Source organism: Euleptes europaea, chromosome 10, assembly GCF_029931775.1.
Source record: "Euleptes europaea isolate rEulEur1 chromosome 10, rEulEur1.hap1, whole genome shotgun sequence".
Lineage (NCBI taxonomy): Eukaryota > Metazoa > Chordata > Lepidosauria > Squamata > Sphaerodactylidae > Euleptes > Euleptes europaea.
The window spans coordinates 62,556,324-62,665,093 of NC_079321.1; the positions used below are offsets into that span (position 1 = coordinate 62,556,324).

At 42.5% G+C, this 108,770-nt stretch overlaps 1 protein-coding gene across 2 annotated transcripts; it reads left to right on the forward strand.

The window, feature by feature from the left end:
- The first annotated feature begins 2,027 nt into the window (after nucleotides 1–2,027).
- LIN28B (lin-28 homolog B) lies at nucleotides 2,028–94,054 on the forward strand. 2 transcript variants are annotated; one of them, XM_056856657.1, is made up of 4 exons: nucleotides 2,028–2,073; nucleotides 13,889–14,097; nucleotides 56,842–57,026; nucleotides 93,442–94,054. In XM_056856657.1, the coding sequence occupies exons 1-4, from the start codon at nucleotides 2,040–2,042 to the stop codon at nucleotides 93,809–93,811; spliced, it is 798 nt and encodes a 265-aa protein (XP_056712635.1). In that variant the 5' UTR covers nucleotides 2,028–2,039; the 3' UTR covers nucleotides 93,812–94,054. The 2 variants fall into 2 exon arrangements, with proteins under 2 accessions (XP_056712635.1, XP_056712636.1); XM_056856658.1 differs by lacking the exon at nucleotides 2,028–2,073 and adding an exon at nucleotides 12,728–12,750.
- Nucleotides 94,055–108,770: the final 14,716 nt, after the last annotated feature.

The window sequence follows — 108,770 nt, forward strand, 5'->3', positions numbered from 1 at the left end:
CCTAATAAGAGTTTCTAGTATATGTTCTACTGCTTGCTATTGAATATTATAATGTCCTGTAATGTCTGAAGACCATTTTTTCTTTGCCTAGTTCAAATCCATGTGTAATTCTGTATTCTCAGATATTGCAGTCAATGTTTCTACATCAATCCTCCTAGGTTGTTATTTTTTCATAGAAATGGCAATGTGAAAGTGCAGTAACACTGCCCTCAAATCCATTGTGCTGTGATTCTCACGTTCAGGAAACAAAGGACTTTGCACTTGCCAGGTCATTCCCCTTTCCCTATTGATTCATTTTCTGAAACTCAAGTGCCAGTGCCCAGGATCGTGCTAGCCTAATGATTGGCAGATGCCATTGTGTAACACCTGAGCACAGTGAATGGCAGGTGCTTTGCAAGCACAACAAGGGAGAAGACTAAGTGCTAATGGATGAAAATGAAGACTGGTGAAATTAGTGGTCCAGGAGTTATTGCAGTAAGAACTTAATTGTAGCAGGATTTAACCACAACAAACGAAACACCCCAAACTATGCAAGTAGATTGTCAAGGGGCAATTTTGTCTTTTCATCCTTGGTCCTGTTCACAAGAATGAAATGGTGGAGCTTCCACCACCTAAATACAATTGAGCTGTTTCACGAGAAATAGGATCTCATTTTGAATTATTCACAGTTAAACCTGAGTACTCTGTTTCCTTAGTGAGTGGTATACAGTCAAGATGAATTTGTAGTAATAAACCTATTGCTTATATTCCTCCCAGAAGGTAAATCATCCTAGAAATCTAAAGTAATTCTGTTTCTGTAGCAATAGTACGAGTGTTAATTCTCATACTTTTGCTCTTAGAATAGGTAAAACAAATTCACTCACCAGATATTTCTGGATAGTCCATATAGACTTTGATACAGTGTGGCTATAATCTGTAAAAAAATAGACATGCAGTATATATGAACTTAAAGAACATAGTTTTAGGTGTAGCGTGGTAAGATTTATTCATAACCTTAAAGAATAAAGTTATAAGGAAGAAGCATCTGTAGGAACTTGCAATATATTAAATTTCCATAGCTGCAGGGATTCTTAGCTAAGCTATTTTGCATGCTTGATTTTTTCAAAGGAGTAAAGAGAACTCTGTTTTTAAACTATTACAGCTCACAGCACCAGAAGAAAGCCTTGAAAAGTACTTCATGTTCATAACCATGTTGACTTGAAGGAAACAAGATTGGGGCAGTGGTCTTTATGCTGTAAATTCCTGAGGTGTGCTGTTAGATTGGGTCCCAATTGATAGTACATGCACTATTTTAGTTTAATATTGTCTAGAAACTGCAACTATACAAAAGAAAATCCCTTATCTACCGGCACAGCCAAGAGAGAACAATTTCATTCTAAAAATATTGACTTTTCAAAATAAATATTGGATAATAAATATTGTACAGGCACTAGACAACCAAACAATCCAATTCCTCTTCAGTTTGTTGAAGGCCATGAAATAAACCCTGGCTTCATCCAAATTATATTCAGTTCAGTGTTGTTCTTCTGGAAACAAATGGCTATTTAGACTTATGGTAACAGAGGCATGCTTCCCGTGTAGATTGCTACTGCACTTGATCAAAGTGCATTCTAAGATGTTTGTATTGTGAGTAGCATGCTTGTTATATGGCACAGTGTGCTGTTGGAGAATGAGCAACCAGAAAACTTCAGAGTTGCTCGTGCAATTAAGTGAATAATGCATTGTGCTATCAAGTCACCATGAGGTAGCTTGCTTTGTGGAGGAATCCATTTAAAGGACAAATGCCTTTATAAAAGTGTTAAAGCCCCTTTTCTTCAGTACATTGGACCTGGTTATCCAATTGTGGTTGTGATGCGCTAGGTAAGTCTCTGTTAAAACTGTTTAAAAGTTTACAGGTCACTTCATAGAGTCAAGAACTGGCATTTTATGGCCTTTTAATGAGCAATTAAACTGGAGAAGAGGTAATGAAATACAGTGCTCTAGTAGAATTAACATAGTAGTGACTGCAGCTCTCTGATTTCTAGGTACCTCAGAAGACTATGAGATCATTCTGGAAAGTCTCTTCAAGTCCAGGTTAGTTCTTTTTTTTATTCCTTTTCCCCTCTTAGTGCTGTCTGTGACTGTCAATATCATTAGTGGCTGGAATGGGTAGCAAAAAAACCCTTCCCTATGCTACCTGGAATAAATGTTAACTTCTGTGTGAATAAGCCAATGAACATTTTCTCCTCTGTTTAAGGTCTGATTCTGACCTTCGGGCACCTGAATGCAAAGCAGTTGTTGCTTGGGCATAAGGCCTATTAATTGTTGTAGAGTGGTGCCATATCGCAGGGGGTTGGGGGGGGGGCTTCATTCACATGGAATCCAATAATTTCTTGGAAGTATAATCCTAGGTCAAAATGGCTTTGCTTCTGTCACTGGAGTGGGCAGGAACCATGCTAAATAAATGACCCCATAAAGACCCCCCCCCTTGTATTCTTTAAACAAATCCTGCTGTCAGCACACTAGTAACTTGGTTTAGTATTATTTCCTGTCATGGATTCCTCCTGTTTATGTAAAAGCAACATTTGAAAAATAATAAGGGTAAGTTGACATCTGCAGTGATACTAAGATGATGTAAATGCAAAAAAACCTCAAAATACAGCAGGGAAAATGAAATTAAATACTGACTTGAAGATACTTTGTTTTGAGTGGATCTAGTAAAGAAGCAAGTAGATGTTTACATTTAAATGTCCCCTACTTCTGGTTCATCTTCTAAATGCTGTGCAGGAGATGCATAAAAGCTACATAAGTTACCGGTATCTTTCTAATCGACTTTCCACATTCTCTGCATCACTTGGTGTTCAGCCAAATCTTGACCACCAAAACCCCAGACTATCTTTTGATACACCCCTATCACCCAGATCTCTCTGTTTTCAGGCCCTGGATAGAGAAAGGAAAATGTCGTTCAAAATGATTCCTGCTTTCTCTTGCACAAAGAATTGCTACTTTTCAGCTCCTTGGATATTGGCAACGTGCTTCATGCAGTAACAAGTGGAGAGGTTTGCACTTGTTTTTCCCTGATTTAGAAGAAGTGGCTGGGCACTTCTGAGCCTGGTAGCTCATGAAGGGGAGGACAAAGTTGCATTGTGGAAGAGATGCTCCTAATTGAGATCTAACACACACACCATCTTTGCATCTTTGGAGGAATTGTGTTGTATAGTGTACCTATAGTTTCAGGCCGACCCTGCTCTTCTCTTGGGAGTTACCTTTGTGGTGGTGGTGGGGGGGGGCTTGGAAAGGAAGCATAATCTTACCTACACCTGTAGGGGGCAGAAAGAATGCTTGTCAGCTGGAAGGCAACATGTGTGTAAAGTGCTGTCAAGTCGCAGCCGACTTATGGTGACCCCTTTTGGGGTTTTCATGGCAAGAGACTATCAGAGGTGGTTTGCCAGTGCCTTCCTCTGCACAGCAACCCTGGTATTCCTTGGTGGTCTCCCATCCAAATTCTAACCAGGGCTGACCCGGCTTAGCTTCTGACATCTGATGACATCAGGCTAGCCTGGGCCATCCAGGTCAGGGCGGAAGGCAACAACAACTAGGCAAAACCATTTCTATCCTCTGCGGCATTTGGTATTATTTTTACCACATTTCTCTTGAAACTGGTTTACAGGGTCAAGTTCGTTCTTGCCAGCTTGGTGTAGTGGTTAAGAGCGGTGGTTTGGAGTGGTAGAATCTGATCTAGGGCACCAGGTTGGATTCCCCACTCTTCCACATGAAGCCAACTGGGTGACCTTGGGCGAGTCACACTCTCTCAGCCCCACCTACCTCACAGGGTGTCTGTTGTGGGGAGGGGAAGGGAAGGTGATTGTAAGCTGGTTTGATTCTGCCGTAAGTGTTAGAGAAAGTTGGCATATAAAAAACAACTCTTCTTCTTCTCATCTGTGTTGTGAATTGGCCAATAAAACTCAAAAGCATCACCTGCCAGAGCATTTGACACCGTAATTCTGAAGTGCAGCCAGGGATTGAATATGTTTGCTCAGACGTAAACCCTATGGATTTTGAGAGAAATTTACTTCCAAATAAGCTGACTGCTGCCTACATAAAAGCGCCCTAGAATCGCGCACCCTGGATCCAAGCTGCCTGCAGCCGAGGCAAACCCCCCCCCCCCAGTGAAAAGCCACCATCCCCGAGGCCGCTGCCTCTGCGGGGCTGGCTCCGAGTTGCTGAAGCGCCCTAGCGCCCTCGGCTTCCGAGTGCCCCGTCCCGTGCCTCTCTCTCCACGAACCCAGGAGCGCTGGATGAGTCTGGGATGCGTGTCACTCGCAGCCTGAAAACACAGGTGGGGGTTGGCTAGCGGAGGCCTTGCTTGGGCGGACTTAACACGTGAGCCCGCACTTCCGAATTCTTGGCTCAGCATTTTATTTGCTTGCTTTCTGCGGTGTGTGTGTGTGTGTGTGTGACATCCTTGTTATGTCTGTGTCACTAATTGCAAGCAGGTAATTATCAAAAATACGAATCCGTGAAGTAAAAGCAATTGGAGGCTCACCTGGACTTTGTAAAAAAGGTCCTGGTGGATTCAAAGGCAAAAAAAAAGCCATCCCACATCCTCGCCAATTTGTTATGTCTGTTAAATAACACCTCCACACTCAAGTTCCAAGTCTCTTTATTTCAGTCTGATAAGCAACCTAAAATCACATCCAAACTGCTGCTCTGCTCTCCCACATTCTACATATTCTTATATACAATTCTCTTAAAGAGACATACACATGCCTATACCACAATCCTGCCTCTCCATCCTTTGCCCTAAAGCTTTTAAATGTATGTCACTTACCTCCGCCTCCAGAGCCAGTTCCATAGCAGGTGTGGCTGCTGCGGCTCGATCGATCGTATAGATTACTCGGAAGCAAGCCCAGCTTTGTTCAGGGGAATTGGATCCGCGTGTAGTAGCAACACACCCTGCCTTTTTTCTTTTAACAACCCGCGCCAGTTTGTTACCGTTAGGAAGGGCTAGCTGGTCTCGAAAGGGATCCCCTCGCTTACTCTAAAGTTTCCTGTTTGGCCGGGAGGACTCTGACCTGCCATTGTCCGCATCTGAAACATGACTCTTCCATAAGAGGGGTTTGGAGAGGCCAGCCCCGGGATCGGATTTCCCTTTAATAGTGCCATATTCACAGTTCTCCGGGTTAAGCTGACGGGATCGTGAGGCTCTTACCCTGGGTCTTTTGAACAGAAGGAGCCGTTTATCACTTCACCCCAGATATTCTATTTATTGCCCTGCACAAAATTAGTAACTGGAAAAGTGGAGCTCTGGTTAAGGAAGAAAGGTGGCTTGCAGGAGAGAGAACTTGGGGTGGGGTGGGGGGTGTCAAGATTTGTAAACCGTAAAGCAAAATGAATTTTGCGGAGCTCTTCCGCGTTTTCAGTCACCGTACACACCGGAGGTTTTGCCTTGGATTTGCCACTCCCTAGATTCACATTTACCCCATCCGCATTCTCATAACGCTGCATGGGGGCTTATTGGCCATTTATGCACGGGAGGTTTTGCCTTGGAGTTGCTGCTCTGTAGACGCACATTTTCCCCGTCCGAATCCTCAGCTCTCTGTTCGGGGGGGCTTATTGTTGAGTTTTGAGAATCCGGATGAGGAAAATGTGCATCTACAGAGCAGCAAATCCAAGGCAAAACCTCCCGTGCGTAAAATGGCCATCGACGCCGCCGCTCCTAATCTCGCCGCAATAAATCGGAGCGAAGTACGGTGTTCCAGTTCGCGCCGCGGAAAAGTCAGCGCTTGGAAAAGCTGGGCTGCGGTCCAGAGGACCCCCCCTCCCTCAAATCACGCGTGTCGCCCAAAAAGTGATCCCTGGCAGAGACGGGCACGCGGCGACTCTTCCTAAAAGGTCCCTGTTTTTGTTTCACACGGGAGGAGGATCCTCCTAGGAAACTTAATTTGTAGCTGGAAGGAGGTGTGACAGCAAGGTAGACTTCCCCTGACTATGGAAGATCCACTGATTTAGCAATTTGTAATAATCTCTTTTCCTTTCTGTAAAATGTATTAGGGCAGTCAGGGAATAGCTTGTTGCTGGGCAGAATATCCCTGTATGTCTGTGTGCTAAGGAAGTGGGTTAAGAGTCATGGAGAGTCAGAGTGAACTATAAACATTGATAGGAGAAACTGGATAGAACTGAACTGTACTGCGCCGCCTCTATGTCTGGAGTGCTATCAGCCTACCCTGAATGTTGATGGGTTGTCATATCTTGAATTTGGATAAATATCCCTTCCTCAGTATGATCGGGGCTCAGAGATTTTTACTCGATAGAGTGCTCTGGGTCGCAGCTGCCAGAATAAACTGTTTTCTTGAATAACGATCTGCAGGTCTCTCTCTCCCCCCACGAACCCCCGTTTTGCCGTATCAGAGGAGAAGGGGTTGTCGGAACCGTTCCGCCAAAGTTCAGGCCATTTATGCACGGGAGGTTTTGCATTGAATTTGCTGCCCTCTAGATGCCCATTTTGCCCATCCGAATTCCCAGAACTCTGCATGGGGGCTGATTGTCGACCTGGGAGAAATCTGGATGGGGGAAATGGGCATCTAGAGAGCAGCAAATTCAATGCAGAACCTCCCGTGCACAATCAGTCAAAACTAAACCATTGAGGGCTTCTTCTTCTTTTTTTAACGGAGCACGTGGGAATGCCTTTCTTTATCAACTTGGTGTTATTTTCCAAAGATAACTTTCGGATTCGTGGCCTCTTTGAAACCACGTGGCGCGAGGAGCCCCCCCTTTCCCAGCGGCTGTCCGCCCCCCTTCCGCCCGCCCCTTTTCTCCCTCCCTTCAGTGTTTATACTGGTCAATTTCCATTCAGATTAGCAGATCTTCCAGGGAAACCGAAACCGCCTCTGCCCTCCTGCGCTCGCCCGCCCGCCCCCATACGCTCCAGCAGCGCGGGTTACTGTGCAGGCTTACTCGGAAGTAAGTACCGCTGTAGGCTTTCTTCCAGGCAAGCGCTTTTAAGGGTTCCCAGGTAATTCCACGGGGATGGGCTCGCTTACCGGTCAAGCTGTTTCCACCAAGGCAATTTCGACGATTGATTCAATCGTATAACAATAGTGGAGCCGTCGGTTTCCTAAAAAATGACGTTAGCCCGGCCCCCTTGCTATCGACGATCTTCGCGTGTACGTTGCCGTCATCTTGAAGGCATCGCGAAGATGCGGCTTAAGGTCGCAGCTGCGATTTATTCCCATCTTGGGAAGGAGCTGCCAAGAGGGCAGGAGATTCCCCGCAACTCCCTCGGAAACTGGGTGCGGGGCCTCGGGGCGTCCTTGGTTTTTGCCAGATTCTGGAGCGAGCTCTTGAACATGTGCAGAGTGTCTTCCCCTTTCCAGCCTGGCTTTCCCCCCGAACAATGCTTTGGGGGTGGGGGTCAGGGTTTCAGCCGGAGTCGGAAACGCCGCCGGGCGGGAGTCGGTCCTGGCGAAGGGGAGCTTTGCTGGGCGCCGGCGCGCCTCGGAGGTCCGCTTCGGACGAGCCCGGGGTCTCAGGCGGAGCCGCCGCTAGGGCCCTCCTACTCGCCTGACATGGGGCTGGGGTTGGTTTCCCCCGGGTCATTCATGCACGGGGGGATTTGCCGCCCTATAGATGCACATTTTCCCCATCTCAAAACTCTGCACGGGGGCTTATTTTGGAGGTTTCCGCATTTGGATGGGGAAAACGCGCATCTAGAGAGCAGCAAATCCAAGGCCAAACCTCCCGGGCAGAAATGGCCTCCTCCGCCGTCCTCCCCGTCGGTGCTGCCGTCCGGGGGCTCAAAGCACGCGGGGCGGCTTGATCTGCTCCCGGAGACGACAGGTCGGCCTCTCCGCGGTTCCTTCCGAGGGGGCTTCGAGCCGACGGTGCCGTCGAGGGGATGGAGGGACGCGCCTCCCAAACGCCGCCGTCCCAGGGGCGCTCTGCCGGAGGACCCACGACTTTTGGAAAGACCCCGGGAACAAGCGCCGCAAGCCGGACTGCGGGGCTTTGGAGCCCGGTCCTGGGGGGGGGGGCTCCCCTACAATCGCAGGGCCGCCGTCTCATGCCGCTGCTGCCCGGCTTCCTTTGGCTTTGACAAGACGTGTCGCAGCGCCCTTGCTCCCAGGTTTTGCTCGTTTCTTTACACAGCGCATAGTTAAACGGTGGAACTCCCTGCCCCAGGATGTGGTGATGGCTGCCAACTTGGAAGGCTTTAAGAGGGAGCAGAAATGTTCATGGAGGAGAGGGGCATTCATGGCTACTAGTAAAACTGGATACTAGCCATGATGCATCCCTATTCTCTCCAGTATCAGAGGAGCATGCCTATTGTCTTCGGTGCTGTGGAACACAGGCAGGATGGTGCTGCTGCAGTCGTCTTGTTTGGGGGCTTCCTAGAGGCGCCTGGTTGGCCACTGTGTGGACTTGATGGGCCTTGGTCTGATCCAGCAGGGCTTTTCTTATGTGCCTTCGCGAGGGGAAGCAGTTCTTGTTCTTTAGCCCCCACCCTCCTGTTCAGATCCCTAAAGGTTGCAGGAGTTCCCAGCTGGGCTGGGCTCTTTACCTTACCCCCCCCACCCGAACTTAAAAGGCCGATGCCTTTTGCAGGAAATGAATGAGCCGATAACATCTGACATCGGTGGCCAGTCCACTGACCCCAACCTTAATTCCGCTAATACTGGAGGCCTGCAAATTTTAGTCAAGACCGCTGGCAAAAGCCCAGTGTCGTTTTTTCAAAGGCGGCTTTTGTGGAGTGGTGTTGCTAGGAGTCCCCACTGGCACTTAATATTTGCATGCCTCCCTCATGTATTTTCCTGACCTCTTTAGGGTGGGGGGAATCTGCGAAAACTAATCTGCCACCCCCTCCGCTTCCCCCACTGAAAGAGGTTCAGAATTACAAAAATTTCAGGGAAAATTAATAAAACACAATGCTCCTTGTTTGGCAGGGACATAATCCCCCCCCCCCATTTTTGCTTTGAAAGTTGCATGAGTGAAAACTTTAGCTACTTTTACTAGGTCAAGGTTCTGCCCAGTCTCTCAAAGAAGGTTTATGTGTCTACACCCTGTCCCTTGCTCCTCTACCTTTATTGCACTAAAGAATAGGCAACTTTACATTTCTTGGGCTAAATATGCTGGCGCATATTTTCAGCACAGTCTGTTATCAGGCAACGATGTCTTTCTTGCTGCCTTTAATCTGAGGGTGTTAGAGGAAGTCAACCTAGTCATTTTCTCTCTAGAACCCCAGCCTTACTATGAAAACAAAGATATCTATTAGTGTGTCCCATCTCTGATCTATGAAATGATTATGCCAATAGGTATCTATACAAACAACATATCCCTTATAAAGCTCAGGCTTTAAAAGGAAGCAGCTGACAATCTGGACACATTCTCTCACATCTGGCTATGCAACACCTTAATTCCCCTTTATTTCTAAATTGGCCCATGTAATGTCTTGCTTCTTCCATACACGTTCTTCCTTTGTTTTTTGGTTTTTTAAATATAGGAATAAAAATGGACTGCAGTCCTTTCTAGCTTTACTTGGAGACAAAACCATGGTACTTCATATTCAACATGCATGGGCTCAGGTTGAATGTCCCTTAGGTTTCAGTTAAGTTTTAAGGACAATCTGGTACACAGTTACTCAGAAGTAAGCCCCCGTGCGTGCAATGGCGATTACTTCCCAGTAAGCACGCATGGATTGGCAGGCTTTTATTGCCTGCTGTTTAGGGCAGCGGTATAGTTGTAAAGAGATGAAGGGGGACCAAGGGAGGGGTGAAAACAAGCCTTCCCCCCCCCCAATGGAACAGACACGTCCACCTCCAAGTACTGAATTAACCAATAGGAAGTTTATGGTTGAAGACTGCATAGGAATTTCATGATTTAGGTCTATTTTCTGGTATGAGTTGTAGTGGGGGGGATTACTCTGACTGCCCCCCCGCCGCACAAATGTTAAAGCAACCACCTTGCTGTCTTAAAGAAATACAATCCGAATAAGCGACACCCACCACCACCACCACCACCAGAAAAAGGGAGTAAATAGGCCCCTTTAACCAGTCCGGAGACCTTGGCTGTTTGTTCAGACTGTCTGTCGCCAGTTCTAAAACAACAGCGAGCAATCCTGCCAGTTCATAAAAGCATATTCAGGGCAAACTGGGCTGGGAGCAGAAGAGGAAAATGTATTTTCCAATAAGGGAGACCGTATCAAGCCCCGGGCTTCAAAACTGACCTGACATGGGCTGAGCAGTAAGCATCAGGCCCAGTGGCTGAAATTAGAGGAAGTGGGGGGAAGCTGTCGAAACTTCAGTGTGTGTGTGTGTGTGTGTGGTGGGGGGAGGGTTGTTAAACTACGGAAAGCAGTAAGGCTTCTCAGTAAAGCAGCTTAAATTCTGAAGGCTAGCTTAGTACTGAGACAGTCCGCGGGAAAAGGGATGGGGGATGTTGCAGGAGACCTTTTCTTTTACAACGGATGGTTTCCATCAGACTTTTTTGGTCGGCCACATCATTGCCTGCTCCTTGCTCTTTTAGTATTTGCAACGATTTATGCAAATAAATGGGGGCCTTTGGGGGTTACCGCATTATGTATTCCCACCGATGTATTAAGAGTTTGAAAACGTTATAAAAAAGCATCGCTTTAAAAGGGTTCTTGGATACCACAGCTTATAAATGGTTGGAAAACGTCTTCCCAGCTAAAGGGGCCCAACAAAGTGCAAACAGTATTTTTTATAACGTTTTCAAACTCTTAATACACCAGTGGGAATACATAGAAAGTGCACATCGCTGGGGATACAAGTGCGGTAACCCCCATAATGCGGTAACCCCCTTTGCCTTGACCAAGTCGGGACACAATTATTAGAACAATTCTTTAGACTGAGAAGGGGGTTGGTGGTTGTATGAGTGTACTTTTAGTTACTGGCAATTCCTTGCCTGCCTTTTCAGCCCACATCCCCCAAGCCCCGGACAACTAAGGGTACTATATAGCCACAGGCTGCGTCTGAGATCTCCCCCCCTCCCCCCGTTGGAGATTTAAAGGGCAGGCACCAGGCCTGGCTTTAGCCCTCTCCTCTTTGTTGTGCTCCCCCCCCACCCCCATACGCTCCCTGTGTGCCACCACCCGCTCGGCTTCCTGCTCCCTTGCAGTTCTTCCACCAAACTCCCCTCCTCTGGGAGAACAACCGTCGCTGGTCGAGGTTCACAGCAACTAACGCTGGGCTTGCAAACTGCCCTCTTATTTAGGAAGTCATCAATCACATCCTCTCCCCCGGAACGAGATGGCGGAGGGACCTGTGAAGCGCGATCCTTGGCCCAGGCCCCTCCCCGCTCTTCCCTTCCCCCCGAAATGCTTTGAAACGCTGGACCGCCCGGCCTGAACCAAAGTAAGGTGCCACCACGCTGCCGGTAGGCGTTTCATTCACAACCAGACAATTAACCGCGACTACTTTGTGAATCGCGTTTCACGCCTCCCTAAAAGATGGATACGGTTTCTCTCGTTTGTGTACACGCGTACGCACACAATGCACAGCAGCTATAATTGCAGGAGAATGTTCCTTGAACATAAAGCTTGCTAAAAAGGCGGCTGTATTATCATACAGCGGATAAGGTTCATTGCTTGTGGCCAAAGGGCCGTCACGATCTACGGGACCAAACATTAAAATCACATTCATGTAAGATTAAAATAACTTTAAAACAGTCGGACCCCCCCAAGAAGCTAGTAATTAAATATGTTAAACTCCCTAATTAAAAAATAGCTCTAGCTCGGATCTTGGCTGCTAAAGCAGAGAGTGACACTTTGTAGGAAACATCAGGGTTGGCATCTGATAGAAGAAAGAGCAGCTTCTCTGGATCGGTTATCATAAGCTGGAACCGAATCGTGTATATGATGTTCTTCGCCCAACTGTTATAAGTGGAGGAACACGGCTAATAGTTTATACAGTGGGGTTATGCTTAATATCTGGCTGAGGTCTTGAAGATGAAGGCGTAAGATCGCTCTGGGGCCTTCCCCCACCGACGCTTTCCTTAGAAGTAAACCGGTTACATCGGGTGACTCTTGCGGTTACAGTCCTGCGCCCGCATAGGCGGAAACGAGCCCGGGTTGACTCCCGAGGAAGCACGCAAAGGATCGGGCCGGGAACAGTGGAAGATCGCAGACCACCCGGTCCCTGTATTGCAACAGGACCCCGAGGCACCTTTTCAGTTCGCCAGGCGGCAAAGCCCTATTTAAATCAACGAAGCCGACTTGCAGTCCCGGTAAAACCGCGCCACGAGGGTGGAGATCGCATCCGCAGGGCGAAGTCCCTTTAACGGTGGCAGTGGCGTCGGCGGGAGGTCAGTCGTGGCGTAAGGGAGGCTCTCCGGCCACACGCCGCCCAGGGCCCTCCGCCGAGCAAACGTGCCCATTCGCGGCCAGGCGCGTTTGGGAAAATGTTCGCGGTCCATTCACAAATGATCCCGGCGGCGTCGATTGGCCTCTCTCGGCGAGCCTCCCCCCCCCCCCTCCCAAGGAGCCGGGGCGCAATTAGCCGCGAGGAGGCCTGTAATTGAGCGCGTCACGTGCCCGCGGGGGCCCGGGAGCGGAGCGCGCGCGCGAAAGGGGGTGGTCGGTGGGTGGGGAGGGGGGGACTCAAAAGCGGGAAGGCGCGCCGGACCATGCGGGCGCCATGGGGGGCCGCTCCGCGTCCAGACGGTAGGCTGCCCCCAAAGCCCGCTTCGAGCCAGCCGGGGGGGACTCTTGGCGCCGCCGCTTCGCAGCGGAGGGCCGGTGGGGCAACATGGCCGAAGGTGAATCCTCTTCTCTCTCTCTCTCTCTCTCTGCTCCCCCCCGCCCCAAATTGGTTGTTTTTGGGGGTGGTTCCCCCGCGGTTTTGTTTTGGCTCCGTCGACTCGCTCCCCCTCCCCCTTTTTAAAAGGGGGAGGGGGCGGGAGAGGCCCCATGGAGGGCGCGCTCTCCCAAGTGCTGGGCGCCGCCCACTCCGATTCGCCCAACTTGAAAAGCTTCCAGAGGGGGGGGGGGCTTTTGTTCCGATTGTTCCTGCGCGATTGAGCAAAGCCGTGGCCGGGGGAGGGGAGGGGAGGGGCGGGAGGAGGCGGCGAGACCTTTGTACACCTGCCCCCCCCTCCTCCCGACTTTAAAGGGATGCCGGCGTGAAGGAGAGCGGCGGGGAGGGGGGGGAGGATGAGCGCCCTTGGAAAACAACCCCCGGCTCTGGCGGCGGCTGCTGCTGCTGGATGGGCCGTTCCGAGTTGTGCAATCGCCTCCTCTCTCGGCTAGGTCGCCCCCCCCCCTCTTCCTCCTCCTCCTCCTCCTCCTCCTCCTCCTCCTCCTGCCGCCGCTCTCTTGCCTGGCCGGCCGGGGCTTTCATTCGCCCGCGGATTCCTCCGGGGAGGGATGGGATCGGTGCTCAACCAGCAGTATCCAAGTAAAGTATCGCTCTCTGGGGTTTGGTTTTGTGTGGCTGAAAGATGGAGTTAAAGGGCAGGATCGCACGTATGTACAGAGCAACGCGGGCCGGGCTGCTCTAACGGGGCGGGGGCGGGGGGGGGGAAGGAAAGCTGCGCGCTTATTGTGTCCGCACGCAAGAAGAATGCCGGCGAGAGCGAGTCGTAGCAGAAGCTGCTCTTTCCGATTCTTTGAAGCTTTTATTTAAAAAAAAAACAAAAACCACCACCCAAACGCAACACCGTGATTCGGTTTCCTCCCTCCGCGACGCTGGGGCGTGTGTGTGTGTGTGTGTGTGTGTGTGTGTGTGTTCATGCCTTTGTGGGCAGCGCGCAGAGGCGCTTTCCTAACCTCACGCTTGTGCGTGCGTTTTCTGCCCTCCGGAGCAACCGCGCTTGTCGAAGGGGGTGGCCGTTCCCAGGATTTAACGCTTTGCCTTTTTGTGTGTGTTTTCTTTTCCGCCCTCCTTTCCCCAATCAGCGGGGGCGAGTAAAGGTGGAGATGAGCCCGGGAAATTGCCGGAACAAGAGGAGGACGAGGACGAGGAAGAGGAGGAGGAGGACTCCCAGGTCTTGCACGGAACAGGCCATTGCAAGTGGTTTAACGTGCGCATGGGGTTCGGGTTTATTTCCATGATCAACCGAGAGGGAAGCCCCTTGGAAGCGCCGGTTGATGTGTTTGTACACCAAGTAAGCACCTTTTTTTTTCTTTCCCCCCCTTCTCTCACCTCTTTTGCAAAGGCCGCCTTTGCCCAGTGAATTTCATGTGGTCTTTAAAAAATGGTGGTCGGCATCTTTGAATGGGTGTTTGTGCGTGTACTTTTTTTTTAATTAAAAAAAACCCTATTTCCATATAAGTTTCCCATTTAAAAAAAAAACCAGGCTAAGTGAGATGGTATCAGTAGTTGCTTATGCAACACCACTGGTGTTCTCTCCCCCTCCCAGGTTTCTAATACAAACGCTTTCCCCCCTGTAAATTAAATGGAGTGCTTTTTGTTTAGTTTCTCATCTGCTCAGGCTTCCACTCACAGTGATAGGAAAGAAAGCTAGACACCGTGAATGACAACTAATAACTTTCTCTCACTTTTTAAACAATATGTGCCCTGTACAATTAGGCACTGTTTGTGTGGTTTTTTTTAATGCTTTTATATTTAAATTAAATGGAAGAGTATGAGCTTTAATTTTTCTATTTGAACTTTAATTCTATTATTCTACTACAGCTCAGAATGCAAACAGTTTCCATATTAGAATATGGTTAATCTTATTACCGTTTTGTGTGTGTTAAGTCTTTGGGGGCGGGCGGGCAAATATTCTGTCTCTAAAGGAACAGGGCTCAGAGGGCAAGAGGCCAGCAGTAGATATTGAAAATAAAAAGAATGGCACATGATTTTTAAAACAAACACAAGGCTAAGTTAATATTTATAGGTGCATATTGATCGTTATAAATTATGTTTGTGGGAAAGCTGTCAAGCTGCATTTAATTGTGATGTATTTGTGTTTTTCTCTCATTGAGCCCTAAAACCAGTACTTGAATTCTGAATTGCCCTTTATTTTATGTTTATTGTAGTAATCTCAGTGCAGTCAAGTTGAGTTCATATAGACTGCAAGAAGCATAACACTAAGCATATTTACTTAAAGCCCTGCCGATTTTTGTAAAGACCTTTAACTCCCACGTGTGTGCCATAGGATTAGATTCTGTGTGTCTGCAGAGTGTTGGGGCTTCAGCCATGTGAGAACAGCTAAAGTTTTGCAGTTCTGATTGTTATATCAAGATTATGGACAATGTATTTATTGTTTCTTTCTCAAAACCCTAGTTTAGTCCAGGTGTGTGGGAGTGTGTGTATATTATATATATGTTTTTATGGAACGTATTTTAATTAGTTGACTTGATGACTGGCTAAACTAATTTACTATGAGCGTAGTTTAATTTACTATGAGCATAGTTTCTTGGAATTCAGTGGAGCTACTTTTGAATAAGTGATTTTAAGACTGCAGTTAGGATTGCAGCTCTTCAGTATTGTATTTTGGGTGTTGAACTGGGTTAAAAATCTAATCAAATGTTGGTTTTCTGTTCTAGAAATGTTATTTGCTTTATAATATATACAAAATGCATGCTTGATATTAGCTTTTATATGGCACAAAGCTACTAAAACTGTTGTCAGTGTTGAGCATTCGCGGTTTCAGTGACTCTTAACAAGGTCACTGCATGTTACAAGCATATGGTTGCCTGTGTGTGTAAGAATTTAAAACTTTTCCCTGTCTCTAATCACATGCTATTATGTTTTTTTGCTTTTCGTTATGCAAACTAGAAATGCTAACTTTTAATATTGGTGTTCTTGGAAAAAGTGATCCTTTTATGCAGCAGTTCCAAACTCTATATGTAGTTAGGATGCAGCGAAATCACTAGGCTATTTCTAAATTTTGCCAGGAACAGAAAAAATAGGAATGTGCTTGTGCAAGAAAGAACTGCTACACATTCAGCTGGAGCTATGTTTCCTGGCTTAGGGGGTTACCGCACTTTGTATTCCCAGTGGTGTATTAAGAGTTTGAAAATGTTGTAAAAAACATCGCTTTAAAAGGGTTTTTGGATACCACAGCTTATAAATGGTTGGAAGACGCCTTCACAGCTAAAGGGGCCAAACAAAGTGCAAACAGTATTTTTTATAACGTTTTCAAACTCTTAATACATCGCTGGGAATACAAGTGCGGTAACCCCCTTAGTGTTACTGTTTGTACTGCTGAAAGAGACATAGTGCCTGTCCACACAGTAGCTTTTTCCCCTTTGGCAGTTAGAAGTACTACAGCAAAATGAGAAAGCAAAGTTTTAGCTTGACATGTCATCATTCTTTTCCATGTGTGTACATTCTCCCTTTAGATACAGAGCAATGTGCTCAGGAATGGAATGTGACGCATGGTGTATCAAAGAGTTTTAACCATCTACAGGAACCTAGCGATTGTTCTACTTTTTCAATTGTCTGAAAAATCTAAATATTTTTAAGATTTTCATAAATCCTATTTCCACAGATTGCTTCTCTCGTAAACATTTTCTTGTAAATGCTGTGAAGCAGGTTAAACCTATTGTGAGGATGCAGAGCTGAAGCTTCCCTTTATTAACACCACGTATAATATACCGTAGTTTCCACGGAAAGAGGCATTACAGTCCTTTTCACTGGAGGCAGTTCCCCCATGCTGCCTGTTTCACTGATGAGTAATCAGGAAGTATAGGTGTTACGTGCAGTGACTGTGGAACCAGGAATTCCATGATATGGGAACACAATTACCTCTGGCCATTCAGTGTTCTGTCCACTGAACCTGAGTGGTTACAAGGTTGTTTCCTAAATTATCTTCATTTCAATGAGATTGCTCTCTGTTTCAAGTGGTGATGGGATTCAGTAGGTAAAAACAAGTAATCTGAATATAAGACAGCTCTGAAATATAAACCAGTCTGCTATATTAGTAATATACACGTGGATAATATTTTCATCTGACATCCATTTTCACGAATATTTGTGTATACAACATTTTGATCTGTGCTTTGAGTGGCATTTTGTGGGAAAGTACTGAATAGATTTACATGTCTTCATTTTTACAGAGATATTGTAACAGTTTATGATTTGTATCAGTTGAAAGCAAGGTAGGCTGAGAAGAACAAGGTAGCTTGTACATAGGCTATGAAAAGATAGCTCTAAAAATTTCTATTTATGAGAAGAAGATTCTTAAAGAGGGAGTGAACTCTCTAAAGAGGGTTGAGATGACTTTACTACATCCCCAAATAATGAAACATTGAATCAGAAGTAGAAGATATACTTCTTGTAGCCTCAGTATTAGGGAATATACTTCTTGTAGCCTCAGTATTAGGGAATGGTTGTTAGAAGGAAATGGAATGCTGGTTATCTGTTCATCCTGCTTATTCTGGATCTAGTGGCAAGTCTTACTGATGTTAATGAACCATAATTCAATCAATCAAGTTTTATTTTAATACAATATCAGCTCTGAATAAAAATCAAAGTTAGGTTAAAATAATAAAAGTTGATAATTCTGGGTGGGATGGTTTGAAGAAGAGGAGGAAAGATCTTCTATGGGGAAAGGTTTTCAATTAGCCGTTTACGAATCCCACTAGACCGGAGGCAAAATTTGGCTACTTGAATGGTTATCTCCCGAGAGGAGTCTGCTAAGAGAAGGGAAACTTTAGATTCTTCCGATCTCCCAGGAAAGGATGACAATATGGGGAGAATGTACTGCGATCTTAAGTCACATAATTCTGTGTACCTCATTTAGAATCATTCTGAATGTGTCCTTTCCTCTAGAACCTGAATAAATGTTGTGGCAACCAATATATTTCAGCCTTCTATTTTAAGCTGTAATGCCAGATGCCTTTGTTCAATATTTTCAGCTCAATTTACTTCCAAGTAAATAATACTTAGGACTGAAGCAGGAAGCAAGAGATGGTAATTTTAGTATCTTACTGGTTTATCAGTTGTAGGACTGAAGCAGGAAGCAAGAGATGGTAATTTTAGTATCTTACTGGTTTATCAGTTGTTAAATGTGTATATTGTAAATTCTCAGCTGCATATTTGAAGATTCTGATGGGAAAATATTTTTTACATATAAAAACTTTCAATATAATTAAAGTATCTCTCTGTATATCACTTTGTTATAAGCAAATATTATCTCTAATATTCTTATAATGTTTTCAAAGGGGGGAGCTAAAGATCCATCATTACTATGGACTTTCCAGATTTTTTTTCAAAAGCAATGAAATTGATTGTAATTGAACATAGTCACCTTCAGTTTCTTATTGCTTTTATTGTAAGAAGAAAAACCTGAAATAGAAACAGTTGATTATTGACTAAAATGGACAGAAGAGCAATTTTTTATTTCTGTTTTCTTGAAATCTAGCTCTGGAAGAAGAATCCTATGTGGGGATCGGTGTCTTTTCAAGTCCAAGCATTTCAAGTCCAAGCATTTTTGCTTTCTTCTGTTTTCACTTAAAGCTTTAGTGATTAATTGCATCAGTTAGCTGATGTACAGTGCAATCCTATATAGAATCACATCCTTCTACGCCCATTAACTTCAATTGATCTAGAAGGGTTTAATTCTTTCTAGGGTTGCACTAATGCAGCCAGTGATTTGCATTCATATCCACACAAATGCTGCCATGATGTTTAATATTGCACAGGCATATATACAGCTATTTATAGTTGTCTGTGTTCAAAGGATTTGTTTACATGATGCAGGATTGCAGCCTGGGTAATTTATGCCACAATCCTGGCTGCATTTACACAGATATCAATTTAGAAGGACTTAAGATACTCTGAGGAAACAGTGCCAGGGAAGATATTGCATTGCCTGTTAAATGTTACACTGGAAGTGAGGTGTGATGCTACTTTCTCTGCTTTAGGATGTTCTTTTACTCCCAAGTAAATGCACTCAATCACTTTAACTAGAAGTTCCACAGAAATAATTAGAGTTCTACAGTACAGTCTGAGTGAGTTTGTTCAGAAATTAGTTGTGTTCAGTTCAATAGTTTTTAGTAACTATGTTTTTAGTAACTGTGAGAAGCGTCAGAAATGTAGTCCAGTTCCCTATGAATATAGGTTCTTTAAGGTTGTTTACTGGCATTTTGGCACACACTAATTATCAGGGTTGCTAGCTGCTTCGAGGGAGAAAAATGTTCCACCCTTTCGTGGGGTTTTCTCTCCATGCCATGAAAAGCTTCATCTCCCCATTTCTATACATTAAACCTCTAGTAAAGAAAAAGGGTAAACCCACTAAGTAAATATGAGAATTTTGGTTTTAGTTCTGCCAACTTAAAAAAAAGTGTAAAAGGTTCCAAATGCACATGAGCAGTGTGTTCAGCATACACAACCGAATTTTTGATCTCTAATCAAAAAGAAAAGTAGATAATATGAAACAGACCATAAAGCTTTATCAACAGCATTGGAAACTGGCAGTCATTGTATACTGAACCTGGTTTCTAACCCACTATGTCTGGGGAGCTTCAGCCTTGCTAATAGGAACATCATCTTAAACACTGGAACCTATCATTTTAGGTGAAAAGGCTGCTTCAGAACTAGGTGAAAGAGAAGGTGAAGGAAGATGTTCTCAACAGCCTATTATCTATATGCTAATAGCCAAGTTGGCCAAATCTGAGGATACTTAAATCCTGTGAATGGGCAAGAGGGATCTTTCTACAAACCTGAAAAAATGCCTCAGGTTGGCAGAAAGATCTGAAATTGACAAAAAAATACATTGGGGTTTTTGAAAAACTAAAAAATGATAAAGGGAGCACCTGTGGCTTTAAGAAACAGATTCCCTTAGTGGCCTTTTCCAGGCAACCCCAAAATTCCAGGCTTGGAGTTTCTGTAAGAGGTAGGAAGAGGGGCAGGGCCTTTTCAAAGGCTCTTTTGTCCTTTGAGAGAGGACTGTTTGGGGCCAGACCTAGGGCTAGGGTTGACAACTCCACCTTGAGAAATTTCTGGAGATTTTAAGGTGGAGTCTGGTGAGGGCAGGGTTTGGGAAGGGGAGGGGCCTCAGTCAGATATAATGCCAGAGCATCTACCCTCCAATGCAGGTATTTTTTCCAGGGAGACAGATTTCTGTCATCTGGAGATCAGTTCAAATTCCAGGAGATCTCCAGGTCCCATGTGGGGGCTGGGAACCCTAGGCTTGGCAGCAGCCACTGAGTGAGTTGATACTAGCCAATTTGCAAGACTCAGCTAGTTGTAGCTGCTTGCTACTGTTCACCAGCAGGCACCCTTCAAAAGCTGGTATGGTGTAGTGGTTAGAACTTCAGAGTAATGTCTGGGGGACCCAGGTTCAAATCCCCATCTAGCTATGTAAGTTCCCTGGATTTTCTTGGGCCAGTCACATAGCTGCTTTGGTTCCCACTGGAGAGAGGTGGGGTGTAAATGAAGTAAATAAATCCCTCACCAAACATCACCCATCCAAGGCTCCACCCCCAAATTTCCAGGAGTTTCCCAACCTGGAGCTGGCAACTCTAATGTGGAACTGAACTCTGTAGTTGGAAGATCTGTAATTCCAGGAGATCGCCAGGCTCCCATGTGGAGGTTTGCAGCCCTAAAAGGGGAGATGGGAGCAAGAATATAGAGGCTTTCAGGAAAGGGAAAGAGGAAAAAGTGGGAGAGGGGGGAATGAGATACCTCCTGCAAGTCCTTGCGGGTTCACACTTGTAATTATATAATTCATACAGTTATTACTGGTGTTTGTAACTACAAAAAGATTTATCTTTGTTTCTGAAGATTACATAAATCAGTTATTTTTCTGGTTGATGTACTGTTTTGTTACAGGAAAACACATCTTTATCCTTATCTTTGAAATCTGGTTACCCATTCTTTATAACTTTTAAAAGTCTTTGAATGGAATAGCTGCTATTTGAATTAACAGCACTAACCTTCTCAAGTAAGGTTAGTGCTATGGCCAAAGAATATTGCTTAATGTTTCTGAGATTCCTTCAATTTGTCAATTGTATTTCCAGAAATCCACTGAGTTAAAATCATTACTTTTGACAGAAATACATCAAAATACCCTTGTCAATAATGTGAAATATATTTGTATAGAGAACCCCATTTTTCCTTCATATTTTTTAATAATTAATAATATCTTGAATAATCAGCATTACAAATGAGGTTACAATGTCAACTATCGTTACAATGTCAACTATCATTTTGTATATTTCATTACTCTAAAGATTAGCCAATAGCGAACTGGACCATTTCAAAAAGGTCTAGCTCTTATAAATATCAGTGGAGTCATACTGTATTGAATATCTCGAAAGTCTTGCAAGTACCTTGCATTTTAATAAAGCAGTCCTTTAAAAAACCTCTTTCACGAGTAGTTTATTCCTTTTTGTCTTGCACACTCTATTTTCTAATCTAATAAACTGCTTAAACTTGAGTAGAGAACCTCTGCCTAGAATTTTTATGGAAAGAATAACAAGGTGTTTGGATGTTGAAACTGTCAGCTTCGAATGAGTGCAACATTTTTGCAAAAGTTTTGGAATTAAATAAACCAGAACAGGGATGATGTTAAATTTAGAGTAACACCCTGCTAATTAACAAAAAATCACAAAATCACACAAGGTTGGAAGAGACCACAAGGGCCATCCAGTCCAACCCCCTGCCATGCAGGATCCCACAATCAAAGCACTCCCGACAGATGGCCATCCAACCTCTGCTTAAAGACCTCCAAAGACGGGGACTCCACCCCCACCCCGAGGCAGGGCATTCCACTGTTGAACCGCCCTCACTGTCAGAAAGTTCTTCCTAATGTTTAGGTGGAATCGCTTTTCTAGTCCTAGTCTCCATGACCTAGTCTCTGAAGCAATAGAGAACAAGCTAGTTCCCTCATTAACATGGCATCCCTTCAAATACTTAAACATGGCTATCATGTCACCCCTTAACCTTCTCTTCTCCAGACTAAACAAACCCAACTCCTTAAGTCTCTCCTCATAGGGCATAGATTCCAGACCTTTGACCATTCTGGTCGCTCTCTTCTGGACCCGCTCCAACTTGTCAACATCCTTCTTAAATTGTGGAGCCCAAAACTGGACACAGTATTGCAAGTGAGGTCTGACCAATGCAGAATACAGTGGTAGTATTACTTCCCTTGATCTAGACCCAATTCTTTTTTTGATGCAGCCCAGAATTGCATTGGCCTTCTTAGCCACCATATCACACTGTTGACTCATATTCAGTTCGTGGTCCACTAGGACTCCCAGATCTCTTTAACCTGTAAGGTTGTCAAGCCAACTATCCCCCATCCTGTACCTGTGCCTTAAGTTGTTTCTGCCTAGGTGAAGTACCTTACACTTTTTCCTCCTTACCTAGGTGAAGTACCTTACACTTCTCCCATTTTATTGTTTATGGCCCCGCTCTCCAGTCTATCAAGGTAATTCTGAACTCTGACCCTGGTCCTCTGCGGTATTAACTACCCCTCCCAACTTGGTGTCATCTGCAAATTTAATTGTCCTCTATTCCATCCTCCAAGTCATTTATAAAAATGTTAAATGTTAAACTCTAAGGATGCATCTAGATGTGTTTTATAGAAATGAATTGGAGCACATGTCACCTGTGAAGTACACATTTCCAGTACTGATAGCTAGCTGACTGTTGCTATTCTACAAGCATATTGGGATCCATGTACCTACTGCCAACTGAGATATTTCCTGACATGTCTGCTGACTCTGTGGTAGGGGTATGTATTTGGGAAAGCCAAACCAACCCCCGCCCCCGGAAAAATACCTTATTGCTGTTTGGGAGGTTCACCCCCCAAAAAACGGTGGTGATTTAAGGGAGCCAAAAAGCAGATCCTGAATAATGCCAAATAATTTTTGTCGTTTTTTGGCCCACTTTGGCTCGCCACCATTTAAAAAAAAAAAAGACTGAATGTAATTATGAGAAATATTATTCTTCACCAACCCATTGTCTCCAGAGATGACTTGTCCTTTGTTGTTTTCCTGACCCACATTTAGGACAATGAGGAATCCACCAAAAACCTTTTATTTGTTTAAATCGGAATATGGCACAAGAGAGGCTGAATGAATTAAGAAATCAGAGCTGTTTTATTCTTTTTGGGGGAAATGGTAAAGTCAGGTTGTCAGAGAAGTTTCAGGAATAGACTTGACAGGTAACACAACAAAAGGAATGAGGAAATTTAGGATTGTATACAACTGATAATTTGTATTCAGAATGTAGCTGATCGGTTTCACAGAGGTGTTTGTTACTTTTGAGAGACTGAACAGTCATTGCTTAGTTGAACTGACATAAGCTTGTTTGAAACAATATTTCTAAAGTTGGTGGCTCCCAGTTTTCTTTAAAACTGGTTAGGGATCACCCCCTTTTCTTTGGAACTATTTCCCTCAGGGAAGGACACTCAGTTCACTTCCCTCACGCAGGATCCTTCTTGATCCTATACATAACTGTGTTCATTCCTCCCTGACTGCTAGCCTTTGTCAACTCTCAACCGCCAAATGTAGAATTCAGGGTTTTTTTCTTTTTGAATCTCTTGTCACTCAAGGTTTCATGACTAGGACAACACATTAGTGTTCAGCTGCCCATCAGAGTAGCTGAGAAAGTGCTATTGAAGAGAAAATCAGCATTTATTAATGTATGGAACTGCTGTGTCTGGTAGATCTGAAGTTATGGCGCAAGAACCATAACTAGTTGTACAAATACTGACTGAAACTGTAGGGAAGCTGGTCATAACCGGGGAGGGGGGAATGTGGAACTAGTGGCTCCTCTAAGAGGCAGGACCCTGAGGCTGAAAAATCTGATGTGGCTGGGATGTGAGCATGAGGTTAGTCATAAGGCTCTCCCGCTTCAGGGGCCCCTTTCCACAAGTTGGGAGGCAGTATCTCAAATAAATGGTTTCATGCAGATGACAGGTGGGCCACCATAAGCAGAGGAACAATTAGAATGTAGCCCACAGAAGTCTGTAGTTCTGACAATCCTTCAGATAGGAAGGTTTTTATGGTTGTTACCACGCCCTTGAGTTAAACTCTGAAACCAACTAGTAGCCAGTGTGACAGCCTTAAAATTGACTAGTGTCTGATTTAAGTGTATTTTATATGGATTTATGATTATGGCATCGTAATTATTCCAATAAAGGTTTGTGTTTGTGACTAGTGTCTGACAGTAATCAGGCTGCCACATTCTTAATCAGTTATAGTTTCTGGGTTGTCTTCAAGAGAAGTCTAACTTAGAACATGTTGCAGTAGTCCAAATACAAGGCTTCAAAAACATGGATTAGCATGGGCAGGCCAGCTGAGTCTAAGAAAGGACAGAGTTGGCAAACTGAGCACAGCTAATATAAGGCACTCTTCGCAACCATACCAGCCTGCTTTTCAAACAGCAAGGTTGGGTCTAGCTTCCCAAGCTCTTAATCTACTCTGTGAAAACTAACCCAGCTCCACCCCCAAACTAGTTGAATTCAGTCCCCCCAAAGCTGTCAGCTATTTTACTGATACAACTTCATGCTACTGGCAAGGACAGGACTTAGCCTTAAGGAAGGGTAGAATCCTGACTGTTAAAGTAGTGAACAATGGGTTGTTAGTGGTGTAATTTGACATACCGTATATACTCGTGTATAAGCCGAGTTTTTCAGCCCAAAAAAAGGGCTGAAAAAGCCGAACTCGGCTTATACACGGGTCAATACGGTAGGAGAGGGGAGGGGGAGGAGGGAGGAGGGAGTAACTTACCGCTGCCATCGCCGCCTCGCCCAGGAGCCTTTCTCCTGCCGGCAGGGGCCTGGAGGGGCCGGCAGGAGGTCCCTGCTGGCCGCTCCGCCGCCGCCCAGGCACCCGGGAGCCTTTCTCCTGCCAGCAGGGGCCTGGAGGGGCCGGCAGGAGGTCCCTGCCGGCTGCTCCGCCGCCGCCCAGGCGCCTTTCTTCTGCCGGCAGGGACCTTCCTGGGCCGGCAGGAGGCCCCTGCCGGCTGCGCCGCCGCCACCCACGCGCCCAAGCGCCTTCCTCCGGCCGACAGGGGCCTGGAAAGGCCTCCTGCCGGTCCAGGAAGGCCACGCCGCAGATTCGCCGTGTCTCCCGGTAAGTAGGGGGTTCAGGGGTTCTTCCCCCTCCCCCCTTGGATGGCACTGGGGGTGGGGTGGGGCGGGAGGGCCTGGGAGGCGGCGGGAGGGCGACCTGGGGCAGGGGCTCTGCGCTCTAAAATGGCGGCCGGCATTTTAGAGCGCAGCATTGCCGGTAAAGGGAATTTCTTATTGACCCTCGGCTTATATGCGGGTCAATAAGAAATTCCCTTTTCTGGCCTCAAATTTGGGGGGTCGGCTTATACTCGGGTCGGCTTATACCCGAGTATATACGGTAACTAGATGTAAGGGATTTAGTAGCAATTCTATCCCCAGTCAGATAATTGGAGACCCATCTTTGGTATTCATATGGTATATAACACAGTTCAATATGACTTGTCCGTGATGACTATATCAAGGTTGTGCAGATGAAGAGGTTCTGTATATTTTTATTTCATTTATACCCCCCTTTTTTCCCCAGTGGGGACCCAAAGAAGCATACATCATTCTCCTCTATTCCATTTTAATCTCCTGTGAGGTAGGTTAGGCTGAGAGAGTGTGACTGGCCTTAGGTTATACAGCGAGCTTTCATGGCATGAGTGGGGATTTGAACTTGAGTCTCCCAGATCCTAGGCTGGATCAACATATGCAGCTGAATGGGGCATACCACTGTTGAATGCTGACCTCATAAAATAAAATTCTCAGTAGTGGGAAAAGACAACCCTACATGTTCAGAGGTACTCTAGCAATTAAAAGGGTTATGTTAGTGTTTCTGCATGTTTTAGGGATCTATACAGGGCATACAGTAATCATGCAGCACTTTTGGTTGATTAGAATTGTGAATTCTACAAAGTGAGTAAACTGGTATAAAAATTGCACAAAAAATAGTTTTATTTATTAATAGACCACTTTTCAAGAGTTTCAATATGGCATTCAAGAGCTGATACTAAAACCTTTCCAAAAAATTAAAACTATATTTTGTTATCTGAAATTTAAACAGTAAAACAAGGAACTTAGCCATAAAAAACAAGCCCTGAAATGCATGACAGAATAAAAATACAGTTTCTTGCCTTTGAAAAAGGTAAGAAGCACAGGTATACCTCTTGTGGAATGCCATTTCAGAGTCTTGGACCACCACATGAAAGACCCCACCAGTAAAATGTTAACTGCTGTCCAGGAGGGCCTTGTTGACAGATACTAGAGTATGGAGAGAAAATAGCAATAATCTTATCTCTTAGTTGTGAAAACCCTTTGTAAAAACAAGAAATTCCTACCTCTTCCTACCTCCATGGACAAAAGTATATTTCCTTCACTTTCCCCTTCCCAGTGTAGCATCCTGACCCTCATTCATTCATGTCCAACAACCCCAAGAATCAACTTTCCCAGACTGGATGGGAGTACATGTGGGAGGGGGATGTGGGAAACATCTGTGACCATTCGCACCTTACACTGACAGATCATGAGACCCAACCCATTGCCCTGGGTTTACTAGCTACACTTCACAGGATGAGTAATAGAGAAGCAAATTGTAAAACACGGTAACATTCAAGATCCTCTACTGCAGGGGTGGGGAACGTCAGGCCCCGGGGGCTGTTTAAGGCCCGTGAAATCATTTGGTCTGGCCCTTCGTGGGTCCTGGCAGATCTCTAGCTCAGAAGAATCTAAGACTGGTGATCCACCCCCTCCCATGGACAGGAATAGCCTCTATTCAAGGTAGATGTGAGTTGGTTTCCCGAGAAAAAGAACCTTTTTCCCCCCCTTGCAGAAGAGTCATTAGCTATGGAGCTGCTAGGACCGCACAAGAAACTATGTTAACCCTTTCCCACCCGGGCCATGGAGAAACGTATTCCCTCTGTACTACGAGAGGGCTGGGGGAGGAAGTGGCGACAATGGAGGGGTTAAAGGAGGCAGGGCCAGAATGTGCGGGAGGGGGGAGTTCTTAGCCAGTGTGTCCTCATTTCATCCCTGCAGGCAGAGGTAGCAGGAGCCGGCTGTGGAATCCGGCCCCAACCATGCAGAGCAGGAGCAACTCCAACGTACGGCTGGACGGCTACGCCCAGCTGGTGCAACAGACCATCCTATGCCGCCAGGTGGGCGAGTGCACCACTGGTTGGATGCCTGCCTGCTTGCCCGCACGCAGAGCTGCCTGCTTGGGGCTTGGCCAGCTAATTTTTAAGTTGATAATTTTGTATGGCCCGTGAATGATGTCATAAATATCCAAATGGTCTTTGGCGGAAAAAAGGTTCCCTACCCCTGCTCTACTCTTTCATTAAAACTTAGAATTCCATTCATGGACAAGTAAAGTTCATTACAAGAAAGATCTTCATCTGTACTTGTGTTTAGCTTCTTTAGAAACAGCCAGTTTGCAAATGTGCAAATTTCTTAGTTTGGAATACTGGAAAATATATGCTGTGTACCGCATAAGAGTAGTATACTGATGAAAAAGGAAATATTGTACTTTGGAGACATGTAACATAAAAACCATAATTTGTAATTAATATATAACTATACTAAAATGGGCATATTTATGGAATTTAATAGTATAAATGCCTTGGTTTTCTACGAGCAAAACTGCAACTGCAACTAACTTGTGCAAAAACTGCATACTTCTACAGCCTGTGCTCCCTCGACGTATGTATCTTAATTTTTGCCATTTGAGATAGAGGTAAAAAAGAAAAGCTGAAAACAGAACTTCCATAATGAACCAAACCAAATGTACATGATGATTTGGGCAAAGACAGTCACAAGAGGAACATACTTGGGCATCAAATTAAAGTTTATGCATTGAAAACATTGACCTGTTTAATAACATATTATCAAATACATATTTTTCAACACATATAATTATTGCTAACATTATTCACATTGTAGAATACATTCCATATGTTTTTGTCCACAGTGTATAAGAATCAGCCTGAGGGATTTACATTCCAAGGCATCTAATGTTGTGATGTCTGACTCACCAAAGCTTATGTTGGAATACATTTCTTTGGTTTTCACTGTGCTACTGGGCTTCTGTTCTATTCAGTTTACATAGCAATTATCAAATGTTGTAGACTATATTACATAAAGATCTTCATAATATACATACTGAGTAAACCCTTTCACTTAATTTCATTCCTTCTAAATGAGAAAAGATTTCATAGGCCCCACCCACCCCTCACCCCCAATGCTTCCTAAAATTTCTGATTGGTTCTGTTTTGTTTTTCCAGGCCTTCACATCTCTGGCTTTAATATGGTTGTCTGATTTTAACAAATCTCCATGTGTGGTACCATGTGGAATGTATAGAATACATTAGATTGCCGCTCAGTTTCTGCAATTACATACTTCATGTGGTTGAAGATTCGGAGAAAGATGCATTAGCCACAGAATAAATTGCGTAACCTGTCAACTTCCAGGAATTTTTAAAGCTTTAATGTGATAGCACTTCAATGTCATGGGTCGATGTGTGCTCTCATTAATGTTTCAGATAAGGCAAATAATTTATCTTGAGTTGTGGTCATCTTAATTGTTCCCTGAAAGATAAATTTGCTGTTTCTAATTTGTATATCAGTTGGTGGTTGCATTAACAAATAAACTTCATGTGCAGTTTTTAAAAAGGTAAAGTAATCTGTCTCTATAGAGTGTTTCTTGGGGGGTAGGGGGAGAAATTCTATCAATAATTATACCTGTGCAGTAATTTTCTTATTTTGTTTTTACGACATTATTTTGCAAGCTGTTAGCCCAAAGGTCTTCCAGAATTTTATTGGCTAATTTCATCAATAACATATTGGCTGATACACTGCCTTATAAAGCGTTTACTGCCCAGCAATTTCAAAAGGGTGCTTACTGTACACTTAAAAGTGTGACTACATAAATGATAAAGGTTTACGACAAAAAAAGTCTTTAATTTTTACAGGCTACTTGTCAAACTCATAAGGTGGTTTTAACCCTTTTTGTTCCTCTGTACTACCATGTAATACGTAGGGGAAAACATGCAATATGGCATCTTTAATCATTTTTTAACCAAATGATACAATATAGATCAGAAAATCTATATGCACACACACGCACTTTAGCCAGGCTTAAAAGAGAAAGTGCTACTACAGCTATAAAAGGGGTCACCCAGCACCTAAGTTCAAAGCAGGGCCAGCTCTGAAGGATCAAGTTAAATTTCACCCTTGCCCTGCCCATCATATCCACGATGATCTCTGTGATGGACAGGAGAGTAAGAGAGTGAGGAGTGGAGAATTCACCTGCCTCTCTAATTTCTCATCTATCACAGTGGATCTTGAAGAGATGGTCAAGCCTGTGTCCACGTCTGCTCTAGTCCCCTTAAAAGCAATCTCCAGTTGCGGTCTGATTGCTTTGCAGTTCTTTTTTCTGCTCCACATCTGAAGTTGGGTCTTGGGTTCAAGAGAGAAAAGCACTGCCTTCCTCTGCCACTGTTCTTTCACAAACTGTTCCCATGAGTAATTTTTCCTAGTCAAATTCCAGCTTGACAGTTTTTTTAAATGTTGATGTTGAATAAAATTAGTGTGTGTGAGAGAGGGAGAGAGCTATGTAAGCTACCATGAATTTCTCATAAGGAGGGTGGGATGAAAATGTTATAGATTGCCTGGAGAAGAATCTTCTCCAGTTTTGTACCTGGGAGAAAATATATTTGTGCTATTTTAAAGGTTTGGATATGGCTTTTTGGAATGATCCATCATCAATATATCTAATTCTGAACCTGGCCCCTGTGCAGATCGATAGAACCAGTGAATGGGGCCAGGTTCAGAGGGGAGATACTTTTCTACAAACCTTGGAGGACCAGGCAGGTGGTTGAGTGGAGACAGCAGGAGCTGCCATTGTCCATCTCCATTAACAAGGCCAAGTGGCAGGGAGGAGAATCAGTGAATGGGTGGGGAAGGAGCAGAAGCAGCCCCCTCATCACCATGTAAGCCATGGAAAGGCAGCAATGCAAGTGTGCAAGAAAGGAGCCATTGAGGCCCCCCTAAGCTGATGGGTGAGTGGGTGAAGCGGGCAATGAAGGAAGGACGGGACCACTGACTCTACTGGTGGACGTGCTGCATGGCAAGTGGGGGAGATTGTGGAATCCTCCACCGCAAGTCTCACCGCGAGTCTCTCAGTTCCTCAGTTGCATTAAGATACTTTGGATATTGTATAGATTGAACATTATAGCCTACTGCTATTGAACACTTAAATATTTTTATTAATTCATTACATAGTTTCTTCCAAGGGTGCTGTGTCTTCCCCCACCATATCCTCACAACAACCCTGTGTTAGGTTATGCTTGGAACTTATGGGTGGGCCACTAGTTTTCTACCTTCAACTTTTATTTTTTTCCTGCCTCTCAGATGGCAAAAATTAAAATACATGTGCAACTGTAGCATAGGGAGTAGCAGTTTGCAACACTGTCTCAAGTACTAGGTATACTTGCAGTTTTTGTTATAAAAAATAAGACATTTATACTTTTAAATGTTAACAATATGCCAAATCGTACAATTTCACATGCAAACTGCATTATAAATGATGCAGTTTATGTTGTTAAATCATTAAAAGAAGCCTCAGTTTCATAGGAAAGTAATTATTGCATATATTTCTATTCCCCCTCCCCCCAATATCTCCATTTATTTCATGGTCTCAGCATTTCAGGAACTGCATCTCTACTTCGGAGTCCAATAAGAGGGGGACTCTGATATTGCATACTAAAAGAACCAAAGCAGATATGATTCTGGAATAGCTCTAAATGTGGGAATTAGCCCTTGCCTGATTTGGATTGGGAGTATGGGCTGGAAGAAGGTCCTCTGATTTCCCCATGCCCTGCTATAGCCACTTGTCTTGTGAGTAACCCTATGGGTTTGCCCTTCTCATGTCTGGGATTTTATATTGGTTAGTGTTCTCTTTATTCAACAACAAGTTTATTTACGGTCAACCAGCAACAAATTGATATAATTCTAAGCATATATAAATAGTTAAATGGTACAGTTATAACACTTCGATAACTTTAATTAAAATTTAGGTAACCTTCTTCTGTCTTATTAAACATGCTTGTGCGCAGAATTTTGCCACCTTAAGGGTGGTCTCGTTGGAGCAGTCAGCGATGAGAAAATCAGTATAAAAGGAGCTTGTTCTACCTGGGTATGTGGACAATATTGGTCTAATGGGCCTGGATCTAATTTCCTGATAGTAACAGCAATCTAATAAGATGTGTTCAATGGTTTCAATCCCGCCTGACTGGCAAGGACAAGTTCGTTGATCATATGGGATACGTGCATATCTTCCTTCAATAAGGGCGGATGGAAGTACGTTGAACCGGGCTAAGGTAAAGGCTCTTCTCAGCTTTGGGGTTTCGGGCAAGTAAAGATAATTTAGAGGCACAAAGTTTTTATTACAATCTTTCTTTGCTGGTAATAGGGGGGCCTGTGCTCTTGTCAGTTTGAAGCGCAATGTCCCATAGCCTTTGCTTAATTTGTAGTTTAGCTCTTTGATAACCTAGTTGTAGTAATGCTTCGCTACTATATCCCAGATGGTACAATTGGGCCTCTATATCTCTTATCCACCTTGAAGGGTGGTTGTCTATGAGTATTAGCGAGGTTAATCCAGATGGAACTAGGTTTAGCTTGAGCCAGAGATTTATGGCTTGGAACCATACGTGTGTTCCTACAGGTACCAGGCCTGCTTCTATCCTAAGCTGGGAATTTGAAATGCAGCTAGGTACTCCAAATAAAGATCTAAGGAATTTAGATTGTATTACTTCAGATTTATGGAGATCTTTATAAAGACATACCTGTGAGCCGTAGGTTAATTATGGGATCACTTTCCCTTTAAATACCTTCAATGCACTGGGTATATGTGTACCTCCTTTTGTAAAGAAAAATCTTAAAATTGCTGTGGTAGACCTTTGGGCAGCCTCAGTTATGTGCGTTGTGTGCGTCGACCAAGTGCCAGAAGACTGAAACACTACTCCTAGGTATTTGAATGTTTTAACTTGTCCTATGTTATGGCCATCAATCTGCCATCTGTACTTGGAGTATTTTTTTGTGTGGAAAAAATAACAATTTTAGTTTTTGAGAGAGTGATTGTGAGATGTTCCTCCTTGCAATAAGCTGAATGCTCGTAGTGCCATTTTTAACCCTACTTTAGAGATAGAGAAGTTAGCAGTATAATCTGTGTATAGTAATGTAGAGATTTGTCTTTTTGCCATATTAGGAGGGTGAAAATCGGGATCTGTTATTGACTGTACCATAGAGTTAATGTAGAAATTAAACAGGAGAGGTGCAAGAATGCAGCCTTGTTTTACTTCTCTCTTTACTGGAATCTCATGCGTTAAATGTCCTTGAAAATTGCACCTTACATTCAAGTTATTTTCATGTAGTGTGCGGATTAGTAAAAGTAACCTGCGATCAATTGTAGAGGCTTCAAGTTTCGCCCATAACCTATTGCATGATATACTATCAAACGCCATCTTATAATCTACAAAAGCTGCATAAAGGGCTCTTTGTGGTCTAGAAGTATATTTCTCTATCAGATGGCGAAGAATCAGGCATTGGTCCAAAGTGGAACGGCCGCTTCTAAAGCCTGCTTGTTCCTCAGCTAAGATGTGTTCCTTGTCAAGCCAATCCCATAACTTCCAGCATAGGTGTCAGGCATATAGTTTACCTACCACAGTTAAAAGACTTATTAGAAGGTAGTTAGATGGATCTGTTTTTTCCCCTTTTTTATATATCGGTATAAAGATAGCCGTATTTCAATCGATAGGGATTTGTGCTGTTCAGTCTATGTAAGTAAAAAGGGAAGCAAGAAGTGGAGCCCACCAATCAATGTCTGCTTTAATCAATTCTGGAGGGATCATGTCCTTTCCTGGGGCTTTCCCTGGTTTTAACAGACCTATGAGCTTTTTAACTTCTGCAGAAGTAACTGGGGGCCAAAGAGGAGGGTTTCCTAAATCTGTAAGAAGAGAGGAGTTTTGGGTGGGCTCTGTATTGTAAAGTGCAGAGAAGTGGGTTTCCCAAGTTTTTGCCGCTATCTCACAACATGATCTTGGGGCTTCTATTTGAAGTCCCCCTGAGACGATCTTCCAAAAAAGTGAGGAGTCTTTAAGCTTAGCTGTTTAAATTAGATGTGTCCAGGTCTTTTTTAATGCCTCTTTCTTTTTCTTTTTGATTAATTTTTTTATATTGTTGTTTTAAGGCAATTAGATTTGGAGGTGAAAAGCCAATGTTCTGAGATTTATAATATGCAAATCTGACTATTAAGCATTTTTTTGCTAGCCAGCATTCTTGGTCAAACCATGGTTGGGAGTGAATTCCACTTATTCTTGTGGAACCTGCAATCTGTTTATGGTTAGAAATTAAATCTGACAACTGTTCAAAATTAGGCAGTAAGATTCCAATGTTGTTTCAAAATGGGCAGCACTGATCATTTTGTCCCAGAGGTGGGAGATCTTTTCCAAGCCAATAAATTCCTTAGCAATTTTGAATATTTGACCATTTGCATCTCTTATATCTAGGAGCAGGGTTTGAATTTTGATCCATTTCCTTATTTGAACATGTTATAAAGTATGCATTCTTCAATGCTACATTAATTGGTACATGATCACTTTCTTGACGGGTTCTAACTCTTAAATATTCTACATGGTTTCTGTTCTCTTTATTGATCACTTACACCTGAACGAATTGATTGATCTAAATCAATTTTCCCATTAGGTAATATGTTTCCCTGAGCAAGACTATATAACTGCTGGCCATTCTTACAGTTGAAGCGTACTGGTTTGTATTTAAAAACAGTATTTATACAACCTAGGAGAGAGCTGAAAATGGTTGGGCATGTGGTTGGCATGCTTTTTGCACTACATTCATTATTTCTTCATAGATATAAAGTGATCACTGGTGAAATTCACTTCTTATGTTTTTGTTTGACTGTTTGTCTTTTGTAAAACATGATCATTGACTCAGCATCTCAGCACCCAATTTTTTAGAATCTAGGGTTGGTAGATAACAGCCAGAACAATAAAGACTCGATTCATCCAAAATTAACTAAAAAGTAGCACATGTCATTTGCAGAAAGCTACCGATAGGCATCCCCATTGAGATGCAGAACTTCACCATTTACTGTGGAATTTTCAGAGTAAAGTTCCTCCCGTTTGGTGCTTTTGTGGTCCCTGGAATTTTATAGAACTTCATAGAAATCCTGAAGGGAATTCCTGGCATGGAACCATATTTTGATGATGTCCTTATTGCTGGTGGACCTATTGAGGAGCTTGCAACATGGGTTTATGAAGTTCTGCACCAATTTGCTAATGCCAGTCTCCGCATTAAGTGTAAAAGTGCTGTTGATTATCTCCTCCATGGCTCTCATATTGTGGCTATGCAAATAGCATTCAGCCTGTGCCAGCAAAGGTGAATCCAATCTGTGATTTCCCTGTTCAATGGATGAAGCAAAAACTCCAAGCTGTTCGGGGACTTTTATCATACATTTCTTATGTATATGCTGCAGTAGCTTAATTTCCATCACTTACTTTATAAGCAGGTCAAGAGCCTGTCATCAGCTCAATAGGACAAAGCTTCTGATGCTGTGAAGCACTTGTAGTACTCTGATGAATGTTCATTATGATAAACAAAAACCAGTGATTCTCATACATGATATTTGCCTGTATAGTATTAAAGTTGTTCTGAATCACCAGAGGATTCTTGTGAAGCCCCCTATTCTACTCAGGAACAATGACTCGAACAGAAACCCCAACTGATAAGGTGCTGGGTATGAGAAATTCAGTGGCCGTGGCTTGGGTATTTATTTACATGGGCATCCCTTCAGGGACTGCAGAAGTGATCCCCTGCTAGGGGTTACAGTCCTCTCTCATTAGGCTCTTCGGCTTCCTTGAAAAACATTGGTGTAGTGTAATGTCCAGTGCCAAAGGAAGCATGCTCCATGTTGCAGGACTACCTCCACATCATCAAGAGAGATGTGTGCACATTCAAAGTTATAAGATCCACACCCATGCCTGTGGTTAGCCTGCCATTGTTGCCATAGTCTACAAGCCATTGTTAGGACTGTTTCCCTCTTCCCCAAAAGGCACCTAAAATATTGTCTCCATGCATACTTTGTTAGGCAGTCTTTTTGAATGCATTTGCCTAAACCCGGAAATTTTCAAAAAAGCCGAATAGAAGAGATCCTGCTTCTTCGAATAATTGAAATTTTTCAGTTTAGTAAACCTGAATCATATGCGATGCAGAGCTGAACGTTGTGCCCCATTTAGCCCAGCATTCAGTTCTGCGTTGCCTGCCCCCTCCAAAGTCTACGTGGGCTTCGCAGGGGGCAGGCTGCGGGAATCTGACACAGATCGCCCCTCCTGCCATCTCTGAAGTTTGTGGATTTCAGAGGGGGCAGGCGGAGGCAATCTGACTCAGATTGCCCCCGCTGTCACAACATGGACGGCAAGGCAACATCATGCCAATCCCCTTTCATTCAGCAGCAATTGAGTGGATTGCCAAAATAACAAAGGATTGTTTGTGGGTGTTGGGATCATCATCTTCCATGTATTGTTACAGGAAAAAGTCCAGCTGAGCTGTTAATAAAATAAATGGCTGACAGATTGTATGCACCCTGACCTGACTGAGGATCAACCAAAGAATATTAATACTGCCACAGGTGGAGTCCAAAGGCTCTGTGTGTATTTGCCCCAGATGACTGTTCTTATGTCATGAACTATGGATCTGGCTTGTCTGATCCCTACTGCCATGACTTACCCTATAGGGCCACTATCCTACTGGATGGATACACCCAATGGCCATGTGCTAAGGTCAAATGGGGACTAGATGAGGAAGAAGTAATATGGTTGGGTCACCATATTACTCAGCTAGTGATGCTGCAGCAACCGGGAGTGCTGAGACAGTGACTACCAAAGAACCCCAGCAAGGACTTGTTGACATGGAGTCTGACACAGACCCCAAAGAGCCAGAGCCTGCTGAGGCATCAAGTGCCATCATGTCAGTACATATTCTCAGTCAACCGCCTTGCAGTAGACTGTGTCCTTGGGACGTTGAAGACTATGTGAGCCAAGGGGAGAAGCATAGTGTATTGGTCTGTCCCGCTTGTGATTCCAGCTTCTTAGCAAGAGCAGTCACTTTTCACTTCCTGCTCACTTTGGGTTTTGCTAATAGCCAATTGAGAGCCATCCTGGAGTAGTGGTCAAGAGCAGAGGGCTCTAATCTGGAGAATTGGGTTCGATTCTCCATTCTTCCACATGATCTTGGGCCAGTCACAGCTCTCTCAGAACTCCGTCAAGCCCACGTGGAGGCAGGCAATGGCAAACCACCTCCAAATGTAACTCTTGCCTTGAAAACCGACAGGGTTGCCAGAAAGCTGTGACTTTTTAAAAAAACAAAACACATTTTGTTTGTTTGTTAAAATGCGGGGTACAAAAAGGGAAAAAAAGGAAAAGGGTAAGAACAATCCGTCTGATGTAGACAAACACAAAAATTCAAAAGCGTTTTACATTTTCAAACTGTTATCGGACATTCTCATTGATCAAGTATATTTACATTAACGTATAAGTGATTATAGTGTCTAGTTTCTTATGATATATTTATCTATAATTTGGCTAATATATAAATGTAAAATGGCTGCCATTTCTCGTTGAACTGTATTATAGACTCATTATGAGTAGGATTCATCATGAAAGTCATTCTGGCCATGTTTGCATAGTCAAGCATTTTATCTTTCGGTTCTTGTAGGTTATCCGGGCTGTGTAACCGTGGTCTTGGAATTTTCTTTCCTGACGTTTCGCCAGCAACTGTGGCAGGCATCTTCAGAGTAGTAACACTGAAGGACAGTGTCTCTCAGAGACACTGTCCTTCAGTGTTACTACTCTGAAGATGCCTGCCACAGTTGCTGGCGAAACGTCAGGAAAGAAAATTCCAAGACCACGGTTACACAGCCCGGATAACCTACAAGAACCAATGAACTCTGACCGTGAAAGCCTTCGACAATATTTTATCTTTCCATTCTTCTATATCAGGTTTGCTTCCAGGTTCTTGCCAAAACAACTCTCACAGCCGTTGTAGTGTATTTGAACATATCTTTGAATCTCATAGGTAAATCGGGTGGTGTTACACTTAATAGAAAGTATTTGGGATCCAGATTATTTTTAGTCTGATTCTGTTTTGTGGTTCAACTTGGATCTTCTTCCAATACATTTGCAATTTTGGGCAAGTCCACCAGAGAAGAAAGCTGTGACCTGATGGCACTTTCCACCACCAATAGCCAATTCCATTTAAAGTTTCCTCCAGATGTTCATTTTGGGGTGATAATAATGGTTGGTTATGTAATTTCTGAATGGTCACCTCTTCATGATACATTACACGAAGTACCCTTGATGATTTCTGAACTTTAAAAAACAAGTACTCTAGAAAAAAAATACGTGATGGTGTTTGTTAGGGGTTTCCCCCCCTTTTTTTGTAAAGATGTTGCCCTGCTGGTGCTGAACTGAAAATGGAATGGCTGTGAAGCCTGCTTAACTGATTCCTCCCCCATTCTATTCAAGATTTCTTGAGGGTGAGGAATTTGCACCCTTTTGGTTCAGGTTGCAGAGCTTCTTGGTCAACCAAGGGAAGTGAGAGGTCAAAGCTATTAATTGCCTAAGACTTCCTCAGGCATTTATAACTTTCCTTCTGCCGGTCGGTCATTTGGTTTTCCAAAACCCTAATTTACCTTGCAACATAAATAATGTAAATGCCTCTGAAATACCTAAGAGTCTAGTGGTGTGTGTGTGTTTTCCCAAAAAGTGTCAGCCAAATTAAAACTGTGCATGTACTGGATGAAAACCATTGTGCATTCCTAAAGAATATCGGTTCCATGGTCATGATCCAGGGATTCGAAAGTTGGAACTGGATTGGAGACATTTGAATTCAACACCTGGCTCTGATATGTGTTTTTAGTCAGGTCATTGTCAGGTACCTAGCTTAATTATGGAGTAGCTAAGATGGTTGTCTATCATTGCCTACCTTGCAGGGTTGTTATGAGAAAGAAACAGTTTACAAACTAATGTTACCATATTAGATATGAGTCATTGCACATGACAGTCACAAGACTTTAAACCTGGAAACTTTAGATATGCTACATTCAAAGTTAAGTACCAGATTTCAGTGGAAACAATGTAAGTGTTAGCTTACTACTACTATTGTAGTCAGACTTGAAATGAGTAACTTGACTGGATCATGTCCACTGTTCATAATCATAGCTGGAAAAAAAATTATCACTTGCTGTAGAAGGGCAAACGAGTACCGCTCTCTCTTTAGTATTTGCATTTGAACTTATTAATAAAGAAGAAAATAGCAGCCTATGTTTGAATCAAACACTCAATGTTTTGTTCTTATCTCTGCGTCCCAAACATACCTTTGGTGCAAAACCTTTTCTGCCTTGATACAGGATACAAAAAGCCTTAGAAGTGCACGTGGGTTATGGCAGGGAAGGCAAAGTCGCCCCCCGCCCCACACACAGAAATATATTTTATTGTTAAAATGACAGCACAAGGAGAACCAGTTCTAAAAAGAAATGGAAATGATGGATTAATGTCACAACCATACTCTTTGATTGTAGGACTGGCTTTAGATCAAATGCCTGAATCATTGCTCTTGCAGTGGGGCCTGGGGAAGATGCAGTTTCACGTTTTCTTTCTTTGAGAAAAAAATGTGGGTGCATTCAAAAGGTTAAAGGGGCCTCCGTTAAGATTACCTCTCAGACCCATTATAGCTCTTTGGCATGCAGACCCCACCCATGAATGGCCCTCTACAGCTAATACCATGCTTTTGTTGCTTTTGCTGGAAAGATTTTTTTTAAAAAAAAATCCCCTCCCCCCCCCCAAAGAAAAGAAAACAGATCTTTCCCTTTCAGTGCTTCCAATCACGTGACTTCCTTTTTTTGTGAGTCATGGCTAGGGGTTGAAGGTGAATGAGAGAATGATTTAGCGTTCAAAAATCTTATTTTGACATTTACAACAAATTTTGAGCTGAAACAGCCCTTAATTGATTTCGTAACACAGGATACGAGACACACATGCTTACCTTTTATTGAGGTTTGTCTTGAAATACTAGCACATTCTCGTTCCCTCTTTAGTAAGGCTTAAGCTGCAGAACTCAATAAGGAATTGCAAGGGGAGGGGGAAGTCCAACCCAAATAATTGCAAGTCTCTCTAGTATGCACATTAGCGTGGGGGGTGGGCAGGGAGGCCAGAGGAGAAATGTTTCCTGTTCTGGATACCTTTTGAGGTTGCTGAATGCAACCATATTTCCTCAGAACGGGCATGGCTATTGGAGTGGGGGAAGGGCGCTGACCCACCCACCTAGCTGCTGTTTGTGGTGGTTGGCGATGGCTTTTGTGTCAGGCTGAAATCTGATGACAAACACATTTGAATGGCAGCGCGGAAGACTCTGGATCCTATTGATAGAGAACGCTTGCTTTAAAACACATGAGCACACAGACATCTAGACTGTTTTATATGTTTGCTATCAAGATATTTTGTTGCATTAAAATATTTTAGTAGATCAGCTTATGTTTCAGCTGAACGCTTTGAATTCTTTTGTTTGTTTCTTAAGATTGTTAGGTAGTATTTAAAAAATAAAAGATCTTTGCCACAACACTTTTTTTGCTTTAAGCTTTGCTCATTTTGATTTTGTGTGTCTTATGTTGTATGATAAAACTAATTGGATTGATTAATAATAAGCCAGCCTGATTGTCTAAACATTGGGTTTTGATTAAGTGGTAGTCGAGTGAACAAAGAGTTCCCAATTATTATTTTTATATCTAAATACTTGTGGACTATACCGCCATCGATGCTCTGTCTTTTCTTGCAAGGGCCATGCCTGTGCATCAAATGGTACATCTGCATAAAATATCCTACTGGATCCAGGCCTGTTTACTCACCAAAGAAAATACCCCTGGTACCCTCTTTTCTGACAGGCCTGATCATCTTTTAGTCGGGCATTGGATCCAGGCATAACCTCCCCCTGTGATAAGACGAACCTGTCAGAAGTGACCCCATCAGTCATGTTGGGAAAAGAGAGAAGGTTATTGTTGCTGGTTTCTGGATTGGAGTTGTTGTGTTCTTGAGATTAACTTTTGAAGTTGCTGGGCTTTTTTATTATTATTATTATTGTAAACCAGGAAGAAATTTTAAGAGAACCCAAAACATTTTCTTGTTTGAACTGAGATCTCTATACATTTCCTACAGGAATGCTTAAATACTTCCTGTGCTTACATTAGCCTATCCTGACAGAGGACCGGGGCTTTAGGATTTTAAAGATTTTGTAACAAGATGATTTTAATTATGATAGATGCATTAAAAATTACTAGAAAATATATGTGTATGTGTGTGAGAGAGAAGGAGAAATGGTGTGTAGCCAGTTTCTCAAACAGAGGCCACCAAAATGGCATGATTTTTTTTACTGGATCTGTTCAATGAGTCAGTCAGTCCAATCACAATCACATCTATATATCAAAAACAGAGCACTGTGGTACTTTAAAGATTAAATTTGTTTGTTATGTGAGCTGCTGTGGGCCAAAGTCTACTTTCATTAGTGGGGTGGGGTCCCTAAGCAGGATCTGCAAAGTAACCATGCGGTCCCCCACCCAGCACCCAGTTGTGGCAGACTATGGTATCTGCAGTAGGAAAGACCACACTGCAGGATGGTGTTAATCCAGTGCTTGAACCCCGATTTGAATTACCCATCCTTAGAATGGCTTTTATCCTTTTAAAAATAATATGGGGAGATCTGATCATGAATTTCCCTTTGCCTTGGTTTTTTGGCCCAAGTTTACTACTTCCTTCCATTGCGTCGCATTGGCTGTAGCCAAACTAGAGTGGATACACCCTGGCTTGCTTTCAGGTAGCAGGTTCTCTTTCATACTTGTGATTTGTACTGTCATAATGAAGACTAGCTTGTATTGTAGATAGGCAAAATTATTCCACTTATTTGATCTGAGAAACAAGCCTTGCTTGGATAGTGATGCTGTTAGAGCTAAAGTTTTGTAAGTAAAATAAGCGTAATTCTCTGTGGGTCTATGTGAACACTAATACAATTCTGGGTAAGGCATAATTTTATGGAAAAATCAAAGATGAGTAAACCTTTCTCACATAAATCCAGTGACATCAATATGGCATCTCTCTTCATTGAAAGTTTATGGGATCAATGAAATTTGATGTTCCCAGCATGTTCATGCGAAAGCATGCTTGATCAGGGAGTGATCCTTAGCTCTTTGTTTTTAATAACAAGATGCTATCAACTTTATTGTCAAAAGAAAACCTTTTAAAAAGTTGAAATGAAAATACTAATGACCAGTGCTTCATCCCTGTTGTTTTTTAAGTGCATCTCCGACCTATAGCTGGTAGAGATAGTGGATCAGGGAGGGAAATGTTCCCTTTTATCTAAGATGGCCATTTCCCTCATGCTAATAACAGAAGCTCTTACCCAACCAACATATGTTAGACAAACTGTGCCTCAGAAGAGGATAGTGTGTGATATGATTTGAGAGCAGGATTTGGCCTGTCACCCTTCATCTTGTCCAGTACACTATATAACTGAGAATTAAGTTGCCAGCCACTGTCAAGGTAATGGGGGGGGGGGAGAGAAAAGAGGTTAGAAGAAATTTTTAATACCGTATTTTCCGGCGTACAAGATGACTGGGCATATAAGACGACCCCCCATTTTTACAGTTAAAATATAGAGTTTGGGATTGTCCCGAGTCCGCGGCCTGGGGCCGGCCCTCGGGACTGCGCCCCAACCCCGCGGCCGCCCCCGGTCCTCCTGGAGTGGCCCAACCCAAGTCCGCGGCCTGGGGCCGGCCCTCAGGACTGTGCCCCAACCTCGCGGCCACCCCCAGTCTTCCTGGGGCGGCTCAACCCCCGGGGAAACAACCCCAATTACCGGGGCGGGAGAAAGAGGGGGCGGGGCAGCCGGACGAGCTGGCAGCGCGCCAGGAGGCGGGGCTGGCAGGAGGAACGGGAGGAGCCTGGGGGCCTACCTCCTGGCATGGAGGAGCGTGTGCCGGCCCGGCCCGGCCGGCGCAAACCCTGGAGGCAAGGCAGGGAGGGAGCCTCCCTGGGCAGCGGGAGCCCCACAGCCAGAGACGCCGGCTGTAGCCGAGGCTCAGCCCCGGGCTCCGGCGGGAGGGCGGGAGCCCGAAGCGGCGGGACGTGGCTCTCGGGGAGTTGGCGAGGGGAGAAGGGAGCGGGGAAGAAGGGGACTGGGCAAGAGTAAGGGCCCTCGAGAAGGGCGAGGCTAAAGGCGAGGGGAGGACTGAGCTGACGGCCCGCGGAGGGCGGGGCTAAAGGAGGATTTAGAGGGGAGGGAAGCCCATAAAGGCGGAAGCTGAAGCGGAGGCCGGGGAGGAAAGGAGACACCCGGCGTATAAGACGACCCCCGACTTTTGAGAAGATTTTCCTGGGTTAAAAAGTCGTTTTATACGCCGGAAAATACGGTAGCTTAAAATTACACAATAACATAAGGGATAGGTCTGTTCTGTCATCAGCAGCCAGCTCTGAGGCTGACTAGGGACTCCTTAGGAGCAGGGGTCTACACAGCAGCTGAAGTCCAGGTTTGGTTTTCAGGGCACCACAAAGGTTGAGGTCACCATCTGGATTTACTAGGCCTTGGTCCACCGTGGAGCTGAGGCACTGGCCGTGTGAACTGGTCGAATCAGCGCTGCTGTTTCCTTAGTTCAGGGCTTAAATACTGTGGTAACAGGACAAAGCCCCACATGTTCCGGGGCTTCAGCTACCCAGGGCTTGACTGAGCCCTGGTCCTATGAAGCGCTATAGGTTCTCAGGAAGTGATCTGGCTCAGTAGCTGGAATACAGGCCACCAGCCTGATGCTTCATCTTCATTGAGCTGCCTCCTCACAGGCCTGCTGTCTCTACATCTGCTGCGTGAGAAGAGAACTTGAGGTATTTATAATCTTGGAGCTGGCACTGAGGCAGTATGCTTGCTGCTACAGAGTCTGGCATGTTGGTAGGATTGTCTGGAGCTGATTGTTTGGAACTGCATTGGCAGCAGGGCAGATAAAAATCAATGATTTTTTAAATACAAAAATTCAGGTGTGTTGATTTAAATCAGATTTTTTAAAAATCTGATTTTAAAAAATCTATCTAAAGATAGTTTTCGATTTAAGATACGTTATAGTCCAAAGGTTATTCATCATGAAATAAGGATTAGTTTTTAATTCTGTAGCATGAGGCTGTATATTCATGCAATGTTTAATTTTTTTTGCTAAATGAATTCCATTATTCCATTCACAATGCCATGTTCTTCCAGATGTTTCTGTGAGATTATGTTGGGCAATTTTTTATCTAGAAGATATTGTCATGGATGCTTGGTTTTGCAATTCTCAAAACTGAATATTGTGTCTGCAGAAATAACATGCTTCTTCACAGTGAAAATGTTATAAAATAAACATACAGAGTTGAGAAAAATACCTTAATCCCATTGTTCCTTTGCAAATCTATGTACACAGAGTCAACCCCTTACCTCTTAAGTGCCAAGTTTCAAGAAGTTCAATGAATAGAATATGGTTTCAAGTGGAATAGATTTGCACAAGGAGCTAAGTGTGAGAAGGGAGGGGCAAGCAGTAAAAATTAAAGTGAAACCTTTAGAGCAGAATTATTCACAAGTCTTTATGCAGAAAACCATGATTTAAATCTATTCTTACTGACTAGTGGTTTAAATTGTGGTTTCAATCGGTTTGATTTAAATTAAATCCAGTCTGATTGGCAGTTCATATGGGACTTGGAGGAATAGTGCTTGGGTAGGCTTAGAAACTGACTACCATATCCCCATGTATATTGGAAATGTTGACCTTGTATGTATTCCTATGAGAGCCAGGTGGGAAATGGTTACAGTGCTGGATTAATACTTGGGAAGGAGGGCAGAAATATGCATCACTAGAATGAATCGGGGATGTGGATGGGATGGTATAGCCCTACCTTGTCAGGTCTTGGAAACTAAGCAGGGTCAGTACTTGGATGGGAGACCATCAAGGAAGACTCTGCAGAGGAAGGCAATGGCAAACCACCTCTACTTCTCACTTGCTTTGAAACCCCCCTACTGGGATTACTGTAAGTCAGTTGTGACTTGACACACCTACACAGTGTGGATCCCACACATACTTTCCACTGTGGTCATTATGAACTCCTTAGAGGAAGGATGGAACAAAAATGTAACCATGTAATTGTTGTTCATTGATCCTGTATGTTAAACTTCTCTTTCTCTCAGAACAACTTTGCTTTTGTGCTTTGCCCCACACTGTCCAGTTTCTGACTGAACTGGTCACAATGGGGGAGATACTAATGTTGTTTCGGCAAACATGATAAGGCTGGTAGAGTCAGCTCTTGTGACACCCCACTAGTTGAAAGGCTGGAAGGGCTGGAGGCAAAGCTAAAATGAAAGCAAAGGTTTCTTTAAAAGCAGGAGTCGCTTTCAGGGTTTGACACTACAAAAAGTATTGGGACCTGCGCATTATTCTGGCTATTTGCTTTGCAAACTCCAGAAGGCCATGTGAGTGTGAGACGAGGGAATCTTTAATATCCTGTCCAACCTTATCTTTTGGTTGCATTCTTCTTTTCCTTAGGTTCGGTATTTCACTTAATAAACAGGAGAATGATGCAAAAGAAATGAAGCTGTTATCTACAACTGCCTGGTCATGTTTTGCTGCCCGTCTTGAATGGTATATCACAAATAAAAGAAATGGAAAAATAATTACATAATTTTAGAAATAAGTATAATGGTTGGAATCTAGGTTGATTGGTTTGGATTCTGTAGGGAACTTGCACAGATGACCAGTATTTTTCAGTTCATTATGAATTGTATTTTGGTTTTGCTCGGGTTGTTGCCACCTGGGAAAATACTACAATTAAAGGCCCCAGGAAAACTATTTTTTCATACGTTTGAATTGAATTTGTTTTAGATTAATGATATAATTAATGATAAATCTTTTTAAAAAACTTATTGTAATGCAGTGTAGTAAATAGTTGCAAGAGAAATCTGTTCCCCAAAGGGCTGCATAAGGAGATATGAGTTTTAACACACATCCTTTTGGCATGGGTGCCTTTAAACATTCGACAGCCAGAATCTGGAAATGACTGTGAGATACTGGATTATTTTGTTCAGGCGGATGCTACTGCAACATTATCTTTAGGCATTCTGAACTGGCAGCTGCTATAAACAAAATACTGGCCTGGAAAGACAGTTGAATTGATTCTGTAAGGCTCCAGCTCTTCTTTATCAAAGATGAATCATTTGTAAAAAGGCTTACTGCTGAGAAGAGCATTATTCGGGTCCTGGATTCTTGAAGAGACAGGCACACAATGTTCTCCTTCTGTTTTACTCTGTGATGTTTTACCCTGTATATGATAGCAATATCTTGGTTAGACTCCTGAAGCAAAAGAGGTTTTCTTCTGTTGCTTTGAGCTGTGATCCAAAAAAAGTGGGGCATAGTAAGCAAAGCATTGTCCCTTAGTTTTCTCTTTTGTTTTTGTTTTTCTTGGTGGGCTTTTGATTTTGTTTTCCCCTTTTTATACAAAGTAGTCTTGTTTAAAACTAAGAAACCTAAATAGTTTCCTGCTTAGAGGTAAAAAAAAGTATTTCAGCCACAAAATTACTCACAATAAAGCAGAGCCCCAAATTCTAAAATGGCAGCTCCAGATTTTAGTAGTAGCTGTTTCATTCCCTCTGGTACAGCAAAAGAACAAATAGCTGCTTAATTGACTCAGCAATTTGTGAAGTTCTTTGCTGGTGACTAGCTTAGAAAGTAACCAAAGTTGCTCCCGTTAGGCCTTTGCAAAGGAGATTTGAAGGTCAATGGTTCAAATCTGGTTTATGTCAGGAGATGTTAAGCATACATGTGTTTTTCATTGTTTCAACTTCGCCTGTGGGTGGGGGGGGGGGAACCTGGATTTTAAAAGTTCAACTGTAATAGGCAATTTTAAATTTACATAGATTTTCTGTGCATATGCAACATCAAAAAGCAACTTCGCAACAAGAAAGACTTCCACATATGTATGCTCACATAACTGTAAAACATTTATCAGATCGTTGAGCTCTAAGTCATTGTGTCGAAAGCTTGTATCAAATATGCACAAAATGTGATTTAAAAAGAACTTTAAAATGTTTTTCATAAAAGGCAGAAACTGTAGTTTGTGCAAACATTTGGATATTGATTTTCCATCATTCTTTTTATGCTTTTCATGAGGTAATTTCTGGGTTGTCATTTTATTTACTGTAAATAGGTTTACTTGGCCAATGAGGCTTTTTGGTTCTTAGTGATAAGTGTGCTCTTTTCTAGCTGTTTGACAGATCATAACCTTTCTTAGCATCTGAGTGCTAGGTAAAAGCAGAATAGGCAAACCCTTATTGCAGGTTTACAATTTAAAAGATATAGTATGGGAAGGGTTAGGAGGAAATAATAATTAACAAAAATGTCTATGAAAAGGCTGTGGTTATTGCTTAAGCACAGGGCAAGCGAAGGAAGTTCCTTTTAAAAGGGGGGCTGCATATAGAAAAATTGTGTAAGCACAATTTGAGAAGAGGTCACAGTCTTACATGATAGCAACATGCTGATGGAATAAAAAGATAGAACCAAAGGACTGAGAAGGAAAGGAGCAACGGGAAGAAAGACAAGTAGGTAGGGAAGAATGTCCGCACTTGCAAACAAAAAGCATACTTTTTGACACATTGAGGAAAAGGAAGCTGTAGAGGAAGAGCCTCAAAGGTGATGCATGGTCAAAGGAAGGAAAGGGATAAACAAGATGTGCAGCAGAAAGGAAGTGAGAAATTGGAAGTCCAGAAAGAAGTATACTGTAGTAGTTAATATGAGGAAGAGATCAAAATGTTAATGTCTTAGTAGTAGTACATAGGAGAAAGTCAAGGAATTGTTTAGAATTACAATAAAAAATATTGTGTTGTAGCATGTATAAAAGAACCAGGAGGGGAGAGCTGAATATAGGCTTACACATGTGGAGAGTAGCAGAACCAAAGGGTAGAAACAGGAATGCCTACCAGAAGGATTGATACTTATTTATTCACAGAAGTATACCCTGCCTTTCTGCCCTCATCAGGGCCACCAAAAAATGAAAAGGAAGCCAAGTGAAAGCCGCAACAAGATGTGACATTAAGGTTAGATATTGAAGCATAAGGATCTGCAATGAAAGACAATTGCAAATCATCTGTGGAAAAGTAATAATCCTGATATATGTGTAATATGCAGAAGATACATTCAGCAGATTTGATTCCAACAGGTAGAATAGATTTATATGATCGTGATTATTGGGTAGGATGTAGCCTTGGATCAAGCAGTTGTGAATTGAGTTCTTTGACATAATTGGAAGGACTTAGTTGGTATTTCACTAGACTTAATACCAAAAGTAAATGATGCACCACCATATGCATACTAAGAAGGGGGGGGGGAGAGAAATAGCTCAAGATGTCAGATTAAAATTCTTTCATAATTATTTTATACAGGGCCTTACTACAGCTAAGAAATAGTAACTACAATTCTGTCTATACCTATCTCCCTTTACTAATATGGTGCTAATTTCTGGCAGGATAACAATCAGTTATCTGGAAACAGCTCTGCCAGAGAACAGAAAGCTAAGGGCAGATACTCTGTTCTTATTCCTGATACACTTCCTTCTGGAAGCCAGAGCTAATTGGCTTCTCAGGGTTGCCATATGTTCTTTTGCCTGATGCCTCTCCTCATAGCTTCGGTTTAACCTCTGTGTTCCACTCCAGTATTTTGTCCCTGTATGGGCATCATGCTGTCCCTCTGTGCCCCAGTACTGCCCAGAATTCTTTTTATGGCCTTGAACAAATCCTCCCAACTTCCATTTTTAAAAACCGCAGATCCTCCATGTTCCTTTGGGATGGCGGTTAGAAAGAAGGATGCTTGCATGTGGAATGGAGTTGTGCTGTACCATTCAGCATCCAAGGTGCAGGGGGCAGCAAGGAGAGCAAAGCAGCAGCCCCAGGAGGATCAGCATCTCTGCTGCCAAGATGAGGCTGGGTCAAAACAGTCCTACGGTGGTCATTAGGGAGCAGGAAGTGGACCTTCTTAAAAGCACGAACGTTGTTAGTAAAGGCCTGTTTGGGAATAAAAGCCTACTCTGAAGGAGGATGAAAGAGACAGGAAGCGGTGAAGAGTTCGTTAAGAGGCAAGGGGAATGGAGGAAATGGTGAAGAAAGGCTTCACAGCCTCAGGGAACCAGACCCTTCCAAAAGTGAAGGCCTTGAAGGGAAAGAGGCAGTGGAGCAATAAGCTATTTTGGAGCCTAACCCTGAAGGTGCCTCAACAAGAGCTTGAAACCAAAATATCTAGAAGAGGACTCCTAACCCAGAAGCTGGTCTTGAGGCACAAAACAAAGACACATTAATGAAAGTGTCTTGCTTGTCACTTGGCAACTAGGCCCATGATCTGTTATAGCAAACATTCTTTTTAAAAAGACTCATCTGCTTCACCAGTGTCTGAGCTTGTTATTGCTAAAAGAAATAACAGGAAAGTCTGGGTCCTCCAAGAATGAATGGATCTTCACAGGGAACTTCACGAGTTGCTCCAGTAAAGCTGCTTCCAGGCTTTATCAGTGAGTCAGTTTTCCTCTTTGTCAGGGATCTGGCTGACCGCATAGAGAACTAATACAGTAAGGGGTTTTATAATACAGGTTGTGTAAACTCTGTTTTTAAAAATTAAAAGAAAAACCTTCTGCCTAAGAATGTTGTTGAGTGACATGCTTTCAGCCAGACTTACATCCTCACAGGGTTTGTTGTGATGATCAAATGGAGGACAGAAGAACAATGCAGCTTTGGGTCCCCAATGGGTTCGATCCTGGCTGAATCCTGGCTGAAACAGGGAATAAAGGCAGCTGAAGCGACCATGCGTTTTCGCCCTTTGTTATGATATTTGGGTTAAATCAGGGTCTTATGGGGGGGGGAGGTGGAATTTTTGTGCAGGGGCCCTTGTTGGCTCTCAGCAGCCCTATTTGAAGGAGGAGCTGAAAGCCCAGCTGTTGTGTGTGCGCTTGCAGATGCTGCCATATGAACAATTACCAAGAGAAATTAATCCTATGAAAAGGCTTATCTTATAGAAAGGGTAAGAAATACACCTCACTTTTTGGCATGTATCCAGACACACAATGCCCAGGACTTAATTGTCTAGAATTCATCAGAAGAGGAAGTAGAGATTTATTGATCCCCCTTCCCACCAAAGGCCCCCACATTACCTCTTGTGCTGACCACCAAGAACAAAATTGAAGGGTGGGGACTCGTTGACGTGCAATGGGAGGGAGAAGCCTGTTCTAAAAACTCCATGGATGGTTAGATACTCCCCTCTTTCTAGAAGTATTTTGGTAGCTTCTGCCCTGCACAATGTTTGCAAGTTCTCAGATACAGCAAGCACTTGTGCTGGTTTAACATGTCATGAAGTCAATCTGTATTGGGCATTTGATTAAGAGGAAGTGTTGACTGGCTAGCATGGAAACCTGTATTATTTTTAAAAAAGCAAGACAGGTTCAGTTTTGGTGTATCTCTTAACAAACATTTCTTTGAACTGTTTATGGCAAACGGAGCTGTGTTCCAAGGAACATATTCCATAAATGTAGTGCTTATGATGTTTTCTAATAATTTGGAATACTAGTTGTCTCATTATCATTAGATTCTGTTTATTTCCATGGTTAAACATTTTTTGATTGGCTGAGTAGGCTGCTAGTTTTTTTACTGGTTTGTCATGGAATCCCTCTTGAGGCACTTGTGTGTGGTGTGGTCTGCATTCAGAGAAGTCATATGGTTTGAGCAATAATCTCCCAGATGACATGGGTCATTTATGCATGGTCACTTTAACCTCCGTTATTCCCCATTTCAGCCAGGATCAAATTTTTCAGTATGCCCAATACTTCATTCCTTGGAAGCCCAACGCTGTTTCAATGCAAAACGAACCTGGCTTTTCCCATTCCTCTTCTGGCCTGAATTAAACCGTTCATCCTAGCTCATTCCAGAGTCACAGAGCGTGCACGCTCTGTTCTCGGGTTGAGCTTCCCAGCGCCATCACGCCCCATCCTTTTCCAACCCCCTCCTCAAAGCAGCATGCCGGGGAAAACAGAAGATTGGCTTCTCTCACAGCCAATCACAAAGCAGTGTGTAAAGAGGCAAGGATTCAAGTGCTTCCTGCTACCTTGGAGCTCTTTCTAAGCAAAAGAAAGGCTTTTGAGGCTTGGATTTCTCCCCTCCCCAGCTTCTTTCAGGTAGCTCCATTTATTGCTTTTTGTTCTTAAAATGCTTTTTTATGTGGCAGTTGGGTCTGGGGGGAAGGAAATTTTCTCTCACGTGGAGCACTGAGAAGTACGCCAATTACAGGGCCGCAGTTAAAGGGGGGGACTTGATTTGAGCTTGGGAGACTGTTTTTCTGTATTCATGGTTCGATTAGCACAGTTTCATCCCTGATCATTCAAGCCAATGCCTACAGTTTCCCCCAACCCGGGTTACTTTAATGTGCAATGAACCCAGGTCCAAGCAGGGAGATCCAACCCATGCATAAAAGACCGTGTTGTTTAACTTTTTAATGACTCTGAAGTGTATTTTGAAGATAATGTAATCTGTCCTTTCTGTTCAATGACCTACCCCCAACTCATGCACCATAATGCCTCTGTGACAGCAGATGGTACAGAGAGGACTCTCCCAAGTATATAAGGAAGTTGCCATCTGAATAAGCCCTTAGTCTATTGAAACATTCGCTGTTATTTTAATTTTGATTCCTTTGACAATAACTTAAATAGCTTGAATATGCTTTAAGGCGATAAAATAAAATGAGGAAAAATATTGAATATAAGGAGAAATTCTGTAAGCAGAATGTTGTTGTTTTTTTCCAGATAATTCTGTGCTGCACCAGCAGGTGTTTAGACCCTGACTGGAAGTCTACAAAAGAGAGGAAATTCTGAATTAAGGCTCATTATGGAAGCCCTTTCTCTCCTCTATATGCACATGCTAATAGGACTGACACACGCATATCACAGAGAATAGACTGCCATAATGAGCCCTAAGTCAGAGTTTCCTTCCTTTTGTAGATGCAGTCAGACTCTGAAGCACCCACTGACACTGGGCACAATGCGGCAGGAACTTCTCCTATGCAACCCTACTGAAATTAATGGAACACTCAAAACAGGACTGAACACAATAGCCCTTGTGCAAGGGATGCCCCTAGTAATCAGAAAGTACTAAGATACAATCATATGTGCGGCTGCTTCTTGCATGCTTCTTTATCTAAACATCAATCAAGTACCTTTATTGGCATAAAAAAAAAACATTTCGCTAATACAGTAACACATTGGAGAGCTATTTTAGGCCGAACGAATTACAATCATACCGACAAGGAAATTACCCACAGCTTCTGTAATATTATAATCCTGATTATTAAGAAGAGTAAGAACCATTTGGTAATTAGGGAGTCTCACAATCTGGGTTAAAATAGGATTTACAAATTTTCAACGTAACGATTGATAAAAGGGGCATCGGAAGAAAACATGTTGAATAGTTTCAACCTCTTCATTGGTACAGGGACAGAGTCTGTCAGAGAAGGGAACACCCTGATAATGTCCGGTTAATAAAGCTGATGGTAATACGTTAAATCTAGCTAAGGAGAAAGCCCTGCGTAGAGCTGGAGTAACCAGTTGATATAAATATAGGGCAATTTCACCAGATTTAGGAAATGCTTCTTTATCTGTTGTGGTGATGCTGAGAGAATGTTTTAGTGTTGCTTTCTACTGTTAGTATTTAATTTTATAACACGTACTCTTGAGAAGAGCCACTATTTGTGATGGTGAGACAGTAAAACTAATGGTTCTTTTACTTGTAACTTCTTACCTTTATCTAGCATTTTAACAATTATATCTGAGAGAATGCTAGTCTAATAATTGTGCTGCAGAGAAAGGCCTGTGTACGGACATGTTTTCAACCATGCTTGTGTGGGCGCCTAGGTTTATCTATTTAGTTAGTATTTTCTTTTTTAATTCATGCAGTGTTGGAGCTTGAAGACTAAATTGGACTTTGTATTCAAGCCTATTTAATAGAAGGATTTATGCTTTTGATGGTGAGGGAAGGAATAGCGCTTCAAAAAAAAGTGATTTCTTCAGAGTGACAAGGGAATTTTCTATTTCCCCCTCTCCAAAAAACAAGAGCCCTTCTCCAGCATGTAATTATTTTTGCACTTCTATTCACATATCCCTGTTCCCGGCTTGTTTTTAAATTTAAAGATTAGGTCATTAGGGCCATTTCCACACAGATTATCTGTCCTGGGTTCAACGCTATCTCCCTCTTCCTCCCCCCCCCCCCCGCTTCCTGGTGTATTTGTGTGGCGGGGAGTTGCCCTCAAGTCACAGCTGACTTATGGTGACCCCTGGTGGGGGTTTCAAGGCCAGAGACGTTCAGAGATGATTTGCCATTGCCTGCCTCCACGTCACAACCCTGGTATTCCCTGGAGGTCTCCCGTCCAAATACTAGCTAAGATCAGGACTGTGTGTGACTGGCCCAAGGTCACATAGCAAGCTTCCATGGTGCAAGTGGGGATTTGAACCTGGGTTTCCCAGGTCCTAGACCAGCACATTAACCATTATATCACACTGGCATTTGTGTACCCCCTGGGTTTTCCACATCCTTTCTCTGCCCTTTTCCAAACCTGCATTGCTGTAGAGCAGGGCTGGGGAACCTTTTTTCAGCCAAGGGCCATTTGGATATGTATAACATCATTCGCGGGGCATACAAAATTATTAACTTAAAAATTAGCCTGCTATATTTGGTCAAACATTTAGCCAAGAGGCACAACCAGAGCTGGCTCCGAGTGTCTGCCACATAGAGCGACTTGCTTTTGAGTGGATTGCCAGTCTTAGATTTTTCTGAGCTAGAGATCTGCCAGGACCCACGAAGGGCCAGACCCAATGATTTCGCGGGCCTTATACGGCCCCCGGGCCTGACGTTCCCCACTCCTGCTGTAGAGCCTGGATGGCTGCCCTGTGGGTTTGTTTCCCCCCACCACCCACTTGGCAGCTATTTGTCCCTGACACTATCCCCTCAGTGGTGATTTCCTTTCCTCACCACTACTAGAGTTGGGCTTTTTTTTCAAAGGCAGTTTAATATTGTCATATTGGTATAATAATACCTGTAACAGTATTTCTGAAATCCAAGACTGTATTATTTTTAAATAGGTAAGCCAACAGAAGAGACAGGAGACTTCTTCTTTTTTAATGGAAGTTGGGGATGCAGAGAACCTGTTATACTATTAGATCAATACAACAATATTCCATTGTCATTTTTTTAACTGAAAAAGCCCTAGTGGCCCAGAAGAGGGCAAATGGCTACTGCTGGTAGACAGGGGCAGGGAAACTGTGGAGAAACCCACCACATGGAAAGCCCATTGCTGCTGTGTAGTATTGGCCGTCGGGAAACCACACAAGCCTCTCTCCATGTGGAAACCAACTAGGTCGTCTTGGTTCTTTCTACAACTCTCAGTATATATGGTAATCATTGTTCTGTGTAAAATATCTCTTGAATGTCTCAGCAAATTTTTGACTTTATTAAAATAACCTTTTATTAACAAAGCAAGAAGAAGATTATATTGTGGCTTATGGTAGAAAGTTAAAGTGAAAGAGTAAGAACTCTGGAAAGGCTGTGGCATACAGTGTAATCTTAAATGAGCACTACATCCTTTTAGGCCCATCGTCCTTCAGTAGGCTTAAAAGGGTATAATTTTTATTAGGATTGCATTGATAGGCATTGACTGTTGGTCTGTTAGAATCATTCTCTGCTGGTTCAAAATATTCCTCATTCTGTCACCCTGACACAGAAGAAGAGAGATAATCTCTGCATCAGCTGTGGATGGGCCATTTAACTTAGGCACTGCATAGGTGGTGTACGTTTCCACAATATATATTCTATTTCATGGTCTCCTGCGTTAATTTCCCCTTATTTCATCCACTTTTGCTGAAGGAAATTATCTGGCAATCCACATTTGATTTCCGCTTTTACATACCAATCTCTCAACCCTTTTTATGAAGCCTTATTAAGTTAGAATCACGGTGATACACTTGCACACGCTCTCTGCAATTCATCTTTTCTTTAAAAATGAGTTTTCTATGTGATTCTTTTAAAATTAATTCATAGTATTAAATATTTGGGATGTTTGTCTTGATGTTTATGCTATAGTTTGTGAAATGATGGTATATGCAGAGTTTTAGGCCCCTCACTGTTAATTATTCATTTCCATATGCTCCTAAAGAAATAACTTACCGTATATACTCGGGTATAAGCCGAGGTGCCTAATTTCACCCCAAAATGGGGAAAAAATAGGCACCCACGTATAAGCCGAGGGGGAAATACACCCCCTCCCCCCCGCAGGCTTACCTGACCGGGCTCCAGGCGTACAGGCAGGCCATCAGAAGGTGGGGTGGGGGGTGAAGAAGCCGCCGTCGCCGCGCAGAAGGCGCGATCGGGTGGGGTGGGGGTTAGAAGGCGGGACAGCCTGCCCATCAGCTGGCCGGCGGGAGCACGCTGGGAGAGGGCCCGGCAGGCGAATTACCGTATTGACCCGAGTATAAGCCGAAGTGAGTTTTTTAAGCCAAAAATCATGGCTAAAAAACTCGGCTTATACTCGAGTATATACGGTATCCCTCCCTTATGTCAGTCTTTAGTAGAAGCTGTGTGTTGTCATGTAGTGCTGCAGGATTAGTTGAGCTCAGGACTCAACATGTATGCTTAGAAATTATAAGAATATTTAGGTGCCAGAATGAATGTTATATTTAACACATGAAAGTAAAATTCTGTATTTCTCAATAGAATTTATGATTGTGGTCATTAACATTCTCAACAGAACTACAGATTCCATGGTATACTAATATTTCTCCATAATATTTATTTTTGTGAGTGTGTTTCCTATTCACAAGAAACTATTGATATGTCTAATAGTCAACATATCTAATAGTGGCCCCACCTGCAGTTACATAAATCCGCTGATCTGGGCCATGTTGAGAGAGGAGAGATTTTTCTCCATATTTGGGAGGGGGAGAAGTTTGCTTGAAAAAAATCCAAACTTTAAGAGGGGGATTACAAACGAAACACAAATAACAGAAAGCAGTTGTCTGCTTATAACGGTCTCCTGTCCACTGCTGTTGGTGAGCAGGGGAGAAGGAGTGGGAGACCACCTCCTCCTCTGCCCCACGCTGTGTTCACAGTCCTGGAGGCAGATGGAGTGCAAGCCACCCCTCCGCTCTGCTGCTCAGGTGGTGGTTCTGCAGGTGTAGGCAGGTAGAAGAGCAGGAGACTCGACTAGCCCCAACTGTCCCCACTCTGCTGCCATCCCACCAGACCCTGTTACAACATGAGCCAGAAGGCTAGGCAGGTGGGTAGAGTGGCAGGTTGTGTGTAGTTCTTTGTTCTCTGGGGGAGAGAGGTTGTATAATCTCCATACTTCCCTGTTAGCTAGGCAGCAGAGTCTGAATAGGAACATCTATAGCAAATTCTGTGAACTGGATCTGGGAACTTAATTTAAGGACTGTAGTTCTGTACTAAGCCATCTAAGATCTATGCCTTCTCTGTAGCAAAACTATGCCTTCCCCACCTACCGTTTTCCCTCCAAGTCCATCCCTTGTACATTGTTTAATGAATCTGTTACTTGGTTGTTAACTTTAAAAAGCCTCTGTTGTCTCATTTCTACTGAGCAAAAATAAGTTAAGGGACTAGGGAGAAAATTAAAACTCCAATCAAACATTTTGGAAAGCAGTTTCTCAGTCTCTCTCTCTCTCTCTCTCTCTGTATGCACGCGTCATGATAATTTGCATTTTAAATAGTAGTTGCATGGATCAGAGAGGAGGAATCCAGTTCATGGTGCATAGTACATCTTACTAATGATTGATGCTAAAAATATTTCAGTAGCTTTATCAATATTCCATAAACTTATTTTTCTGCCTTCTTTTAACTAATTGTTAGTTGTGGTTTGAAAATTTGATCTCTCTTCCCCTTTGTTCTGAAAGTGTCCTGTGACCCAAGTTCATGTTCTTTTCATTTCACTGTAATAAGGTTTCTTACTTCTATAGTTGAGTCACAAATCAGATGGGGTAAATTTTACAGAATCCTATGAACTTATATTTGGAATGCCTTACATTAATAACTTTTTAATGTTCTTCTTAATGTTTTGTGTTGTCAGTTGCCTGCTTCCCCAGAGAAAGGTGGCATCAAAGTTTTCTAAATAAATAATAAATGAACTAAAGTTTATGAAAAGGTGGAATATCCCACTTTTTCACCACCAGGCACCTGGAGTGGTTTATAACACTTAAAAATCCATACAGATAGGCAGGTGTATCAGTCATAAATCCTAAACTAAAATCCACATCCAATAAGCAGTAACAACAAAATGCAAAAACTGGAAACTAATCAGACAATAGTGACAGTGTTCTTCTAGATCCCTTATGTTCCACAGGAATCCTATTTAATTGCAGCAAAAGAAAAGAATGAAGTATGGCAAAATTATAAATTCATCAAGAGTCTTTCACTGAGACAGAAGAATGTTTTAGCTGTAGGCTGTAATCCGGACTCCTGTAGGTTTCTTTGATGAACATGTGAAGCTCCTACACTAGTGAGTTGTTGTTCACTCCAGTGTTGGCGAACTCTGTATGAAATGGTGCAGTCACCATTCCATTGTGCATATTGGAACTCCGATGTGCAAAACTGAGGCAATAGTTTTGAGTGGATTTTATGTAGGAAATTCTGCAGTAATTGTACTTTTGTAGGACAACCATTACAGGACAATCAATACAATCCTGTTTTTGTTTTTTTAACAGACTTCAAAATTGTTAAGTCTATGGTAACCAAGACTATTTTTCCTGTTCACAGAGCAAGCTTTTCATGGAAGGATTTAGAAGCCTAAAAGAAGGAGAACCAGTGGAATTTACTTTTAAGAAATCTTCCAAAGGCCTTGAATCAATACGGGTAACAGGTCCAGGTGGGATTCCCTGTTTAGGAAGTGAGAGACGACCCAAAGGAAAGACAGTACAGAAAAGAAAGCCAAAGGGAGATAGGTAATTAATTTACTAACTTTTTCTATTTATGATTTTTTTCTGAAAGTATTAATAGTTTATAATCATTTGTGAAAAGAGATGCTTCTTTGCAGACTCTTATTCAGTAAATGCTAAAATGTAAAAAGACTAAAGTGATTGCCCATTGTATGTTGCATCCAAAAAATTCACAGTAAAAGAAGAAAACATACAGTTGGCATTTATATACATCACTTTTCACAATATATGAATTGCTTACTTTTAAAATTTGTTCCAGTTTTCTGGACATTGCATTCTCTTACCTGTATCAAAAACCTTCTGAATATATATTACATTTTAGTTAAGCTTGCATATGTATGTCTTGTGTTGTATGTACAGCCTAGAAGTTTGATTAGGTGAAACAGGTGATACATATGTGCAATTTGTGTGTGTGTGTAAAGTGCCTTCAAGTTGCAGCCGACTTATGGCAACCCCTTTTGGGGTTTTCATGGCAAAAGACTAACAGAGGTGGTTTGCCAGTGCCTTCCTCTTCACAGCAACCCTGGTATTCCTTGGTGGTCTCCCATCCAAATACTAACCAGGGCTGACACTGCTTAGCTTCTGAGATCTGACAAGATCAGGCTAGCCTGGGCCATCCAGGTCAGGACAATTTCTCTGTAGTGCTATATTTTCTGTAGCGCAGCAACATGTAGGGACATATTTTGTGATGACCTGCTGGTACAGCAGCTAGAATGTAACATCTTAAGCATTTCTGTTCTTGCTAAGCATGTCCTAGGTGCTAAAGCATTCCAAACCTTAACATGTGGAGGTCAATATAAAAAATTATTTTATTAGTAGAATTACATTTTGAGTGTGATTTGAGTTGAGATTAGACTTGGATGGGGGTGGGTGAGTGATCTTGCTCAAAGTTGGTGTGGTAAGAGAGTGCTTGACCTGGAGGTGTTGAAATTGTGCAAATCTGTGAGGTTATTGTTCAGATGTGGCTGCTGCTGTGTAGTTCTGGTCCATATGTGTTGCTGAAATCTACAAACTTGGCAGCTTTGAAAGGAAATAGTTGGCTTTTCTAGATGTTTGTCTGGTGCATGGTATTTATTTATTTAGATATTTAAGTCCTGCTTTTCTCCCCATTGGGGACCTACAGAAGCTTACAAATATCATTCTCCTTTCCAGCGTTTTAACCTTTCAACAGCCCTGTGAATGAGATTGGGCTGTGAGGGAGTGACTGGCCTGAGGTCTCTCAGACAGCTTCCATAGCAGAGTGGGAATTTAAAATTGGGTCCACCATATCCTAAGTCGAGCTTTCTAACCAGTACACCACCTCCACAACATTAAAGTTTGCATTGCAGTCACGTTCAAGCCTGCATGTTGAATCCCCAGCAATAGTAATGCTGAACAATGAAAACTTGCTGTTGACATTTATAATAAGAAGTGTAACTACTGATGATGAGTGATTGATAGGGATGAACATCCATTAATACCAAGTAAAGTGGGCCTTGAGCTGATTGAAATGTCTAGTCACTGCAGACTTATTGTTTAATGCATGCTACAGTGGAATATTAATAATACAATGGGTATTGATGAGGATGTGCAGAAGCAGTAGATGAAATGATTTCATGGAGTAGTTCCAGGAAGACATTTCCTGCATGAAAGACAGTGTGGAAGAAGGTCTAAGAAGACAGGCAAGCACAGACAGGGCTAGGCAGATTTCTCAAACAAAGAAAAATCCCAGGCATTGCACAGTGCAAGGCATAGGTTGTGAAAGGCCACCAGGAACTATATAGACATGAGCTAAGCAATGTCTTGGCTTTGATCTTCATTAATTTATAATTTTAGTGTTATGTTAGGTCTCATATCAGAGGGCCTTTTTCAAGTATCCCATTCTGGGTGGAACACCAGAATCAATTTATATTACATTTGTGTTGCAGGAATTGGCTTTTACAGCTTTGCAGTGACTAGAATTGGTTTCTACTCTAGCTTTTGGATAGCTTAAATGCTGATCAATTTACTTTAGTTCAGACAGATTGGCAAACAATAGCAAATCACAGACTGCTCTCACTTCATTGTCTGCAATTAATGTTGCGGTACCCTTTTATATCAAAGTTTAACGGGGCTGCTTTGACTTCTCAGATACATGGATATGTTGCATGTTTAATCTTATTCAGAATAACTACATTAATTTAATTTACACTTCTCTTCTTGGCTGTATTAATCTACATTTAAGTAACATTGTAGAAAAATGTGTTCACACATTAAAAATGGAGATTGTAGCTCTTTGTTAACAGTAAATTGCAGTTATTTCAGTGGTGCTGGATTATGCTTCATATTGTTTAAGTGAATGTTTCTCCCACTTGATATTAGAAAAAACAAAAACAGAAGACCCGTTGTTTTCAGCTCATAATATAGTATAAAATACATTTTTAGAATGTCCATTTTGGCTGTCAGTATGCTTCCAGGTTCAATTTAATGTGCTGTTTTCAACCTTTTAAAGCCATAATTGGCCTAGGACCCATATAGCTGAAGGACTGTCTCCTTGTATGAGCCTGTGCCAATTCTGCTTCTTTGACCAGCTTCTCCTGTCCATGCCCCCTCACAGGAGTGTGAGAACACTGGTGGTACGGTTTATTCCCCACCCCTTTTGATAATTGCACTGGAGCACTACAATGGGCTGCTGTTATGATCCAAGCAGTGTCATCCATCCTGTTTTCTGCCCATTTTTAAGGCTGTTCTATTTAGGAGTTTTAATTAGTCATTGAATGAATTTTGACTGGTTGGATGAGGTCATACTAAAGTGTTCTTAGATTGCTGTAATTTATTGTGAATTGGACTTTATTATAAGTCTTCAGCCCATGTGTTAGTGAGTGACTTCCCTCTTCCAGCTGTTTCATTGTGCCTCTGCTCTGTGTGTGCAAGCATTCTCTCTCAATGAAACTAATAGTACTATTATTATGCCCCGTTCCCATCTCATATTTATGGAGTGAATATTGTACTTTCATTCTCCCCTGAGGCAAGGGCATCCTGAGAGTTGGGTTGTTTTCCCTCTCCATCCGGGTAGGCAGGACCAAAGACCTTGACTTCCAGTCTCCCTTGGCGGGAAAACAGCCTGCAGGAAGCCAGTCTTTGTCCTGCCTCCACGGGTAGAGCAGCAGCATTCGCACAGCTCTGTGCTTTTCAAATTGTTAGGAGTAGTTAGGAGAGTCTGTGTTCGTCTTCCTTACCCTGTCTGACAGTAAGTCATCTTAATTGTTCCTTTCGTTGTCGTTCCTCCTGGTTCCCTTCCCTACCCTCCCAGTGTGTGAGTATTCTCTTCGGCTTAGAGCCGAGAGGAATTCAAAATGGCCGACGCCATTACAATCAGGGAGGACGACCTCCTTTCTGAAAAGGACTTTCACAGTGGGCTGGTGCAATCCTCCCACAAATCTACCAGCTCTCCCAACGGCCGCGATTGCGGACCATTAGGGACCCTGCCGCAGCCTGCGGAGCCACCCTCGAGGAGCCGACCACGATGCAGCCAAAAATAAAAAAGGCACGAAAAGCCGCGCCGCTGCATCAGGGCGGCAAGAGAAAGAAGCGCGGCGCCAAAACGAACGCTGGGCAGAAAGCCGGGCGGAACTCGCCCGCCTTTTCTCGCAGGTTCTCGAATCAGGTCTCTGGCACGCAGGTGGCTTCAGAAGCGGCAGCGACGACTGCTTCCCATCTGATGACTGGTAACGCAGCGGCAATGGGATTTCTCCCACCGAGCGCTGGCACCCCCCCCCCTCAATCGGTGGTGGGCGGCCATTTTTTATCATGGGAGAATGCTGACGATCTTATTAACTGTGCCCTTCAGCGCCAATGGTTAGCATTTCAAGCTTACCAAGCGCGTTTACCCCCTAACCCCTGGTTGGCTTTGGGACTTCCCCCCCCTCCCCACTGGCTAGATCTAATGTGGAGGAAAATTGTGATTCGGGTGTTTCAGCGAACCCCAGTACATCCACATGGCTTACTAAGGCGGCCATGAAGGCTCCCGTAGTTAACACTGGGGATGCTCTAGCAAATACTTCCAAGTCTACTTCTTCTTCCCTTGAGGATGAAGAAGATAAGAAAGGGGAGGGGGAGGACAAAGAGGATGGCGAGTTTGACTCGGACGAAGAATCTCTCCAGCCTACAGACCAGCATAATAGGCTGTTCTCAGGAGAAGATTACCAGGGATTATTGGCTAAAGCCATTCTGGCTCTGGACCTGAATGAGGATGTGGATTCCGCAGAGGAGCCCAAATCAAAATGGAAGCAGGGGGTTAAGGAATGTTTCCCCAGACAACAACCTCGTACTAATTCGGTCCCTTTCCCAGAATTTTTTGAGAGGGCAGTCAGGGAGGAATGGGAAAAACTTCATCTAACAGGCAGGTTCCACCTAATATTAAAAAACTATACACACTGGCACCCCACGCCATGGATATGTTAAAAGTGCCACTAGTGGATGCACCAGTACTGGACCTCCAATCACCAGGATTGGTCCCAGAGGATGGTGTGGGATCCCTAAGGGATCAATTGGATAGAAAGTCAGATTTTTTAGCCAGGAAGGCACACGAGGCATCGGCATTAGCTATACAGGCTAGCACCACCACCTCCATTTTCGCCAGAGCATCGTATCTGTGGATCAAAAAGATTATGCAGCTGGTTCCTGAGGACAAGCTGAGGGTAATTGGAGGTCTGGAGAGAGTTCTAAATGCTACCACGCTCATGGCCGACGCTTCGCTCGACACTATGTCATTTGTAGCTAGATCAATGTCCTCAGTTACTTCCCTTAGACGGGCTCTGTGGCTAAGGGTTTGGCCAGCGGACTTCAAGGCCAAGACCACCTTGATGTCATACCCAGTGAAGGAAGGTCGCCTGTTTGGCTAAAAGCTGGATAGCATTCTCGTAGAATCTAAGGATATAAAACAGGTTTTGCCTATGCAGCTCAAAAAGGATCATAGATCTCCATACCAGTTTTTTCGTTCCTCTAGGCCATCACCCAGATTTAGAGCTGACTTTAGGAGAGGATCCTGGGGACCATCTAGAGGCTCCTGGGGTACTCGACCATTTAGAAGAGGAGGTAGATTCCAGAGATCACAAGGACCCCAGTCCAGACAGGACAGGGGGGACAAGTTTACCAAAGCCAATCAACAGTGACGCCAATCATCCCCAGGTAGGGGGGAGACTCCAGCAGTTCGCCGTGAGGTGGACTCTGTCTAATCCGGACAAGTGGGTCTCCAAAATCATAACTCAGGGCTACGTCCTAGAGTTTTCATCCCATCCCACAGATCGTTTCCTCAGATCCCCAATCTCAACCAGGAAAGGGAAATACAGCATTACACTGAAAGCAATACAGCATCTTCTCCAAATCAAGGCCATAGAACCGGTCCCAGTCCTCCAGAGGGGCCAGGGGGTATACTCAATATTCTTTACAGTCCCCAAGAAAAACGGGGACTGGCGGGCCATCCTCAACCTAAAGTACATCAACAAGAGGATGGCCCACAAACATTTCCGCATGGAGACGGTCAAGTCTACCGTGGAGTCCCTTCTCCCTGGCACCTTCTTGACGGTCGTGGACCTCACGGAGGCCTACCTCCATATACCGGTCCACCCTTCCCACAGAAGCTTCCTCCGTTTTGCATACGGAAACAACAACTATCAATTCAGGGCCCTCCCCTTTGGTCTTACTTCCGCCCCCAGGGTCTTCACCAAGACCCTGGTAACTGTCATAGCCGTCCTCAGACAGGAAGGAATCCAGGTACATCCGTACCTGGGCGATACCCGGATCTGCGCCCCAACTCCGGATCTATCCAAAATTCACACCGCCAGAGTTATTCAGATTTTACAAGAGGACGGCTACTTGATAAATTGCCACAAAAGCTCCCTGATCCCATCGCAATCCACAATCCACTTGGGAGTTCACATCAACTCAGAAACCAACTCCATTTCTTTAACCAATGAAAGGGTGGACAAGATAACTACACTCTCTCTATCCACAGCATGACAGAGAACTGCCAGACTGATGGCCTTAGCAAAACTCATGGGATTGATGGTATCATGCATTGCAGTAGTGCCATGGGCCAGGTTCCACTCACGACCATTACAATAGCTGCTGAGTCCACATCAGTTAGACATTACCAGAAAGAGGATCAAAACGATTCTCATTCCTCCGCAGGTCAAACAGAGCCTACGTTGGTGGTCCTCCCCATCGAACCTATACAAACCAACACAATATATACACGAGGAGCCCCTGCAGATTTTTACAGATGCCAGTCTAACTGGCTGGTGAGCCACCCTCGGAGAGCATCTAGCCCAGGGGCGATGGTCACCACTAGAATCGACTCTTCACATCAATTTACTGGAGCTCAGAGCGGTAAAGCTCACCCTGCGGGAATTTGCTCCAAAAATCAGAAATCATTACATACTCGTAAGAATGGACAATATCTCCACGAAAGCTTACGTGAACAAGCAGGGCGGCTCCAGGTCCTCCTCCCTTCACAAGGAGGCAGCCAGAATCTTCTCCTGGGCTCAGATAAACATTCCCTCGATTCGGGCAGAACATGTCAAGGGGACTCTCAATGTACAGGCCGATTGGCTAAGCCGCCAAATGGTCGACGGAGAGTGGGAATTAGACCAGGACACATTTCATATAGTCTCAGAAAAATTTGGCACCCCTTCTGTCGATTTATTCGCTTCAGAGCAAAATCACAAACTACCAAGGTATTATTCCAGATTCTTTCACCCAAAGGTGGAAGGCACAGGCACTCTCCTGAGCTCATGGCCAAAAGATCTCCTGTACGCCTTCCCCCCCCATTCCCATTCTCCCCAAGGTACTGCGCAAAATTCAACAGCAACAAGTCAACGTCATTCTCATAGCTCCATATTGGCCACAACTGCCTTGGTTCGCAAACCTCAAAAGAATGTCTTGTCAGGAACCATGCCAAATACCACCGTAGAGGGCCATACTACACCAGGGCCCTCTGAACCACCCAGACCCTCAATGGTTCTGTTTGACCGCCTGGCACTTGAAAGGCGGTCCCTTCTAAATCAGGGCTACTCCATCAAAGTGGTTAATACTATTTTAGAAGTCCGTAAACCTTCCACTAGACACATGTACAATTCGTCATGGAAAGCATTCGTTAGATGGGCCAGACGAAAGAAGGTCAACTCCCTCTCACCGTCCATATCTGAGATTTTGGATTTCTTGCAAGAGGGAGTACGCCTTAAGCTCTCAGCCTCGACCCTAAGGAGACAGGTAACCGCTCTGACTACGGTGTTACCTCTCTTAGACGGGCTCCCTATAACAAAACATAGACACATCACTGCCTTTTTAAAGGGAGTATCGCAAACTCATCCACCAGTCATTCACAGATTCCCATCCTGGAATCGCAATCTTGTTTTGAAAGCTCTAACGGGTCCCCCCTTCGAACCACTTAGGACAGTTCCTCTGAAATACCTCCGCATGAAAGTATTGTTTCTAACCGCTATCACGTCGGCTAGATGGGTTTCGGAACTCAGATCTCTCTTGATCAGGAAGGGCCTCTGCGTTTTTCATAAAGATAAGGTGGTCTTAACGCCAGATCCAACTTTCCAGACTAAGATTAATTCCCGTTTCCATAGGGCCCAGGAAATCAATCTTCCCTCTTTCTGTCCCAGACCGTCAGGTGCCAAAGAAAAACCGTGGCATTCTCTGGACCTGCGGAGAGCTATCCGTATATTCATCGACCGTACAAAAGATTTTAGACAAATCGACTTTATGTTCATAGGAATATCAAACCCTTCCAATGGTAAAAGAATGTCAGCAGCGTCCATTAGTTACACCCTCAGACAGTGTACTTCAGAGGCGTACAAGTCGACTGGTACCCCAACGCCAGGGGGAATCACAGCCCATTCACTCCGTAGCATGGCAACGACAGCAGCCTTTGATAAGCAGGCCCCTATAGAAGAGATATGTCGGGCTGCTACATGGTCATCGGTGTCAACATTCATAAAACACTATAAAATTAACGTGTGGTCCTCAGCACAGGCGGCCTTCGGCCGTAGAGTGCTACAAAACGTAGTAGAATAAAAAGTTACCCACCCACAAGGGAGCTCTATAAAGTCCCAACTCTCAGGATGCCCTTGCCTCAGGGGAGAATGGAGCCTTGGACACTTACCGTAGAGGCTCATTCTCTTCTGAGGCGAAGGGCATCCTGCCCACCCTGGACTGGATTTATTACGTTTAATTATAGTTGACAGTTAATTAGTTTACGCTAACAGAAATTTCTAAGTTACATTATCAAGGGACCTCCGTTATCTTTCATCACCATATCAGTTAATGCATGGTTCTTGTGAGTCTGTTTCATCAATATATCAGTTAATGCATTGTTCTCGTGAGTCTGTTTCTAGTACTGTTTATTTAGCTAGGCTAGACGATAACTGGCTTCCTGCAGGCTGTTTTCCCGCCAAGGGAGACAGGAAGTCAAGGTCTTTGGTCCTGCCTACCCGGATGGAGAGGGAAAACAACCCAACTCTCAGGATGCCCTTCGCCTCAGAAGAGAATGAGCCTCTACGGTAAGTGTCCAAGGCTCCATTCTAATAAGGACCTGTGTGGCCATCATAAAAGCAGAGTCATTTCAGCCTGAAATTTGGAAAGTGTACTATATTTTCCTCTACCATTGAAAGACCGTACCTCACACCAAATCCCTGATCATAGCAGTTGGTAACCCAGGTAGCTTTCTGAGTAAAATTCCTTTCTTTGCTGGATTTCTTCTTTAAATTGTGAAGCATGATCTCAAACTGTATTTTGAATTCCAGGAAATAAAAATACCACCACTGCATAACCAACCTTCACATGGATTAGTGTTAAGAGTCACTGTGGCATAGTGGCTTGAGTGGTGAATGTTAATGCAAGAAATCCATTTTCTGGTCTCTCCTTGATGCCTTTATGTTAGTTTGGGCAGTGAGCCACTATCTGCCAACCTAATATGGCTGTGTTGTGATACCCGAATGCTATTAAGAGCTCTATGGAGGAAGGGCAATATAAAAATGAAGCAAATCAGAAAATTCATGAAAACCAGCAATTGAAATTTCGAATTGCTTGTGCTGAGAAATGTGGCTCTATGGACTTGTGTTTTGAACCCGGGGAGTAGGATGTTAACACTTCCTCCTCTTTTAATAGGCTCTCTTAATTTTGTGCTTAATCTTTAAACAAAACAACATGTGTTGTACGATTCTAGGGAGAAAAATATTTCCTCACAGTGAAGACAATAATAAAAAGAAGCCGGGCAGTTATTAAATAAAGGGCAACAACAAATGAAACTGATTGTACCAGCTGGAATGTTTTCAGCATCTTGTCCTGTGTCTCAACATTTTTAGTGAAGCCTGTGTTTAGAAGTGAATCGCTCTTAAAAACACTGCAGTGACAACTGAAAACCTCAGTAAACAGTACAACATTTGAGTCCAGTTGCATCATTTTCAAATAAGTAGTGATTATCAAAAATAAAATGTAAACTAAAAAATATAAAAATAAAAATGTTTATCTACAGCTCTGGACTTTATTACATTTCAAAAAGATTAAAGTATTGTTTCAATTTATTCTGCCCAAAGCACATCTGTAAAGTATTGAAGTACCTTGAGTACTAGTCATTTAGAGGCTAACCATTTTAAGGATTTCCTAGTAATATTTCAGCAAGCTTCGTGAAGTGTTGTAATGGGTTTGTGCTTTCGAAGACCTTTGTATTATTTTGGAATTTTTCTTTTTAGTGGTTGCTTTTGTGGAAGAGAAATCTTTCAGGCGTGGATTGATAGTCCAGATCTTTTGCGGTCTGTCTCTTCTAACCTATGACCCCTGTTCCTACGAGGTCAACATCTGAGGGCAGGAGATTAAGATAGTTTAAATACTGGAATGGAAAAAGTAGCCTGCATATTTTTGTGGCAAAGTAATCAAAGTAATCACGCAATTTATTTACTTTATTTACTTTTAAACATAGCTTCAGAGTAACAAGTTGCGTTACTGTTTTCAGAGGAAAACATCATGCTGGATGAAATCTTTTAATATTGCTTTAAAAAGATCTGTTCCTTTGTAATGTAGCTAGGAATCTGATCTCACTACTTATGTTTATCCATTTTGTTATTGTAATTTGCAAGAGTATTGCCACTAGTATTACAGGTTTTTTGTGTAAGGATCTGACCATGCTTAAGATGGAAATTTTTCAAATGCTCAGAAACACTGTACAAAGCGTATCTTTCAAGAAAGGGAAGGAAGGATGCTGAAAGAGGTAAAGCAGTAGAGTGAAGCAGAGGCAGATAGTTACCCCAAGTTCCAAGCATCAGTCTGAGTCTTGAGCAGGGATTGCAAGTTCGTGATCCCTACTCCAAGAAAGTAAGCCAAGCAAGATCCAGATGGGAAGAGAAATATATTCTGGAACTGGAACTTCTTTTTCACAAGACACTGATAGTCAAAAAGGTTATATTCTTTCCCAGCTTGAAATGTGGGGAAGGGGATGAGGTAATTTTAATATGTATCCTTCTTGATTGATTCAAGGTGAAAATAAAGGAGTTCCTGAGTCTTGGGGAAATTTCCAAAAAAGGAAGTGAGGGCAGATCTTTGGTCAGGGAGAAGGAGGAAGTCTTAACTTCATCTCTTAGCCTGGAGCCCTGTCATTAGAGAAGGACTGAGAGCAACAGTTTTTGGAGAAGCTGTGCAAGGGAAGCCATCATCACAGAAGACTGGGTAGCTGTTTTGTGGAGGGAGGATGATGACTTGAGCTGTTGAAACAATCAATCTTAGGCATCCTCTCTCAGGTCTTATAGCCCAGGCAGCCCCCTTACTAATGGGCTTTGGGCCATGAAAAGACATGAGAGATGACTAGAGTGACAGTAACGCCTACCCCATGACATTAATGGCAGTAATGAAGAAAAATTGTCTGCCACCACTGGGGCGGTAGTCTGGGTCCCAGAGACCCTTAAAACAGACAGCCGTGCACCCACTCTTGAAGTAATCTACTCTGAATCCAAGAGACCTGAATAACTATCATCCAGTCTCAAATGTACCATTCCTGAGAAAGGTGATTGAATTAATGGTGGCTGGACTGTTCCTACACCCCCACAAATACGTGAACATACATTCAGATTCACATGGGAAATTAGCTTGTGTGTTGTGCAGGATGCAGAAAACTGGGATCTTTTACCTAAAGAGGTGGCTTTGAGTAGCAAGTTTTCAGTAGGAAGAGGATGACAGAGACCTGATTTATAAGGAATATAGAGGGGTTTTTTTGCTTTTTTACTTTTGGGACAATGGGAACATTTGAATTGGAGGATCCAGACTGTCACAGGCACATAATACTCAAATGTGTCAATGGTTGCTTATCAGATAAAAGACAATACAGGAAGAGTCTTCTAGCCTCCTGTGCTTTAGTTGCTGTTCTGTTGGCACTCCCTGATTTCTCCCAAAAAGGCTTCCTTGGACAGCCTTTGCTGTCATTGTTCCAAGATCCTCTGCCCTGTTCACCACTGCAAGATGCCTTTTTTGCATGGCTGTTTCCCTCATGGTCACCCCCCCCCCCAACTACTTTAGGGCTTTCTTTTGATAATGCATACATTTCCCGACCTTTAGAGATCACCTCACTCTCTCCATGCATCCCATCCCAAAAGCCAGAAAGTGTGGGGAAAACGTAGCAAAAACTGGCATTGGGAGAGTGAGGCGAACTCTGAAGGTCGAAAAATGCATGCATAATCAAAACAAAGCCCTGAAGTAGCGTGGGGGGGGGGACCACGAGGGAAACAGCTGTGCATAAAAGGCCTCTGTGAGACACAAAACATGGCAGTTGCTCCCCATGGTCTGTGTGTGCCTCATATATATACTGCACATAGTCACATGCAGTATATATATTTAAGTTGGGGAGGGGTGTGCAGATGAAAGTAAGGGGGGTTGGCAACAGACAGCCCCCAAAATTCCTGGATGAAGCAGATTGTTTGCACTCTGTTTTAGCCTGTCTATGGGACTAAAACAGCCTGTGTCACTCTGGTGGGTGACTCGTGCTAGAAGGGCAGAAGGAATGCCACCCTGTTGATTCTCTGGGCCTCTTAGTGGCTTATGATACTATTGATTATTGTATCCTTCTGGATCTTTTTTTGGGATTAGGATTGTGAGGTACTGTTTTGCAGTGGCTTTGGCCCTACTTGAAAGGTAGGTTTCAGAGGATCATGCTGGGGGACCGCTCCTTGGTCCTCTGGCGTATGGGGTCTCACAAGGTTCCTTCTTGTCCCCCTATTATTTTCAACATCTGCATGAAGCTGCTGGGACTGGTCATCCAGAAGTTTGGGCTGGGCTGTCACCAATATGTGGATGATAATCAGCTCCATAGCAATTCCAGTGGGAAGGCTGGTGCCTGAAAGAAATATTGGGATGGATGAGAGCTGATGAGCTGAAACATAATCCCAATGAAATAGAAGTGGTACTTATGGGAGGAAGGACTGACCGAGGAATTGTGGTGTCTCATGTTCTGGACAAGCAGGCGGTTGCAGTGGTTAGGAGTTTTGGCTGGTGAACCAGCTGCATCCTTTCCTGGGCAAAAAAGTGTCTTGCTATGGTGATGCATGCCCTAATGACATTGGGATCAGATTACTGCAATGCGCTCTGTGTGGGACTGCTGTTGAAGAGTGTTCAGAAGCTACAATTGGTGCAGAATGCTGTGGCCAGAATTCTGGCTGGAGTGGGTTGTAGGGACTATATCACTGCTGTATTGTGCCATCTACAGTTTGCTTCCAGACCCAATTTAAGGTGCTGATGTGCTTTCAGCCCTATAAGGCTTGTGCCTGCTTACTTTAAGGACTGCCTGTGTGTGTGTGTGTGTGTTAAGTGCCATCAAGTCGCCTCTGACTCATGGCGACCCTATGAATGAAAGTCCTCCAAAATGTCCCATCTTTGACAGCCTCACTCAGATCTTGCAAATTGAGGGCTGTGGTTTCCTTTATTGAGTCAGTCCATCTTTTGTTGGTTCTTCCTCTTTTCCTGCTGCCCTCAACTTTTCCTAGCACGACGGTCTTTTCCAGTGACCCTTGTCGTCTCATGATGTGACCAAAATACGATAGCCTCAGTTTAGTCATTTTAGCTTCTAGGGTCAGTTCAGGCTTGCCTACTCCTTAAAGTGCGGTAGGGAACACATCGGAAACGATTTATTATATTACGTTGTCCAACTTTTAAAAATGCCCTAGAAGGCTGAGTGCGGTAACCCCCACTGTCTTCTGCCATCGGGTGAAGACTAATTTTTGTCTGATATTTCCTCACTGATTCTTATTGACCTTCCTTCCATCCATGTGTTTTTTTAATGTGTTTTAATTGTTTTTATGTATTTATATGTGTGTTGCTGTTTTAATGTTTTTATTGTTCACCACCTTGCAGATCCTAATTTGCATGGAAAGGGAGCCAAGAAGTGTTTTAAATAAATAAACTGAGCTGGGGTTTCGGTTGCAGATTCAAACCAGCCCAAATGAATTTACTCTGGACAGAGAACCTCTTAGTAGAAAATGTGAAAATGCTAACACAGGCATACTTCTTTCTTGGCAGGAATGCTAATACAGCAGGATCCTTTGTGTCTGAACTTTTGCCAGGAGGACGTCAAAGGCATTATTTAGAACTACTCTTCAAAGTAGTTTCAGTTGCTCGCAAAATAAGAGCTGTTTTTAAATGTTTGTCCCATTGTGTCAAGGAGCTCCCAGAGTACTGTTCTGTGATCCTGTCAGACGTCCTCTGGAGTGCCCTCAGGCCTTGATAGTGAGACTTGGGGCATCAGCTGGAGCCCAGGAAATTAGACACAGGCTTATGCCTAGTGGACCAGGTGATCCAGCAAGCTTCCCTTCCCAACCCAAGGCTTAAATAGGCTAAGAGGGCTGCAGCTCCTGCTCTGGAAGCAACACTTGGGACTCATCTGGCCAGGCTTAACTGGTGCCAGAATCCTGCAAAAGATTACAGCCACCATGATCTGGCCCAGGAGGCGGAGCATGGGCTGCCGGCCAGGCGTTGCATCTTTGCTGGGCTATCGTGCTGCAAACCCACTACTCCACCACTCCTGCTGGGTGGGGGCAGATTCTGGTGAACTTGCAGGCCGGGACCTAGGCTGGCACTTTGTTGCCCCAGAACCGGGGGGGACAGAGGGAAGTTTTGGTGGAGAAGCAACAATCTAGGAAAACACAAAAGCAAGGTCTGGCTGAGATCTAAAGAGTTTTGAGGATGTGTGCTTAGCATCTGTACATGCTTGTGGGGAAGTCACTGGTATTAGTTCTGTTCCTCTGCTCAGCTAAAGTTTGAAGGCTTCTTCCGCCTTAAGTGGCTCTTCTTCCATTGGAGGACTCATGCCTCTCTGAACTCCCAATGCTCATGTCGCATTGAAATTCCACTCCTAGAAGTGCCTTTATCTTTAGTAGCACTTCTGAGGATAAAGCACCAGACAGTGTTCTAGCCTTGGAAGCCTTAATAATTGCTCAGGACCCATGTTCCATAAGATGATTTGTTAATCAAGGTCTCTAAATAATTGACAAAATTCCAGCTAGGTGTACTTTCCCCCCCAACATGTTTCTAGATATGGTGTTAAACAGAAGAATTTCTTGGGAAAGTTTGTTCTACAGTATCGGCAGAATTGACAAATGCTTGGTTACTTCATTATGATACTGAACTGCCAACTGAACCTGGATGTAACTGTACATTTGGCTAATTGTATAAGATTGTAACGTGAATGGGTCCACCTAAAGATGCAATCAGATGAACTTGATAGGACTTGGTTCTGAGTAAATAATGCATAGGATTGCATTGCATGTCATGTGCTGCAGTGTGAAAAGAAGGTATTGAAAATGAGCACGGAAGCTCTCGAGTCTTTGTGTATTTATTCGCATACACACTTCATTAGTTGGAGACCACATTTCCCTAGGTAATTAGCATAATGATGTGTGTTAAAAGTTTGCAGACTAAGTTGTGTAAACTATGAGTAGGTATCTTGGAAAAGATGAAAATGCTGATGTACTCCCCGTTCAGGCAGCCACACTTCAGCATTAATTCCTTCTGCTTTAAAGAAAATGCTTCCTAGCCCCACTTATTTTATGACAGGCGTTTTTTGTTTTTACCAACTGAGGGGATGCACACAGCATCATACGATTTTTGGGATCTAGGTTAGTTTTAAGCTATAAACATCCTCCTGAGTTACCAGGTACTCCAGAGGTAGCCAGTGTATAGGCTTTGGGTTTGCTGCCATGAAGTAAGTTTTGTGGTGCACAAGGAGATCATTGAGATTTCGGAGGGGCCAGTGAGATTGCCTATTTTCTACCAGTGTAGCTGTGCTTCTGGAAGAAGGAAAAGGACTCTGCTTCACCCACTACTTTCTCGCTGTAGAGCTCGAACTCTTGCAAATCCTGAAACCCTAGGAATCAATTTTCCCAGAGTCAGCAGTAACTCTGAGGAGTACAGGAGCCCAACAAACCTCTCTGCACCTTCCACTGAGGACTGCACAGCATCCAGCCCACTGTCTGGAGGACAGTAGCTTCTGAGAATACAGAAGTTGGTCATCCCTGCTTCAAAGCGTGTGTTGGTCACTTTTGTAATTGAATTCATGGGGCAGATAGATATGTGCTAGATAGTCACGGGGTCTCTTGGTATGGGGAGTCTTGGTAGCTTGATTTGTACTAAGGGTTGATGTTTTTTTACAATGACATTCTTATTTTTATGGTTTCCCTGGGGACAAAACAGAGGGCCACACAGAGTAGAATCTCTTGCCACACGTTTTAACATATATTGACACCTTTAAAAATGATTTGAGTAGAAGTAATTAACAGACTTTTAATTCTGGTGTTCTCAAAATAGCTGGCCGCTTTTTTTCAGTCTGGGGAGGGTAAACTAACAAAACAACTGAGGACCCCTCTCTCCTCTTCAAAGAATTCCAGGCGCCAACCCAATTTGGTTTGGATGGAACCAAATCGACAGCCCTATGCAACAGCACCAAGGGGCTTAAAATAACACTTTTACTCAAAAGGAAGACCTTGAATGTAATACTTTAAAAGTACTACATGCACACAAATTTATTATTGGACATAACTGTAACCTGTATGTGAATGTAAGATGACCCTCTGTTTGTTGGTTTATCGCATACCTGGGGGAAAAACCTAGTGTTGCATTTGAGCAAATACTGTATTTGCTGGATATAAACCATCATGTTGGTTAGAGAAAGTGTTTTTAAGCATTTTGTTGGGAAGCCAGTGTGGTGTAGTAAGTTACAGTTCATTCCTAAGAAGAATTACTCCAGTCTAAGCCCGTTGAAATGAATGGGCTTAGACTGGAGTAACTCTCCTTAGGAATATACTGTTAGAGTATCAGACTAGGGGTCTGGGAGAACTTCATTCAAATTCCACATTTCCATGAAGAGTACTGGGTGACCTTGGACCAGTCACAGGGATAAACTGGAGAAGCGGAGAACCATGTATGTGAGTTGAGGGGGCAGTACTTAATCCCCCCCCCCGATTTATTTTAGCATTGGGCTGTAGATCTTTACTGAAACAGATGAATAATAAAGAACCAGCAATTGCATCATATTCAGGGTTGTTCCGACATTCCCTTTAGCTTTCATTAAACACAACAGAATCACAATAGCCTTTCTCAACAAATGCAGTAGTTATTGCCCAAACGGTTCAAGGCTGATGAAAGAAAGGACATTTTAAAAAAGTGATTGGATGACTGTCTTTAAGTCATCTGGCCTCTGATTTTTATTTTTATTTTAATGGAAGGAGTTCTCTTCTCCTTAGATACTTAAAACCTTAATTTCTTTATCTTCGTGAAAGCACAGTGTGACTGTATAGCTGATGAGAAGGGTAGGGATACTGCTGTTTTCACCATTGTTCCGTTACTCTGTGCCCTGCCATTCATGGATTCTGGCTGCTCATTAAGTGTACAGGAAACGTGTGGCAAGCAACAGTTTTTCCTTTCATACTGCTGATTCCCTTCACTTTATCAGTGATGGCCTGTCTGCCTCACCAGCGTTCACTCTTGGCCTAACAAGATCGACTTCTCATTCTGCAACCTTGCAAATGACGTTTTCCGTTCAAGGGAGTCTCCTGCAGAGGATCCCAGCTGCTTCCACTTAAACACCCAGAAACTAATCCTCCAGAATCAGCTTGAGCAGGCCAGCATCTGTCTTTCACATTTTGGTCCCCTCAAGGTGCCTCCAATAAAGCTCTGCACCTTGGTAGGGCTGTTATTCCCACCTTTTGGATTGCCCTCTGATTCTCTCCATCCACTTTCTTCCATTCCAAGATCTTATGGTGATAGAAGACATTTTCTCTTAGGAATATTCTGGTGCTTGTAGGTTTCAGAAAGCGTGTCCTTCCTTCATTTTGTCATTACAGTGCAATCACTGTATTTCAGTTATGTATTTTAACTATCTGGTGTATAGGCAAAAATGATACAAGAAAGCATCCCAGAATTCATTGTTGCCCCTGCTGCATATCTTTTTGCCCTGGAAATAAATAGTCATAGAAGGGCCTTCTCGCAAGCACTCCTAGAGGGTAGCTATAAAAAAAATCCCCATCTCAGAGAGATTATGCCAGTGTGGTATAGGGGACATAGAAACCATGGAGCATATTCTCATCTGCTGCCCTTATTATGAAGAGATCTGTGATAAATTTATTCGACTCTCAGATAACTTGGAGTGGGAGAGGGTGAGCAAGTTGCTCCCAGATGAAAATACAAGGGTTTCTGCTGACACTGCTAAATTTTGTGCCATTGTGTCCAAAATTGGGATGACCTACCTTATTCCTGGTTTTAATGTTTAATGTTTTTTGTATACGCCTGGCTATGTGCCGTATCAATAAATGACTGACTGACATCCCAGAATTCTGTAGTTTCCCAAATCTTTTAAGAGTGGCTTTATGAACAAGGCTGGCGTACCATCCCTTAATCTGTGTATAAAACTGTACAGGGTACATCCCCAGGCTTCTATTATTCTGCAGCTTGTGTAAATTGGAATTGTTCGGAGGGGAATTTTTATAAAGAGGGAAGGGGCTGTAGTTAACGTCTGTGCAAACTTAGGCAGTTTTCACTGCATTTTTCATTGTATATATTATACTATTTTATTACATTGTTTTCTAATTTTGTCATCCAGCTTTATTGCATTGCTTTTTGAGGCATTATACTGTTCTTAATGCATTCTTCTAAATTGTGTGATCTGTTTTTGAGTCTCAAGAAGAAAGGTGGACTACAAACAATATTTATTTAATTTATTGTTGTGACTCAAGGCGGCACTCACGATATGAAACAATGTAATTGAACAGATAAGGCACCCAGTAAACAGTGCAATAGGGCTAGAATCACAAAAATAAATAAAAGTAATTACGTACTTAGGGTACATGTGTACTTTTCAGCAATGTGTAGGTTTGCCTATAATCTCAGTTGTGTGTGATCAACATTGAAAGGGGGAAGATGGATAGTGGAGCAGTTCTTTGTGTATGGTGTTGCCCATACTCTTAAGTATTTAAGTATTTTAGTAATATGATCGGAAATATTTTGGCAAGAGCTTTATTGCTTCATTGCCCATGCTAATTTTAAGAATCTTGTGTCACCATCTGGCTGGTTTATATGTTTTGTGGATTTGTTTTATTCAGGTTAAACAGAATGAGAGGTGACTCAGATATGCTATTACCAGTGTGATCTTAAAAAGTACAGATTTTATTTTAATCGAAGTAGTAATTGTTTGAACGATATAATTTTTAAAATACCAGTTAGCTTGTCTAGAAATGTTTCCCATTATTAATGTCTCTGTAAACTTTACACACACATTTACCCCAAATATACAAAGTATGTATAATGTGGGATGTTCCTCCATTTTAATAGAAAATTTAACTAGCAATCTCTATTGTGGCCCCTTTGGGGGGGAAAGTGTAAGGGTTCTGGAATGAAAAACAACTCGTTGATGCTTAAGGCTTCTGACAGGCAGCCATTTTAAAAAGACTCTGTACATTAAAAAAAAACCCGTTTGGGCTCTGCACCTCCTCTAAGAAAGAAATATTTCACTGTATATTGCTTTCAGGGGAAATAGTTTGTCAGTGTCCAAGACTTAACTTCATTGTACATTCACTTTGACCATAACCGGGGAACCTCTTATCAGGCCTCTCTTGGCTTTAAGCATCTCCTATAAATCTATGAGTTATCTTATCTAAATCTCCTGATTCACAGTTCATTGGTCATGCTGGGAAAATTGATTCCTGGCCTTATAAATACCCTTTCCTTTGAATTTCATGACTGGTTCTCCCCATCAACAAAACATGACAATCAGGAGCTCATACTAGTAGGAAGAAAAAACCCTTTCATTTTGTGTTTCCAAATATGAGGTTACTTTGTAACATCTTTTATTTTTTAAAAGATTTTTTAGTATTATATGTAATGGAACAAAAATCAAGTAAAGAAAATATGACAATTGAATTCCACGAGGTCCATAAAATTGTTATATCGAATTACAATATACCTAAGGCTCAGCTCCATCCCAAAGCAAGTTATTCCAGAACTTTATGAACATAGCGCAACTCTCAAAAAAATCGGCTAGATTCATTGTAATACATTTTAAACGTCTCTTTATGGCTTGCTAAATTCTACACTTTTAACAAATCATGAGCACTCCCTTTATAGTGGGGCTAAATGAGATTTAACTGATTTTTATGCCAATGTGCTTTCAGCAAGCTTTTAAACAATGAATTTTCTGAACAGTAACATTTCAAAATTATTTTACTGCCATTTTAGCATGCATCTCCCAGCAAGAGAGGCATATTTCTTTGAACTTCTCTTAACTATGCCCAGCACCCAAAAACATTGATTAGCTGGGATACCGTACTACTGATCAATATATAGGTTCAAATTTAAGTGATTCAATAGGGAGCATATAAACAGGATTTCTGAGGCTTTCCATTCATAGGTTTCTTTGTGAGGCGCTTGTTTCCAGTATCTGATGAAACAACAACATGAAAATGGTTGCTTCAGACCAGCTCCTTAAGTGACCAGTAGCTCTCAGCCAATTTGAGGTTTGTGAAGCTGTAGCCGAACGTGTGCATCCTCCAATTGGACATGCACCTCGGTTCAGGAAAACCTTTATTATTTAAAATATGTATATCCTGCTTTTCTTCTAAATGAGTTGCCTGCAGAGGACAGGAGAAGTACAGCAGCTGCTGTGTTAGCATTGGTGTTTGATCATGTTCCAAGTGCTGGGGTGAAGGATAGTGTGCCTCTCTGCTAGTCTCCTATGCACAGTTGTAAGACTCACAGACTACATGGCAGATTACTAGATGTGGGCATAATCAACACATGGAGTGAGGAGCAGGAACTCATTCACAGACTTTTGCCACCAAGGTAATGTTTTTGTGTACTTAACCCAGCAGAGCACAGCACTGGCACTTTTGCTGAGGATCAATTAAACGCAGGGTGATCAGGGAACATGCTTTACCTATCTTCTGGCATGTTTGAGTTTACCTGCGTTTAGTCATCAGCACAGGACAGTCTCACTGGGACAAAATATATGATCTAGTTTCAGAGGGTAGCTGTGTTGGTCTGCAGTAGACTAGCTAGATTCAAGTCCAGTTGCACCTTAGAGACCAATGAGATTTTTGGTTCTATGAAAAAAGCCCACACGGAAAAAAGCCCACATGGAAAAAAGCCCACACAGAAAGAAGCCCACACGGAAAAATACTCAAAGTAGAAAAATTTCCATATTCACAATATGTTTGGAAGCAAACATCTTAGTTGTTTAAAATGATGAGTACCTTCATAGTCCATTTGAAAGGCCATCCGTTACCTTGACAAGAAATGGCTTCCTGAGTACCTTCAATTCAGAGAAGCAGGGTGTTACCTCTGGAGTTCTCACACAGATGTGGGCCCCTGGAGTCCAGGGAGTCTACCACCAAGAAAGCCAATAGGTAGACCTGGCCTCCCGCTGGGACTCAGCTGGAGGCCAGGTCTACCAAGAGGCTTTTATGGCAGTAGACCAGGCCTCCAGATGAGAACTCCGGATGGGGGGCAGGGGGATGGCAGGGAGGTGCGCCAGAGGCCTACTTCCAACTGTTGTGAACGATTTCACAACGCTCTTAATTCCCTGTTCCACTGCATCATCCCAGTGTGTGGTTTCTATTTGATGGACTGCAGAGGGACCTGGCTTGCCACAAATTAACATTGGCTAATGCACAAGCAGGTCGCTCAGAGGTGAAAAAGATACGAGGCACTACGTGACATGGTTGCCACTTCTGTGCAGGAGTATGAGCAGGTGGAAAATAAACTTCCTTACTTAAGGATATTGGCTAATTTGCAGTAAAGATTTACATCTGAATTATTATTTACTCGATTTATTATTGAATGTTGGTCCCTCATTTAATCCAGGGGGTTCCCATTCATTCCAGGTTTGTTTTCAACAGCTGGCAGAGATATAAAAACAGTGAAAAAGCTTCATTTTCATGTCAAATGAAAGAATCGGCAGGGATATTAAAACAGTGAAATGGCTTTAATTTCATGTCAAATAATCACTGTAAAGGAATAAAATATATAGTTAAATAAATAAGAGACTTTTACAGAAGTGTGAATAAAATTAATGTGAAATGTAAGAATAAGAAATGAATAATTATCAGGTATTATCATACCAGTACAAATAGTGTTTTTCATGATTTGGAAATAATAAAATATGGTTCTTTCTGATCTAGTTATTTTTTATTAAGTAATTAATGTTAATAGTTGTGAAAGTTATGTTATGGGTTGTAAAAATTATGTTATGGCTGTAATTTTTTAAAAACAAAATAAATAAATAATATTAAGTATTCAAATGTGAGTATTTTTCTGTGTGGGCTTGTTTCCATGTGGGCTTGTTTCCGTGTGGGGTTTTTTCTGTGTGGGCTTTTTTCCATGTGGGCTTTTTTCTTGTGTACATTTATGACCGTGGGGTTTTTTTGTGAGCAGTTTTCTTGTGGGCTTTTTTCATGTGGGTTTTTTTTCTGGTTACCGAGATTTTTAGAGTGTAAGCTTTCTAGAGTCAAAGCTCCCTTCATCAGGTACAAGTAGGAATGGAGATCCCTGAGTACAATGACTGAGGGTCTCCATTCCTACTTGTATTTGATGAAGGGATCTTTGACTCTCGAAAGCTTATACCCAAAAGTTTGTTGGTCTCTAAGATCCTACTGGACTTGAATCTAGCTAAAATATATGATCTGCTAACGTAACAATTGTCCATAATATGTTTACAATAATATGTGTACAACTGATGATAATATATAATTTCAGTTTCATTTTTGTTGACATTGAAGAATAGATGTTACCTTCAAAAATTTCACTTCTCTGTGGAGGTGTACAAGAACAAAAGTTTGCTGAACATTTTGCTTCAAATATGTAATTCAATTCCCCCCGGCTGTTTCAGACTCCTCTATGTACTAATAGCCAAGTCAGCCAAATCTGAGGATACTTAAATTTGGTGACCAGAGCTGTGAACGGGCAAGGCAGATTTTTCTACAAACCTGAGAAAGGTCCCAGGTTTGCAGAAAAATGTGAAATCTAAAAAAATAACTAAAAATTGAGTAGTTTAAAATCTCCAAAATGATAAAAGGAGTGCCTGTAGCTTTAAGCAATGAATTCCCTCAGTGGCTGTTGCTACGCAACCACAGTGTTCCAAGACTTTTTGTCAGTAAAAGCAAGAGGGAGTGGGCAGAGCCTTTTCCAGGCCTATTTTGGCTTTTGAGGAACAGCACCTCAGGGGCAGGCCTGATTTTGGTTGCCAGCTCCAGGTGGGAAATTCCTGGAGATTTTGCAATAGAGTCTTAGGAGGGCAAAGTTTGGGGAGGAGGAGGCCATACAGTTCGCCATCCAAAGCAGGCATTTTATCCAGGGGGACAGATCTCTGTCATCTGGAGTTCAGTTCTAGGAGGTCTCCAGGTCCCACCTGGATGTTGGCAACCCTAGACCTGGCAGCAACCTCTGGGTGACTTGATACCACCCAACTTCCATGACTCAACTAGGCATAGCTGCTTGCTACTGTTCAGTAGCAGCCATCCTATGAAAGCCAGTGTAGTGTAGCAGTTAGAGCTTCAGAATAGGGCTGGGAAGCCCAGGTTCGAATCCCCATCTTCCTGTGAAAGCCCGCTGGGTGATTTTGGGTTTGTCAACATACTTTCAGCCTAACATACCTCAAAGGGTTCTTGTGTGGATAAAAAAAGAGATCAGAATATTGTAAGCTGCTTTGGTCCCCCCTGTGGAGAAAGGAGGGGTATAAATGAAGTAAATAAATGATAAAAATAGCTGAAGATGGGGGGCAAGTAAAAGGTAGGCTAGTGAATGGCTGAGAAGAAGAGAATGAGGCAGGTAAAGGGGAGAGGATATGGGGGTTGCCAGGAGGGCAGAAAGAGGAAATAGTGTGGGGAAGGGGATGCAGGGGAAAGTGAGCCCCCCCCCACAAGTCCTTGAGGGTTCCCTGCCAGGCAAGGGGGCCTGGCCTAGAAGCCAGAACCGCACAGCTGTGCCACAGTTTTCCTAGGTAGAGGCTGCCGGGGGGGGGGGGCGGGGAAGCTGAAGACAAGAGGGGGCAGATAAAGGTAGGTTGGCTGTTGAGTGGGAAGGATGTAGGGTTTTCAACTCCAGATTAAGAAATACCTGCACATTTGGGGGGTAGAGCCTGGAGAGGGTGGGGTTTGAGGAGGAGAGGGACCTCAGAGGTGTAGAGTATAATAGACTCCACCTTCCAATGCAGTGATTTCCTCCAGGGAAACTAGGGTTGCCAACCTCCAGGCGGGGTCTGGAAGTCACCTGGAATTACAACTGATCTCCAGATGACAGAGATCAGTTCCCCTGGAGAAAAAGGCTGCTTTGGAAGGTGGATTCTGTGGCATTATACCCTGCATTATACCAACTTAAACCGTTGGTTGCAAATTAGTTATAAATTCTTGGAATCTGTATTGGGAATAGCCTAAAGTGGAGGGGTTTGGTTTGGTTTCAACGAAGAGGGCTGAAGGTGAAGAATTTAATTATCATCTCCACTCTATAAGAATAAAGTAAAATCAATTTTATGCCCTGGTCTTTCACTTTTAATTTCTGCTTTGCTTAATGATCAACTACATGAATTTTTTTCATTAAGTAATTTTAATGTCTGGAGGAAATGTTAAAATGGATATGTTAGTTATTAGATGATTAACATATGATGAATTAGAAGGAAAGTATGTGCAAGGCAAAATAAACCTGTTCCCATTTTTTCCAAATAAGCCATGTAGTTGATATCTTATTGAGAAAGCATAATGATTTGCAACAAAAAAATCATTTTTGAATCTGTAATCAGTTATAATAATATTTCTAGCAGCATAGCTCAGGTTTACTCGTTGTTAGCAAATTTAGATAATATAACTTTAAGCTGAATGAAGCAATGGGAAAAAGATTTACAAATTAGTTTGAGATTACAAGAATGTAAACATATTTTAGTCTGACACTGGTAGCTTCTTTTGATATTAAATTGGTCTCAAGTAGGGTAACCAACCTCCAGGTGGGACCTAGAGATCTTCTAGCACCACTATTGGTCTCCATACCACAGAGATCAGTTCCCCTGGAGAAAATAGCTGCTTTGTAGGGTGGACTCCATGGCATTATGTCCAGCTGAGGCCCCTCTCTTCTGCAAACCATAGACTCCCCAGGCTCCACCCACACATCTCCCTATCTGGAGTTGGCAACTCTAGTCTCATGTCTGCTTAAAACTACTAAAATAGTTATGGGGATAGAAGAGTGGTTTAATCACATTTGCAATATGGCCTTACAAACTAAACTAACAAATGCAAAAAAAATAGCTTACAGTATAGAGATAAGTTTTGTAAAAGCTATTATGTACTGGAATGAAAAAGATAGAGATACAAAACATATCCTTTTGCTTTTTATGAATTGTAAACCACCATTTGTTTCTCTGTTCATCCTTTATATTAAGCTGTTGTGTAATGTAATGTATGCAGTAACAATAATGAATTGTTAAACTGATTATTTACAGGATTTACATATGAAATAGACATATTCTCTGTCTAGATTCCTTTACTATAACACTTTAATGTATTGAAATATAATGGCTCAATCTTTTTTAGTATATTTTATATAACACTTCAATATCAGTGGTGTTTTTAAATTTACATTCTCATAGCTTACTAATTTCTGAAATTATCAGAACATTCACTAACATAAATAGCTCAATAACAGAATTTACCCCATATTCTCTTTTTGTGGTTTGTTTTTTTAAACCACTTTTATTTAGTAGTTTGTTTTTTAAACCACCTTTGTCAATCTCTCCCAAAAAATCAATGAAAGCCTCTGCCAAGAATCAATTCTTCTATCCATATATATTGGTAATTTTTTTGATACAATCAATCCACTCAGTAATCAAACTTTCTGTAATTTTCTGTCAAGGACACTTGAAGTTCAGACCTACTCAAATCCTTAAAGTTTATTATTCCCACGTAGTTCTGACTTCAGAAGTCACTTAATCTAACTGAACTGCCTGTCCATATTCTTAATAATTGCTGTTGTACGCAGGGTTTTAGAAAGTGAGCTAGATAATGTTCAATGAGTCTTTCCCTAATGTTTGACAACTTTTCACAGATTGGTGGAGTTGAAAGGACTTTGATCTTATTTGAGAAGCTTTTTTGATTTCTAGTATAAGACTGTTTTGCCCTGACCTGGATGGCCCAGGCTAGCCTGATCTCGTCAGATCTCAGAAGCTAAGCAGGGTCGGCCCTGGTTAGTATTTGAATGGGAGACCACCAAGGAATACCAGGGTTGCTGCACAGAGGAAGGCACTGGCAAACCATCTCTGTTAGTCTCTTGCCATGAATACCCCAAAAAGGGGTCGCCATAAGTCAGCTGCGACTTGACGGCACTTTATATACACACATAAGACTGTTTTCCTAGTTTGCAGCAATGCTTTTATTAAATTTATTGCATTTTGAAAGTGTTTCGGTGGAAAAAAAAACACCTTGAGTTGAAGTAGTGGCAGATGTATTTTTTTTAATTCTGAAGGAATTTTTGGTCTGTTTCTGGACATCTGAAAAATTGTCCAGTTGTCTGTGTTTGTCTTTGCATCAGTGGAGTTAGTTCTTGCCATTATGAAGGCTCTAATTAGTTTTAGCAGTCAAATATCAAGGAATGTTGAGCGTCTAGCCAACTACAGTCCTGCATTACAAGCATTTCTTAAATGCTACAGATAAAACTATGTCCTAAGCACAAAATTCACAAGAAACCTTTAGATTTCTTGAAACAGTTTATTGTACAGAATGAAAAACAAAATATTGCCATGTAGACAGAATGGATGGTGTGGACACAGTATCATAGAAAGGAAATTATTATTATCCCCAGGGAGCTATTGTAGGGTTTGTACCTCTGTGTCCATTCTCCATTTTTTTAGTGGAACTATAAGATAGCAACATAATATTTAAGGTAAGTAAGGTGTTTCATTGGTCAACTTACTTTTAATATTCCCATTCCAAACCTCAGTCTTCTGGGGAAAATATTATTTAATAAATATTATTAGAGACTAATAAATGGAAACAGTTGCAGGATTCAGAAAGACTTATCAAAAATATTTGACATTCCATTAATAATTTATTTGTTGTAAACAACTACATGTTGCTGGATAGCACTGTTACAAATCAGTTAGTTTTTGCATAACCAATCTGTTCATTGAATGGAGATTAACACTGTGTGTATAGATATAGAGAGAGGGAGGGAGGAGAGTGAGAGAGATGGATGCAGCTCCAGCATATAGAGCAAACATAATGGAAAGTTGCCATTTTGTAATTAAATCTCAGAGCTTCTAATGTGAAAGAGTGTGAAAGAAAGCAAGGCTGTGTGAACACACACACAAGATCAAGGTTTATGTCTACTAGGAACCTAGGTTTGATTTTAATTTTTAAGTATTCATGTTATTTACTTCATTTATAGCCTGCCTCTCTCCTCAGTCCTAGAATGTCTAGACAAACTGCAAACTAACAAGTCACAGAGACCAGACGGTATTCATCCTGGTTCCAGGGGGGACCTAGGAAATTACAGACCAGTTAGCTTAACGTCTGTTCCGGGTAAATTAGTGGAAAGCATTATTAAAGATAGAATTGTCAAGCATATAGAAGGGCAAGGTCTGCTGGGCAAAACCCAACATGGCTTCTGTAAGGGTAGGTCCTGTCTCACTAACCTATTAGAGTTTTTTGATAGCGTCAGTAAGCATGTGGACAGGAATGAGCCTGTGGATACTGTGTACCGTATATACTCGAGTATAAGGCGAGTTTTTTAGCCATGATTTTTGGCTTAAAAAACTCACCTCGGCTTATACTCGGGTCAATACGGTAATTCGCCTGCCGGGCCCTCTCCCAGCGCGCTCCCGCCGGCCAGCTGATGGGCGGGCTGTCCCGCCTTCTCCCCCCACCCCACCTGATCGCGCCTTCTGCGCGGCGGCTGTGGCGGCTTCTCCCCCCCACCCGATCGCGCCTTCTGCGCGGCGGCGGTTTCTTCCCCCCCGATCGTGCCTTTTGCACGATCGTCGCGCCTTTTGCACGATCGTCGCGCCTTTTGCGCGATCGCGCCTTCTGCGCGGTGGCGGTGGCGGTTTCTTCTCCCCCACCTCGCCCGGGCCAGTCCTCCCGCTTGCCAGCTGACCCTGCGGGGCCTCCTGCACGCAGGGAGGGGGCCGCCGCCTGCCTGTGCGCCTGGAGCCCAGTCAGGTAAGCCTGCGGGGGGAAGGGGGTGCATTTCTCCCTCGGCTTATACGTGGGTGCATAATTTTTCCCCATTTTTGGGGTGAAGTTAGGCACCTCGGCTTATACTCGGGTCGTCTTATACCCGAGTATATACGGTATTTGGATTTCCAAAAAGCTTCTGACAAAGTCCCCCACCAAAGACTGCTAAGCAAACTTCATAGTCACGGGATAAGAGGACAAGTCCTCTTATGGATTGAGAGCTGGCTGAAAAATAGGAAGCAGAGAGTTCTCACAATGACGGGATGTGAGCAGTGGGGTGCCTCAGGGATCTGTGTTGGGACCGGTGCTTTTCAACCTGTTCATCAATGACCTGGAGTTGGGGTTAAACAGTGAAGCAGCCAAGTTTGCAGATGACACCAAATTATTTAGTGTGGTGAAAACAAAATCGGACTGTGAAGAGCTCCAGAAGGATCTCTGCGTACTGGAAGAATGGGCATTAAAATGGCAAATGAGATTCAATGTGAGCAAGTGTAAAGTGATATACACATATACACTTATACACTGATGGGATCCGTGCTGGCAGCGACAGACCAAGAAAGGGATCTTGGGGTGGTAGTGGATAGCTCAATGAAGATGTCAACCCAGTGTGCGGCTGCTGTAAAAAAGGCAAATTCCATGCTGGCCATAATTAGACGAGGAATAGAGAATAAAACTGCTGATATCATACTGCCCTTGTACAAATCTATGGTGAGACCACACTTGGAATACTGTGTACAGTTCTGGTCACCACACCTATAAAAGGATATTACAGAGCTTGAGAAGGTGCAGAAAAGAGCAACCAAAATGATTAAGGGACTAGAGCAACTGTCCTATGGGGAGCGGTTAGGATGCTTAGGGCTGTTTAGCTTAGAAAGAAGGCGGTTAAGGGGAGACATGATAGAGGTCTATAAAATTATGCATGGTTTGGAGAGAGTGGACAGGGAGACATTTTTCTCCCTCTGCCATAATACTAGAACACAGGATCATCTGCTAAAGCTGGAGGGTGAGAGATTCAAAACAGATAAAAGGAAGTATTTTTTCACACAATGCATAGTTAAATTGTGGAACTCCCTGCCCCAGGATGTGGTGATGGCTGCCAGCTTGCAGGGCTTTAAGAGGGGAGTGGACATATTCATGGAGGAGAGGGGTATTCATGGTTATTAGTTAGAATGGATACTGGTCATGCTGCATACCTATTCTCTCAGGTATCAGAGGAGCATGCCTATTATTTTGGGTGCAGTGGAACACAGGCAGGACGGTGCTGCTGCAGTCGTCTTGTTTGTGGCTTCCTAGAGGCACCTAATTGGCCACTGGGTGAACAGACTGCTGGACTTGATGGGCCTGGGTCTGATCCAGCAGGGCCTTTCTTATGTTCAGTGGGAACCCAAAGTGGCTCACAGCATTAGTCTCTCCTCCATTTTATCCCCTCCTCTATTTTATCCTCACTCTGTGAGGTAGGTTGGGTGGAATAGTGTGGGACAAGCCCAATTTGCCACATTCTGTTGACAACTTAAACATTAATGTGCAATTCAGTGCCGAAATAAGTGGCAAGCACTAAAATGCATGAATGCCAACATGCTAACAACACTTTAAAAGATGTTGCTAAGATATCAAAATCTACACAGGTAAATTGAGATACAAGTTGTTAATGTTCAAATCATATTGTTTCTTTGTATCTCAGATGTATTATTTAAAAACAATAACTGTAGCTTTTATCAATTGTTGCATTATGCTTTTTTTCTTACTTAGCCTTGATCAAGCACTGTTTACAAGTTTAATCAATGTCTTTTAAATTTCGGTTGTTTTAAGTAAGAGGGAGAAATATGTTACACAGTTGTTCTATGATTTTTTTTCTCCGCAGTCATTTTGTAAAGGCTAGTTTTATTCCTTAAGTATTTCAAATCTTTTTCTATAGAGAAAAGGGGGAAATTAAAGAACTTTTTAACTGCATGTTTTGTGTAACATCCTGTCCTGACTATTCTATATCCCTCAGTCCCCTACTCGCCAATCTTAATATGCTATCATGTATATCTCTTGGGAGACTCCTGAATTGTTCACATAAAACATATTTTATTTACTTGGGTAACTGACAAAGTATTTTTGCAAAATCACTCTGTGGTAACAATTATCTTTTTTTTTAGCTGCTTGTAAATTGGCATTGGATCAGGGTGGAGATTTTTTGCTTAATGTTTTCTGTGTTTGCAATTATAGTTACCCCCGCATGCTTGTTTGGGGTTAAGTCTCAGTAACTTCAATTTACTGTTAAGAGTATTGAACATGTTCCAGAAGAATAAAAATAGGTTCATTGCCTGCTATGTAGTGTGTTTTGGAATAATAAGAGCCATGTGTAACTTTTAACATAAAATTGCTTTGTAGTATGAAAGTAAAAAGATAAATCACTTTTCAAGGAACAACATTCCTTCAAATTATAACAGACATTTGCTTTTCAAATTATAACAGACATTTGTTTTTCCGTCAAATTCACATGCATGAAATTACATGTAAAATGTCCAGCTTTAACAGAAAAAATTAAAAAATTAATATCCAGTTCTGGGGTATGATGAAGCTTGTTTAACTATCTGTAACAATCTTAATTTTATGAAATGTTGGTTGGTTGTTATAGATACACTTACAAATTTTTCTGTTGCTTTCAAATGATCTCTTGTATTCATTGATGAACTATTATACAGGTAGATTTGGCATTTTTTATTATGTTAACCTGAAGAAGTTTATACTCCTACCTGGGTCCACTAATAATTTTTTTAAAATATATTTTACAGGAGTGTAGTGGCACTTTAAAGGATAACAAAATAAATGTTGTTTGTCTTTAAGACAAATACTGCCACCCCTCTGAATTAAAAAAAAAAAATCTCTGGCCTACCAGAAGAGGATCAAGAGACTAAAGCTTTTGAATTATACTTTGCAGAATACTAATTTCCTTAAATGGACGCTGTGGAGTTAATGGTTTAGTACCTCTTTATTTTTATAAAGCATTCACCCTGATTTTGTGTATAGTTTGTAATTTCATAAGTGAGTCCCCGCTGTGTCCAATGGTGCTTACTGCCATGAAAGTGTACATACTATTGCAGCTGCAGCATGTTAAATGCTTCATTTTTTCACTATTATACATTTTATGAAACATTGGCTAACATCTGTCATTTGCATTCATTAAACAAAATACCATCTATCAAAGCTTTTAGAACACGGGGCCAGTTTCAAGAACTATGCGCTGTTCTTTCAAATGCCATGTGGGTTGGTAACCTTTAAAGGAGGGGAGGAGTTGTCCCAAAAACTATTGTGGGTAACTCAAAGCTCTCAATTCCATATTTAGAATATATAGTATCACAATTAGAGTTTTATGGAAAGTTTTTCTGGCAACAGATGATATTCTGAAACCATGCAAATGATAACACTGTTTGCTATGTCCACTGGATAAATAATCCAAATCATATTATAGGTCAGCATAAAAAAAGACAGTTGTGCTTGCTTTTCTTATTACTTAGGTCAGCTGAGTAGTAATTGGAGCCAACTATTTACAAGTCCCTTCTTGCTGGAAAATGTAGGGCATAGGTGATGTAAAACTCGCAATAAATGAAATTGTTATGCTAAACGCAGTCCAACCTTGGCAGTATATTTCAGATTCCTATCATTGCTCGTGTGCTATATTTTCACCTGACTCATCCCAGAAAAAAAAACTCTCCCCAACAGAACAAAGTCTACAAAATTTCCCCACCCTTTCCTGATTTAATGCTAGATCTCTAGGCAAGCTATTTCTGAAACTCCAGTGATTTACAATGCAATCCTGTGCAGAGTTTCTCAGATTGAAGTCTATTTATTTATTTAATTTATAGCCCAAGATACAAACACTGTAATCAGATAGCTGAAGACATCCAACAAGCAATGCGGTAGGACTAGGTTTACAAAAGTTAGAAAAACCATGCAAAATTAAACATGATATATCATAAATAAGGCAGAAAACTACAGAAGTAGAATACAATACAGTGAGAGAAGGATAAATATCATACAATGAACATTAGAATGTACTACAATCCTTTTCCTTTGATGAAAGACTCTTCCTCCTGAACTGTTCTTTTATATTGCATTCCTATTCCTTTGTAAAACTCTCTCATGAACAAGTATGGGAGTCTTCCTGGTCTCCCTGGGCAGGCCATTGCAAAAAGTTGGAGTCACAAAAGAGAATGCAGTCTATGAGCAGCTGTCAATCTTAACCATGTGCATGGTGGCTCCTTCAGAAGGGTTTACTCAGGTCATAGAAGCTGTCATGGTTGAACACAGTAGGAGAAGGCAGTCCAGCAGATATATCGGTCCAAGACCATGCAGGGCTTTGTAGGTGATAACCAGTTCTTTGAATTGAACCCAATAACTGGTAGGCAGCAGAATGACTGCTAAATGGATATATGCATACTCTGCCTAGCTCCTGATGTTGACATCAGTGGGCTTAAACTGGAATAATATAAGATTGCAGTGAAGCATACCCTATTAAACTTTTTTTGGCAACCATTCCAAAATGTTCTTGTTACAAAAAGCAGCTTTCATGAAAAGGCAGAGGAAATGTTGGTTAAAGGCTGATATTCTAGAGTTACTGAATCCACTTGGCCTAGATGGAGTGATGTTGAGTAGAACCCTACCTTGCTGTCTGAAAAGCAGATTGGTGTCCAGGAGCACCTTGGAGCGGTGGACTCTAATCTGGAGAGCCAGGTTTGATTCCCCACTCCTACACATGAAGCCAGCTGGGTGACTTTGGGTTAGTCATGCTCTCTCAGTGTCTGTTGTGGGGAGGGGAAGGGAAGGTGATTGTAAGCCGGTTTGATTCTTCCATAAGTGGTAGAGAAAGTTGGCATATAAAAACCAACTCATTCTCTTCTTCCTCCTCTTCCTCCAGCTGCATCTCTTGTTACCTTGATTCAGCCAAAATTTGTCCATGCTGATCCATGCTTCCATAACCTCATGGTTGGATTACTGCAATGCGCGCTATGTGTGGCTCTGCCCATGAAGTCACCCTGGAAACTACAGCTGGTCCAGAATGCAACAGAATCCAACTTTTGTCAGGGGTGAGCAGCGACATTGGCTGCCAGTCTGTTTGCGAGTTCAAAGTACCTTTAAAGCTCTTCACAACCTGGGGTCCACATATTTGAAGGACCATCTCCTCTCTTATGTCCCTGTGTGCCATCTGCGGGCTCTCTCACCATTTAGGGTGGCCAACTGGCATCAATCAGGGGCTGTGGGCCTTTTTCCTCATCTCTCCTTGGAGATCTTGAGGAGGTGCTGTAAGGCCTGTTTGTTTGCCAGGGCTTTTGAAAGGTTTGAATGGCCAGGCACCTTATAAGGCGGGAGGAGTGGAGAGATTTGTGGTTTGCTATTTTATTTTTGGTTTTAACTGAAAATGTTCTAACTATTATTGTAAGCCATGAGGAAAGGTGGAATATAAATATTTTAATAAATATAACCAGAACATTTCTGGTTAAAAATAATCAACAGCAGCTGGTACCCCTACCTTTAACCCACCCAAGTTTCTATACCTACAGTGCCGAAGTGATCCTAGAAAAGTCATCCTGTGGCATCTATGATGGTGAACATAGCATGTTGCTCAAAAGGGTTGATTATTTAAAACATGTTAATTGAAAGTAGGTTAATTCTGAACTTAGTTGTTCTTATTGGCCAGAGGACATTTGTAATGCTAATAATTCATGTAATGTAATGCTAATAATTCAACTCCTTTGAAATGTGGCATTGGAGGAGAGTGTTACGGATACCATGGACTGCCAAAAAAACAAATCAGTGGGTTATAGATCAAATCAAGCCTGAACTGACCCTAGAAGCTAAAATGACTAAACTGAGGCTACCGTATTTTGGTCACATTATGAGAAGGCAAGAGTCGCTAGAAAAGACAGTCATGCTAGGAAAAGTTGAGGGCAGCAGGAAAAGAGGAAGACCCAACAAGAGATGGATTGACTTAATAAAGGAAGCCACAGCCCTCAATTTGCAAGATGTGAGCAAGGCTGTCAAAGATAAAGACATTTTGGAGGTCATTGATTCATAGGGTCACCATGAGTCGGAAATGACTTGACAGCACTTAACACACATACTAATTCATGGGTATTTGGGCTTAGTAAGGAGGTTATTACTATGTATGGGTGTGAAAGCTAGACAGTGAAGAAAGCTGATAGGAAGAAAATAGATTCCTTTGAAATGTGGTGTTGGAGGAGAGTTTTACGGATACCGTGGACTGCCAAAAAAACAAATCAGTGGGTTATAGATCAAATCAAGCCTGAACTGACCCTAGAAGCTAAAATAACTAAACTGAGGCTATCGTATTCTGGTCACATCATGAGACGACAAGAGTCATTGGAAAAGACAGTCATACTAGGAAAGGTTGAGAGCAGCAGGAAAAGAGGAAGACCCAACAAGAGATGGTCTGACTCAATAAAGGAAGCCACAGCCCTCAATTTGCAAGATCCGAGCAAGGCTGTCAAAGATAGGACATTTTGGAGGACTTTCATTCATAGGGTCGCCATGAGTCGGAAGCGACTTGACGACACTTAACACAACATACAAGGAGGTTATAGAAATTTGTATTAGTTACAATGAAATGGTTGACTTTCCATTCATTCCTGGTTGTGGGTTGGTGGGATCGGACATGTGTGCTGATAATGGATTGCTGGAAAAGACTCTTGTCAAAACACTGCTACTCAAAGAGAACAATTAATATTCCTAAAGTGTTTTGCAGCAGAATGACAGCAATTATATTAAGTAATGTCCCTCTGCTGGAAAACATCTTGGACAAAATTCAGCTAGAAATTTTCCTGCACACGCTGTATTGAAATGGCTGACTGCAGCATCAGAGGGTTCCTCAGTATACCAAGTTTTGTCTTTTTTATTTTTAAAAAATAGTGTTTCAAATTTGACATTGATTTTTTTCTTTTCGCAGTATGGATGTTTGTATGAATAAATATTTTAATGGTAGAATATTAAATAATTTCATTATTTAGCAGATAAATAGCTGTACCATATACACATGGACCAGTTTATATTATTATTCACATTACGGCAATTTTACCAGAATCCACAGGCATTAAAACTATGTCGGAGAGGAATGTTCTTTAGATATATTCTGCCCTCTAGTGGGCTGTAGACTATAAGTACAGTTTGCACGGAGTATCTCCTGTACGTGACTATTTTCTCCAAAGCAATCCACTTAGCAACCCATAATCAAAGAAGCACTTTGCTTTACATTTATTCAAATGAGATGTAATTCCTCTTAAGTTTTAAGAACTCTAGTCACATTAAGAATGATATGTTTCTATAAATAGATGAATTGGGTACAATACCTTTTCTGCAATGATTCCCATTGCAAATTTCCCAGCTACACCCCGCATTGTTCCTGAGTGTCCCCTAACCCCCAGAAACACAGGTGGCTGTAGTGAAAATGTCGAAAACTCCACTTTGTGAGTGGAGCTCTGCTTGCTACCCTTTAGGTCTGACCCCCTTCCTATTATCTTCCATCTTAGAAATGCTTAACCAAAATTTATTTGGGATAACTTGCCTCAGAACCACTGAAGATTTTTGGGTAGTAAATACTTCAGTAGATACATGAAAATTTTCACAGAGGGTGTCTGAAAAATACCAAGTTGTAATGCATATGGAAAGAACCATTTGCACTTGAAATCTCGCCTTGGATTTCTCACTCATACTGTGACAAATATCCTCATAAAATTATGAAGTATCATAATTTTCACTCAAGAGTTTTATCCGTATGTTTCTTCCATGTGAAGCTTTAGCCTAGCACTTTGATTCTCCTCTCTAAACATAACAAAACTTCTTCAGTACTACTACATCTGAGCGTATGGCTCCCCTTTCCCTTTTCTCAATTCTCTGTTGTTTTTGTTCCTTTGCTAGTCTCGTCCTTCTGCTCTGTCATTTGTTTCCATCACCCCCCAACTGAACAATTCTAGACTGTAGCTTCCATGGAACTAAATTTCCCTCCTTTCCTTTTTTATTATGCTTTGTAATTATCATTGGAAGTAGGGAAGAATAATCCCCATGTATCATTCTGTTGACCCATGTATAGCATAGCCATATTCTGCATTGTTGCTTGTTCAGTATTTCTAGTACATTACAAAAGGGATATCATTTACATCAGCTGGCTTTGGATAATAAAGGGTTAGTTCTTGCTATCTTTATGCTGATCGTTATGTTGTTACTTTGTTTATTGTAGAATTAAGTAGTACTGAGATACATGCATGCACTTAGCATCTGTACATGCACGCACATGCATTTACCATCTGCAGATACACCTCTCTATATGCATACTGACAATAGAAATAAGTTAAGTAGTCCCATTGCAAGTGGGCCAGAAGGTAGCTTCTCTGACTTCAACTGGATGAAAAAGCTAAATATATTCTTAGATACAAGAGAGATCACTTCCTGAAGCTAGTTAATAACTTGAATGCACAGGTCTTGTTCAGCTCATTCTGCTACTAAATTGTATGGATATGTTTGAAAATCCATAAATGCCCACAGCTCTCTTAACCTGTCTCTGTAAGAATTCAAGAATAGCAAAGAAAATATGTTTAAACGATTCTCAGAAACATCTCATATAATAAATTAGCAGCTTCTCAGCTTTTGAAGTTTAGCATCCAAAATGTCTGTATTTCTTTCTTATCAGCATCTCCATTAAAAAACCCCTTTGTGTTTTTCAGATGCTACAATTGTGGTGGCCTCGATCATCATGCTAAGGAATGTACTCTACCTCCACAGCCAAAGAAGTGCCATTACTGTCAGAGTATCATGCACATGGTGGCAAACTGTCCACACAAAACTGCTCCACAGCAGCCTACTAGTTATCAGGGAAGATACGAAGCAGAATCCCAGCCTTCTACATCAACATTACAGAGAGAAGGAGGAGGGGCTTATGGCTATACATCTTTATCATATCCTCAGGAGGGGAGGGCAGACATCTTTGAACGTTCAGGAAGGTCACCACAAGAAGCTGCTTCCAGTAAGTTATCTGCATCACCTGAAGAACAGGGCCGAAAAGGGCCCTCTGTTCAAAAACGGAAAAAGACTTAAAAGAGCTTTGTCACAACCTTTTCTTCATCTTACCCTCTTGGGATGCCTACCTCATTTAAGCACAAGGAGAATAATTTCACAGCCTGGAATTTTAACTACTGCTGAGGAAACTGTGATCTTTTTCAAAAGCAAAGCAGACCAGTCACTCCAAGCAAAATGTAATTTGAGTTGAATGTCTTGTGTGTGGGGTTTTGTTTTGGGTTTTTTTTTGCATTGTATGACTGTGCACATGTCTTGAATGTATACATTCAACTCCCTGTTTCCTTGGATACATCATCCATGGCAAAGCAATAGTTTGAGTGATTTTGGGATACTTATTCATGGAGTTTTTCCTTTTGATATTTCATCATTTTATTGTTCAAGAAAAAGTGCGGAAACAACTACTGCTATTTTCATGGGAATCAAAATATATTTCACTTGTTTAAAGTTGCCATGGACATGGTACTAAAGATATTAAGACATCCCTCTAGGGTTCAGGGTAGATCGCGTCTCCCTCTGTTACCCAGCACAGCAATGCTTTTTTTACTTCCTCTCATGTGAAAAGGGTAATGCCTTGGTTTAAATGTCTCATAATTGCTGCAGTGTTTAAGGAGTTAAAGGCGCCCTCCCTTCTTTTCCCCCTCCCCTAAAGACAATGAATGTGTGTAGTTTCTGTGCTGGTATCTCAAAAATTATGTTAAATTAATATGGTTTAAATTCAGGTTAGGTGACTGTTGTGAGGGAGAATGTATATATTGAAATGATTGTTTAGGGTGGTATTGAGATACCATCCTGTTTGACTCTGTATTTTGTGCAAGCCTTGAGGTGTTATGGAGACAGCGGAAGCAGCAGCAGCATCTTCTCAAAATTGAACATGGAGTAATAATTAGAAAGGAAAATATGAATCTGCCTAATACCAAGTCTGTTATTGGCCAGCTAAATCAGTATTGTTTATTCTGCTTGGTAGTAGCTCTCCACGGTTTCAGGCAGAGTCTCTCTCAGCTCTTGTTACCTGATATCCTTTCTAATTGGAGATGCCAAGGAATTAGTCACTGTTTTGGGACAAATTGGTAGGAGTGGACCTTTAAAAAATTTTGTTGCTGCCCTTTTAAAAATATTTAATCGTTGCTCCATTTTTATAAAAACAATAAATTGCCAGATAGCAATTAAAATTCATAACCACTAGATTATGTTTTTAGGCCCATTAACTGGCTTCCTTGTCATGCTGTAACAGCTGTATTTCTTAAACTCAAAGATGAGGAAGCTGTTGAATGGACCTAAAAAACATCTAGTAGTGCTTTTCCTTCTGAACTGGGTTTTCCAAAAGTGCAGGTATCCTTCCGATTGACCTCCAAAGCTTTTTGTTGACAGACCATGCCTTTCAGTGTTCCACCAGTATTTTCCCCATCATTTGGCATCCCTTGCTTTAACTGACGTGATCTACTGGGAAACTTCCTTGTGCAGGTCTCTGGTGAAATGAAAGGGAACTGCTCAAAACTCCTGAAAATCCCAGTAATTTCAGCCAGGTTTGTACAAGAAAGATTCCCAGTGGAATGCGATGTGGTTTTCCTCATTGGAGCCCTCTGCTGTTGATCAAGGAAGTATGCACAGTATTTGAACATTTTTATGAGAAGCCTTAAATGTAGCTGTTTTCATTACCAATCAAGGATTTTACGTGGTGGGTCACATTTCTGAAAGGCTTTGCATTGAAATGCTCTTGGGCCTGTAGGCACTGCTTTCGGGTATTTCTAATATTAAAATTTGACTCTGGTTAGTTGAAGCTAAATTTGTGGATTCCCAAATTAGGACTGTAATCTGAAGAACTCATTCACACGAGGAAGGTGCATAGCCAAAATTTCTTTTGAAGGGTTCTTTCCATTAGCTCCCGCTACCAAAGAGGCATGCCACTTTTCTTTTATCTCTCTACTTTTATATCTCGAGAGTTGATTGCCTCTTTCTGTAGCATTAGGTGCTGCAGAGCCTTTCAAAGGAGGTCCCAGCCATGTGTCAAACGAACGTCTTCGGATCATGACCTCTTCCCATAAAAGTATGATGCTGATGATTTAGTTGCAGAAAAATTTCCTCCATAAAGATGTGCTTGAAAGGCAGTTAGATTTGAGCTCCAAAACCTTGCTTTTCAGAGCGATTTCAGGTAGAATCTTCAAAGCGTACTCTTGCCTGTTGTGCCAACTGACAGCAATGAGCCTTCTTTTGATGGCCTGCCAATCAAGTCTGAACAAAGCTCACATCTGCTGTGACTCCTATTAACTGGAGTTACGAAGAGAAGGCATTTCCCCTCTTCAGAGGGGCCAAAACTGTGGAAGTCCTGTGCTGCTGCCGCTGCCACCATGTGTCAGGAAATGTGTAATGACTTCAGTAACAGGCACAAATCCTATGTGACTTTGCTTGAATCCCGTGACAGTGTTTGAAGAAAACTCTCAGTGGCTTATACTGAAGTTCTCAGTGTGCTACAATGCAAAGCAAAGCTTCTTCTTCTTCTTTTTTTTTTTTTGACGATACTGAATGTGATTATATGTATAGAGGAGTACTTCCTTGCCATATGTAAGGCTTGTAAACTTATTTAAGTTATGTAGACAAATCAAAGTGGCATTGCTTAACCTTCTAGCAGGTATGATAACCAGGTTAAACAGCAACGATGCAAAACTTAGGTCACTTTGAAAATGTTAACCAAAGTTCCTTGACCTTTATAATAAGATAGAAATGGTGAATTTGAGAAGAAAAACCTGGCCATTCCCATGTTTACATACTCTAAAATTCCAGACAGAAACCATTCTGAAATAAAAGTAATTCTAGCAGCTACAAAGTAAATTGCTGAGAGAGCCTATCAATCCTATCTTATTAAAGTTTACATTTTTATTTTTATATATTGGAGGATGGTCACTATTACAAAATAACCTCAGGACAAAGAACCTTGCTCAGGGAATATGCCATGTAACTCTTTCTTTTGTGTTGTTTTTCTTTAACAGGATACTTGCGTGCTCGGACCAAACCAAATGTAGACCTTTTATACTGCTATATACATATTGTGTGCTGAGAATAGTAGCTACCTCCGAGTTTACATATAAATGCGAAATGACGACTTTTTGCATTATGCTTTCCCATGACACGTGTGACTTGACATTCGCAAGGAGAACTGGCTTGCAGAGGTCTAGGCAGGGTAGCTCCTCTCAGCTTTGGAAACTCTAAGCCACATTGTTTACATAAGGGGGAAGAAAGTTGTTCAGTTTACAGCAAATGCCTACCTCATACCTACCACTTAAGCAACGCCTTTTGTGCTGCTCAGGCCTTAAAGGTGGCTGTTGATACGATGGTACATACCTTTTTTTTTGGGGGGGGGCCCTTCTATTCAGTAAACAGCACCCCTTTAACTTACATTAGGACACGGCCTTAATTTTGAAATGATGCATCCATTTGAAACAGTGTCAGTCTCCCATCTCTTAGTTAAAGTTTTGCTTTATTTTGTTTTTTTTGCCTGAAGGAGAAATGAGTGCTGTTCACACACACATGCACAGGCCACGTGGAAATATGTGGCGAGTCCATCGAAGTGCATTGCAATAAGAGTACAAAGGTGTGTTTTTATTTTTGTTCCCAATTAGTTGGATCCAGTGATCTGCCTTGTAACAGCCTGGGTGCCCTATAAATGTCAGGAGTATTCTCAGAATTTTCCTCCCCCCACTGCAGCTAATAAAGTATATTTACTACTTCATAAGAAACTAGAGTTTGGTTGTCTGTGCCACACCAAGAACCGTAATTCATGTGGCTGCTCTACAGCTGTGTCTTAAGTATTCGCTCCTCGCTTTCATTGCTTTGAAAATGAACAAACCCAAGGAACCATTGACTGTGTGGTTCTGGGTCCGTCTGTTTGAGACCAATACTGAATAAAGTGAGTGGTAATGAGCGTTGTCGTCTTTAAATCTTGTTAGATAATGCAGTAAGCAATTGGCTGGTTTGATTATTATTTTTTTAATCACAAAGTCAACTTTCCCTTCCTTCGTCATCACATTAAGGAATGTACCCTACTTCCGTCCTCGTCCACAGCAGTATCCTGAGTTTCGGTTAAAATGTTGCTCAGCAGAACAGCATAAGCTTAAGCTGCACCTCAGGCCAATGCTTTGAACAACAAGCCACACACACACACACACACACACACAACGTTCACTTAAACAGGGCTCCCACCAGCACATCTCTCCCCCACCGCAGAACTGGAGCCCATCTTCTCTTCCTCCAAAATGAAATCAGAATTACCTCTCATTGAGCCCTGTGAGTCTCCTGACTCTCTGTTTGGGTTGTGCCGCTGAACTGGCCTAGAATATTATGTGCACGCTTGCGTAGCATCTCTTAGATCATTCTGGAAGGGAAAAGTCAGCAGGACAATGACTTAAGTGCTATTTGGGTACTAAAATTAGCTCTGAAAATGTGATACTTTTGCCAAATGAAGGCTGTTCAATTTTTAAAAGCTGTTTTAATTTGTGCTAGTGCCATCCCAAAGTTACTGCTAGGACATAGTTTTGTGGATCGAGACCCACAAAAGTGTTTGTAGACCTTGTGACCTTCTTTGTAACAGAAATTATTAAAAAAGTGGGAGGATCTCATTAAGTCTTAAAGCTAATTTAAATTAATTTATCTCTAAGAAATGTTTATCATAAAAATATATATGTGCGTGTGTGTTTTTTTCTCCCCTTGCCATTATGATGGGTATGAGAGTCACTGGGAAAAGGATGTAAGTGTGCAGATGCACTGAGTTTAACTTTACTAGAATGTCTTTAAAGAAATTTGATTGTGTCTTTGCTTCCTTTTAAAGACTTGTTAAATGTGTATTGTTCTGTTTTATATCGACAGCCTCTTTAAGATATGCTGATTGTGTTACTTCTATCTTCATGACTGCTTAGTAACAAAATGTTGGCATAAGGGTTTTATTTACGCTGGACTCTTCTAGGGCTCAATGGCTCTGCAAGGCAGTTTATGTTGGGGTTAGCAAGTGGTAGCCAAACCTCGGCCAACCTCAGGGCTTGTATGGGGATGCTATGGGGCCCTTGCGATTGCTAGTCCACTGGTGCAAGGGGATCGTAGGAGGGCAGATTCCATTTGGGCAGATGGCCCCCTGATTAAGGTGCCCCTCCAATAAAGCCACTTGCTAACCAGGGTGTTGAGCCAGAACCTGTTCTACAGTGTACAAGTTCACAGCCTACTTGTTGGAAAGGGGGCCATGCTGCCCACACAACAGACAGAGATCTGAGCTGAATATAATGCATTGAGATATTTGCCACAATTGTTGCAAACTTTTAAACTGGCAAATTAACCAAGGAAGGACATGGTGATGGATGGTTTTGACTACCTCTTGCATTTACTACTTTTAAAGCAACAAACTGGGACAAGTATTACCAGATCCAACTTTAATCTGTGTATGTTGTTATAGTAAATCCGATAGCCAGAGACCAAAGTGAGCACTGATCTCTCTGCTTCTTGAATATTGTCTTTTTATCTAGTGTTTTTAAAAATTGTCCTCTGTAGTGTATAGATTACCTCATGGTCCATTTTGATTCATATTTTGTTTACAAGGTGTAATAAAATCACTTGAATTCTTTGGGTCTTTAAGAGACAGGACAGTGAGCCAGGTTTTTTGAAGGTCAGTTTCACATGTTTACTGTCTATCTTGTTGGACTTGAAGCACTGATTGCCTTTCTACATATCCTGTATTTTAAATTTTCATTTAATGCCTAATTTTTTATTTCCATCAATCATCAATTTGTGATTGAAGTTTTAAAGGATTACATGATGAAAAATAAAACATATAACGTTGGCATTTACTTCTATGATTTGTATGTTTCTTTTATGGTGGGGAGAGGGAAGCCTGTCTTTAAAAGATGATGTCTGGTTAGCTTGAACCCTTTTGATTCATACTGACAGATTCTTTGTGTGAATTCACATTAAATATGAAAGGTTTCCTGTTTGTTGCTCCGTATGTTTGCCATATCAGTAAGTCTGCAGAAAGTTACCAGAGAGCAGTATCCCTATGTCAGAACAATCAATGTATTTTACAGAGCTACGTCGGTAAAAAGAAGCTTGTAGGCTAAATTTCAACAGTATTGAGGCAGCTAAGGGAGGAGGGAGTATCAAGATCGTAATCACTAGAAATTCATGATGCGATTCCTTGGTCCATTGAAAACATTCAAAAATGAAGGTTGATCAGCACGATAAACAAGGAAAAAGAGTGTGTGACTGGCCCAAGGTCACCCAGCATGCTTCCATGGAGATTTCAACTTGGGTCTGACACACTAATCCCCATCATTAGGCATGGGAGAGAAATAGGGACATGTAGGTACAGAATGCAGTGTTTTACCACAGGCATCCGTGCCTTTCCCCTGCATTCCAAGCTTGATGCACTGTACAGCTTGTACATCTTTCTTCCATTTCCCCATTTTGTCAAGAATGTTTCAAAGCGTTTTTAGCATAGTTTTATTTCATGTTTTGTACAGTTGCCCATGCACCATTCAATGGCACCATAAAACACTGTTTTACTTGTTAGTTTTGATGTACATCCATCCACCCCATTCGAGCTTGTATTATAAGGGGCTAAAGTGCAGTCAGATTTGTGACATTGTCAAATGAGCCACAGGACTCTGGAACAGTTGCGGTCATTGTCTAAGTTGGAGTCCTTGCCTAAATCTTTACGGGTTGTGGAACGGAACCATCCGTGGAGGCATTTTTCTCTTGCAAGATTCCTGTGTCTTTAATGACTGCAAGACAGGCAACAGTAAAGCAGCCCTTTTCAGATCACAGCAGCCACATGCCAGGAAAAGCTGCACCTGCTACTTTTCTGTTTGTCACGTAGCTGTGCTAACAGCACAGAAACCTTGATGCGAGAAAAAATGAACAATGGATTGGCAGCCCTACTCTGAATTAAAGATTTCGTTTGAGCTCTACTCTGCTGGACTGGGGTGACAGCTTTTTGCACTAGCGGCCTTTCTGGTGAGCAGATTTTTGCTTTTAATGGTACTGGGCCCCAGAAAGTCTCATTCAACCCCTTTCCTTACTTTACAATGTTCTTGTTTGCCCCATTACTGAGTCTCTCCTCTCCTGTAGTCTGCCACAGCTTCAGGACAATGTTAATTCATTGCCATGTTAATGTGGGGAGCTGATGGTTAATAGCAGATCTGTCTCATCCGCACTTGTCTTAGAATGCACTGGGACAAATGTTTGGAGCCTGTTGTCAGCATTAATCTGAATGGATCTGTCACTATGGTTGTGCTTAAAGAGACACTCGATGAAGTCGGGCCCTTGAGCAGTGTTTTGTGGATCTCTGCAAATAGTTTTCTATTATGTATGCGTAGGTTACACACGAGGCCGGAAACAGAGTTCCAACAGCAGCTGCTTTATTCAGTTAACAGGGAAGAGAGAATGAACTTAACTGCAAAACACCCCAACTTATACAGTTCCCAACCACCCAGAGCCACTCTCCCTAGTCCGTGGTTGGAGAGCCAAAGTCCACCGTCCCAATAGGAGAAACAGACGACGGAGCCTGGAGCAGAGCCTCAAGCTTAACAGAGTTCAGCACAGCTGAGTTCAGCAGTTCAATAGTTCAGCATAGTCCTTGCACCAACTAAACAAACACACATACATTACATTTTCTATTTGCATAGATCCACAAAACACATTTGCACAGTGGACCTATTTGCATAGATCCACAAAACACTGCTCAGAACTGGGATCCACTACTTGCCGCCTGAGGTGTTGGGAGTCCATTTCCACCACCTAAGAAGTGCAAAGTCTGCTGGTGGGATATTTTTGCCATACAGCATAGGAGCTGATAGACAGGCACACCCGAATACAAAAAGAGACAATGTTCCAAGATACATTGTAAGATTACAATTGGTAGAGAAAAAAGAAAGAAGACAGGCTGCATATGGCAGAGCCTGGAGTTCTCCTGCAATCACAACCGATCTCCAGACTACGGAGATCAGTTCCCCTGGAGAGAATGGCAGCTTTGGAGGGTGGATTCCCTAGCATCACATCCCTGCTGAGCTCCCTCCACTCCTCAGATTCTGCCCTCCCCAGCTGCCACCCCCAAACCCAGGAATATACCAATGCACAGGTGGCAATCCTAAAACTGCATCATTTTTGGACATTGCACTACCAATAGCAATAATCTGCACGTGGAATGTCCAAATGGAAAAATCCAGTTGCAAACGATTGCTGTAGGGCTACAGTGACAGGACAGTGTCCAAGGCTGTTAGCATGAGAGCTTCAGGGCATCTTTATTTCCTCAGAGAAATGATATGTGCTGGATGGAATCAACCAAGTGTCCTCCAGGCCCGCAACCCCTTCTTTGCCTGGGACTGGTGTCTAGTTGTCTTTTCTCTCTGATACCAAACATATGTGACAGTATAAAAAACCTGCATTTTGAATCAAAGCATCAGTAAAACCACATAATATGACAACTGCAGATGTCGCTCTAAAGTAATGTTATTTACTTCATTTATGCCCCTGGGGACCCAAACCAGCTTACACCATTCTCCTATCCTCCATTAGGTTAGGCCGAGACTGTGTGAATGGCCCCAAGCAAACTTCCATGGTGGAATGTGGGTTCTAGCCTGCTTCTCCCAAATTCTAGTTCAACACTCTAGCCCGGGGTGGGGAACGTCAGGCCCAGGGGCCGTTTAAGGCCCATGAAATCATTTGGTTTGGCCCTTCATGGGTCCTGGCAGATCTCTAGCTCAGAAGGGTCTAAGGCAGATGTGAGTTTGTTTTGCCAAGAAAAGGAACCTTTTCCCCCCTTGCAGAAGAGTCATTAGCTATATAGCTGCTAGGACCACCCAAGAAACTATGTTAACCCTTTCCCACCCGGGCCATGGAGAAACGTATTCCCTCTGTACTACAAGAGGGCTGGGGGTGGAAGTGGCGACAATGGAGGGGTTAAAGGGGGCAGGGCCAGAATGCGTGTGTGGGGGGGGAGTTCTTAGCCAGTGTGTCCTCATTTCACCCCTGCAGGTGGAGGTAGCAGGAGCCAGCTGAAGAATCCGGCCCCGCCCATGCGGAGCAGGAGCAACTCCGGAGTTTGGCTGGTGCAACAGACCATCCTGTGCCACCAGGTGGGCGAGTGCACCACTGGTTGGATGCCTGCCTGCTTGCCGGCACTTGGGGGGTCATCTGGGGGCAGCTGCCTGCTTGGGGCTTGGTCGGCTAATTTTTAAGTTGATAATTTTGTATGGCATGTGAATGATGTTATAAATATCCAAATGGCCCTTGGCGGAAAAAAGGTTCCCCACCCCTGCTCTAGCCACTGTGCCAGAGGAGTCCTTTCAGCAGCACCAACCCTACTACTGAAATCTTCACTAATGGGGGGTTGTGGCTCATGTGCTCAGTGTGGTATTTCAGGGAAGCAGATGCTGAGAAACATCTTGCTCTGCCTCACACTTTGGAGGGTCACTGTCAATCTAAGCAGAAAAATGCTAAACTAGGTGGACCCATGGTTTTGATTTCCTGTGTTCCAATATCTCATTCCACTGTCTGGTGTTTTTAACCTGCTCCTCCTCCTGCACAGTCTAACCAAAGGTATCTTATTGATTTCAGTGAGAGAAACATGCTGGATCATGTTCATAATTATTTAGCAGTACACCATTGCATTAAATGTGCTACTAGACTACATGGCATTATTCCAATATGCTATTTAAGATGTAATGTGATTCTAATATTTATGCAAGTACTCAGTAGGAGTCCCATGTCTGTAATACGCACGTTTACTTAATGCACCTGAGTAACACATTGATTTGATGTGTACAGCATACACATTGTTACAACCAAGTTTGTACAAGTGGTGGGCATGGTCTTTCAGAACCTGGGAACACGTTGTTGGGTTGATAGCCAAGAAGCTGTAAAGTGGAACCGTGTGACTATTGTTTATGTATTGTCTCTTTGTAAATGTCAGGAAAGCAACAGCTAAAAATGCAGCCCTAATGTTCCTTTTTTTTTTTTTTTGTAATAAGCTGCTGGGCAAACCGTGGCTTAGTTGAAGCGAATGAGCAAGTGAAATGGCTTTTCTGCTTCACGTTTTACTACGGAGGATGAAGGGGAATTCTTTTCCCAAGAGTACTTTGCACAGGAAACCAGGATGCGGTTTTAATATATTATTAATCTCTAAGGGGGGATCTAAGAATCAGGACTAGACACCAAAGTGCAGACAATTACGAGAACCGGATGGTATTCTGCTGAAAATTCTGATCACGAGCTTGTTTGTGAACGTTTCTAGGACGTCTGAGATCCCCCAAAGTGCAAAGAGCTGTTCCCATTTATTACTCAATGATTAGCCCTGTGATTCATTGATAGGCAGTAGGGTCCCGAGTTCCAAGCTTGGACATGAGAAAGGTAGTAAACTGATCTGGCCCTTTGGAAAGTCATGCAGCCTACCTTTTCACTTTTAGGAGAGCCATCATACCTTCTGTCAGAATTCCTGGAAGCTCAGTATGTGAAACTTTCCCTTCTATTTGCCAACAGGCCAGAAAACCTTCATGTGCTAATTTTCTCCTCCTCACACCAACTTTAGATCATCTAGCAAAGTTGGCAGTCCTTCTTACTTCACAGAGCAGTAATGGCAAAAACTTTCACTGTCACAAGGAACCCTGCTCTAATGGAAGAGGGATTTCCCTCCAGCAAGTTTCCATGCTCCATAAAAGCAGCACTAAACTCCTTGGAGGAAGAGCAGGATCCAAATGGAACCCTAGGATTCAAACACAGCACTCAAAGAATTAGGAAACAAGGCTACCTCTGGTTAATCTGCCATCAGAGAAAACTCCTCTAGACATGTTTCAAGTCCTCTTTCAAAACAGGGCACCATCCATGGGTCTCAGGTAGTTTAGTCTGAGTGCCCCACGTTCTCCCACTGTTGTTGAGGGATAAGGCCTCAACTAGACCCAAGAGCTGGGAATTCTGTGAACAAAGCACACAACTGTGGTTGTTTTTAACCCACCAGGCAGACAGAGGTCTTATTTGGATCAGCACCACGGCGTTGGAGAGGGGGAGCTTTTAAGCCTCTCCCTAGTGCCATTTTCCCTGCTGCCATCAAAAAAGGACCCAGTGTTCCCCACTGTAAAAATGCACATGTACCGTACATTTTCACAATGGAGAATAGCACTTGCCCAGGACCATTTTATGATCAGGACATGGGGATGCTGTACACACATGGGCCCTGTTTGTGGGAGCAAGTTTGTTCTTTAGGGCTACACCTGCGATGCAAAAGGGTAAAGGCTAGTTGAAAAGCTGGAACCTTTACCTTCCACCCAACCATCTGTGCACAATAAAAGTGTTGTTAATCTATTGTGTGAGACTCAAACAACATTCCTCAAAATTTGCAGCTTAATTTGAAGGAATATTCCATATCACATTAACACAAAGAAATATATCTCCCCAACAGCCACTTCAAGAAAGAGCCATTGAAATAAATTTGCTAACATGTAGTAGAAAAACCGGTCAACCTGCAATTTCATGATGACCTCATAAATCTCATCCATGCCTTTTCTCTCTGTAATCCATTCTTGCATTTTCCTGAAACATTTCTTCATTATTTATTTAAAAACGTTTATCATGCTTTTCCATACAAAGTTCTCACAAATTGGCTTACAAATGTCCTGTCGGAAAATATACTGGTACTGGATCATGGCCACAGTTTTTGCAACAATTATCAACAATAATTAAGATTCTCCATCCCTTTCACATTCTTCAGAACAGCCACTTACAGTATAACAATGGATGCTGATCTTGTATCTGTTTTATTGGCTACGTGTGCAGCAATAGAATAAACACAAGCATTTTACCTTTCCTTTTATCCCTTAGAAGCTCCTTGATCAATTGATCTTGAGCAGCATATATCTTGAGCAGCATATATCTAGTGTTGGAGGGATATAAGGATTGAAACAAATCTTGCCACTGACAATGTAGCCTTGTGGTCCCTATCGCTCAAGCATTTTACCACACTTTAAGACTAAGAACGGTTTTGTTCCTGGCTATATTTGAGACTTGGTCCTACAGGCCATTTTGGTGGCTTCAAAATCCCTAGTTTTTTTGTGATGCCATCATATCTTTAGGTACCTGGACTACCTGTGTAGGTGTATTCCACCACTCAGGTCACTTCCTCATGGAGGTGATTCCCCAGTTTGATCTCATTACTGCTGATAACCTCCTCATAGAGGTGATTCCGTTCCCCCCCCCCCATTGCACTTACCATTTATCCCTTTCAACTTCTCCAGTGGGATTTTTTTGGGCCAATTAAAATAAAAATTGGCACCTGTGAAATCAAAAAACCAGGCTCATCCATAAAACCAGCAGTCAGTGCTTCAACAAAACGATTAACATATTCCCCGATACCCAACAGGTACACACACATCCAAGCTGGTAGTGTTTAGCGCTGGCTGGCTGGTAAAGGAGCCACACAAGAATGCAAACATGAAAAAGTGCCACTTTCCAATGTGCCTTAAAGGTTTTATTGTTTGGAAACACTAAATATCTCTCTCTAATACATACACTATTAAAAAAACACAGTTCAGTTAACAACATATTTACCTAATAGATATGGCACATAATTTTGTTGTATTTGCACCAGACTAAACTTTTATTGTTCTTTTAAGCCACTTTCAGTTCAGACATTCATTTTCCAAAAACAGTTTAAAGATGCACATACAATTGTAACAGAAAGCAGTGTTTCCACGAAGAATGATGTGTAATCCTACCTAATTTGACCAGCAAAACACCTATAAGTGTTAGTAAGGCTGCTCCTGAAGACTATGGGGCTGTTAAAAAAAATACCAGTGTGTTCATATCGGTGCTAAACTGCATGGTTTTCAAAAGCTTCTTGTGCAAGTGGCTTAAAAACATTATTTACATAGATTAGCAGTTGCTCTTCTTAGCGGTTCCTACTAAGATTCCCTAATTCCAGTCTCCCAGTCTCTTAAAACACTTTCCAGGACAAGTCCCATTAAGGAGGTGTTCATGGTTTGTTTTCTGGATCCGCTAGTTCTGAGATTCTTTTCGTTGGTTAATGCTGTAACTGTCTAAATACATTCAAATCTATTGATTCCAATGGGGAAGTTAAACACATTTCGAAAGAAGGCTATAGTCCAGCCATCCCATGCTGTACTTAATTATTGCAAGTTTCCTACAACTATGGAGGCTTCTATATCAAAGGTGCAAAGGAAAATCAAAGGCACTGTGTCAAGCTTTCCATCAGCTTTTATGATGTAGAATATAATTTACTATTTTCTGCCAAGCAACCTGTGTTTATTTAAAGCCTTAGTGAATGTTAGGAATGGATGGTCTTACAACATACCGTTAAAAAAAGCCAGCCATGGTTACCTGCCTGTATATATACCTGTAGGCGTCAATCCACCAGAGCACTTTCACAAATAGAAAGGGGAGAGGCCGTGGCTCAGTGGTAGAGCATCTGCTTGGCATGCGGAAGGTCCTAGGTTCAATCCCTGGCATCTCCAGTTAAAGGGACTAGGCAGGCATATGATGTGAAAGACCCCTGCCTGAGACCCTGGAGAGCCACTGCTGGTCTACGTAGACAATACTGACTTTGATGGACCAGGGGTCTGATTCAGTATAAGGCAGCTTTCATGTGTCCATGTGGAAGAATTTCTGTCTGAGGGGCATGACTTTCTCACCTTTCTCTCTCTCTCTCTCTCTCTCTCTCTGTAGCCAGAAATGCCTTCCCAGTGCTGTTCTTGGGCGCTGAAGCAGCATTTTGAAAAGTATTTTAGGCTGCAGAGCTGGAGGGGAAGTAAGCCACACTTTTTGGACAGAAACCCTTCCTTCTGTGAAAATGTTCCAGTGGTTCTAACCCATAACTTGTGTCATCCTTAGGCCCACTTCTTCTAATGCTTGGTTAAGTCTGCAATCCTAGGTCCATTTACCTAGACATAGACTCCACAGAAAAATTAGGACTTATTTTTGAGTAAACACGCATAGGATTGCATTGCAACTCTTTATTATAGGTTTAAAATTCGCCATGTAGTTTCCTGTTATTGGACCCAAGATCTAAACACAACTTATTCGCATTACAAAATTGTCAGGTTATGCATGTGTGTAATTTTAGAGATGAAGAAAATGTAGCTCCAGTTAATGACTGAAATATTAGGTGCCTAAAAGCCATTAAGTGATCCTTGATTTAAAATGTGCTTCTGTTCCAGCATTAACCCTAGCATCAGCACAAAAGAGGAAGAGGGCAACCCTGTGATCATGCTTCAGGGTGACTGTGGCAGGCGGCATAACAGATGATCAGCACTTGCAGCTTTGTCATTGCTAAATCAGCTGGTTGGAAAACCAGAGGCAAGATATCTGGACTCAGCCTAGGCACTCCTTTCCTACTATCCATCACCTGAAAGATGATGAGTGGTGGCAGAATGTTAGGCAGGAAGCACGCTACTTCGCAAAGGCCGCTGTGACAGCAGAAATAACGATTGCACTCCCACTTCCAGCGGGAGCCAGCATGGTGTCGTGGTTAAGAGCAGTGATTAGGAGCGGTGGAGTCTGGAGAACCGGGTTTGATTCCCCACTCCTCCACACGAGCGGCGGAGGCTAATCTGGTGAACTGGATTTGTTTCCCCAATCCTACACACGAAGCCAGCTGGGTGACCTTGGGCAAGTCACACTCTCTCAGCCCCACCTACCTCACAGGGTGTCTGTTGTGGGGAGGGGAAGGGAAGGTGATTGTAAGTTGGCTTGATTCTGCCTTAAGTGGTAGAGAAAGTCGGCATATAAAAACCAACTCTTCTTCTTCCTTACAACTGCAGAAAATGCAGTTAAGATAGTCACGAGCCAGAAGTATCATACACTGGTTTGAGATTCCCCCCTCCGAGTCAATTTGTTAAAATGCAACTTAAAAGGAAGGTTCTTGACACTTCACTGAAAGCCTCCGTCCCAGATACATGTGTTCCAGTCCAACAATATCTGTCGTGGATGTTCTGATGTG

Coding starts and splice junctions, on each gene's coding strand:
- LIN28B (XM_056856657.1), top strand. CDS start 2,040: ATGAGATCATTCTGGAAAGTCTCTTCAAGTCCAG. Junction 2,074..13,888: donor GAAAGTCTCTTCAAGTCCAG/GTTAGTTCTTTT, acceptor TTCCCCAATCAG/CGGGGGCGAGTAAAGGTGGA. Junction 57,027..93,441: donor AGAAAGCCAAAGGGAGATAG/GTAATTAATTTA, acceptor TGTGTTTTTCAG/ATGCTACAATTGTGGTGGCC.